Genomic DNA, 144179 nt, shown 5'->3' on the forward strand with positions numbered 1-144179 from the left:
AGATTTATTATCGACAAAAAGTTGTTAGGTGAATTGCTTAAATCCAGAATGCTTGTTGTTGTTAATAATCTGGAAGTAGTTGAAAAAACAATACAACAAGAAAATTCTATACATATCAAAAACATAGAAATAGAAATAAAAAAGAGTACCATTCATAAATCAAAATAAAGAATATTAACATTACAAATCGAAATTAAGCAATGAAGTTCAATAACTGTCTCTAACTCAAAAATATTAACATTTGATTATGTCTCTAACTTGAACAGCCTTATAAAAATCGAATTTCAAAAAAGAATAAGAAATTTAAAGAGCAATAGAACATATAGAGATTTGCAGTCATATTATCATAAATCAATTTCACCTCTAACAATCGATTCTGAAAATTGAACCTTCAAATTTCTAGCAATTGAGAAAGAAATCCAATTGAGGCGGTGACTGGAACTCTCAATTCAAATCTCTAGGCCAGATTCATAAAATAAATCAAATAATCTAATTAACTTCCCATTGGTGCTATATCAGAAAAAGGAAATCGACAACAAGAAGGGAAACAATAGAGTTTCCCGTTTTCTGAAATCGTGAAAAGAACGAGACACAATCAATCTCTCAATTCTAAAATAACATTTGATTCACTGATGGTTGTTGTGGACGAATTCAGAAAATCAGAAAAGAATGAAAGAAATCGATTAACTTAAAATCTTGAATAAGAAATAGAAGAATGGTAGTTAACTCTTGCTTTTGGAGAAGACGTCATTTGGATTTTCCATGACAATGTTTGGATTTTCTATAAAAATTTGACTGTTGAAGAGTTACGACGCCTTGGAATTCGGACGTACGTCAAGTAAGTCTCGTTCTCTCCCACGCTCCGTCTTTTGGATTAGTTCCTAATCAGGGTATTGGGGTTTGAAGTAGTCAAATAGGTTAAAAAGTAATGGGCTGTTAATATATAACCAAAATAACAAGTTAAAAATTAGGGTCCTGTAGCATTTGGGGACCCGGGGCGGTCGCCCAGCTTGCCCATGCCCACGGGCCGGCCCTGCTTTTCAGTGAATTAAAAACTATCCAAAAAAGCAGAAGTGTTGTAAAAATAAACCAAAAAAAGTAACAAAAGTACAAAAATGACATGTGTGACTTATCTTTGGGATGGTTCGTCTCGTCCACATAATTTGCAGCATATTATGCCGAAGTTTTTCCTAGGTCAACAAAGATGACTAATGTGACAATATGGCAAAATGACTCATGTGGCTTATCCTCACTTCGGGAAAAATAATGTGCATAAGTCAATAGACCAAGGTAGGTGTTATGACGGCCGATATAGTTTGTAACGTGTTTATATAATTAGGATATGTTGATCCAATAGTTTTCAAACCAACTTATTATCCGTAATAAAAATCATTGGTATTGAGGTGGTTCAAAAAAGAGGGGAAAAAATAGTTGTAAGGCCCACTGAATACTTTATTGAATGTCAAAATCAAATACATAAGCTGACAAACTAAAAGGAAAGCAATGAAAATAATGAATGGTCTGTTAGGTGGCTATGCATGTATTAGATAGTACCTCTCAATCCTCTAATAAATATAGTCTTTTTCGTCATTTATTGGCTTGTATCCGCAGTAGCATTCAAGGAACGTTTTTTGATTTTCATCGGTTTCAACTTGTGATTATTTAAAAATAGCTTGGTCATAAAATAACGAACGGTCTCTCCAACACATAAATGGTGGGGAGTTTACATTCTGATCATCTTTAGTAAAATCAAGACCACTACGAAGATGTTAAAAAACAGTTCTACCGTAAATTTTACAAGTCTTGAATAAAAATCTACAACGCACTAAAAAGCCCTTGTTAACGATCTTTTACTCCGACAATATCTAGGGTTCCTCAAACAATGTGAAATCTCACACTGGGTAAATCCTTAACCCTCCCCTTCTTACTAAGACTACAAAATGTTCTTGTGAATTATGGCCAAGACCGATTGTATAAGCAGTGATTTCAAACACAAAGTTTAATCGTACTCTGACAACTTTACAACTTTACATAAGACAGAGTTGTTTTTTTTTTTAGTGATAGTGCAAAAGTTGACGGATAATATTTTTCTTATTGAAAAACAACTAGATTATGACCCACGTTTGATGCGGAGACATAAATTAAATACATATTATATTAATAGGTGGTTTTGTTTTAGGTTGAATTTTAGTAAAAAAAAAAAGTTAGTTAGATTTATTTTTAAAGTTTTTGAACCAAACTTATTAGATAAAAATATTTAATATTTATATTAGAGCAATTTGGTTTTTAATACAATAATTTTTAACATAAATGATCTATGTGATCTTTGTTTTATCACAACATAATGTGACTTCTTGATTAAAACATGTTGTGTAGTGACTTTATGAATTGATTTTGTTCGGTATACCAACCCCCATGAAGACTTATATGGCTCTTTTCATATTGGTTCTGTAAAACCAAAAACAACAATAAGTTGTTACATGTACCGACAACATTAAATTATGCAAAGAAATTTGATAAACATTACAAATAAAGTGAATTGTTATAACTATAAACATCAAATTCATACATTCTAATTTGGTCGATTTCAAAGAATTTTTTCCTTATAAAAATTAAAATATGATTTTTCAGGCTACACCTAATCACATATACATATCTTCAAATCAAATAAATTACTACAAAAAAAATGTTATGAACAAAAATATAATATTAGTTTCATAATTTGCTAAAGGTTAATACTAATAAATAATAATGAACTTTCACAAATCTTGCATTTTAATCACTACATCCAACTAACAAATGAAATTTGGTTTAGAGGAATGATTCAAGAAGTGCATCAATGACTTCTTGTAGTTGATTTTTAGGAAATGTTAAGACCTACTGAGATATGAGGGATTGGTCTGTGAGGCTACGGTTGGTATCTATAGGGCAATACAAATTCAAAATCGTTAGCACATATCTTTCCTACCTGCTTCAATTATTAAAATTAGATCAAACTTGTCAAAATCAAATTATTAAAAAAAAAATAGATATGTAACCTAACAATCAAACAACATATTTTTCATTGAAATAAATATCATAGATCTACAGTTTACACTTTATATATTATTCTTAAATTATATATTACCTTTTCATCTTTAACGATCACTAACACCTCTTTATGCCTTATTGTTGTGACATGTATCTATATCGAAAATAAGAGAAAGAACTGTAAAGAAGAATGTTGACGGAGTGATACTTCATTGAAAACGCAGCAAAAATCTTCATAAAGTCGTTAGGATTCTTCTTTAAACTGCTAGAAGGTCTATATAGTGACAACCGGTGTGACATCCACTAGAATGAACCACTTAAAATAATAGTTTTGATTAATGTAAGTGAAAAAATCTTTTAGAATGCTTACCAGTTGTGAGTGTTTCAACTTGGATATGAATATTAACATTCTTGTAGAAAAATAGAACTTCAAATGAACCCTACATAACTAAATCAACAAACATGACAACACAAAAAGAAGCCTAACTTGGCATATAACCAACTTTCCAACAAATTTCAAAAATTTAAAGTTTTGCTGAACAACTTCTTCAATTTATCATAATTTTATTTTATTACAACCTTATATGAGTAATCAACGATCAAAATCAAGTGAAAGAAGAATTTGTTCATTTAAATTCCGTAAAAAATTACAATATTATGAAATTGCATATAATTTACATGTTTGCTTATTCTCCTGGAGGTACCTGACCACTTGGATATGTACTATTATTTGATTAATTAGTGCATAAATTATATTATAGAATATGAAATTTAATGATTGTTCAAATTCATTTACACTTGATTTAACAATAGAAAATTTACAAATTTATAATCATAAAATTATGCTTAATTCAAATTTGTTATAAAAATAATAGAAAATTGGGTTTCTTGAAGAAACAAATCAAATACACAAAAATGAATAAAAAACAAAGAACATTTGAAGATCATGTTAGAAAGGAATGACCAATAAGATCTTTTTGGCACTTTTCAATATAGACATGGTTAATCTTTTCTCATCTTTAGGATGATAAGTATAAGTGAGTAGAGAAAACAAATTTATAATCATAAAAATATGCTTAATTCTAAAATTTTGTTATCAAAGTTAATGGAAAGTACTTTTGTCGAAATAATCAATTATTAAGTATGTAGCATATTACCACTAAGGGATTTTAAGTTTTGCATCATCCTCAAGCTTCAATAAAAACATCAACTAATGCTCATCACTTTCAAGTAAAAATATTTGCAATTTAACCTTAATTATAGTAAATCAAATCAATAGCGTTATAGAAAAATGTAAGGTTAAGAATAATTACATAAAGTTATTGAGTTAGATAGTTAGAAATTGAGCAATTGTAATTTAACATGTATGAGACCAATTATTATCTTCAAAATTGGAAGTATTTACTATATTAATAAGAATTAAATACAATGTTACTGTTTTGCCCTAGATGAATTTTGGTACCAGCGATGTACACTGAGAAAAAAATAGAATAATTAAGAAGATATATCATGTTGATTTGCAAACATATAGGATGGTCAGTGCATAAGTTATGACTTTAAATTTGGGGAGGATTTGAATTTTATTTTAGGGATAATAGAAATTGGTGAAGGTTTGCGCGAAAACATTGATGGACAACGTGTTTGACTAGGGGTGAGCATTTGGACCGGTGGATCGGACCGGATCGGACCGTTTTTTTGGACCCCCGGGTCGGTTCTCGGTTCTCAGATTTCTCTCCGGTCCGGTCCGGTTTTTTTCCCGGTTCGGTCCGGTTTTTACCGGGTTTAGAACCGGTTGGACACGATTAAGATTTTTGTTACGTTTTTTAAACACGCATAACTCATTCGTTTTATGTCGGATTGATATGCGGTTTTTTCCAACATTTAGTTTACAGTTTGTAGATGAATTTAGATTATAATTTTGTTTATTTTGGTATTATATTCATCGCGTTACAATCCTTCAAAGTAGACCTATCAAAGCTGAAAAAATTCAGCTTTTCAGCAAGATTTTGTAATCTGTGACGTTTTTTAAACACCCATAACTCATTCCTTTTGAGTCGGATTGACCAGAGATATTTTCCAACATTTAGTTTACAGTTTGTAGATGAGTTTAAACTATAATTTTGTTTATTTTTGTATCATATTCACTGAGTTACAATCCTTCAAAGTAGAGCTATCAAAGCTGAAAAAATTCAGCTTTTCAGCAAGATTTTGTAATCTGTAACGTTTTTTAAACACCCATAACTCATTCGTTTTAAGTCGAATTGACCTCCGGTTTTTTCCAACATTTAGTTTACAGTTTGTAGATGAATTTAAACTATAATTTTGTTTATTTTGGTATTTTATTCACTGAGTTACAATCCTTCAAAGTAGAGCTATCAAAGCTGAAATATTTCAGCTTTTTAGTATTATTTTATATTATAATTCCAAATCCGCGTTTAGCACATGTGGTAGAGTTGTAAGTGAGTATCAGACTAGTTTATCGACATTGATAGTTGAAGCTTTGTTATGCACCCAAGATTGGGTGATAAAGTCTACAAATTCGATAGTTGACAACGTTGATGACATCTTGAACGATGATGATATAGCTTTGGGTAAAAAAATTACAATCTTTATTCTTTTTTTATACAATTATTACTTTTTATTAAATACTAACAACATTTTCATTTGTGTTTATATAGAGAAAAGAATATGGATGATAATGATATGGGGAAGAGGCTAGTGGAAGATTAGATTATTAGCTTGTGAAGTTTGTTAGTTTGATTGATTTTAAAGTTTTTAACTATGATTTTTGTTGTTACGGTAATACTTTTATATGTTTGTCTTAAAATTGTTTAACTTTTGTTGGTGAACTTGATTTATATGTTAGTTGTTTTTATTTGGAAATTTAATTTTTACAAATTGCAAGTTATAATATTATACATCAATGTAGATTAGTTAGGCATGAAACGGAAACATATTAATTTTGCAAGTTATAATATTATACATCAATTTAGATTACATATACTCTATGCAATTAAAGTTGTACCGGTCGAAACGGTTCCAAAAACCGGAAAACCCGGATCCGGACACGACTCATCCGGTCCGGTCCATGATCCACAAAATTCTCCATAACCGGTCCGGTCCAAGAGCCGGTCCGGTCCAAATGCTCACCCCTATGTTTGACCAAAGATTAGTCAAGATGATGTAAGCAATTTGATCTAAGGGTGGAAAAGGTATAAGTGAAACACAATAAAAAATATTTACTGCTTTAGATGATGAAATAAAGTTTCTCTTTTAGACATATAATTCAATCTTCTATTTTGTAAATGTAAATGTCTTACACTTGGGTTGTGGTGACTTAGTAAGACATGTGAAAGATATGGTGGATAACATTTTGATCCATGTTCATATCCTCACACGACTCAGCCTCGGTGGCCATGGATTTTCGCCTGCAGTGACTCTAATGCATGAAACATAACCTCAAGTTCGTAGTGGGGATAAGCTTGTGCGCGAAAGTTGGTTCGGAAACCCTCGTTAGGTAAGTTCCCTTTCCAAAAAAAATATAAACGTCTTAGTCTTCTCCTCTCTCAAGCATCATTGTAATGAGATTTATTATTTAAATTTATAAAATTTTGGATATCATCAATATCTAAAAAATAATAATATTTCAATTGTAGATGTTTACTAATAAATTTATCAATAAATTCACAAGGAACTATAAATAATTGTTTTAGAATGGTTAGAAGATTTATAAAAGTTTATAATTTCATAAAAAGTTGTAGTTTGTAAATATTTATATTGAAGTTGTCACAACTAGGAATTCTAATGCTTTTGTAAACATTAACAATGACGAAATTTGTGACTAAAACTTGAAAACATGCATGATGTTTATTCAATGACAACAAAATTCCATCAACACTCTATGCAAACACTTCAAATGGTCAACAAAAGATTGGAACCATAAAAATCCCGATTTAAGTCCATTATGGACTGGGATTTCCTTATTGGGCCTAATAGACCAATAAACTTCCAATTTGACTATTTTGGGCTTAGGACCCTTAAATGGGCCCTAATTGGACCCACTTTCATAAAAATTAACATTTTGGTCCATAACGAATCCAAAATGAATTGGTTTACCTTAATGGGCCTTATTGGACCATAACAAACCCAGTAAGCCCTAATAGGCCATAAAAATCATTCTTTTATGCAAATTGGGCCATAAACCCTCTTAAGGGCCTAATGGGCTGAAAACCATCAAATTGGGCTTCACATTATGGAACTCAAGCACTTAAGGCCCAAATCCTTTCTCTTCCCTCCCCCTCTTGGCTCAAATAAAAAAAAGAATAAGAAGGGTTGAGTTTTATGTGCCACCTTATTATTATACACCAAATAAACATGCATGGTCCAACATACATCCACAGTTGTCACTTCAGTCCTCTCTCTCCTCTCCCCTCTCTTCTTATCTACGGTTGAAGGAAGGAACACAAACAAATTATACAAACTATTTCCATTACTCTCAAAGACTATCTCCCTTCCTCTTTCAAAGGAATCTCGAAAATTTAGCTTGGATTCAAGGATCTTTATCAAGTGTTGTCAATCTTTGGTAAGTGCTATCAAACACAAACATCTTCTTCCATTACAACATCTAGAACTCTTTATTACAAAGCTTTATTCCATGAACACCTTAGAAGCTTCTTAAGTTCGAAATCAACTCAAGGAGGCTTGCTAGGACCAAAAATCTTCTTCACATCTTCTTCAAAACTGAGACAACTAAGCAAAGTGAGTTCATACCCCCTTGTTTTTAGTTTTTACTTGTTTTTGGGGGGAGAATACAAGTATTATGTGATGATCTATGTGTGTTTGCATGTTATATGTGATTTCTTTAGTTTTTGGTTGTGATAATATGTAATATTTGTTATATTTTGTGATCTATAGCAAAAGGGTGAAAGAATCATAGACAAAAACATAATAAACAACATACATCATATATCTAAGAGTCCTTAAGTTTAAAAAGTGAAAAACAAAACCAAATGAACCTTACAAGTGTCATTTTTACAAAAATAACAAAGATTGGGTATAAATTGTAAATTGTCGGTTTTATGAGGGTTATAAGTTTTTTATTTGTATAAAATCTGATTTTCATGAAAATAACACTTTTCAAAGGGTCAAAAACATAAATTTTAGCTTAATGGGCTTAAATGTGGGCCTAATGTGTTTTGGGCCCAAGGTTGCGAAAAAAAAAATAAGATTTTGAGGAGCTGAATTGGAAAATTTAACAAACTATGGGTCTAAAATGTAAATAAACTTTCAGGGGTTAAATATGAGTTTATTACCAAATTTGGACTAAAAATGCAAAGTTTTTGATTTTGGGGTCAAAATTGTAAAACTTACGGAAATTAGGCTAAAAATGTAAACTTTTTACAAATAAAGGCTGGAAATGACAAATACAATAGTTTTGGGTTGAAATTATCATTTAAATAAAGTTTGGGTCAAAAATGTCAAGAAAAATGGTTTAAGGACCAAAGATGTCAATTTTAATAAAAATGGACTAAAAGCACCATTTTTATAGAAAAAGGGGCTGAAATGGTCAAACTAAATGTTTTTGGACCAAATAAACAATTATAAATTTTTGGGTTAAAAATATCAAGTTATAACGTATGGTTTATATATATATATATATATATATATATATATATATATATATATATATATATATATATATATATATATATATATATATATATATATATATATATAACTACAGCTTCGTTATAAATCAAACGTTATGATATTTTTTGTTTTAACATTGCAAATAAACATTTAACATGGTCAATGGCAATGACTTTTACATGCTATTGGGCCTTAGTGGCTCATTTGCATTGCTAGTAAGATCCAAATCAATCATATGCGTGATGGACTAACGTGTCCGTCGTATACTCGACGGCCTATAATAACACACATGATTAGTGGGTCTATGTTTCCCCTTCTCTTCGTCTGTTAGGCTTACATTTTATTCAAGTAAACATAAATCAGGTTGTTAAACAAGGTTATTCAATTTCAGTTGGATTTAGTGGCAAATAATGGGTGACACCAATAAGTGGCGGTCGTAGTCTGTAGTTATAACCAGAGTCTCCTGGAGGGAGAGCGGGAGTTTGTGTATAGATCTATGCGGGGGTGACTCCCCCATACCTGACCTGTTCGCTACAGTTAGACTCGGCCAATCTAGGGTGATAAAATCTTAATCAAAACCGACGTTTGGAAACAATGCCAAGACAGGCGAATTAGTCATTATTATGCATGGTTATAACGACTCACATAGAGATCCAATACCATCTATATAATCATGAGAAATCATATTCACTCGTGGTGATGATACAATAATACACAAACTATCATACTATTTGTATTGGAAAACATTGGGTTTTCCGGGGGAACAACATTACTCAATCCTACATTCAACAACTATAATACAAGAATCAATTTTGTATAACAATCATTTTTACTTGTTTTTGAAATCACATACACATGCACTTATGGAATCATCGTATCTTTTTGCAAACAGTTTTTATACAGAAAATATCAGATTTTTTGGGTTTTTACAAACAATACAAACAAATTTTATATCAAGCATGCTTATGAACTCACCAACATTATATATGTTGACGTTTTCAAAACAACTTGTATTTCCAGGTAACAAGTAAGCTGAAGAAAGTTATCAAGTGTGTTAGGATGTTTTGTTTTGTGACTCTCAAACAATTTATGCTATGGATATGTAATATTTAAACAATGTACTTGATGTTAACAATGATAGTTGTACTATGTAATGTTGGTGATGTATGTGTTTGTTCATGCATATTCATTGTGATGGTATTCAATTGATAGTCACTCGAGTCCTTGGACGTTTTCGTCGTCTTGTTCGGAGGTGTGACAGAAGTTATAATGAATAACATTGTAACAATGCAGAAAAATTCACATTCAAACGGAATAACAGAGTAAAAAATGATTAAAATTTTAAATTCATGAGTTTAAACCCAAAAGGAAAATAGATGAATAATTTAACATTTCATAAAACTCAAAATGTATTTAAATGATCAAAATTCTAACCCAAAAATCGAATACTATGAAACAAAGTAATCAAAAACCAAACCCACAAACCAAATAGTATGTAGACATAATATGAAATCAACCGTACTCGAATCACCCAACTACTAATATAAAATCATGAAAATCATATATTATTGTTCTTTCTTTGGAATTAAGAGTTTTGGCTTGCCTTCTCCAGAAGTACGATTTGTCATTGATGTTAATGATCGTTTGGTTGAGGACATTGTTTCTGGATTATCAACATCATAAACATCTTCCAAGTTGTGTTTTAATTCTTCATTTCTAGACACATTTTTAAAGGATGTCCATTTAGTTGGTGGACTTGTTGCAATACTTTTATCAGGATTCGAAGCGAGTATGATGTTATCACCAGTAAACGAAGCTACATTCTAAATATAGACAATAAATTCATATGCCAATCTAAAAATTAATAATATTTTAAAGTATATAAAGCATTAAATTTAGTTATATTATATTTAAAACCTTTAAATTTAATGTGTCTTGACATCCGAATTTCACCGATAAAATGTTAAACAATTCGGATTACAACACCTATATTTGTAGTACATAGAATATATTAGTTGATCAACTAAAATATAAAAAACTAATATAATAGGTGTAGTGTTTGTAGTATGTTTCGTAAAAGAATGTTATATGTTTGATGTTAATTTTCTTTTTCCAATTCAACTGTGATTTTATTATCAACATTGAACTTTGAGATTGCATAACCATCAACATTGTTCTTCAAATTATAATGAGGAATTTGAACTTTGAACGCCAACTTTTTATCAAAAAGTAATTTCAAAGCAAACGGATAAATCTTCATATTACCCTCCTAAAAAAATAACTGTTATAAAAATAAACAGACAAAAAGTAAAAATTAGTTTTATGTAAATGAAGCTAACATCGATAACCTCATTCAACTTTAGAAGCAACTCTTGTGTGTTTTTTTTCTAGAAGTTTCTTTGCATCAAAGATCAAATAACATAAGTAACATCACGCCGGTAGAGTCTTGTACTATAATGGTGATTTTGAACTAAAACCGTTGATATAAACAAATTGAATAATATAAAATTAGAAATTTTAATCGAAGATTATAATAATATGTATAAAAGAGTTATTGAAAACCTCGGAACAACAGATACGTGTTTGTTCATGTAAGTTGAAGTGTAACAATAAAAAACTTCTTTATCCTGCTTTTGGTCTATTCGACTAGCTTTGTCATCATGCATTAAAATGACTTTTATGGCTTTCTCTTGACAAAAAGAGGGGAACACATGAAAAAATCGATATAAAGGGTATAATTTTGTTTCTGTAACTAAATGAATGAAACTAATATGCTTAAAGTAGATTGATAAATTTTTTTCATGACCTCTCAACAAAAACACAATAATAACAAATAATAAGAACATAATAAATGCAAGAAATTGAAGAAGAATAAGGAGAACAAAGTAAAGTAAGAGCTTGGAAAAAAGAACTGGAGAAGAAGATTGCTCAAGAAGAACACTATAAATCATAGGACTGAATCTAAAATCGTAAGAATAACCACTTCAGTGTAATCGTGTATATATATATATATATATATATATATATATATATATATATATATATATATATATATATATATATATATATAGTGTTTTTGAATAAGGAAATCATTATCTTCTAAAAAATTAGGATCCTAAGATACCATCTTGGAGATTTTCAGCTATTCATATGGAAATAAAAATATCAACTATATTAATTCAAAACTTCAAATTAATTGACTTTCTTATTTAATTAGTTTTAAACTTCAAACAATTGTCTCAAATTGATTCATTTTATGTGGGATATACTGGGAGATAAATTATGAATTTTAATTTTGACTCTTAAATATTTTGTTGATTTAATGGGATTAGATTAGATTTTATAGGTTAATAACTTAGTTATTGATATGCTTGTTTAATGAGTTTTTAAAAAAATAAATAAATAAAATATAAACGGATTTGAATTTTGAAATCAAAACCTATAAATAAGAGAGTTAAATTATGAACAATATTAATTAGAGACACTTTTATCATGTATATAAATAAAATGATATGTTTCAATTGATAAAATAATTACTGAATTTAAAGATTCTATAATTATTATAGATTCTATAATTAAATGTAATTATATTTGAATTTTATTTGGTGAAAATAATGTCAGTAATTTGATCTAAATGTAAAAAACAAAGTATTAAAACACAATTAAATGCCCTATTGCTTCATTGATGAAATAAGAATTATCTTTTAATAATATTTAAAGATAGATTTGATAGATAGCCTTAGATACCATAACAAGGGTGTAAAGATTTTAATATGGAAGAAGAATTCTAGATGGGATGCATCGGTTTGATTTACTTGGTCATATTATTTTTATACACTCGTGATAGATGATGGTTGTATTAGATGTGACATAACCGTTAATTTATTTGTTTTTTTTTTTACTTAAATCAATTTTTATAAATTTTAATAGTAATAGAATACAGACGTAAAATTGTTTTTTACAAAGTTGTACTATCATTTTATTCATGAATAATTGTCTTTGGTTATTTTAAGCTCGATTTAATCATAGTCTTCGATTAAAAACTCTATATCAACTACGTTATTTTAAAGCCAACTCTAGAGCTTAAATCACAAACTCGAACGTTATGTATGACAGTTTTTAACAATTCAGTGACTTTATTTTTACAAAAAAAAAAAAAAGAAAAAAAAAAAAGAAAGACGTAAGGGGGTATTTGGATAGGAAAAAAAAGGATGTTTATTGCTTATTGTTTATTCTCACCATAATAAGCTAAGTTTAATTGTTTGAATAAAATCCTTAAAAATCAGCTTATTGTGTTAGGAATAAACTAAATAAACTAATTTTAATAAGCATCTCCCTCGTTACTTATTGATTATTACTTATTTCAATATCAAATAATTTAATAAACAATAAGCTAATAAGCTAATTCAAACAACCTAAGTGAAATAAATTAAAAACTATGTCTGTTTAATTAAATATCATGATATCCTAACATTTGACTTGGTCTTGGTCTTAGTCTTGGTCAATCAACTACCTAGCGATCTAAATGAGACCAATTAAAAAAGAACCAATATGCATTGCAGCTGTGAAAACAACCCTTCACCAACTCCTAGTAAATATTGTAAAGGAAATGGAAACTGGTACACGTTTTATATCGTCGGATCGGTTATTTGTTAGTGGTTCTTCTGTTCTTGGTTTTATGCTACACTGATTTGGTTTGATGGTACGTATTTAGTTATTTTGGACCAGAATTTTAAGAGGCTTAATCTTTTTCAAAACTTTTATCCTAATATATGTGATACTAATATATGTGATATTGTTTTTATTGGTTCTCCCCTCCAACTTTATTTCTAAGAGGGGATATAAAAATGAAAAGTTTTTAGTTTTTCAGCATATTGTATAATATGTAAAATTATTTTAAATGTTATAACTCATTCATTTGATGTCGAATTAACATGATATTTTTCCCAACATTAGTTTAATGTTTATACTTCATTTAAGATAGTAATTTCATATTTTTTGGTTACATATTAATTGAGTTACAGTCCTCCGAAAAAGGGTAATAATTAACTAACTTAAATCATTAGACAACATCTGCTTCATCAACTTGTACCATACACATTGCGTGTTGTACATGTCTAAAAACCGGAGAACTGACATCGGCACCGCTATACACCTAATCGGTACAGCCCACTGTCCATGAGTTCTTTCAAAGCGGTTCCAGTCAAAATGTTCACCCCTGGTATAAAAAACGCATTGATTTGATATCTTACATTTTACTATCAATTAAAGGGATAAATAAAATTATGAAATAACAAAAGTTATATTGAAGTCATAATTTGTAAAAAGTACTTGAATATTTTGTATTATTTTCAAATAAAACAAATATTCCACCAACCACTAATGATTTAGACAGGAAGAACGATGACATTCTTCAAGTCAATATGCATGATTTGGGCCGTAGCTAATATTTTCTAAATACAAAATTAGTAGTTATTTTACAAGTGTGAACATGACAAGTAAAATCTTAGAAAAATACGTTCAAATATGAAATAAGAAATATTTCCTAGAATACATGTTTGAGGGAACAAGCACTTTTATGTAAAGCAACCATTGAACTTAAAAGTTTTTTATTTAAAGCTAAACTTTCGTTGGGGTTTTATAGTTTCATAAAGAATGTGAACTATTATTTTTATTCTAATTGAAAAATGTTTTTAATTTTTGCAGATTAGTAGAAATACATCAAAGTAGAATTACAAAATAAACAAATGAACAAGAGTACATTGGTCTGTCTAGCTTGTATCCTTAAATAACATTTGAGAAATTTATAACACACCTAGAGAAATGGAATTAAAAAAATTAATAACGGAAAATTTGTGAAGACATATGACTAAATGAGGAGTTCCTTTTCGTGACCTTGTTAATTAAGTCATTCTTCTGCATCAAGTAAAAGGACCAATAATCATATATAGTTTACTATGCATCTAAAATATTTGTATAACTTTGGTACATCACATTCATATATTTACAATTCATGTGTGGTATTGATGATTTATTGCTATTGAAATATGTTAATAATGGAAATTCCCGAATCACCATTTCTATCAAGGAGTTCACGCCATTCTTAAAAGTAATACCAACTTACCTCTTATGGGCCATGATTACTGCTCTCAAAAACTTTCATATATATATATATATATATATATATATATATATATATATATATATATATATATATATATATATATATATATATATATATAATCCTTTACATTTACAAATTACGTAGAACTTCAACAGCTTGTTAACAAGTTGAATCAAGCAATTGAAACCTTACAATCAACTTGTTATATGTTTTGAGTTTTTTGTTGTACTCGAACTTCATAAATTTTGAGCTCAAACAACTCGATAAAAAGCCAAACTTCTATAAAAGGCAACCTTTGCATTTGTTTGCGACCCTGTTTTTTTGTTTTTATAGTACGGCTCAAGAAAAGTTGGATTTACCCTAGTACTTTTTTTGTTTAAGGATTTACATTCATTGTCCAAGTGTTTTCTTCAAAGTTACGGAAATTGTCTCAAAAGGTTTTTTTCACTCGGATTTGCATCTAGTCTTTGGTGTTAATATTGTTTCTATTTTGGCCGTTAAGGTCATGTAATATTAATATTTTATGTTTATATACATATAGTTACTAGGTTATAACCCGTGGGAACCACGGTTAGAAAATAAAATGAATTTTGATGGTCAAAATCCGTATAATACCGTAAAAATACATTTCTAATATTCATAATTGAACATAATTCATAATATTCGTAATTGAAAATAGATATAATACCGATGGCTAAGTAGTTGAGTGTAACAATTAAACAAATCATACATGTTAAAATGTTAATGTGAAATGACCAAAATACCCTTCAGGTGTAGTATGAGATATAATCCAAGTACTTTATGCTGGCACCTCATACTGCTAACTAACTTCCACTATGATCAAATTTTGTATAGACTAAACCATGGTATGGAGAAAATGTTGATTTAATAACTTTAACATCTAAGTCGTTAAGTTAAATCATTTTGATCATACTAAATTACTTCGACATCACACATTCATCTTAACTATGATAATTCATGCTTTCTATAACACGGCCACCATCAGCTCAAGTACAGACTTTACTTTATCATCATTTACTTGCAAAGATACAACTACAAAACTTAGCTAGCAATACAACAAAATTTTAAGTAAATCTACATAATGTTGGACCATAACATATGGCAAAACTTACACAAATCTACTTTCATATGCAACATCTTTTTGATAGACTTCCTTTTGCCAATCTCCACCATTTGCAATAGCCATCTGAGCTGTTGAATAATATAAAGACAATAACCAAACAAATAATCAGAAAACAAAAAAACATCATAAAATATTCCAACACAAACAATAAACAAGCTTCCTAATGAGATAACTGAAAATTATTGAAGATGTCCTTCAAGATGATGAAAAAATCTTAGATTTATCCTAGATTAAGGGTTAATTTGCTGCAAAAGTAGGCTACTGATGTATAAGAGAACCTACCTTGTTCAATATGCTTTCCAAGAGATACAACTTCATTCTCTTCTAACCAACGTCAGGATTTAGATAACATTTAATGGAGAAAAAAAGAGAACTGTTTGTTAAATTGATAACAGTTCTTTTCAACATTTATTCTCCAATTAGCTAATATAATTTATGGAATAAGATTGATGTCAAAATTTCCGTCCCTGTTTGTTCAAATATGTTAATGCAAATCGATTTATGCGTGAAGGCCTCAAAATGTAACTTAATCTTAGTTATATGAATTCATAGCATCACGCAAATTATTACCCTGTTTGTATCTAGCTGATGACCTCTTATACTCTGTATATATACTTTCTAACATAGCTTAGGGTCTGAATACATACACCCTCCATCCTTCCACTTTTAAAGTTTGAGCCTTTTTCTATTAATTCAAAAAGAAACACCCAAAAGTTACTATTCACCCATTCTAAATTGTTAGTAATTAATGACACATGAGTGTGAGTCTTAGCAAAATGGAGTTAGAGAAACGGGTTTCTAAACAATGTCACCATTTTTATCATCCATAGTTAGCATCCGTATGTTAAAGAGGCTATACTATGACAGCACCAAGGCCATGGGCCTCCTCATCTCGTGTGTTGAGGTAAAAAACCAACTAAAAATAGCTCAATGTCAACTCAAAATAAACCTAATTTAAGATGAGAGATTGACTGACATTATCGAAAACAATTTTATACAAAATGAACAAAACAGTTCATGTTTGAAAGTTTTTGGTGTAAGCTGAAATTGAAACCAAGCAGAATAGGTATGCCTTCATATTTGAAAAAACTGAAAGATGGGGTGTTTAGCAATCAAATGAGTCATTTTGCAAGGCAGGATATAAGTCCATTATCCATGGAATTCTAAACCAAAAAAAAAAAAAAACGTCCTTTGGGTTTTAACCGAGAATTTATACCTAAAATAAAGAGATTTCCTCACAATATTTCTCTGCTTGATCTTCTGGAAGATCAACAAGATTCTGTTCCAATGCACAACTGAAAGGAATAATTGTCTCACCCTATACACTTGAACCGTAGTAAAAAAAGAACTAAAAGTTAAATCACCAACAAACATGTTACCTATTGGCCAAAGAACAGAATCACATAAAATTTGAATTAGTAAACCAAAGAGAATCCAATGCATCTTTAAGCAAAGAATTCTATAAAAAAAAACAAATTAACATACACAAGGGCTCAAAATTGTTTTTTTTTTCAAAAAGAATATGAAAGGATGATATAGATTACCTTGTTCATCGGTGTGTTGAGAAGGGGAGGTATCAGGTGTTAGATAAATGAGTTCATCAACAATTAGTGGAGGGTAAAGGAGAATACAACCGATTTTGTTATGCTTCCATACAAAAATTCTCATTTATTTTAAGAATATCATGAAAATGTCTCTTGGAAAGAAATTAGGTTAAATCAAAGTTTGTCCTTAACTTTTTCCCAAGAACTCAAACAACAAAGGAGCAAATTTTAATGTAAAAAGACCTTGTAAATTAGAAACATAGAACAGAAAAAATAAAATTGAATACCATGAATTAAGAACCTTAATAAGAAGAAATCGTGAACCATAAATTCTCAAAGTGAATCCACCATCGTTAACATCCGTACATGTTAAACCAATTGATGAGACCAGAATCATAAGACGACAATATAACCGAACCATCGCCATCGCCTGCCTCCTGCAATAAGGGAACGTGGAGAAGAAATCGGAATTTGAAAAAATTGGAGATAGAGTTGCGATAAGGTAGCGGTAATGAAGGAAAAATTGTAACCTTGCGATCTGTTTGTTTCAACGACGATTTGATGTAATCTCCTATCGGGACCAAACTTCTTCAAATTACTTAGATACCTGCACCAATAAATCAATTCAAATTAGGAGCAACAGAAGAGAGAAGAAAAATTATCAGGTGTTCGTGAGAGAGAAAGTAAGAAGATATGTATGTGATTTCTTGTGATTCCGTCCCTGATTTTTCACGATCATGTATACTGGGATCAAGTTTCATCGCATAGATAATTTGAGCGTAAATAATGGAGTGAATAGGTTAAACCGATGAGCGAATATGATTGTTTGATTTGATTTTGGAAATGCAAACGCAAAATTAGGTATCTTTACGCATATATTATAGTTAGTCGATCAATTTGTTGCAAATTTAACGGGATTGATTAATGCAGATTATAAGGGCCGGCCAATTTGAATCTATAAAAGGATAGTTTAGTAATTACACTAGAAGGAAAATGAGCGGGAAAATAAGCTTAGGAATGGCTGAGCAAACGACACGTGGCATAAATGGTAGTCTTTTATTAGAGTAGGATTACGTTGATTTAATTGCCCAACTAATCATTAACTTCAGGTAAAAAAAACAAATTCCATGAAATTACGAAGAATGTTAACATTTATGTGATAGGAACAAATCTTGTTTTTGTTAGGATTTAAGCATTTCATTAAATGATAGACAATTTCATACAAGGTAATAATAATGTACAACGAAAATAAACTCAATCAACTTATGTGGTTCATACGAACATGTTGATCATCTATGCCCAAGTGTGAACACAAGGAGAGAGAGAGAGAGAGAGAGAGAGAGAGAGAGAGAGAGAGAGAGAGAGAGAGAGAGAGAGAGAGATTTTATTGCTTTGTGCCCAATGACTTTCTAATAAATTAGGCTAAAAGAATTCAAATGATATAAATACTAGTAAGTTGACCTACCAATAAGGCAAGCCCAAAAATTGACGTGTTAAAATTGAATCAATTTATACAACTTAAGAGTCTTGAATGATTTAAGATGACATGTTTACAAGTATTTGGTATTTCCATTCTGGTGTCTATAATCATCTTCCAATTGATGAAATTCATTCACATAATGAATGATAGGGGTGTAAGTGAACCGAGCTACTCGCAAGCTACTCGGGATCGACTCGTTAAAAGCTCGACTCGAGATCGAATTAAACGAGCCCGAGCCGAGCTCGAGCCCAAATATGAGGCTCATTTATTAAACGAGCTCGAATCGAGCTTTAGCTAGTGGGCTCGCGAGCCTAAATGAACCTAAACGAGCATATATATATATATATATATATATATATATATATATATATATATATATATATATATATATATATATATATATATATATATATATATATATATATAGAGAGAGAGAGAGAGAGAGAGAGAGGCTCGTATAAGCTCGCGAGCTCACTAAATTGTTCACGAGCCGAGCTCAAGCTTCATTTTAAGGCTCGAATCGAGCTCGAGCTCGAACTTCTTCAAAATTTAACGAGCCGAGCTCGAGCTTGGTTAGGCTCGGGCTCGGCTCGTTTACACCCCTAATGGATGATATCCTAAAGAGGATTTTTTTTAAAAGAGAAAAATAATACTTATTTACCTCTCTCTCTCTCTCTCTCTCTCTCTCTCTCTCTCTCTCTATATATATATATATATATATATATATATATATATATATATATATATATATATATATATATATATATATATATATATATATATACTTTGTCATAATTGCAAAATATGTCGTTATTCTTAATCATAACAATTTGATAGATATGACTTAAGTATGAAAACTTGATGAAGGAAAGTCATGTGTTCTAATTTCACGTGAGGCATGATTATATATATATATATATATATATATATATATATATATATATATATATATATATATATATATATATATATATATATATAGAGAGAGAGAGAGAGAGAGAGAGAGAGAGAAAGAGAAAGAGAAAGAGAAAGAGGTAATTACGTATTATTTTTCTCTTTTAAAAAAAATCCTCTTTAGGACATCATCCATTATGTGAATGAATTCCATCAATCTGAAGATCATAGACACCAAAATGAAAATACCAAATACTTGTAATCGTGTCATCTTAAATCATTCAAGATTTTTTAAAAAATAGTATTTTTTTAGTTTTTAAACAAAAAGTGCAGATTTTTTTAGTTTTTTTTTATAGAAAACATGAATTTTTGAAAAAAAAAATTGAAAAAAATATTTTTTTATAGAAAAAACTGCATTTTTTAAAAAACATTTAAAACCCAATAAAAAAACTGGAATATTTAAAAAATACTATGATTTTTTTAACCAAAAAAATCAATATTTTTGATACATTTATGCATATTTTTACAAATGCGTATATGCATATTTCATATACTATAATATTTGTAAGAAAATCATAAGAAAATTCATTTTGTTTACTAATTTATAAACACAATACAATAAGTATTTTATTCGATACAATATAAAATATAAAAAACAAAAAAATGGTACAAAATTTCAAAACATTTTCATGTCTTCGTATCAATATTTCCATATTTTCTTCAATTTATAATTTTCCACCTCTTCAATATTCACCACAATTTCTTCCAAAATCTACAAGAAAATTAAAAAAAAATCTGATTGATGCAAAAACACTCACAAAAATACATATGTGATTTACATGTGAATCAAATATAATTCATATGTGAATTACATGTGAATCACATGTAATTCATGTGTGAATTACATGTGAATCGCATGTAATTCAAATGTGAATCACATTTAATTCATATGTGATTTACATGTGTATCACATGTAATTCATATGTGAATTTCGTGTAAATCACATATAATTCATATGTGATTTACATATGAATCACATGTAATTCATATTTGAATCACAAGTGAATCACCGAGTTAGTATGTGAAAAAAATATGTACATGTATAGATACCACGTTAGTACCTATATACCTGCACATTCCAGGTTGTTTATTGATTCTGGAGATAGTATTGCATTTGGAGCTGGGGTGATTTCTATTTCTAGAGCCTACCATAAACAATGTTATTTTGAAAAAAAATATTTTTCAAATAAATAATCAAAAACAAATTAAATAATACTATATATTTGCATATTGCCTCTGTTGATAAAAGTTCAGATGCAGAAATGTCATTTGTAACAGATTTCTAGGATTAGTATCAAATCAAATAATCAAATAAGTTGAAATTTGACAAAACCACGTTCCACCATGTCAAAATCAATGAAGTTTGCCTCAATCTATGATTGTGTGTTGTTTAACTAAGTTTGGGACATTTTCCTGTTAATATAAATTCATTTCCTGCTAATGTAAATCCTTTTTTGTCTATAATGATTTGGAATACAAGCACTTACAAAAGATACCAGATAGAGTAATCGATCAAAATATAGCTGAAAATATACTAATCAGACTTGCATTAATTGCTAAGATCCCTTCAACAAACATACTTCTTTTTTATGTTAATTCCTTTCTCCAGTTATTACCTCAGATTGATCATCAATTGCTTCAATGTCGACTGCTAGCTGAACCAATTTTAAGTTATGTAAGAAAGTGTTTCTTTTCAGGTTCCTGATAGTGTATATTTGGTAAGGGTAAAATCGAAATTTGACATACTCAAATAAAAATTTCACAGAGTTGATGACATAGCTTGTGAGAGGATGAAATGTTCCATCTGAGACAACTGTTTTTGTTGCATCTTTTTCAACAGCTTCTTCGAAATCCCCAAATGTTTCTTGAGCTGTTTGTGCGAGTCTCTTTGTTAACCCTACAACTGATTCTCTAATATCTTTGCAAGCTTTACCTCTGAAAAGCGACTCAATGTGAAAATATTTAAAAATATTAAGTAATTGTTATAATAATAAGAAGTAAGAACATAATCATATTCATATTCATATACCTCATTGTGAAGTTCATGCATTATCTCATACATGTCCAAAAGCACAAATAATTTTTCTAGTGATCTTTTGCTTTTAGCAATTGCTAAGATCCATGGAGCATTGTGGCACAATGTGCACGGATGATTCAAAGAGATATGAAAGTAGGTAATTACCTCAGATTGATCCCATAGTTGATTAAAGGCGACAGAGTCTTCGGAAGCGGTGAAGATGTTGACATCTCCGAGTACATTAGCGATTTTAGGGGAGAATCCGATGACGGAAGAAGCTTTTAGGACAAGTGCAGTTGGAGTTTTTCTGCTTGGATGTCAGGGAACGTATGGTGCTGGTTGTGTTAGCAGACAAGAGAGATGGATGTGACACCATAATCGAATACAAAAATGATGTCTACTCCAATGGAAACGCGACGTCGTTCTCCGCCTGAGACTCCCTGATGTCCTTCGTCATCGATGATTGTTTTTGGCATAATTTCGGAGTCCTAACTGATCAATTAGGGCTTGAACTCTCTGCTTCTTCTTTGTTTTTTATAATGGCCGAGGGAGATGGTCGATGTAGGTGGTGGTCTCTGATAATGACCTAGATGCAGTGTTGAAAAGTCAACTCGTCGGCGTCGGTTGTGGGGGAGGCGGAATTGCGAATCTAGAATCGGAGAAGGTGGGAATCATTTGGGGAAGATCGTTGTGACTGGCCAATTCTTCGGTAGATGATCGTCGACGGAGATAAAGGCAGTCGATTAATGGAGGACGAAGACGATCGATGGAAGGGCAAAGATACAGTCGAGATGTGTGAGAGGCGAATGAGAGAGATCTGATGAGGAATTGTGACTAGAAGTCGTGTATACTGAGTAATTTCTTTAACCCTAAAATGCCCTTCATACCATTTATTTTTAATGCCCCCGTCCCTTTATTTTTCTATTTATTTACAAAAATGCCACAATGCATCATGACCATCTATTTTTTTGATCAAACACTCCACTTTTAGTTCTCGGATTCTCGGGAAACTATGAGTTCTTAAATGATCATTCCTCTCTCTCTCTCTCTCTCTCTCTGTGTGTGTGTATATATATATATATATATATATATATATATATATATATATATATATATATATATATAAAAGTTAAATAGAGAACCATAATTATTGGTTTTCCAATGAACCAAATATATTTTTTTCAAGTTCTAGAGTTTATTTTTTATCGAAAAAAACTAAAAATATCTAAATTCTTAACTTAACATTGTGAATGTTAAATATATTTTTCGGATTCACCGTGTGAATTTAGATTCACATTGTGAATTTTCAAAGATTTACATTGTGAACTTGACGAATTTTTTTTATTGAATTTGATATCATTGGAAAAATGATAAAAAGTTATGAATTTTTGTATTTTTACTTTTTTTTATAAAAAAAATAAGTTCTAAAAGTTGAAAAATAGATTGGTTCCTTGGTTCATTGGTTAATTATGTTCTATATTGAACATCACCATATATATATAATAACCGAATATCCGCGTCTTTTGTAGAAAAAAATATATATAATTAAAAGTTGGCAAATACATGTTGAAATTAATTATATTATTAATTCTAACTATAAAATAATAGTTTCTTACACCAATTTGTTATTCAAAATGATAATTATTTTGTATCATGGTATAACTTCTATTAAAATTATATCATTTAATGACCATTCTCAGAACTGACTTATGAATAAAACTGAGTATAATTCTCGATTTAATGTTACTTTTTAACGTTACAATTAAATAATTTAGAAATTGCTTATTTGATATTTTTTGAAGGCACCGTAATGTAATTGACAATGTTATGTTATTTTTAACTATTAGTATTGTTAATGGTTATGGTTTACAAACCATTTGTTTGGAAAATTTTCCATTATTAAAAAAATTAGTTTTGGAAAACATAATATATCCATCTTAAGCTCTTTGCAAAACAAAAGGAAATATTCTTTAGTTGTGGTGCTCGAATTTGTTCACCCTCGGTTAGTTGTCATACCGTAACATTTCGTTTATTAAATAAATAAATAGATAAAATTAATAAATGAATAGTAGCCATAAATGCGGAATAATTTAGCAAGACGTTGGTTTTAGGGGCTAAAAGGTCATAATTAAGAGTTTGGGGGCTAAAATGGAATTTCCGGATTAATTTGTAAAGAATTTTGAAGGTTGAGGGATGAGGGATGTTTAGTAAATTATAGGTTTTATTTGAAAGGATTTTTAAAGACAGGGGCAGCTTGGTAATTATTAGGACTTATTATGAAAGGAATTATGGAGGCAGGGGCTAAATGGTAAATTTTGGATTTAAATTGAAAAAGATATTATGAGGAGGGACTAATCTTGGAAAAAAGGACCAATGTTTGAAAAAAAAACATGGGATATACCTGATGTCCCTTCTCATCGTCTAAACCCTAACACAACATATTCACCAGCCGCTAACCTCGTCCCTCAGCCGCCACCGTAGTCGGGAACAACCGGTCGAGTGCTACTATTGTCGTTCCGCTGCCGACGAAGGCGAGGAGTTGACGACTGTTGCCGCCACACCTTCACTTTTCTTATTCTCCTTCTTTTCTGTCACCATTCGTAGCCGTTCATGGTGGTCGCCGACGTTGTCCCAGCTGCACTCGCTCCTGACGTTATTCCGCAGCAGTCAGTCGCCGTCGTTGCCGCCGTTCGAGTAACATTCCATTCAGTTTTCCGGTCGAAGTTTTACCACCATTAGGAGGTATCGGTTGAGTTCATGTTTAGGGGTGTGCTCGCGAGTAGGTGTGTTTTTGTATCGTGTTTATTCGCATGCCAACCATGGTGGCTGCCGCCATGAGTATCCACTGTTCTGCCACCACCAGCGACCATGTGGTGGTGGTGGTTTTGTGCATGTCTTGGTGTTTGAGAGTGTATTTTATGAGTAGAATATTGTATGTATTTCTTTGGATCAATTAATCAAGGAAAAACCCACCACCGTGAGGTGGTGCCTTTCGCCTTCTGCCACCACCAGCTGCCGTGTTGGGTGGCGGTTTGCATTGCGTGTGATTGGATTGCTTTTGGGATTCTTGGACATTGTTGGACTAGAATCATAACCACCACCGTGAGGTTGTGGCTGCCGTCGTGTGCCACCATCGACCACCACTGCTCGAGGTGGCAATGGGTGGTGTCCGGCCTAATGGAACCCTAGTTGACCTAATGAAACCCTAATTTATCTAAAGACTTAGCTTTTAGTCCTAATTAGCGTGTTTTGGTTTGGAACCCTAAGTAGCGTTCAGAAAACCCTAATCTTGGAGATTTTAATTTGGACTTGTCGGGACCCACATTTTGGACGACTGAATTAGAATTATGAATTAAGCCCGACCACACTGTATGATTGAGCTAGTAGATTGATGGACTTAATGGATTAAGTCCTTAATGAGTTAAGTGTTTTCTAATTAACCATAATCGTCATTTCATGTGAAAATCCTAATTGTGTTTGGTTTTGAGTTGGGCCTAGATGTTTGGACTCTTGATGGGCCAATTTTTAACAACTATATGGATTAGGGAAGTTAGATGTGCTTTAGAGTAAGGCCCATGCGAAGGGTTTGGTCCTAATTTGGAAAATTGGGCCATAATTGGGCCTTGGTTTTTTATTTGGCTTTTGGGCCTTCATGGTGTGAATTTGGGCCTTGGGCTTGAAACAAGCTAAGTAGGGGGTAAAATAGTCTTCTACCCTAAGCATGGAACTATGGTTATGTGTTGGAACCCAATTATTACATGGGTGTTATTTTGATGTTGACAGTTCGGGAATCTGTCAACCAGCAACTAGAGTGGTTTTCTAGATAACCATTTCGAAACATGGTTTCGGTGCACGTTGGTGAACGAGGAATGTAGTGATGCTGGCTACTTGGAGAAGTCAGATCAAGCATCACGTTAGGGTGGGGGTATATGTTTGGAAGTGCCATTGTATCACCCTCGAACAACAACACATAGTGTTTGTACATGCAATTTCGGAGTAGTGAACATGGAGAACCAGGGATAGTGTTACAGGTGGAGTTACACCCTATTTGGTGTATTGGGTTGCCAAGTCATGTTAGTAGCGAACGAGGTCTTTCTTTGGGAATTTTAGCGATGTTTTGGATCCATGTAGCGAGGGACATTAAAAGTAATTACAACAATGAACACGTAAAATAATTACAATGATGAAAGAATGTCCAAAATAATATATGCAATATATAATAATAATAATAATAATAATAATAATAATAATAAGTGATGATTGCTGAATGATATGATTTGATTGTATGACTAAACAGCTTGTTATTGTGACTTGCATTACTACATGTAACTTGATATTGATGGCATGGTGAGGTTGAGACTTTTGGATAGTTATTATTATGTTATTTAGAGATGATACCAATTTGAGACATGTCGTGATGTTTCATTTATACTTGGTTTTAGTACTTGTTTTTGTACCGGTTTGCAACTTTAAATTTTGATGGTTTGTTTTTGAAAGTAATACTAGTGACGTTTTCATTACATTAAATAAGTATTTCGTTGCTTAAATATGTTAAATAATGTTTTTATAAATAAAAAAATGAGGTGCAATTTACATAAACTCAACTAACATTGTTTTATACGTTCCATGTCCCTAATGTCTTGAAGAATTCTTACTGATAACTCATTCTTAAGTTCAAAAATGAAATAATTATATCTTCTTATCTTTGTTAGTTTGTGGAAACTAATTAAACTTTTGTTTAAAATACTATGATTTTGATATGTTTATTTCTATAAAGTTTATCGTCGTTTTAAAAATACTTTAGTTTATATAATTTAATTCGTTACACGTTAGGACATAAGGGTCTTTTTTTTCGGATCGTCCGAAACATTTAAATCCTCATGAGCGACCCTAGTCGAGATTAATACAAATGTTACAATCTAATTTTTAGAATTTGCTGATGACAAACTTTGTAATAAGCCGGCCTTTTAAAATCTAACAAATCTATAAGTTCAAACAACAACCTATCTCAACCTAAGTAGATGATTTAGAGTGTGCCTTAACTTTATATTAAGTAATTTATGATATATATTTGTTTGATAGAAAGCTACAACTTAACTTGTTTCATTATATAATATTTAAGTAGGAAAAGCAAGGTTTGAGTTCGATTGACCCTAGCTTCCTAATGAATGGCATAAGACTACAAGAGATTAAATCTAGGGGTGAGCATTTGGACCAGAACGGATCAACTCTTGGCTTGGACCGGTTTTGGAGAATATCATGGACCATGGACCGAAACATATAAGACTTACCGGGACCAGGTCCATGTCCGGGTTTCCGATTCTTAGACCCGTTTGGACTGGTACAACTTTATATGCATAAGGTACAACTTGTTAAAACGCGTTGTGGGTTTGATACAACTTGTTAAAATGAATAGATTGTTAGGTTTGATATATTACAACTAATTAAAATGAATACTTTTTTGGGTTTAGTAGGGTACAACTCGTAAAAATGAATATGTTTTCGTTTATTATGCCCTTTGGACCAATCAAACTTTGATTATTTATTCTGTATACAATTTGTTTGAAGGATTGTAACTCATTGAATATAACACCAAAACATCAAAATTATAGTCTAAAATCAACTACAAACTCTAAATTACACACTAAAACATTAAAATTATAGTTTAAAATCAACTACAAACTCTAAATTACACGTTGTAAAAAACCACGTGTAAAAAAGCACATGTCATTAAATAAAAAAATTTAAATTTATTGTTGAAAAGCTGAAATATTTCAGCTTTGATATTTCATTTTTGAAAGATTGTAACTCATTGAATATAACAACAAAATCAACAAAATTTTAGTCTGAAATCATCTACAAATTCTAAATTACATGCTGGAAAAGACCGCATGTCAAACCGATTTAAAACGAATGAGATATGTTTGTTTATATAATTTCACAGAATACAAAAGTTTAAATTTCTTGCTGAAAAGTTGAAATATTTCAGCTTTGACATCTCATCTTTGAAGCATTGTAATTCATCGAATATAATACAAAAAAACAACAAAATTATAGTCTAAAGTTATCTACAAACTATAAATTAGACGTTAGAAAGAACCGTATGTTAATCCGATTTAAAACCAATGAGATATGTTTTTTTAAAGAATTTCACATAATTACTGAAAAGCTGAAATATTTTAGCTTCGTTATTTCAACTTTGAAATATTGCAATTCATCAAATATAACATCAAAAACAATAAAATTATAGTTTAAAATCATCTACAAACTCTAAATTACACGTTGGAAAAAGCCGCATATCAATCCGACTTAAAACGAACGAGATACGTTTGTTTAAATAATTTACAAAACACAATTTTTTTAAAAATAAGTCGGTCCAGAATCGGTTTTTACCTGGAACCGACCGGATCAGACCGATAAAAAAACCGGACCGGTTTTGCTGAAATCCTAGAACCGAGAACCAGTATGGGGGTCCAAAAAAACGGTCCGGTCCGATCCGATACACAGATCCAAAATGCTCGCCCCTAATGAAATCCACCAAAATGATGATATCGAAATCGTGAATAATGACATGAAAAATGAAATCATATTGTATAAGTCAAAGATACAAGTTGAAGTTTTACTGTTTTAATCATTAGACTTGAATTGGAAAAATAAATAAGCCAAACATATTATAATGAAATCCGGTTATATATCCTTCCAACACCTTGAACTTTCTCAAACAAACACCCTTATTTTTTTTCGGCAAGTCATTGTAGGAAGGTGTAGTAGAAATATATGAAAGAACATTAGATGAATAGAAAGAAGTTGAGACATGAGGTGCTGCACATAGGGTCTTTAAAACAAAATTGTCCCATTATCAAACGATTGTTTCTTAGATACAACAACTATAATAATCCTTATAGAATGCTTGAACCAAACCATGCACGAACTTTACCTTGGCAACAAGGAAACACATTAGCAGAAGGAGAAGAGAATAAAATCGTCTTTTGATGAGTAAAAATAGTTGCAGGAAAGTTGTATTTATATATTAAAATTTGTAACTAGTCTTGTTGAATCAAATGTAACTGATCGAAAATTGAACACAATACTGAAACAAAATTTTCTATTTAGTTCCATTTTTAAAACTAAAAATGCTTTCAATTTTCATAAAAAGTACTTGAACTTTTTTTATTAAGCAAGTACAAAAGAGAGTTTGGTGTTGTTTGCTCTTGTAATCCTTAGAAATCTTTATTCATATAAATACATTTTATTTTCACTCCAACAAATACGAGACAAATTTAAAACCCATTTAATCACTTAAACATCTTTTTCAATCACCACTCATATCATTTGAACGTTGTTTATACCAAAAGGAAGATGATACAAATTAGAACACAAATATACAACTATTTATCTATCTTTAGATTATACAAGGTCCATAGTTTATGTTCAAAACGGACAAAACTTTTTTTTTTTCCCCAAGGGTAAACCTATTTTTACCAACTATTGTTTGTATTTATTTTATTATGAATCAATGTACGTTTTTAATATTTTTAGTCCACAATCCATGCAAATGCCTCTCTAGATGTGAAGTTAGCAAACTTTTCTTCCTCTCGGGAGTAATGTTACAATTTGAATAGAGTTTAGAGTTAGCAAAAACGGACCGTGATTTATTAGCATGTTAAAACTTAAAACATATGAGGCTAGATTAGGTGGATATGTGAATGTTATTTTGTTATTGTTTTGTGTTTTATTTTACATCTAATCTACACATGTATTTATTTTTTTAACTAAAAATGGTAGTTACATCCACTTGACTCTTTTAAATAGGAAAGATTCCACCATTCCAATTAACTTTCAAACACGCGGTTGTGTTACTGATTCTCACTTCTAGTCAAATCTATATGTTGAAATGCGTTGAATAAATTCTACATATGTATTTATGTCTATGTATATATAGAGCGATCGATACACTCCTCAGTATTCGTGCTTGCTTCTTTTATTGCATGAGCTTACAGGAGACAAAAATGGCAGTGATGAATCTCGCTTTCTTCTTCTTCTTCACTATCTATACTCTTCTTGGAGCTTACCATGCTCGTCATTTACATGGTATTCAAATAATTGACCCGCTTTTCGAATTCATAGCTTCATTACTTAATTACCCTCTATAGCTAATTAGCTAGCTAGTTTCTGTCTTAATTGTCGGTGGTTTTGTTAATTTGTTTTCAGATGGATGTGTATACCATAGCTTTAATGGACGACCACCTGCTAAGACGTCGGAGATAATTCAAATGGTAACCGGTGAAGAAGAACCCCAGTCACCACCACCTCCTCCACTTTCATCGTCAGAGGAACAGACCACTTACAGCCGAGATAACCCAAATGCACCACCGTCGCAAGGCCAGACTGTTTATGGACGAGACAGTATGGAAGGACGCCCTTCACCTAAAATAGCACCGTCTGATGGGGAAACGATTTACGGCGGAGATAACCCAGAAGCAAGATTACCGTCGGAAGGCCAGACTGTATACGGCGGAGACAAACTGGAAGGATCACCTTCACCAACAGGACCATCTCCTGAAGGTCAGACAAATCATGGTAGAGATAACCCAAAAGCACCACCGCCACCAAAAGTAGCACCATCTCGGGGTCAATCAACTTACGGCGGAGAGAATCCAAACTCAAACAGTCCGACCATATATGGTGGAGCCGGAGTAGCCAAGAAGAAGCTAGCAGGTATATACGTATACGATCTTTTACGTTTATATCAAATTATTAGCTTAAAATTTTCGACCAACACTAAAAATCCTAATGAATTTGTAAACTTTATCATTTCCACAGATTTTCTAGCTCAAATAATTCCGTCATACGATGAGATTGTATACGGCCGGGATTATCTAAAAGCTCGGCCATCACCTACAGAAGGACCGAGTGAGGGTGACGCGGTTTACGGTATGGATAACCCGAAAGCACCATCACCACCGGTAGCGCCTTTTCGGGGAGCTCCGCCGTCATTAAACCCAGATGGTGTAGAGGACTGGTCAACATACGGTCGTGATGACCCAACAACACCACCGATTCCGGACCCAAATGATCCAGAAAACCAAGGAATATATGGTAGAGTTGCCCCGAGTGCACCAACCCCTCCACAACCAGCTGACCCAACACGGCCGATGTTAGTCGATGGCGGCGTTTAGTAGTGACATTGAAATAAAACAAGATGATCAGTCGCTCTCTATCGCCTCTTACACCACTAGAATATTTAATAAATGGTGCTGACGTGGAATTTAATTATTTGGCAGATGTAAACTTTTATTTTTTATGTATTAGACTAAAATAGTTTTGTTAAACAAAATAGAATATAATAGAATATATGTTCTTATTCGTTTCTTTATAAATTTACAGAGACACGAATTAAAGGGCGACTATGTAACGTCACTTCAGAATTTTAATAGGCACGATTACCAGGGGAGATTATGTAACGTGTAATATGTATGGATATGAATAAAGGGACTGCTATGTAAAGTCTAATATGTATGGAAATGACAACCGAGAAAAGATCTACAAATACTCGTTAAATAGTTTTGGAAATCTGACTTCTTACTGTAATTATTTTTTCGTTTTGTCACAGCATCAGAGTAAATTTTTTTTTTCTTTTAAATATCTAGGTAACGAACTTATCAGAAGTATTCACATATGACTAATTGTAACTTGTTACAGCCAGTTATAATGGTTATGCGTGAACAATTCTAACAAGCGCGTTACTTAAATGTGCACGAAAAAACAAAGTTACCAAGATGTGAACAAAACGAAAAGATAATTATCCTGATAATTCAATTTGTCTTTTCTTTTACCTTCTAAATTTAACATAAATGCTAAATATTTTTAAAACCACACCACTTTAGTAAAAATCTTTTTAAAATACATTACTTTGGTAAAAAAAGAAAAAAAAAACCCTTCAGATTTAACAGGAAAAAAACACATCGTTATTTTATAGAATTTTATTGTTTAAGATATTAAATATAAAAATTAAAATATAGTAGAGACTAAAAGTACTAGAGATGGAGACCAATAACATGAAATAAAACTCCATCTTCAATGAAGTTTTCTCCACGCATTACATGAATTTAAAATACAAAAAATAGAAGTATCTTTTATCTTTAATGACTAGTATGGATTCATCTTCAAGTTATCTAAACTACAAATATAACTCCTTGGCTTGCAATTTTCGTTCATGACATTCCTAAGAGGTATATAAACGAAATTTATTCTTCCCTCCTTTCTATCCTCTTCATTCTAAGGTTTTCTAAGGTTTTGAATGTGAGCCATTAGAGGCATCATACTTTTGGTTCTTGCTTTCTGAAGTTCAAGGAAGAAATCAAAAGAGTATTGTGTGTTATAACAATACAAAGGTATGTAAATATAATCTTATGATTTTCGATTATAGCAAGGTTTCTTGTAGTTCATAGTATGTTGCTATGAATTATAAAGACATAGATCCTTAGGTTGCATGTACCCTTACGTGTTAAGAAAATTTATGCAGGTACATTAAATTTGTAACCTTAAAATTCCATCAAAAACTACTAACAAACTCTAGTAAGCTCTCTTTTACCTAGTTAATTAACCAAAACAAGCTCTTCAGTTAATCATAAATTTTTACTAACTTAATTAAACAGTATCTTAATCAAGTTAGAAAAGCAGCATTATAATAAATGTAAAATTCCTAGCAATATTCAATACTTCTCACAAGCTCGGAAGCATAAAAATATAAAATTTTAGTTTATAACAAAGTCAAATCCCAACACATAACCATTATGTCACTTTTTAATTATTAGCAGTTTTATCAAAACAATTACAGATTTTAACAACTGATTAACTAGATTGATTTAATCCTAAATTAGGTGATTGGACTAAAAATAATTAAAATCAACATTCATTAGGATAAAAACTAAACTGAAACATCTAGATAAAATCACACAATAAAAACCAAGTCTAATGATTGATAAAGTACTATTCTTGCAGAACTAAAATCTAGGGTTTACCTAGACATGGTTAAAATATGATCTAGAATAATGAAAAGAGAAATTAAATGACTAATATTACTAAATTAATTGAATGAGATGATCTATAGCCTTCAGATCTTCAGGAATTGATTTAAAAGAGCAGAAATTGCATCCAAAAGTTGTCTATGGTCGTTTGGGAATGTCTAGGGTTTAAACTGATCAAATAGGGAGTTTTTATATACGACCCAACAACAAAAACACATTTTTTTTTTAAAAACATGATCGTGTTTTAGGAAAAAACACAATCGTGTTTTTGCACAAAAGTACCGAAAATCCCCGTTTTTTTGCGTTTAATGGAGTACGATGCTATTTTGGACACTTTTCTCAAAACACAATCGTGTTTTATGGAAAAACATGATCATGTATGTCCTTTGAACTCTTGAAACTTGATTTTTGGCTTGAAAAAGTTTCGTAAGAGAAGCACGATCAAAAACAAGATCACATATCCGAAAACTCGATTGTGTAAACTCAAAAACACGCGTTTCCTATGTGAACTCTTCAGTTTCAGCAAATCTAACTCAAATTCCAGCTTCCTAATGTGTTTTAGGTCCTTTAACCTCCAAATATGCATCCAAGTTGCTTCTAAAGTACCGCTCCACTCGAAACATCTAAATATGACATAAAAACATGAGTAATATGTGAATTTTGACAAAATACATGAGTTGAACATCATTTAAACTAATTCACACAAAAATGCATAAAATGTGATACAAAATGATAATAAAAACTATAATAAAAGATGCATAAAATGACATCTATTAGGTCGTGACTATCCTGTCGTGGAGCTACCACGACGTGGCCAATAGGTGGTTACGATGTGATAGCTAGCTGTTGACTTTCATCGTTGACTTTTTGACCAAGTTGACTTTTGGTCAACTTGATGGTTTTTAGGGTGTAGACTTAGAGGGTATTTTTATATTGTTGGTTAGGTGATTCTTAGTACCAGTCTTCATTGTCATAGAGTTGTTTGTGTTAGTTTGTTCTTTGTGATGTGAGTCTTCTCACTATGTTACCAATGTCATAGTGGTGCACATGCTCGACTAACTGATTCTTATTTGCTGGTTTTTTATATGCATTTATTGAGTTGTTGATACTCTAGGACTGCTGATAATCCACAGGGTTGCTAATAAACCATAGGGATGTTATGAGACTACATGACTACTAATAGTCCCACGGTTGCTGATAATCCATAGTTGTTTATTATGTTGTGTTGTATGTGATACTTTAGGAACTCACTAAGCTTTGTGCTTATAGTTGTATATTTAAATGTGTTTTAGGAGCTTCAGATGATCGTGGAAAGGTGAATGCAATTGTACACACTCATCGACAGTTTTCGTGATTCTCATTTTATAATGCTCTGATTTTTAGGATACTTTTGATTTTCTTGACTTTGTTTTATGGAAACAATGTTTTTTACTTAATCTAAAAATGAAATATATGGTTGTGAAAAATGAGATGTTATATATCCACTTGTTTTCAAGATAAAAAAAAAGAATTCTAAAATGCAAAATAAATGATAATTTTTAAAATTTTAAAATATTAATTTCCTCCTTTAAAACAAAATAGAAAAAAAATTACAGTTCTCTTTTAACAGAGTTTTATATTTATATTTCTAATAGAGGCCCAATACATTCATACCACCCGGCCCAATACATTCCATTTTAATGCCGCGTCAACGATTTCATTATAACAAATTTTCGAACTATAAAAATACATTTGTAACTATCTATGCTCCCCCTACCCCACCCCCAAACCACCACCGGCGCCCATCGGAACACTGTCTACGGATGATCCGAATTTCTGCAAACCGTAAGTCTATCTCTAAATCTCTCTCAATACCTTTCATTCATCGTTCGAAGAAACGGTTCTCAATCTAATATCATGATTTGATTTTCGGTTCGCATGATATAATCATGCTCGTTATCCATCCCTCAATGTTTTAATTTTATTTTTCAATCATTGATCCATCAGTTATCGGTAGGGTTTTTTCTACAAGATTTATTTATTTGTGATTGGGACTAAGTATAGTTCGGTTATTGTTTCGTCAACCATGCAGCGCATTTATGATTTGTTTGTTGAATGAGTGATGTTGAGTGACGTGTGATGTGGTTAACTGTCTTCATTACACCATTTGTTGATTCAATTAAAAGAATTCGAGTGTATTAAATGAAATCTGGTTGTTTCAGTCTACAGTTTCGATTAGGCGTAAAATTCTAATGGACAGGTGTTTGAATCTGTGATTTCGTTTACCAATTCGAGTGTATTAATTGATGTTGTACGTTTGGTTTAAATCGTTATTTTTGTCCCTGTAGTATATGTGTTTTATCTGTACTTTTGGATTGTGTTAGTTTCTGATTCTTAATTGAGACAAGATACGATCAAATTTTATGCTCTCAGCATTCTGTTTCATATCTGATTTTCATTTTTATTCGTATTTTTGGTGATATTGCAACCTTCAACAGGAAGATAGATAGATATGGGAATATACCTAAGCACGCCTAAAACTGACAAGCTTTCTCAGGATGGTGAGAATGATACCCTAAAATATGGGGTGTCATCCATGCAGGGATGGCGTACATCAATGGAAGATGCTGTAAGTAGCTAATATGCACTATGATGTTCTAGTTATGTAAAACTATTGTTCATGTTGGACTATTGGAGATCATAAAGTCTCTAAGATGATGGAATGTTTTGGATACTCAAATGTCATTCTGTAATTTTTGGGCAATGTAAAATCTGTTTATTCACATGGATCACTCAGAATTTTGTCTGCCTTCTTGGTATGAGGTGTTCGGTAGCATGCTGCTTATCTTGATTTGGACTGTTCAACATCTTTCTTTGGTGTTTATGATGGCCATGGAGGTATGACTACAAGCTTTAACACACATGTATACTTATTTTATAATTCTTGATTTGATAACATCTTTACTACATTAACAGAGTTAGTATTTCAACGAATCTAATCAATGTGTTGTTTTCTTTTTGGGAAATTTCTCTACTAAGCCTTGTAGTTTGCAGGTCAGTCTGTCTCTAAGTTCTGTGCAAAGTATCTTCACCAACAACTGATGAAACATGAAGCTTATTCTACTGGTGATATTGGAACTGCTGCCCAAAAAGCTTTCCTCAGGTTACCTATTTTTTGTAATGTCAATAGCTGTTACACTTACACTGTTACACATCATGTCTATTTATGAAAACAAGTTTTCATTTTTATGTAGAATGGATGAGATGATGTGTGGGCAACGTGGGTGGAGAGAGTTATCTGTTTTGGGAGACAAAAAAGATCAATTAAGTGGGAGGGTGGAAGGGTTAATTGGTTCACCTAAAAGTGGTGAAGCAAAAGGTCAACATGATGATTGGTCTATTGAGGAGGTACTTTAAATGTTCAAATACTGAATCCATTAAAACCAACATGTTATAATCTTAAAATCTTTAACCATGGAAGATAAATTTTACTGTTGTTATAGTATGTTGCTATTATAGGTCATATATTGTTTTTCTAATGATTCAGGGGCCACACTCTAACTATGAAGGACCACAATGTGGTAGCACTGCTTGTGTGGCAATCATCCGTAACAACCAACTTGTTGTAGCTAATTCGGGTGATTCTCGTTGTGTGATATCTCGTAAGGGTCAGGTAATTAATTTATATATTTGTATTTTTTTTAAATATATGAATCATGGAACTTGCGGATAAGAATGGGTTTAATCTTATACACAGGCATATAATTTGTCAAAAGACCATAAGCCTGATCTTGATGCTGAAAAAGAAAGGATATCAAAAGCTGGTGGTTTTATTCACTGTGGTCGAGTTAATGGGACTCTAAACTTAACTAGGGCTATTGGTACTTTTCATACATTGATTTTTATTTTATATAATTATTTTCTAAAAGAGTTATTGTATGATTGTATCCTGTATTGGTCTTTGTTGTTCTTACTTCATCGTATGTTCAGGGGACATGGAACTGAAGAAGGATAAATCACTGCCTGCTGAAAAGCAAATTCTTACTGCTAATCCTGATATAAACACAGTGCGTAAAAGCATTTTAAATGCTTTTTTTTTTTATCTAATATTTTCCTTATTTACATTTTTTCTGGAATTTTATAAGTTGCTTGTTGATGCCCTTTGATTAGGTTGAGCTTTGTGAGGATGATGATTTTCTTGTTATTGCTTGTGATGGAATATGGTAAGTTTTTCAATCTTGCTTTTGGTCATTATATATTTACTCTAGAATGACATTACAGTTTTAACTAAATATGACTGGCTTACATTATATGTCATGTGACTATGTGTTTTTTAATTTTCACCGTGTTTAGTTCAAAAATTGAAACCTTTTTCTGTTTTGGTCCTGGAACATTGAAATAAGGACAAAATTTGAAAACCCATTTTAACTTTGGACTAAACACAGTAAAAATCAGAAAGCACGAGGACCATTTTTGTAATTTACTCTAGAATGCTGAAATTTTGTTTTTTTTTTCTCTGTTTACAGGGATTGCATGTCAAGCCAACAACTAGTGGATTTTGTACGTGAGCAAATAAAAACTGTACGTCCATTTCTACTTCGCACTTGACAGTTTATTATTGATCCTACAATCTTGTGGGGCCCCTCCGTTACACAGGACAAAACAGAACAGGACATGACAGTCTTGTATTGTGTTTGGCATGTATTAGACTGATGTCACCCAAACAGGATTTGATTCGCTCTTGATATGTTTGTGCAAAAGACGTAAATGCCCTCGTCATCCTCTTGATCAAAATTTTCCTTAAAAAGCTTGACGAGTCCCGTCCCTTGCAAAAGATGTAAATAGTTAAATACCATTTTCATTATGATTATCGAAGATAGCATTAGACTCTCGTGAAAAAGATGGAAACGCCCTCATGAATCTTGATAATGGTAAACCTAACAAGACTAAATTGATACACAGGAAAGTAAGCTGTCGGTGGTGTGTGAGAAGGTATTCGACAGGTGTCTGGCACCTACCTCTGGTGGTGAAGGATGTGACAACATGACAATGGTTTTGGTGCAGTTTAAAACTTGCCCAAAGCCTGGCCCGGGTCCATCTACTTCTCAAAAGAAGTCCCCTGATCAAGACTCTGTCTCATCTGACTGCAAAGACAAACCTGGTTCAAACTAGCGGTGATACTTTTTTTTTTTTTTCTTTTTTAATTCATCACCACCGTTTTATAGAAATACATAATATTCTTTTATATCCATAGGAAACATCGCTCAATTCATGTACAAATTGTTTTCTTCTTATTGAATTGGCCCATGGTATTTGAGACACCATTTGTTGATTTGAATTTTGCTCATGATAATCACAGATAATGTGACAGCCTCGAATTCAAATTCTACGCTTGTATTTCACAAAATGGTTGTTGCTAGATGTGTTTGCTAGCATATATATTTCATTATTTTGCATCTAGTTGAGTACTAATTGACCCAAGAGAACCATGTTTGCTACCAGCCATGTTGACAATAATAATAAAAAAACAAATAAAAACCCCAAGCCAGAGTAGATAGCAAATACGAGATGGATGCAAAATGCAATCAACAATCAAATACAAGACTAGAGAACAGTTGGCAAATGGGTACAAGTGAAACTGTTGGCTCAACATGAAACCTTCTTCAATCAACAAATCGAAAAACTGTGAATTGATGTGTGCACTGGTACCATGAAGATTGGGTGCCAAAACATGACCAGGGCTTTACTATCATAGAAAGGCTTACTTACAACTTACAACGAAAGAAAAAAAGAAACTAATACATAAGAAACAACTAGGGTAAAACATATCTAAGAAAATGACTCATAAACTTGAGATCAATGACGGCTACCCATTTTTATTTTTCAAAGAAATTTTCACTACATCCATGGTGACCCCTACCAGTTATATGAGTTTTCAAATACCTACTTATATACCTACTTGACATCATACAAAAACCGACCCTGCAAATCCCATCAGAATGGAGTAGGGGTGATGGAGAAATCAACAGTCAGGTATCGCTAGACTGAAGATCGACCGAGTCACTAAGATGACCTTTGACATGTGCAAAACGTAAACATACAAAAGGGCAACGGGGGAGTAAGTGGTATACAGCAGGGCAACAATTCCTGAATAATCAGTCAGATAACATAAGTGCATGAAATCGTCATCAACAGATAAAGATCAAACCGCCCTATAGAGTTCATGTCCTTAATAACAGCAAGTTCCTCTATATCAAGCCTCATGCTATCCCCTAATTTCCTCTTCAGAGGTCCGCTTTTCCTCTTCCCATCAATCCTAATTGACTCTACCCTTTTTATTGTCACTGATGGTAACCTCCTTATGACATGTCCAAACCATCTTGAACGTCCTTTCCTCAATTAACGAGTTCCTTATAACTACATTCGATATCCTATCCAACAAACTTCTACCACAAGTCCACCTTACTATCTTCTTACTTGACATCATGTGTACTTGTAAAATAATATCTAACTTTCTGAAAATGATTCTTATCTACCTATATGGTATGTGTACAACCACTTAAACTAGCAAATGAGAATTCAATTTAGGAAGTGATGTTCTTTCATTAAGTACATATGATGTCATATAGATAAACAATAAGCCATACTAGTTTTAACATCTGCTAAACCGGAAATAGGTGGGCATAGTGGTCGTAGATGAAATTTTATTTTGATTGTGTGGCTTTCATCAACCGAAATAAAATATAGTGGCTAAGTCGCAAAATGGTCATGGTATAGTGGCTTTTATGTACATTGCCCTAAACTTAAATAGGCTAAATAAATGCTAAACTTAAAACTATGCAAAATATATATAGTTTTAACGGATGGAAGAAGTTAAAAGTTTCTCTTTGTTTGTGGCTTCGTGGTGTTATATGTTATGTGGGGTTGTGCATGATTCGGTCCAAACTCAATAAATTGGTTTAAAAAAGGCCATGCTTAACAAAATTTGAGCCTTTCATATGTTTGTTGATATGTTGTTTTGCAATAAATTAAATAAATAAAAGAACCAATGTTGGGTTTGAAGGATGTGTTGGTTATTGTGTGTAAGTTGTGTCTGTTAATGCTGATGCATAAGAAATGGTAGATTTTGGTGTGAATGCTTTTGTTGATTTGATTAAAAAATGATCCTGCAATGTAATGTGGCCATGACTTCCTATCACGTGGGGAAGCCGCATCGCCCCCGTATGTTGACCTTTGTTGACCAGCTCTTTATGTTTGCTAAACATATTCCTCTTTTTATTTTCGTCGAACCAACACTGAAAATATAGAAGTTGATACAGTTTTCTTCGGTTATTGCTTCTTTCCAAAGAGATAAGTCATATATTAAGATACAATTTCATCATTTACCTTTATTTGATCCTAATTTGTGTTTAGGGCTTGATGAATTTGAGAATTTGTTATAAATGTAAAGCACGTATAATACCATTATTTGGTAATGTGTTTAACAACTAATATGTAAAATTTCATAAAATCTTAACCTAGTTGTTATTAACTTATTATATATTTATAATTTTAAGTTACGGTTTGAAGTTAAAGTCTATATCTTCAAATATGTATTGTATTTGTGTATGGAGTTGTTTATAGAAATTATGAAAATTTATGCCTAAATTGGAATTATAAATTGGGTGATATAACTCACAGTTAGTGACTATCGTATTATACTCTAGTAAAGTGATGTTAACATGAACATGAAATAAAATCACATATCGGAAGTATGTTGCTATATGTGAAAGTATAGTATTATAACTAGTAAAATGGTATCATATTTTATTTAAGTATTTGATAATCAAAATGGTTGATTCATGTTTTGAACTATATGGCAACACTTAAACATGTAAAATCGTAACCAAAGGGACCATTATGACGTATGGTTTCCACCTGAAACAAAAGAGGAACGTTTTTAATAAAATTATCATTTTTTTCGTAATATATGAGAGTCTTTTTAAATAAATAAAAATAAATAATCAGAACCATAAGAAATCTCATTTCGTATCATAAATTTGTCTCGCATTGTGCCCTTTACAAGATATATTATGATTATACTATGCAAAGAATAAACAAGATAACTTTTAAACCTCCAACCATCCAATGCTTTTATGATGTTTTCTGATAATAATGTTCATGGATCAATAAATTGAGAGATCTCATAAATTAATGGGTTTATTACCGTTTCACAAAGGAAATCAAGGGGTATTTTGGTCGTTTACATGGCTTTGATTATCTTATGATCTATTTGACAACAAAATTCGATAAAATTGTTTATCCAAAATGAAAAGAATATGATGTTCAAACTTTAGCATGTCCAATGTTTGGTTAATATATGAACAATAGTTTATCATCCTAGTGATGTACCTTAAATGGGTTTGACATGGTCATCCAGTAGAAGTGCACATAAAAACTATCTGGTATGGATCCAATCCGATCAAAAGTTCAAAAATGGATTTCGACCAAATCGGATTAGATAATCTTATCCACGAGATCCTCACTGGATCATGAATCCTGACCCAAAAATTGGATTGACACCCGAATCGTAAACCGGTTTATCGAGAATCCGTATCCAAAATCATACCCAAAACTGAATTCAAACCGGATCGGATTCTATGTGACATCATTTCAACCGGATGGATTCAAATCTAGATTGGATTTGTCAAAAACGCACCTCTAGCATCTTGACATACGACTTACCATTTTTACCCGAAAGAAACAATAGCAAGCTACATGAAAAAGCATATACGATTACTTGTTAATTATTACACCTTATCTTTTAACAAAATATATGGCAATACAAATATACATCAGTACGCTACTTCAAACCACCAATCACGAATAGACACGTCATCCTTAAGCATCTCTGATCTGACCACGACGGATAATGACCTCCCAAGTCCCAAGCAGCCTATCTCTCTCTATTATATTATACTTGAATATATAAATGCCTCTATTATGTCTCTGTATACATTGAAACGATGCTTTGTCTTCTCCATTGATGACCATTTCTTCACTCAACAATCGACTTCCTTCACACAAGATTACAAAATTCATATGGCGACTTTCAACACGTGTCAAGTTTGATCGCTATTTCATAGTTTCCCATACACATTTAACATACGCGCGTACCGACTATTAATTATATATATAGATCGATCTATTTCACAAAGGACTAATTTGATTTCCTTTGAAGTTAGCTTAGCTTTACAACAGATATAATACAGTGCTAATGGCGTCTGTGGCTGGAGTTATCAACGGTTGCGTTTCATCTTCCACTTCATCTTCATCGTCGTGGGGGAAACTGAAGAAATCTCACGAGAAGATGACGACGACGACGAGTGCTGGTAAGAGGTTTCGAGTTAGCTGTGCTTTTACGAGTTCTCTAGCTTCAGATCCATATAAAATATTGAGGATTCATCCTGGTGCTTCTGAATCTGAGATAAAAAAAGCTTTCAGACAGCTTGCTTTGAAGGTATTAATTAATTTCTTCAACTAGTGATTGCAGAACCTTCCGATTGATAGATCTTCCTCTTCCTAATTTTTTGAAGGCAGTAGTTTATTGACCGAATAGATGCTAATTTTAGTTTATCAATTGCACTGATCGCACAAAAATACTATCACAACTCAAGGATTTAAAATTGGAGTTGCCATTTTTGTCGGTGCAGATTTTAGTATGATTTTCGCTCAATTAAATTATGAATCTGATCAAATTTCTATTCTCTTTGATCGAAACTCTTATTGTTCTAGTATCATCCGGACGTTTGCAAAGGAAGCGATTGTGGAATCCAATTTCAAGAAATTAACGAAGCATATGATGTAAGTTTACTCTTGATTCCACACTTTATTAAACATTAAAAATATGAACTGTTGTTTTAAAACTCTGCAATTTAATTTAATAACCAATATAATTCGAAACTATAAATATAAAAAATTAAATCAGAAATTGCAAAATGTTATGCACCCAATTTCGCAATCTAGTTTTATTTTATTTAAGTTTCTGTTAAATAAAAATGGTAATAAATTATCGCAGAAATACCAGTAATCGAATATGGATATCAGAAGGCATATTCTTATCATTATCTCATATGCTAAAATTATTGCACATTTCAGTTATCAACTTATCATTTTGAAGTTTGTCTTGAATAAATTTATATTTAATTAGTCTGTTATTAATGTGTGCAATATACTATTAATTTATATTTTATAAATAATAATATAGTTATAATTTATTATTATATAAATGATTGTATTGCCTTAGAAATTTTAATTATGTATATTTTTCAGGAACGTATTTTCAAATAAAAATTTAAGAGATCGTTCTTTTATTTGGTATCTACATTTCAAGATACATTACAAGCTTATATATTTATAATCAAATCACATAAGCAACATATAAAGTATATATTATTTATTTTATAATGATCATGTCTTTTAGTCCATTTAAACATATATTTTAATTTTAAGTTTATAATAAAAAAAGGACTTATTATTCGAATTTTTATTTATTGATTATCAGGTCCTTTATTTAATGTCAGTAGTTTGAAATGTGTTATGAATTCGTAATCAAATAATTAAGTTGTTATTTAATTTTTTATTTCGTTACCAGTTTTTTGTTTGACATGATCAATAATTTACTTTGTTCAAGTATTTGATTAAAAATGTTAAAACAACACTAATGTTTTTTTTTTTTTTGTCTATTTCACCTTTTATAAATAATAAAAATGGCAGATGTGACATTAACAAATTATTTTGTCCAGGATTTTTTTTAACAATCAATACAATAGACAATAGTACTTTCTTTTTTCACCTTTTAGTGATTGTTAATTGATATGATTGATTAAAACATGATAAATAAGTTTTTGTTCAAGTTTTTAATTCTATATATTTTTATGTTTTTTTGAGATATTTAACCAAACAGTTCATACAAATTTTCTTTTTAAAAAAAATAGTCATATAATAGAAAATCATAAAAATGGTTATATAGAAAACAAATTACAAAAACATCCTCTAATATACCAAAAAGTCCCTATGAAAATTGTATTTTACAGATGGTCTTTTTGTTTTACAAATTTACAGAAATGGTCCTTCTCTATTAGTAAATTTATAGAAATGGTTCCTATGTTTCATAAAACTACAGAAATGGTTCCTACCTATTATCAAATTTACAGTATTGGTCCCTATGTTTCACAAAATTATAAAAACATGCCCTGCTTTTTGCAAAAATACAGAAATAATCCTTAACCTTAAGCAAATATACAGAAATTGTCCCGACATTTCATAAAGTTATAGAAATCGTTACTTTCTAATAGTCTATATGTAAGATAACATTTGAAAATATGCTGAAAATATAAGATTGAATAAATTACTGAAATCATCCTTATGGTTTGGTCAAAAGTGCACGTTTGGTCCCTTTTTTTTTTTTTTTTTTTTTTTTGCATTCGGATCGTCCATCTGGTTTGATTTTGTTGTGTTTTTCGTCCCCACGGTTTGGTCAAAATTGCATGTTTGATCCCTAATTTTATATATGTAACAGACGAAAAACACAATAAAATCAAACCATAGGGATGATCTGAGTGCAAAAAAAAATATATATTATGGACCAAACTTGCAATTTTAACCAAACCATAAGGATGATTCTAATAACTCACTCTATAAGATTAATACCCTCATGGTAACATGTATGTCATCCCATTGGTTTAAACTATGAGGGACAACAATATAATTTTTGTATTTTAATAATATTTACATATGAACAGATAGTAATGAATAATTTAAGGGGTGAAATGACTGTAGAAGAAACACAGGATGAACCGTTGGATGAGACGATGAGAGGAATGGAGGACCCTGATTGGGACATGTGGGAGGAATGGATGGGTTGGGAAGGAGCGGGTATACGTGATTACTCCTCACACATTAATCCTTACATCTAATTTTTTTTAATTCATCTCCCTAAACTTATTTCTTTTCACATTCTTTCTTCTTGTGTAAGGGAAACTAAATATGCATGTATATATTTAGAAAAGAATTGTAAATTTTAATATATTCGTTATGATAATATATACATGTATAATTATAATTCCTAGATCCATTGTTGGTTTTGTGTACAAAAAATGGTGTATGGGTCGTACCATTGGAGCCTCGTTTGTATCATGTGATACATGTATAATTATAATTCCTAGATACATTAATATATTAAAATCTAATGTGATACATGAATTCTCATGTGTGTTTTTGGCATTGTATCATGTGATGACCAAAATACATGTTTTGATATTGAATTAAAATACTTTGATAGGTTATATTTATTATTATATTTATTGTAACAATTTTAACTTATTTATGAAGTTTAGAGGTTGAGGTTTTTTATATAAGAATTAAAATACTTTGATAGGTTACATTTATTGTAACAATTTTAACTTATTTATGAAGTTTAAAGACAGATTGAGGTTTGTATTTTATATTGTCCTAGGACATAAGTTGTTTGTTTAAGGGTAATAGGGTATATCTTGAAGATGTAACAATCAATTCAAGAAACAATATTAAATCTAATGAGATCCACCATGCTCTCATTGTGAAGAAAACAATATAAGAAATGTGTATTATGTCTTATAGGCTTTCAAATATGTTCTTTTTGACATATTTATATGTAGTCAAAAGACACTTAATAACTACCAACCGGTTTCAATTATCCGATAAACTATCAAAAGTTGTTAAGCATCAATTAATATATTAATTGATTAATTAACAAAAATTAGTTTTGGATTTAATTTAAAATATATATTAACTAGTCAAAAAAAAAAAAAAAAAAAAAAAAAAAAAAAATCCCTAAGGCCCAATACATATATCTTTGACCATTAATATATTAAATCAAAACCTAATTTAGCTAGTCCAAATGTAATTCGACTTGCCCAACACTACGATCCAAGTTTAGTTTAACTCATTACTTTATCCATTTGATAATTAAATGGGTAAAGTCATATAAGGCTAGGAAAGGTTCATTTTCTTCCTATTTACACAAATTTATGCACCACTAATGTTATTGATTTTTGGGTGTGTTGGACTTACGTTAATGGACATTGACAATATACAAAATTCTTTGGTTGACATGTTATTTTTCTTACACAGTATTGTAGTTTTAGGCTCTCTCACTTCATGTCCACAAAGTTTGTAACATCCCGTTGATGAGACAATTTCAATTTTAACTCTATTTATGAAGGAATATTGCATTTGAGCCCCTGTGCATGATAAAGATTGCAAAATGGCCCATAGTGACATTTTGGTAATTTTGGTCGAAGCTTAGTACGATGGGCGTACGCTTCATACGCAAGGCGTACATGTGAGAGCGTAGTACATTGGGCGTACATCGCATACGTAGGACATACGTGCGAGGGTTTCAAACCCTAAAATTTAGGGTTTGGACCCTATTGAAACATCTTTATGGTTCTAAGACCTTCACCCTCATCAGCCTCCACCTAAAAATCGTCCCTCTAACTAACCCTAAGTGTGAAGAGTGCACCTTGAGCTCATTTGTGTGTTTTTGTGATGTTCTTGAAGAAGAAGAAAGTGGTAAAAGGATATTGGAGCTTGGAAGAAGTTTGGATTTAGGATTCTCACCTTGCTAGCAACCTTTAGGAGGTAAAAAGCTCCTAGCTTGATTATCCTTTCTTATAGATCTAGATATTCCTTCATTTAGGGCATTTTTGATCTCAACCTTTGTGATTCTTGAGCATGGCATGCTCTTGATCTACTAAGTCATCCTTTCAGACCCAATGAGGGGTCTTGAGTCATAAAAATGAGATCTCGATGCTTAGTTCTTCCCCATGCATGCTCTAGAAGGTCTCTAGGTGTTAAGATGTTAGGATTGTTTGTATTAAGCACTTAATGGGCATGCAAAGTCATAAAGTTTGAAACTTTATAACTCCCAGTGATATTTTGTCCTTGGATTTGCATTTGGACGTAAAAAGTCGAAATATTAAGTTGTTCAGTGGTTAAGATGGAAAAGTGTTACGTACGATAGGCATACCAAATGGTACGCTGCACTTACACAGGTTGAGCCTCGATGCCTCGGACCACAAGTACGCCCCGCGTACAAGGCCTTAGTTGACTCGGTAGAGTTGTTGATTTTGTCCAGTTTTGACCAAAGGTATTTTGGGAAAATTGTTATCAATTTAGAATAGGAAAATCTTTTTATATTTAGGAGTCAGATAGAGCCAGTTGTCGGAGTAGGGACTTATTTAGACTACATTCAGACTGAGAAGTGAGTTTTCCTCATTGTACCCATAGGTTGAAGGCACCAATGTCGGCCCACTAGATTTATTTATCTTGGTTAGGATAGTGTTATGCTAGTTTGTAGTTGTTTATAAACCCGTATGATTATCTGTATTTGTTGGCTATGTGTTTATGTTTATTTGTTTCATATGTAGACATATTGTGTTGGGTTGAGGCAGTTATGTTTTGTGCTAGTAATAATCGCATCTTATGCAAATAATGGATTATACTTCAACATAAAGATGAAACAAGCAAGTATTTATATGATAAATAAATTTTGACTTGTATTCCCCCCCCCCCCCCCCCCCCCACCTAAAACATGAAAAACTCGAAAATATGGGGGTATGAACTCACCTTAAGTGGATTTGTGGGTTGTTTGAGAAGATGGTGTGAAGATTTCCAAGCCTAAACACTTGAATAGGTTAACGAACTCTTTGAAGATGATATTACCCTAAGAGTTTTAACACATAATTATATTTGTGTAAATATAATGAAACTAACATAAAAGTGTATAAATACACTAGATTTTGAAGGAATACTTACCAAAATCTAAGAACACACTTGAAGAATTTTGAACTTGGAAGATTTTGGCTTTCTTTTTTAGAGAGTTTGGAGTTAACTGGAAGTTGTAAAGGGAAATGGTGGATGATTTAGGGGTGATATCGTTCATTATAATAAGGATAAGTGATATAACTTTTGCATAGTTACCTGTTGGATAATATATATTTATTTATTGGAGGTTTGCTTGGGATACTGCCAAATTTTGCATGGGAAATGGGTGAATACATCAAGTCCTAAAGTCAAACTCCTATTTTCTCTTTATTACCACCGATATCACTTTAGGAATGAATCAATGTGGTGATTTCGGCCAAGGTATGATCGAAATTACCTTGCACCCTTTGTGATTTCGGTCCTAACTCCCCCACAAATGTGTTTTCGGTCTTAGTGGTTTGGATCTTAGGGGTTTTTCAGCCTAGGGGTGTTGTAGGTTGGTGATTTCGGCCTCCTCACAACCGATATCTCAAGGTGGGTGGGTACTAGGCCAAAAACTATAAAGCAATGTTTTTAAATTCATGATTTACGTTCCAGCTATCTAGCTTTGCTTGACCTCTTAGTGTTTACTACAAACATGATTTTCAAAGTATGCATATATATATATATATATATATATATATATATATATATATATATATATATATATATATATATACTTATACAAATAATGCCCCTTTGGCCTTCAAAATTTTATTGCTATAGAATGCGTTGTGAATTCACTTATACAATGTTATAATTTAACTCTTGCTTGTTACAAAATTTTCCATTTGTCACATCATCCCCCCGTTAGTGGGAATTTCGTCCCAAAATTAGCATCTTGGATGGCTCCTTGCAACTATAGGAAAAGTTGTAGGTACTTTTGTTTCATCTAGTCTTCTTGCAACTATAGGAAAAGTTGTAGGTACTTTTGCTTGGGATACTACCAAATTTTGCATGGGAAATGGGTGAATACATCAAGTCCTAAAGTCAAACTCCTCTTTTCTCTTTATTACCACCGATATCACTTTAGGAATGAATCAATGTGGTGATTTCGGCCAAGGTATGATCGAAATTACCTTGCACCCTTTGTGATTTCGGTCCTAACTCCCCCACAAAGGTGTTTTCGGTCTTAGTGGTTTGGATCTTAGGGGTTTTCAGCCTAGGGGTGTTGTAGGTTGGTGATTTCGGCCTCCTCACAACCGATATCTCAAGGTAGGTGGGTACTAGGCCAAAAACTATAAAGCAATGTTTTTAAATTCATGATTTACGTTCCAGCTATCTAGCTTTGCTTGACCTCTTAGTGTTTACTACAAACATGATTTTCAAAGTATGCATATATATATATATATATATATATATATATATATATATATATATATATATATATATATATATATATATATACTTATACAAATAATGCCCCTTTGGCCTTCAAAATTTTATTGCTATAGAATGCGTTGTGAATTCACTTATACAATGTTATAATTTAACTCTTGCTTGTTCCAAAATTTTCCATTTGTCACATCATCCCCCCGTTAGTGGGAATTTCGTCCCAAAATTAGCATCTTAGATGGCTCCTTGCAACTATAGGAAAAGTTGTAGGTACTTTTGTTTCATCTAGTCTTCTCGCACCCAAGTGAATTTAGGCCCTAGCTTGGCGTTCCAGCGGACCTTCACTATTGGTATACGAATTTGTTTCATTCTCTTGATCTCCATGTCATTTATTTCCATAGGTTCCTCTACGAAGTGTACGTTCTCATTTTTCTCGATCTCGTCAAGTGGGAGTACAAGTGTTTCATCGGACAGACACTTCTTTAGGTTGGACACGTGGAAGACGGAATGTACATTGTTGAGTTCTTGTGGTATACGTAACTTGTAAGCCATCAGGCCGATTCTAGCAAGGATTTTGAATGGCCCGATGTACCTTGGATTTAGATTCCCACGTCTTCCAAAACATATCATTCCCTTTCAGGGAGATACCTTCATTAGTACGTGGTCACCAACCTGGAACTCTAAGGGTTTTCGTCACTTATCTGCATAACTTTTTTGGGGATCTCGGGATGGCTTTAATCGTTTGCGGATCTGAATGAACTTCTCCATAGTTTCCCTTATGATCTCCGGGCCAATGAGAGTGCTATTAGATACTTTCCCCCTTGCTAGTTGTGTGTCGCTCACCTCAGCCCAGCATATAGGCGATCTGCACTTACGTCCGTAGAGGGCTTCGAATAGCACAACCTTGATGCTAGTGTGATAGCTGTTATTGTATGAGAATTCGGCGAAGGGTAGGTGGGTATCCCAGTCCTTACTAAAGTCTATCACACATGATCTCAGCATGTCTTCCATCATCTGAATAGTCCTTTCACTTTGACCGTTTGTTTGAGGGTGGTAAGTTGCACTCATGTCGAGTTTGGTTCCCAAGGAATTTTCTAGTGACTGCCAGAACCGTAAGATGAACCAACTATCTTTGTTGAAGATGATAGATATTGGCACCCCATGTAGTCACACGATTTCTCTAACATACGTACTAGTTAACTTCTCCATCTTGTTGGTCTCCTTTATTGGTAGGAAGTATGCTGATTTGGTTAATTTGTCAACGATCACCCAGATTGTTTCAAGTCCACCCGTTATCTTGAGTAGCTTGGTTATGAAGTACATGGTTATCCGCTCCTAATTCCACTCGGGTATGTCCGGTTGCTAGAGCAAACTCGAGGGCTTTTGATATTCTACCTTGACTTTGACGCAAGTTAGGCACTTGCCCACATAGGTAGCGATCTTTGCTTTCATGTTCAACCACCAATAAAGTTTCTTGAGGTCCAATACATCTTGTCTAAACCAGGACGAACAGAGTATTTTGTCTTGTGAGCCTCATTCATGACAACGTCTTTGTACCCGCCAAACTTCGGTATCCAGATGCGATTCATGAGATAGTAAGCTCTGTCATCCTTAACTTAAAATTTTTATCCATTCCCCGCAAGGCCTCCCCTACGATGTTCTCGTGTTTTAATACCTCTTGTTGCGCCTCCTTGATTCGTGTGGAAAGGTGGGAATGGATGATCATAGTTAACGATTTTACTTGGCGGACCAAGTATTCCTTCCGACTTAGGGTGTCTGCTATTATGTTGGCTTTGCCCGGGTGATAACGGATTTCACACTCATAGCCATTTAGTAGCTCAACCCGTCATTATTGTCTCATGTTTAACTCATTTTGATTGAGGATGTGTTGTAGGCTCTTATGATCTGTGAAGATGGTGCACTTAGTGTCGTATAGGTAGTGTTTCCAGATCTTTAGGGTAAACACTACTGCTCCTAGTTCGAGGTTGTGCGTGGTGTAATTGACCTCATGATCTTTGAGTTGTCTTGAGGCATAGACGATGACCTTACCTCATTACATGAGCACACATCCTAGGACCTGCTTAGATGCATTATAGTATACTACAAAGTATTCGGTCCCTTCTGGGAGGGACAAGATTGGAGCATCGCACAGGGCTTGTTTAAGCATTTGGAAGGTGGCTTCTTGTTTATTTATGCAGCTGAAAGTTATTCCCTTCTGTGTTAAGGTTGTGAGCAGGTTTGAGATATGAGAGAAGCTTTGTATGAATCTTCGGTAGTAGCCAGCAAGGCCCAAGAATTGGGGTATCTCCGTCGGTGTTCTTAGTGTTGCCCATTTTGCAATCGCCTTGACCTTAGAAGGGTCCATGTGTATCCCTTCTTCGCTGACTACGTACCCCAAGAAGTCTACCTTTCGGATCCAAAATTCGCATTTCAAGAATTTAGAATATAGCTTTTCGACCCTTAATGTCTCCAAGACTTGCCGTAGATGCTGACGGTGTTCCTCCTCGCTGCGTGAATAAACTAGTATGTCATCGATGAATACTATCACGAATTTATCTAGGTATGGCCGACACACACGATTCATTAAATCCATGTATACCATTGGCTCGTTGGTGAGACCGAAGGGCATCACTACAAACTCGTTGTGACCGTAGCGAGTTCTGAATGTTGTCTTAGGGACATCTTCCTCCTAAATCCGCAGCTGGTGATACCCCGACCTTAGATCAATCTTCAAAAAGTAGCTCGATCCTAGAAGTTATTTAAATAAGTCATCGATTAGAGTTAGGGGATAACGGTTCTTGATAATGAGCTTGTTCAGTTCTCGATGTGACATCCCCATTTTTCTCGACCAGAAAAGACCGATTTAGTTTATGCTTTTAAAATAAATCAGAGTAATTTTCCAAAAGATGTTGCGGAATTTGTTCCAAAAAAAAACATAATAAAAATTTATCAAAACATTTCTTAAAGAAATATATTTTCATTATATAACAAAAACCTCGGGATGTCATGTTCCGATACAGACCAAAAGCATAAACAGTAAATTATAAGGCTTACAATATATATTTACAACTACTGGCTTATAATTCAAAAATCACTCTTCAACCTCCAAACTACGCTCGGGGTCCACTACCTATAATACAGAAAACTGAATGGGTCAGGCTTGGGAGCCTGGTGAACATATAGGGTTTTCGACCCACAAATAAATAAATTTATTAATTTCATCACCCAACAATAAATTTATCAATCCAAAATAAATTTACTAATTTTATCAACCAACAATAACCCTGATTACCCATTCTCATTATCCTCAGTTTACGTCCTAAACACCTATCACAAGGGACCTAGTCTAAGGATTATCATCGGGGTGATAACACTGCTTTAGGGGATTCCTCACCGATTTATGTCAAATAAGGAAACCATGTGGGGGATGGAGCATACCACTGAACACGAAGTTCACAAATACCTACAGGTTGCGAGCCTACTAGCGTTCCACAGACCTGTCTAGAAAAGTATGTGGTCGTCATTTATACTCCTTTAGATGACTGAAACAATAACAATATCGATGCCTCTTATCATTTTAACACACATTAACTATTTCATCTACCCATGTTATACCCAACATATTTGTAGATAAAAATACATATACAGTTTAAATCATTTTAAAATCTATATAAAACATTCATTCAACACCCATCTCAAATAGACAAACAATAAATATACACATAGCATGTATTTCATTGAAAATACTTCATATCTTTGTGTAAGATGAAAGTGACTACAAACTCACATGATAAGACGATAATTGGACAACACCTCGTCTCTTAAAATAATATTTTCTGATGAAACCAGGATGTTTTCTCAAAAATCGGGCTTCACATGGGTAGAGTTTCGGCTCAAAAACTATTTTTCTCGGGATCTTCGGGCTCTCTGGGGCTTGCTTACGATGCTAGGATGATATAATAGGCTTGGGGGTAATTGTTGCAATATAGGAGAAAGTATAAGGGACAAAGGAGAAAATAGTAACACCAATTCGGCTGGCATCGTCCGCTATTTATAGGGGCTGAATACTCAAGTTACGTTGGGCGTAACTTTAGAGTACGCTGGGCGTACTCCCTCTTTAACCAGTATGTTGGGCATACATCAAGTACGCGGGGCGTACTAAGGGATTGTACCAGATGTGTCAAACCTACGAACACATGTCTCTCATGCAGTAGAGTAGGCCACGTGGTCAATTATGGACCGTGAGCATGAGTATGTTGGGCGTACTCCTTTGGTACACTGGACGTACTCCCAATTTCCAAGCATCAAAAATTCGTAACTTTTTCATATGAACTCTGTTTCTTGACGTTCTTTATAGTCACGCGTAGGTGAGACTATGCTCTACAATTTTCATTTAGACTCCATTGGCTAATTTTGAATTTATTTTTAAAATTATATTTTTAATAGGCCGGGACAGAAAAACTTCATTGAAAATTCATAATTTCTTCATCCGACGTCTGTTTTCGTCTATCTTTTTACCGTTAAACTAAAATCAACAAAATCTTAGATTCTCATTTAGATTGTTTCGGCTAAAAATCACTCGATCTAAAATTCGAGTTTCGGACTGCATATTGCTATACAAAATCTTAGAAAATTCTTAACTTCTTCATACGAAGTCAGATTTGAACATTCTTTTTATACACGCTCTCGGTTTAACGAATACTACGACTTTCATTTAGATTGCTAAGGCTAAAAAGCACTTTATCATAAATTCAATTTTTACGTCACATATCGTTGTGCCGGTTCCGTCGTGAAACTTCAACGTGTCATAACTTCTTCGTTATAACTCGGATTTCGGTATTCTTTATATCTCCGGAATCCTTGTTTCAACCACTACAACTTTCTTCATAGATACCGGGTTTATCTAACATTTATTTTTTTGACACTTATTTTTCTTCTTATTTCATTAAATCATAATAATTAAGTAAATAAGCACAAAATTCACATAATATTCACATAATTCCTCTTTACTTTAAAACGAGTTACAAATGTTGACCTAGACTATTACATCATTATTTATGCTTTGGCCCAGAAACACGGGGGTTACACACGATAATCTATGCACATACGGAAAGATTCGTCCTTCTTTTTCACGAATAAGATCGGTGCTCCCCAAGCTGAGAAGCTCGGTCGGATGTATCCTTTGCTCAGCAGTTTGATTAGTTGGTTGGACAGTTCTTGCATTTTAACAGGTGCTAGACGGCATGGGGACTTGGTTATGGGAGTGGCTCCCGTAATTAGGTCGATTCTTAACTCGAACCAGTGGGATTCCCGGAAGGTCTTCTGAGAATACATCGGGAAAGTTGCAGACCTCGGGAATATCATTCATGTATTTCACTTCTTGTTTCTTATCCTTGATCTATGAAAGTAAAAGGTTAATCGAAGAACCAAAGGCAATCGTTGACCGTAAGACTAAGAAGTTGTGACGCAATATGTCGAATTAGTTCTTGTGCGATGGAAACATGCGAATGGGCCAAATCTCACCTGGGAAACGGAGAGTGACATGATGAGTCGCTACCCGCATTTGTTTGTTGATGTATGATTCCGAGGACGGAATCATCTTAAGGGGGAGAGAATTGTAATCTGTGTTTCTAGGTTAGACACTAATAATGATTGAATAGTCTAGGTCAACCTTTGTAACTTATTTTGAAATAATAAAGATGTATTTTTTGATTATTATGTGTTTATTGCTTAATTATTATGATTTAATAATAAATAAAAATAAGTGTCGAAAACAAACGTTTGGTAAACCTGATATCTATGAAGAAAGTTGTAGTGTTTGAAGAAAGGATTCCAAAGATATAATGAATACTGAAATCCGAGTTATAACAAAGAAGTTATGACATGTCGTTGTTTCACGACAGAACCGACACAACGTCGTGTGATGTAAAAAGTGAATTTACGATAAAGTGTTTTTTAGCCTTAGCGATCTAAATGAAAGTCGTAATATTCGTTAAACCGAGAGTGTGCATAAAAAGATTGTCCAAATCTGACTTCGTATGAGGAAGTTATGAATTTTCTAAAATTTGGCATAGCAGTATACATTCTGAAACTCGAATTTTAGATCGAGTGATATTTAGCCGAAACAACATAAACGAGAATCGAAGATCTTGTTGATTGTAGTTCAACGGTAAAAAGACAAACAAAAACGAACATCGGATGATGAAGTTATGATTTTTTAATGGCCCATCGTAGTGGCTATTAAGGATGTACGCCCAACGTACTCATTGAAGAGGCAGTACGCCCCGCATACTCTAGAGTTACGCCCAGTGTAACTCGAGTATTCAACCCCTATAAATAGAAATGGAGGGCTTACGGATTTTGTTTAGAAAATTTACTATTTTCACCCCTACTCTCTCTAAAATTTCCCTAACACCCCCCGAAGCCTGGGAAACATCCCCGACACCTGAAGCAAGTTCCGAAGTCCCTAAGAAAAAGAGTTTTCAAGTCAAAACTCTGCCCACGTGAAGCCCCGTTTTCTAGAAAACATCCCGATTTCAAAAGAAAAGATTATTTTAAGAGACGAGGTGCTGCCAAATTATGGTCTTATCAAGTGAGTGTGTAGTCACTTTCATCTTACACATAGATATGAAGTATTTTCTATAAAATACGTGATATGTGTATATTTATTATTTGTCTATTTGAGATGGGTGTTGAATGGATGTTTTATACATGTTTTAAAATGGTTTAAAATGTATATGTATTTTTATCTACAAATATGTTGGGTATAATATGGGTAGATGAAATAGTTGATGTGTGTTAAAATGATGAGAGGTCTCGATATTGTTGTTGTTTCAGTCATCTAACGGGGTATAGATGACGAACACAAACTTTTCTAGACAGTCTAGTGGAACGCTAGCAGACTCGCAACCTGTAGGTGTTTGTGAACTTAGTGTTCAATGATATACTCCATCCCTCACATGGTTACCTTATTTGATATAAATTGCCGAGGAATCCCCTAAAGCAGTCTTGTCGCCCCGATGAAAATCCTTATACTAGGTCCCTTGTGATAAGTGTTTAGGGACGTAAAATGGGGATAATGGGAATGGGTAATCAGGGTTATTGTTGGTTGATAAAATTAATAAATTTATTTTGGATTGATAAATTTATTTTTGGGTGATGAAATTAATAAATTTATTGTTGGTTAATAAAAATTAAAATATTTATTTATTTGTGGGTTGAAAACACTATATGCTCACCATGCTCCTAAGTCTGATCCACTCAACTTTCTGTATTACAGGTAGTAGATCCAAAGCATAATTGGATGATGATGAGGGATTTTTGGATTATAGGTCAGTAGTTGTAAATAACTGTTGTGAGGATTATAATGTACTGTTTATGTTTTTGGTCTGTATCACAACACGACATCCCAAGGTTTTTGTTATACAATGAAAATATATTTCTTTAAGAAATGTTTTGATAAATTTATATTATATTTTATTTTGGGAACAAATTCCGCAACATCTTTTGGAAGATTACTCTGATTTCATTTTAAAAACATAAACTAAATCGGTCTTTTCTGTCCGAGAAATTTGGAGATGTCACACTTCTTCATATAAACTCCGTTTTTAACATTATTTATATTTGTAACACCCCGAAAATCATAGGGTAAAATTCTCATTTTTAATATATATTCAAACATTCATTTATCGTTATTCAAACATTTAAAAGTATTCCAGAGTAAAACAATTATCAAAGTGAAATCCAAAATCACGAATTGTGGAAATATACGATTGTATGCACTGCAATCATCCAGAACCGTTCCATTTGAAAAATGGAGTAGCTGAAGCATAAACTGAAAACCATAAGAACAAAGCTTAGTGAGTTCCCCAAAATATCACAATACATACAACCACGGAATATCATGTGCCATACATATAGTTGCCAAATATATCACAGTGGGCCCCGTCTTGGGGTATATTTCAACCCAAGCATAACATACTTAGAATGCCATAGGCTTCCCTTTGTTGGAATAGTGTCTAAAGCTATAACTATATTCGGTTGTGCATGGTCCTTTTGGGTTGCCTTCACCATAGCAACTTGAAGGATGATTTATTAAGAGAGAGTAAATATTATAAGGAATAATATTTGGCTATTTGATTAATATAAGTCATAAATTAATTGGTATTAATTTGGTGACTTAAAGAGATTAATTAAATAAGAGGGTATAAACTGTCAATTGTTTGATAGTTAGACTTTAGACTGTAAATCCATTAGGATATACTTTGGACGGATTCTAAGAGCTTTAGGATAGCTCAAATCGTCCATAGGGTTATCTATGGAATGGATTTGGATAGCCTTAAGAGAAGATTATCCAATTAGGGTTTAGGGTGAAACCCTTAAGGAGTCTACAAGTATAAATAGACCCTATGGGTGAGGGAATTCGACACACAACCTTAAGCAAGGAACCTCTGGCCGAATTCCTCCCCTTTCCTCTCTCCTAAATCATCTTGCTTGCTATTGGTGTTTGTAAGCCATTAGAGGAGTGACAATTGTGACTCTAGAAGCTCCAAGACAAACAAGATCAACAAGGAATTCAAAGGTATGATTCTAGATCTATTTCAATATTGTTGTTTAACCTAATTAGCCATTAGAAGTCTTGGATTCAAAAGCATGTTTATTAGAAAGCCTAGATCCAAGCATTAGGGTTTTGCATGCGCACATAGGAAAGTTCTTATGGCTAAAACCCATCAGTGGTATCAGAGCCTAGCTTGGTTTTCTTTAAATTGTTGCTTGATTAACTGAAACAAACCTGCAAAATTCGATTTTTTGGGTTTTGAGTCACTGACTCGTCGAGTAGGCCTGACTCGGCGAGTCCCCTTGTGACTCGGCGAGTCCAGGCGTCAGGAATGGCCAGATTCGGGATTTTTTCATAATTATCTTATGGAAACTTACCTTAATCATATTAGATCAATATAAATCCGATTTTTTGATAAATATGACTATTATCTTGATCTAATTAAAGATATTTATCATCTAATAAAATATTTAATTCCCTTATATGATAATGATTAATTATTTTGGTAATTATCTTCAAAGAAATCAAGATAAATCAAATAAAGATAATTAGAATATTAATTGTTAATTGGAATTATTTGTTATTTGATCCTCTATGTTTTTAAGTGTTTAAAACCTACCCTAAAGTTTTGAAATTTATATTTGTGATTAAAAGTTTTAATTTAGACAACTTAAATTTCAAATCCTAGATTTTGAAAAGTTTAAAATGCAACCCTATACTTATATGATATTACTAGAATAATATATATATGTATAACTAAATGCTAGTCTTACCGCTAGTAGGCCTCATTCACGAAGCCGATCTATAAGGTGGGTATAAGGCTGCGGCCTATAAAATGGCGCTTAATGGGTGTACACTCACACCCACTGCTTACTTGATTAGTGGAGGGTCGTTAGCCGAACGGGTAGGATAGGGCAACCTCATCCTCTCATTAAAAGTATAATAAGAAATACGAAGTAACTAAAATTTTTTAAATTTCCCAATCTTAGTTACTTTAGGAAAAGTGAATTGATGCAATCCCATGAAATTACACTTTGCACCTTGCTAAGATGTTAGTGGAGCGTGTGTGGTTTACCGGCACACTAATTGGTTCTAAGCGAAGGTGGCAAAGGGTGATTCATTGTTCATCATAGTTCGATGGAGCGTGTGTGGTTTACCGGCACATCGAATAGGTGATCGTTACAATGAAGGCACCATGTGAATTTGCATGGTAATTCACACCCGCTTTGTGATCCTCGACATCCCAGTCACAAACAAGAGGGGCATATCGAGATTTAAACATGCCATTGAATAGTTCAATGAATCTCATCCGAATCTAGGAATTCTCAAAAACACTTAGGACTAATAGTTTAAGTTTTGTAATGGAGAATTAGTGAATCGTCATTCACTTACCTTCAATTTATTTGCATATTGGATTACGACATCCCTTTTCTAGTATGTAAATGTTATTGTTGGATCCTAGCCCTAATTTTTCTTATTGGGTGATAATTAGGGATTCTTGTTCTAATCTATCTTTGTCCTTTCTATAGATGTCAAACGCAAACAACGCTGCTGCTAGTTCTTTCACGTTGATGAGCCTTTGCCAAAAGGTCACCTTCGATGGAACGAACTTTAGCGAATGGATAAGATACATTCGCACCATTGCTCGCTATGAGGATAAAGAGTATGTCCTCGATGAGAAGCTCGAGAAAATCAACCCCGAAGTTGCTACTCCCGCCGAAATCACCGCCTTTGAAACTCATGAGCGAGATGCAACGAAGGTACATTGCATCATGATCGCCACCATGAACTCCGAATTCCAAAAGTCCTACGAGGACATGTATCCATACGAGATGCATCAAGACTTGTTGGAGAGGTACCACCAAAACGCGAGACTTTCACTAACATGATTTCCGCTAAGATGGGTCATGGAGAATCTCTTACCGTGCACTTGCAAAAGATGCAAAGGTATGTCGACCGCCTTCGCAAGTTAAATGTTGACTTCGGCGAAGACTTGGCGATCGACATGGTGCTTCACTCTTTGCCTCCGATGTACAATCAATTTAGGATGACCTACCACATGAACAAAGAGGAGGTCACCCTAAGTAAACTCCAAGGTCTCTTGAGGGTTGCTGAGAGCAATTTCAAGGACAAGTCCGTTGCACCAACTCCCAATCCATCCGCTGCTCCTGTCTTTGCTATTGGTCAAGGGAAGGGAAAGAAGAGGAAAGCTTCTTCGAACAACTATCGCAAGGTGAAAGCCCGAGATGGTTCCTCTTCTAGTGGGACCAAAGTTGATCCCTCTAAGCCCTGCTCTAACCCGAAGGAGGCAGAGTGCCACCACTGTCACAAGATAGGACATTGGAAGAGAAGCTGCCCGGATTACCTGCAAGCCATCAAGGAAGGAAAGATCAAGCCATCTTTCGCAGGTATATACACAATCAAATCTAACGATTCTAATCATGCTATTTCTTGGGTTCTTGATACCGGTTGCGGTTATCACATTTGTTCTAATGTGCAGGGACTAAAAAGAAGTAGGGATGTGGAGCAAGGAAGGATCAACCTAATCATGGGGAACATAAGATCGTCGCCCGTGACCAAGATTGGAGTGTATTCTTTAGTGCTTAAGAATAGTTTAGTTTTGGATTTGAACAATTGTTGCTATTCGCCAGAAATGGCTAGAAACATCATTTCATTTCATGGTTTATATAGACAAGGATTTAGATTTTCTTTTAATAATGAGAATGGTTCTATTTTGGCTTATCTAAATGGTGTCTTTTACTTTGAAGCTATACCATGTAATGGAATATATGAAACTGTTATGATTGTTGATAACTTAGGAAATGATGTTTTGAATATTGATTCTTCCACTAGTATGGATAAAGCATCCTTGTGGCATTGTCGTCTTGGACATGTCAATAAGAAACGCATAGCCCAACTCCAAAAGGATGGAGTGTTGGAGTCATTCAACCTTAGGGAAGATGACACATGCGAGTCTTGTTTACTTGGAAAGATGACTAAGTCACCCTTCACGAGTACTTATGAAAGGGGTGAGGGGCTATTGGACCTAATACATACCGATGTATGTGGACCCTTTAGATCAACCATGAAGGATGGGAACCGCTTCTATGTGACTTTTATCGATGATTATAGTAGATATGGGTATATCTATTTAATCAAGCAAAAGTCAGAAACCTTTGAAAAGTTCAAAGAGTTCAAGAATGAAGTGGAGAATCAATTGGGCAGGAAAATCAAGATGCTTCGATCCGATCGAGGAGGAGAGTACCTAAGTCTTGAATTCCACGATTATCTCAAGGAGTGTGGAATAGTTTCGCAATTGACGCCTCCTAGGACACCGCAGTTGAATGGTGTGGCAGAAAGGCGTAATCGAACCTTATTGGATATGGTTCGCTCTATGATGAGTCGTGCTTCACTACCTATCTTCTTTTGGGGGTATGCCTTAGAGACTGCCGCCCACATCCTTAACCGAGTCCCTACTAAGAAGGTTGCCAAAACACCTCACGAGATGTGGACGGGGAAAGCTCCCTCGTTGGCACATATCAAGGTTTGGGGTTGCGAGGCTTTCGTAAGACGAGATACTCACGACAAGCTTGAACCTCGAAGTGAGCGATGTATTTTCATCGGCTACCCGCAAACTTCCTTTGGATATCTCTTCTACAGACTGAAAGATAATGTTATCTTTGTTGCGAGGAGAGGAGTTTTCCGAGAGCGAGAACTCATAAGCCAAGGAGACAGTGGGAGGCAAATCGAACTTGAAGAGATTCAAGAATCGATAGATGAAGGAACCTCTACCGCTGGCATTCAACCCGATGAGGAAACTCCGGTTGAACCGATTGACGAATCCTTACCTCTTAGACGTTCCGATAGAGTTAGAGTTCAACCCCAGTTTTATGGTTTTCATATTACCACCGAAGGGGACACGTATATTAGTGATGGTACACTAGTAAATCTTGATGAACCTAATAGCTATAAGGAAGCCATGGCAGGCCCGGAGTCTGCGAAATGGAAAGAGGCGATGGATAGCGAGATCCAATCCATGTACGATAACCAAGTTTGGAATTTGGTTGATTACGTGCCCGAACGTAAGACCGTAGGGTGCAAGTGGATCTTCAAGAAGAAGACCGACGTGGATGGGAACGTACACACATATAAAGCGCGATTGGTTGCGAAGGGCTTTACTCAAACTCATGGAGTTGACTATGATGAGACCTTCTCACCAGTTGTGAAGATTAAATCTATTAGAGTGATGCTAGCAATTGCCGCATTTCATGATTATGAGATTTGGCAAATGGATGTCAAGACCGCTTTCCTTAACGGAAAGTTGGCTGAGGATGTTTACATGGCTCAGCCAGAGGGGTTTGTGGATCCGAAGCATCCGAATAGAGTGTGTAAGCTTGAGAAGTCCATTTATGGACTTAAGCAAGCGTCTCGCAGATGGAATCTTTGCTTCGATGAGAAAGTCAAAGAGTTTGGATTTGTACGAAGCGAAGACGAATCTTGTGTATATGTCAAAGCCAGTGGGAGTATAGTAAGCTTCCTCGTTCTATATGTCGATGACATATTACTCATAGGAAACGACATCCCGACTCTGCAGGAGGTTAAGTCCTGGCTCGGGAAGTGCTTCGCTATGAAGGACCTCGGAGAGGCTTCTTACATTTTGGGAATAAGGATAGTAAGAGAAAGAAGTAAGAGACTAATTGGACTTAGTCAGAATACTTACTTGGAGAAGGTACTAAAACGTTTTAGTATGGAAAACTCAAAGAAGGGAGAACTACCGATACAAGGAAATGCCAAGTTGAGTAAGACTCAAAGTCCGAGTACCGAAGCTGAGATAGCAGAAATGAGCCGAGTACCATACGCTTCCGCAGTTGGCTCAATCATGTACGCTATGACTTGTACTCGCCCTGATGTAGCCTTCGCTTTGAACATGGTTAGCAGATATCAAGGGAACCCTGGCAAAGCACATTGGATTGCGGTGAAGAACATCCTTAAGTACCTTCGGAGGACGAAAGAATGGTTCTTAGTCCTTGGAGGGAGTGATGACTTGAAGGTGCGAGGGTATAGTGACGCCAGCTTTCAGACCGACAGGGACAACTACCGTTCGCAGTCGGGCTGGGTCTTTACCCTAAATGGAGGAGCAGTGACATGGAAAAGTTCCAAGCAGGAAACCGTAGCTGATTCAACGTGCGAATCAGAGTACATCGCAGCGAGCGAAGCGTCGAAGGAGGCAATATGGCTGAAGAACTTCATCGGTGATCTTGGAGTTGTGCCGGCCATAAAGGAGCCCATGGAGATTTTCTGTGATAACGAAGGTGCGGTTGCCTTGACCAAGGAACCGAGGGATCATGGTAGATCTTGACATATCGACAGAAAATATCACTTCATTAGACATCGTGTAGATGAAGGACAACTCGTAGTGAAGAGGATATCATCAGAAGATAACCCAACAAATCCGCTTACGAAGGGACTGAGTAGGGTTAAGCACTTGCAGCATGCTAGGAGTATTGGGCTGAAGAATGATATTAGCATAGATTAGATAGTATTAGAAACGCATAATAGATAAATGTAATTAACATTTGATGATTAAATAAAGGAGTGTTATTTATGAGTAAAGTTACTGTCACATGTTAGTTGTTTAACTATTGTTTCACTTTGCATGTTTTGACTTCCAGAATAATTGAGTTTATTAGGAATAATCGAATTATTCAAATGGTCCACAATCGTTCATATGTTGGGAGTAGATATGAATGAAGATTGTCATGAATTGGTGTGTAGAGTGTCTAAATGGTGTTAGACATAGCAAGGGTTGCTGCAACATTCATGAGTGCTTATGAACTGGTTTTGAGCATTGGAATAACCCCGCGCTTGCTGGAATCACCTTATGGAATACGATATAAAAGGTGATCGCAAGACGATAATATCATATGGTCTTAAAACCTAGATATATGGTTTATTATTTGTTAATTGATTGTGCATTGATAATGCGAAAACGCATCAGTAACTTGATGTTATAAAACGCATTGTTGTGTATAGTTGGTTAATGAATAAGTAAATGCATATAAGTCGAAGTTTATCTGTAAATTTTATCCTAAGAGGATAGAAGAGATATATTGGCCACTCAATGATTTGATTTGACTTATGTGCCGGGCCCGGTAAGAACTGAATTGATGTGTTCGATTAAGTTCTATGTCAAATAAATCGGAGATCGAGAAATCTAAATGCTAGACTAACCATTCCATAGGATTGTCAGCATGATATCTAACAGAGGACTGTACGATCCCTTATCTAAAGGACAAGATTGATTAGATCAGAGTTGACAGCGTCTTTGAGAGCTACGATTGCAAACCGTATTGTACTTGTATAGTTACTAGACTTATCCAAGTGGGAGACTGTTGGAATAGTGTCTAAGGCTATAACTATATTCGGTTGTGCATGGTCCTTTTGGGTTGCCTTCACCATAGCAACTTGAAGGATGATTTATTAAGAGAGAGTAAATATTATAAGGAATAATATTTGGCTATTTGATTAATATAAGTCATAAATTAATTGGTATTAATTTGGTGACTTAAAGAGATTAATTAAATAAGAGGGTATAAACTGTCAATTGTTTGATAGTTAGACTTTAGACTGTAAATCCATTAGGATATACTTTGGACGGATTCTAAGAGCTTTAGGATAGCTCAAATCGTCCATAGGGTTATCTATGGAATGGATTTGGATAGCCTTAAGAGAAGATTATCCAATTAGGGTTTAGGGTGAAACCCTTAAGGAGTCTACAAGTATAAATAGACCCTATGGGTGAGGGAATTCGACACACAACCTTAAGCAAGGAACCTCTGGCCGAATTCCTCCCCTCTCCTCTCTCCTAAATCATCTTGCTTGCTATTGGTGTTTGTAAGCCATTAGAGGAGTGACAATTGTGACTCTAGAAGCTCCAAGACAAACAAGATCAACAAGGAATTCAAAGGTATGATTCTAGATCTGTTTCAATATTGTTGTTTAACCTAATTAGCCATTAGAAGTCTTGGATTCAAAAGCATGTTTATTAGAAAGCCTAGATCCAAGCATTAGGGTTTTGCATGCGCACATAGGAAAGTTCTTATGGCTAAAACCCATCACCCTTATGGTCTAAAATTTGAGTGCCATGAGCTCCCCATGGTCTTTACCTGGAATGCCATAGGCTCCCCCATTGTCTGATATCCAAGTGTTATGGGCTCCCCTATGGTCTTTCATGAAAGTATCACAGGGACAACTAGCATTCCACAAAACAAATAATGGGCCCGCATTGGTGCCTTCGACTCATGGATATAAGAGAAGACTCACCTTGACAGTTGACCCCATGAATAACTCTTTGACTACTGATCTGCTAAGATCCATGCGTTATCAAATAATTAACACCCAATTAACAATTGGGTTCCAAACTGAAACCAATAATCCATATATGGGGTAAAAAGACCATTTTACCCCTCACCTAGTTTAGTCCAAGACTAAGGCCCAAACTCCTCATCATAAAGGCCCACCAAGCAATAATCATCTGAAGCCTATTTATGTCCCAATTTTCTAAATTGGGACCAAACCCTTACATGATCTTTACCCTAAGGCCCACTAACATTTTCCTAATCCAAACACTTGATTACAGATGGCCCAACAAAGCCCCAAGCAATCCAATCCAAAAAGCTAGCCCAAACACACAAATCCCATCAGACCGAGTACGTGGGGCGTACATGCATGTACGCGCAACATACTCGCTTGGAGGCTTGTACGATGTGCGTACCTGCTTGTATGTTGTGCGTACCTGCTTGTATGCCTCGCATACTCACCTTATTCAACCCAAATATGATTTTCACTAAATCCATTAAGACAAAGCTTTCCGGACCATGTATATGACCTCTTTGTGCTGGAATACCACGTAAAGTTGCCAACTTCACATTCATACATGGCTAGAAGAAGCACTTAAGCTTAAAAATGAACTTAATAGTTGACTTAATGCATGCATGACTCCATAATACACATAAAGCTTGCACCTTTATGCTCAAGGATACCAAAACAAACTCAGATCTGAAAGGATGAACCCTTAAACAAGCTAACTCATCCATAATCTCAAAAAGAAGATCAAAATCATAAAACTAGCCATGAAGAGATCTAATCATACACAAATCAAGCTACAAACTTGATACCTCAAAAGGCTTCCCCACAAGGTGATGATCCTGGATCCAAATCTTTTCCACCAAGCAAAACATCTTCAAGCTTCTCTTTTTTCCTTCCCAAGGGTAAAAATAAGCATCAAAGTCTCCCAATAACTCAAGAACACCTACAAGAGGCTACAAAGTCGATTTAGGGTTTTGGAGTGTGGATTCGGACTTAGAAATGAAGCAAAGGGGATATCATAAAGCTTTTATAGGGTACAAGTGCTAAAATTAGGGTTTCACCTTTAACCCTCGTACGCCCAGCGTATGAGGTTTCGCACCCTGATCCTAACTCCGAAGTACGCTACGCGTACACTCCATTACGCACGACGTAACCCTCCCACATCAGTATTCCCCACGTACCACCTTGGTACGCCCCACGTACTAAGGTTTTCCCTTAAACCCTAATTCCTTCCGAAGGCCATAACTTTCTCGATACAACTTCGATTCCGAACATCCTTATATCCATGAAAAGATATCGAGAAGATCTACACTATTATCCACTAATACTTACCATAAGATATCCCGAACGAACATCCACTTTCCATAAAATCCCATGCTAACAAATTACCAAAATGCCCTTGACTCCAAAACACAAACCGAATACCCCGAAACATCCAAATTACATTATCCAACCCCAACCGAGTCTGAAACTCAATTCCTCAAGGGTCTAAAGCCTGCTAATACCCAATCTGTGATCACCATCCCCAAAATGGGAAACAATTCGAAACAAAGCGTTACAATATCCACACGTCGCTATCGATGAGATCTACAACTTTCGTTTAGACTCCGTATGTTAATATTCCACTTATTTTTAAAGTTATATTTTTAATGGGCTTAAATTGTCAAAGTTCGTGTAAAAATCATAACTCTTTCATACGACATCTGTTCTCGACTATCTTTATATCGACGGACTAGTATTGAAGAGATCTTGAACTCTCGTTTAGATTATTTTTTCTCACAATCGACCGATTTGAATTTTGGTTTCTGTGCTAAAACAACTATCCTGAAACTTTCAAAAAATCATAATTTCCCCTTTTAAAGTCAGATTTGGATTTTCCTATTTTATCAAGTTCGTTTTTACGAATACTGTGACTTTTATTTAGATTATTTTCTCTAAATAATCGTCTATTGAAAACACCTATTTTTTTGCCATGAAGAATAATTATTTTGTTATTTTTTAATCATCTAGCCCTATCTTAATGACGTTACAGCAAACCCTAACACAAACTATAAAACCCTAATCTAAATATATGAAGGAGACTAGAGAGAAAATATATCTGATAATGTATGTAAATCTATATCAAATAAGAGTTGCAACTAGAATAAATGGCTGGGTCAAAGAATGGCCCGCGTGTCAACTTGAACACGTAAAAGAGAATTAACAAAACTATACCGCAACAATACCAATATATCACTTCTTACCTTTTTTTATAAGTTTTTATACAAAAGATTGTTATTGGTTATATTAATGTTACGATTGTTATATAAAACTTTAAACCTTTTCTCACTTATAAAGGAGACATCAAGGAAGAAACATACTCTAAGACAATATGTCGTTCTAATTCTTTATGTGAATATTGTTACCTGAGAGAAAACGATCAAGGATGTTTTGCATAGTGTTTGCAAAGTGGTGCCACATAAAGAAACAAAACAAAGACGTTAAATTAATGGGAAATAATTTAAATTCCATTTTTCAAAACAAAAAAGATCTAATAGTCATACATCAACAAAATAAAAATAATAATAATAATAATAATAATAATAATAATAATAATAATAATAGACGCCGATAAAACAACCATTGCACTAAACAACATACAAAATCCTTCCTAACCGAGTGCAAGTATAGGTGCTAGAAATGAGTCTAGAACATATGATCGATGTTGAGTAGGTCTTCACAATGGGTCGAGAAATCCAACCATTGATTAAACACATCGGTCTAAACATCTCCTCAAGACTCTTTTATCAAGCTCTCGATTTCTTCAATGTGTCTATTGTAAGATTTGGAATTGCCTTTGAGCTCAAAGGTTGCCTCGTATATTTGAGGTTGTCATTATCTAACAAAAAATAATCAACCAATGAAAACATTTGAGAACATAAAATAAGTATACAATCTCAAACATAAATTTTTTTGGAAATGAATCTTCTTTAACGAGGGTTCATAGCCATCTTATTAAACCTAATGTCCATAATTACAATCTTAAATACTAGATGAATCAATACCAAAAGACCCAACATGAAATTTTTTGGAAATGAAACTTCTTTAACGAGGGTTCATAGCCATCTTATTAAACCTAATGTCAATAATTACAATCTTAAATACTAGATGAATCAATACCAAAAGACCCAAAATGAAACTTCTTTAACGAGGGTTCATAGTCATCTTTTACGTATTGACTAATCACCGTTGTAAACATAAGGTTGTCTTATGCTTTGGAGTCACTGTAAACGAACTTTTATGGTAACATGGTTGAATAGTGCTATAATTTGAACATGGATTATTTGGTTATCCATCATACATTCCATATGTCTTTACCAAATTATCCAACCCAATTGATGAAAAAAAGTAACTACGACTTAACTTAAGTATTGACATGCCCAAACATGTCATTTATCAAAAAAAAATGATATATATATATATATATATATATATATATATATATATATATATATATATATATATATATATATATATATATATATATATATATATAGTTAACTTGAAAAAATCCAATGTATGATATATCTTTAATTTTATATTCTACTTTGATTCAGTTTATATTAATGATAAATACATCATCAATTATTCTTTTCACATATGTTCTCCTTTAATTAAATCACTAATAAAATATATCACTTATTATTCTTTTCACATAAGTTCTCTTCTACAAACCATAATTACTAATTTACTCTGTTAAAGTTAATATTACTAATTGAAATATACAATTTTTATCATTGCTCAGTTAAAAAGCCCAAACATATAATTAAAACAATAATGATAAATCATATTATATATAAATAAATGGTTTTTTAGTGGAGACCATAAATATTTTTATAAGATTTTACCGGGTTTAGTAATATTATGATCTTTATATATATATATATATATATATATATATATATATATATATATATATATATATATATATATATATATATATATATATATATATATATATATATATATATATATATATATATGGACATTTAATTTTACAATCTAGAGTAAATTACACGAATGGTCCTTATGGTTTAGGGTAATTTGCACGTTTGGTCCCTAACTTATTTTTTTAACTCGGAAGGTCCCTATTGTTTGTTTTTGTTACACGCTTGGTCCCTATCTTACCTAAAAAGACTATTTTGCCCCTGATTTTTTAATTTATTTAAATAAACACACTCTCAACACCACTCCCCTCACCTTACCCTACTTATCCCATCATTTTTCCATATTCAAATAATAGTCTTTTTAGGTAAAACAGGGACCAAGCGCATAACAGAAACAAATAGAAGGGACCAAACGCGTAACAAAAACAAACAGTAGGGACCTTCCGAGTTAAAAAAGTAAATTAGGAACCAAACGTGCAAATTATCCCAAACCATAGGGACCATTCGTGTAATTTACTCTACAATCTAAAAAACGTTAAATGTTATTTGGTATTTTAAAGTTGCAATTAGATAGTTTAGTGTGATTAAATAGTTTGTATATCGTTTGACAAACTTATTTATCATTCTACATAAATTTTAGGGATAATAATTTAAAAGGGTAATATATTTTTTTGATTTGTATATATTTGGTTAATGAGATTTTTCGTCAACATTTGCTCATTTAACTTGTTTAATTGTACACATTCGGTCCTTATGATTGTTACTTCATGTAAACCAGGAACAAATGACTTAATATGGTAATATATTTCTCACTTTGTATACATTTTCATTAATATTTTTTTGCACATTTAATCTTTAATATTTTTTTGTTGCAAAATAAATCATTGTTTTTATACACATTCAGTACTTATGAACAATTTGTTAGTTTTTTCTCACGACATTTTATGTGAATCAATCATTAATAAGGTATTCGGGACTACTTATGTGTATAACCACCGCGACCTCAACTGTTTGGTTGCTTAAGTTTTGTGTTTTGAACGTCGTAACTTCATACGATCTCGGATTTTTACGATATTTATATCTACACATTCGTATTTTTTCTGTTCTGAACGTCGTAACTTCTTCATATGATCTCAAATTTTACCGATATTTTTATTCACACGTTCATATTTGGATCTATTACAATTTTCGTTTAGATTACTATCGTTAAAAAGTAATATATTCTATTTACATATATTCATAAAGAACTCATGTTATATAAAGATTATAAGTAAAAATATATATTACATTTTAACGGGAGTAATCTAAACGAAAGTTGTAGTAGACTCAAATACGAACGCATGAATATAAAAATCGTTAAATCCGAGATCATATGAAGAAGTTACGACGTTCAGTTCATAATAAATACGGATGTCTGGATATTAAAATCATAAAAATCCGAGATACCAATGACCATAAAATGAACAACCCCGAATAAATCGTTAATGAATGTTCCACGTAGGATGTCATGAGGAAAACCTAAAAAAAATGTTCATAACTATTGAATGTATATAAAAACAACAATAACTTATTTTGCAACAAAAAAATATTAACGACTAAATGTAAAAAAATATATATATATTAAGAACTAAATGTATAAAAGTGATAAATATATTACCTTATTAAATAATTTTTTTTATTTATCTGGAGTGGCTGATCATAAGAAATTAAACAAATTGAAGGTAGAAATTAAACAAATTGAAGGTAAAATCCTTATCCCCTAAATTTTATATCACATGATACACATTAAATGAGTACAACATATGTTAAGCACTGAAAATATTTTGTACTATGTTTTTCGATTTTACAGAGGTAATATTAATAATTATTTTGGCAGCGATTTTAAAAGGTTGGTGGAACCGTTAGTACGACGGCGTTTAACAAACCCCATCACACGCAATCAGGCATGCTATCATTTAGAAAAATCCGGGGGGCAATCTGTTTGGTTATGGTTCGAAGCATATCACGCTCCAAATTAATGGGCTTGGAGCTTCCAACCATAGCTTTCTTCCGCGCATAGATACACACACTAAAGTATGTATATGTAGGTGTTTTTATAGTCGGCAACAGACTTTCTGTACTTCTCAGTATACCATTGATTATTGCTTTGACGCGAAGACTATTTGCATTCAATACAATACAATGATACATGCATCTGTAAGTCCATTAATACTGATGCTTTTTTTGTTTGTGTATGTATATATATGTCAGGATGTATTGTTCTTTGAATTGAACTTCTGATTTGAATACTTTGTATGTTCCCTTTTTCAGATTTGATTGATTACCGTGAACTGCGTGAAGTGTTGTAATTGAGTTTTCTGATTATTGAAACCCTAATTATTCGTTGGGGGAAGTGGGGGAAGTAAGTGATCTCCTCTTCTCCTTTCAGTTTTTCTTATTAGATGTTCTCTGTTCTCGATTCGAGTTGATTTATCGTTCGTTTCATTGAGTGGCTTGAAATAGATATATCTGCTTAATCAAAATCGAATATATCGAGAACTGCTAATGCAATCTTAGTCCTCTTACAGTTTCTGTTTGTGAATATTACTTCAAGTTTCATCACCTATTCTTTGCATTTGAACTACAATCGTAATGGGAAAACTTGAGTGAATGTACGAGCATATACAAATAGTCAAAATTAGGTAAAATTAATGGCAAATCAATTGAAAAAAAACGTTTGATTAATGATTACTTCTTGTAGTAAGTCGATGTGACGCATCAATTTCAAAGTGGACCAATATTGCCAAATTTTGCTGCTGTAACTTCACAATTTCTCAAGTCTTCTAAGAATGATTCCACCATTCTAATCCTATTTTTCCTTTTTCTTGGCTTCTTATCGAAGAGACAAAATTAAGTTTTTTGTAATCAATGCTTATTGGTTACATTTTGTGCACCTATCAAAGAAAACAAATTCCCCGATATTCTACCAATTCTATGGGCATCAGGTTTTTCTTGGATAAATTTTGTCTCTTACGCTACAAACACATGTTTCTGCAGTTAGACTTCTCTAATGGCAGACCTAAAAGAGCGTCTCCTCCCACCAAAACCTGCATCAGCCATAAACCTCAGAGATGCATCATACAGGCCATCTGCATCAGGTCGCCAGCCTTTTCAAGGGGTAGATGTTTTAGGCCTAAAAAAACGTGGTCAAGGTCTTCGTTCATGGATCCGTGTTGATGCTGCAACTGGTGATTCCCAAGTCATTGAAGTTGACAAGTTCACAATAATGAGACGTTGTGATCTTCCTGCACGTGATCTTCGCTTACTCGATCCATTATTTGTCTACCCTTCAACGATTCTTGGAAGAGAGAAGGCTATAGTTGTAAATTTGGAACAGATTCGTTGCATTATAACAGCAGATGAAGTTCTACTTTTGAATTCTCTTGATAGCTACGTGTTACAATATGTGGTGGAATTACAAAGACGATTAAAAGCTGCAGGGGGTGGTGAGGTTTGGCAATCAGAAGGGGCAGAGTTGAACAGACGTATGGGAAATTCAAATAGATCTTTAGGGGACATGTTTGGTAACACTTCACCTGACTATTTGCCCTTTGAGTTTAGGGCTCTAGAAGTTGCTCTTGAGGCTGCTTGTACTTTTTTGGATACACAGGTTTGTCTTATAACCAATAATTGTTACGATTTATAAGTATTAAAGCGTTTCAGAACTAAAAGATACAATCTTTCTTTGAATTTGTCTCTCATCAGGCAGCAGAATTAGAAATTGAAGCTTATCCATTGCTAGATGAACTTACATCAAAGATTAGCACTTTAAACTTGGAACGTGTTCGTAGACTGAAAAGCAGACTTGTTGCATTGACTCGAAGGGTCCAGAAGGTGCTATTGCTATATACTAGTCTTTGAATTCATCACAATTATTTTGACACTCATTTGAATGGAATACAATTATAGGTAAGAGATGAAATAGAGCAGCTAATGGATGATGATGGGGATATGGCTGAGATGTACCTAACTGAGAAGAAAAGGCGAATGGATTCATTATTCAGTGTTGGAGATCAGTCTGTGATTGGATACAGGTCAAATGATGGGACCCAATCCATCTCTGCTCCAGTTTCTCCTGTTTCTTCACCTCCAGAAAGTCGAAGACTTGAAAAAACTGTTAGCCTTGCAAGAAGCCTTGCAAGGAGTAGTATGAGGAGTTCAGAAAGTGGCACTGAGAACATTGAGGAATTGGAGATGCTTCTAGAAGCTTATTTTGTCGTCATTGATAGCAGTCTCAATAAGTTGACATCGGTAATATTCAATAACTTTTTTTTTTTTTTTTTTTAAAACTTCATTCAGTGCTCTCTAGATGATTGAAAAATATTTGATATTATTCTGTCTTCTACCAGCTGAAGGAATACATTGATGACACCGAAGACTTCATCAACATCCAACTGGTATATTTCCTCTTTTAAGGGGAAAACTTTATTTCCCTGATTTTCTCTATTAAGTCGTTCTTTTTGGCTTAAGTGAAAAAGAAACACCCATATATGAGTAAATGACCATTTTGCCCTTGGATTTGTAGGATAATGTGCGGAACCAGCTGATACAGTTTGAGCTGTTGTTGACGACTGCAACGTTTGTTGTGGCAATCTTTGGGGTGGTGGCGGGGATATTTGGGATGAATTTTATGATTCCATTGTTTGATAACCCATCCGCGTTTACATGGGTATTGGTGATTACAGGGGTAACTGGAATCATCATATTTTGCTCTTTTTTATGGTTTTTCAGGTATAAAAGATTGATGCCATTGTAGAAGATTTTGATGAATGGGATTATGAACACGAATATATATATATATATATATATATATATATATATATATATATATATATATATATATATATATATATATATATATATATATATATATATATATATATATTCACATAAGTGTAATTGGTGTGAACATCTTTTCAAGTTAAACTGAAGCTCTCTTGTAAAGAAAATTCTGCTTGGTGAGCTTGCAATGCATAATATCTCTTTTTGACTGTTGTGACCTTGCTTGGGGGTTTTTAAGCAGTTTAATAATGTTGTATTTTGTCGATTTTTAACTAAAATAATTCTAAAATGTTTGGAAAGTCAAATACTTTAAGTAAATGAGTTCAATGGAACATATTTTTTGAAGTAAATCAACCATTTATGGATGAAAAGGAAAGTAATCCAAGTGGGACACTGTTATTTTTTAAATTAACCATTTTTTGAAGTGAGGGTGAGCAATTATGCAAAAGAAAGAGCTTTCCTGATGCATTAAACAGTGTTCTAATTTCTTTTTATGAAAAACACATGTTACATGTTTTATTTATTCCAACCCTTTTGGACTTTATTAAAGACTAAGCACCTATTTTTCTCTTTTAAATTAATTTATATTTATATTTATATAGTATCATACTTTAGTTCAATTTTTTTATGTAATAATAAAATATAAAAAAAAAAAAAAAAAAAACTTCTGTTATAACTAGATGCTGTAAACAAATACAAATTGCATAAACTAATTGTAAATTTCTATGTCACATATCGAACAATTGGTAATTTAACTACACTTTTATATTTTTTTTAAGCACCAAAGTACCCAAAAATTAAACCTAAAACGTTTTTTTTTTTCGTGGTGATTAATTATCAAGGAATCACCAATATTTCGTTTTAATGGTTGCATTTATGCGTTTAGCACCTATCAGAAACAATTCAGTAAATATAAATAATAAAATATATGAGGTATATTTTAAGGTTTTTAACAAGAATCTGAAGATGATATTTGTTTAATAAGTTTGTTTGTTTTTTTTTTTTTTTTTGGTAGGTTAGATAACAACTCTTTAGTTTTTTATGTTGAAGTTTTAAACAAAAAACGGAAAGCAATTTTTTTTTTAGTTCTAAATTTTAAGGTTTTAAACAAAAACGGATAACGAAAAGTTTAAAACTAGAAAGTTAAAACGAAAAGTTAAAATTTAAAGAATAGGATAAAGAAAAATAAGTAGATAGATTTATGAATGGACCCCTCAGCTTTGCTATATTTGAAGAAACAGAAAACACACTTAATGGATAGCTGGCAGTGGTACCACTGAGTGCGTGCAGTACTCAATGATGTCCATCTCACGCCTTATCATTTATATCCTCCTTATCGCCGCCGCTGCAACCACCGTCTCCGCCACCGATCATATTGTAGGCGCCAACCGTGGTTGGAATCCTGGCATCAACTACACTCTCTGGGCCAACAATCATACTTTCTATGTTGGAGACTTCATCTGTATGTATTACTTTTCTAATGATGCTTGTAATTTTTGAAATTCGCTCCTGTTTAATGGATGATACTTTCTACTGTAGCATTTAGGTACCAGAAGACGCAGTACAATGTGATTGAGGTGAACAAAACCGGTTACGACAACTGCACTCTCGACGGCGCCGTAGGGAACTGGAGCAGTGGAAAGGATTTCATTCTTCTCAACGAATCGCAGCGCTACTACTTCATCTGCGGCACCGGCGGTTGTTTTAACGGTATGAAAGTCACGATTCGTGTACTTCCGCTTCCTTCTCCTCCCTCTTCCACGGTGGCTGCTTCCAATCACTCCTCCGCTTCCACCGCTGCCTGTAGATCCATCTTCGGCGTATTATTTATGGTTCTCGCCTCATTGTTTTAGTGTGGATTTGGCGCGATGCATTATACTTCTAAATTGTTTGAAAGATGTGTTGAAAATTCTACAATCAGGTGTGTAATGTTTACTCCGATTCTTCGTGTTTTGGCGTTTTAGTTTGAGATAACATCGATTCATTTTTATATATATATATATTTTTATGCATGATTTCGTATGAAGATTGGTGTTGAACTATTTGGATTTTGAGATTCCAAATCATATATAATTTATTTTAAATGTTCAAAAATATTAAAAATATTTATTTACCTAAATATATTGAGTTGTCATTTGATATTGAATAAGTAATGTTTCCGCAAATTACACACACAAAAAAAACAACATTAATTTTTTATAAAGATTCGATGTCATTTGATATCGGATAAGTAATTTGATATTGGATAAGTAATGTTACCATGAGAGTTGTTAGTTGGGTTGAACCGTTAAAAGATCAACAACGAAACAATTTAGAAAATGTAGTTTTGTGAATTTTAGTGTCTTAATTGTAAGAAAAAAAATTAAGTGGTGTCAAAATCGAATTTTGTTGAAAACTTAGTATTTTTTTGTAGTTTTTCTTTAATCTAATTTTTTTTTTCAAACTCCTGGATATATATATATATATATATATATATATATATATATATATATATATATATATATATATATATATATATATATATATATATATATGAGACGATCTAATTTTGTGAGACCGTGATACACATTTTTTTATATTTTTAGTTAATTCAAGTTTCGAAAATAATATTTAAAAAAAAAATTGGATTTTTTTTATTTTGCATTTTAAAATTATTTTTAGATTTGGTCTAACCAGTCTCACAAAATTAGAATGGTTTCAAATGAACCTGGATATATATATATATATATATATATATATATATATATATATATATATATATATATATATATATATATATATATATATATATATATATATATATATATATATATATATATATATATATATATAAAAGTTGTTTTGAATAAATAATATCCGAATTATATACGTTTTCACTTAAGGCATTTTTGAAAAAATAGTTTTACAACTTTTAATACCATTTTCGTTTCCGTAACTATGTATTTCTTTTTTAAAACGATATTACATTTACAAACCAATTATATTAAATAAAAATAGGATTAAATAGGTCTGGCAATGGAGTGGATTTTAACCCTGATCCGACACAAACCCTTAACAATAATACGAGCTTAAAACATAGTTTTTGATCCGTTTACCCGTTAACGATCCGTACCTGCTAACTCTTTTATTAAAAGGGTCGGGTATGGATCATCACCGCTCTGCTCCATTTATAACCCATCCTATATAAATTTTAGAATTATTCATTTATATTTTATACAGCCTAAATTTTTACTTTAAATTCCGATCGAAAGTTCAAAGTGAAAAGGCCAAACGTTAAGCGGTTTTTACATAGGGCTTAATGACTCAAATTCTAGACTTCCAGTCTTCTTCCAAGAATCACGATGTCATTTCATTTAGATTTCATCATGTAATCACCCATTTATAAATCAATAAATTCATTTATCAACCGAAAGAAAGTTTGTAATTGCTATTCTCTATCAATGCACTCGATGGTCAAAAACCAATTGGAAGTAACCATAATAATGATTTTAATTTCAATCGAAACTCTTCGAGTACATAATGTGTTTTCTAAATCAACATTTGTTTTATTTATCAAATGTGATTTTATGATTTAAGTAAAATGTGTTTGATTATTTAAAAAACCTACGGATTACGGGGTGGGTTTGAATATATGCTGATTCGGTGGATAATTGTATGGGTTTGATTATTCAAAACTCTATGGGTTACGGAACAAATTTGGATTGGGTTTTGAAATTTGTTAAAATGGTTTGGATCAATATAGATTCGTTCCAAACTTGCCCATTGTCAGGTCTAGGGTTAAATCCTTCGTGCGTTGGTGCAAAAATTTTAGATGTAAATTTTCAGAGGGATAAATGCGTGCTAGTTCGTAAAAAAATATATAAGAAATCATCAAAAAATTATTTTTTGCAATAAATGTTGTATTATTTCGCCAAAAAATATACAAAACCATGAAAAAAAATGTAAAATTCCAAAAAAAGAAAAAAAACTAAAGGAATTCATATTTAAAATAAAATTAAAATACGCCTAAATGATGATATTTTAGGTGTCAAACGTTGTATCTTTTTAAAACCAAAATAATAAAAGAAATAAATGGTGGGTGGTTTGTGAATAAAGAAGAATAATGTAGGAATTACTTTTGTAAAGTGGATGATTACGAGATGGAAAGTGCTAACATACGAAAATCTAGGGATGAAATTTTCAAACATAAGTAATTTTTATGGCCAAAGTTTGGAATTGACAAAATTGCAAAAGTGGTCCCTGTGGTTGGCAAATTTATGTGCTTTTAGTCCAAAACGAAATGTTGGTGCACCACTGGTCCAATTTTAGATATATTGTGTGGTTTTGGTCCCTATGGTTGTATTTTCTTGTGTTTTTGGTCCACATCCCACCTAAAATGACTAATATGCCCTTTAAATAATTATATTTTAATTTCTTTTCTTATTCTTATAATAAAATGAAAAACAAAAATAAAATAAACCCACCACACACACACACACACACACTCTCTCTCTCTCTCTCTCTCTCTCTCTCTCTCTCATCCTCCAGATCAAAACGAAAACCAACTCGTTCTTGAAGGCGTTCTCTACCGAATCAATATTGCAGGCTTCATCGTCCCATGCTTCTCCTTCGCACCACCAATAACCACCCTTCACATCTGTTTCTTCGACAACCATCGTGCCACCGTTACATCTGAACACCTGTAACAAAAACCCCAAATCTCCACAGTTTTTTATTCTAAATAAGAAGGAGACGAACATGAAGGGTCGGGGTTTGGAAATTATCTCAAAATCTGAAGACAAAGAAGGTGATCGGAGAGGTTGGGTTTTTTCTTGCCTTATATCGCCTTGGTTCACCCCACGTCTCTTGTTTTTCACAATTGATCGACACCTACCTCCCGTTTCTTTTTCTTTGTTCTAAATAGAGATGTCATGTCAATTTATGGTGGTGATTGGTGGCTAATTTGGGAGGTGATTGGTGGTTATTGTCGTGTGATCAAGAAAACGGTGGAGTGTTTATGGTGGTGATTGTTGGCTAATTTGGGAGGCTGATGGATGCGCTACCACCATCGACCTCATATTTTCCTTTCAATCCACCTTCTGCCACATTGACTATTTGACAACAAAATCAACATCAAGCCACATTCAACACTCACCTTCTTCTTTAAAACCATCGATTTTCCGATTTTTCGGGTCTTTGTGGATGGTGAGAAGTTAGAGGAGCTCGACCAAGCTTTTGGTTTGATTTTTCCAGCAAGATCTGGGATGGAAAGGCATATAGTAGGGTTTTCTAGAAAAAATCTAATGACCGATGGTTTTGTGGTTGGTGGTGAAAGCTTATCAGGTTAAGGAAGGAGATGTGGGGGTGGGGGAGATGGAGGTGGTTGGCGGCGAATGGTGTTGGGGAATGGAGATAGTGGCAGGAGGAAAGATAAAGAAAGATTTTGGGCGTGTTCTTAAGCGGATGGTGGAGAGCAACGACGGTGGCAGGCGGATGGTGGTGGTAAATGGAGATGATGGCAGACAGATGGTGGTGGTGAACGTCGTTGGTAGCAGATGGATCTTGGTGGTGAACGATGGTGGGATATGTTGGGAGTTCTTGAGAGGGTGGCATTTGGTGGGTACTCTTGAGAGAGAGAGAGAGAGAGAGAGAGAGAGAGAGAGAGAGACCTTTTGTATCTTTAATTATTTAAAAACATTAAAAAAATAGAAAATAGAAATCTAAAGGGTATAATAGTCCTTTTAAGTGTATAGGGACCAAAAACACTAAAAAGATCTAAAATTGGACCATTGATGCACCACCAAACTTTTTTGGACCAAAACTGCAGAATTTTGCCAACCACAGGGACCATTTTTGCAATTTTGTCTTTGGAATTCAATACTTTTGTGGCAAATCGGATGATTGTGAAAAGTGCCGATATATGAAAGTTTAGAAAGTTTGGTGACTAAATTTTCAAATTAAAGAAAATTTTGTGACCAAAGTTTCAAATAAAGCGAAAACTATAAAAATGGTTTTTATGGTTTACTAGAGGTTTCAAATTTAGTTATTATTATTTTTTTTTTATGCACATAACATGCTTGAATAACATTTTTACTGACACCGTTATTATTCATCTATTAATATGAGAGTATTTTGATCTTTTCTAGTAGCAGTAACTAAGTTTGTAAGTACAAGCAAACCATAGGGATCATTTATGTATTTTTTTTAATGTTTATGAGTTTGTGGCTTTTCTATCAATTTACTTTTTTAAATATTACTTTGTACTTTGAAAAATGTCATTTTTATCTTTTTATTTTCTAAATTTTCATGTTTGACTCCGTATTATATATAATTTGATTTTTATTAATAACTTCCGTTTGTCAACCTAAAAACACTATTTTTTTCGTGTTTATTTTATATATTTGTTGGTATAATTCAAGATGATCAACGTTTCGACTTTAATTTAGAACTTTTTTTTTTATATATAATTTGTAACATCCTAAAATTTAAGGTCAAAAAATTCATTTTTAATACAAGGAAACCGATAATAACTTTGTTCCAGACATCGAAAACATTTTAATTAAAACAAATGTCAGAGCTTAATCCCAAAGATCAAATAATACGGAATAACATGGGTGAATGCCTTGCGATCGTCCAAGCTCCTTTTTCTTGAAAACTAAAGGTACCTGAAACCAAAATTGTAAACCGTAAGCACGAAGCTTAGTGAGTTTCCAAATTACCACATACCATACATATCAATTGGGCCGTACATGCCATACATACTGTGAGCCATACATATCAAACACATTCATAATCAAGTAAGGTATTATGTGCCAAACATAGTCTTGCCATTATGCCACGGACCGCACATGGTCTTTCTTGCCAAGCCTGGGGCTATCCCCTCGGTCTTACAAACAAGTGCCAAGAGCCACCTTCTGGTCTTCCATGCAAGCATCACAAAGACAACTAGCATGCATAATACTCTACTTAGCTAATCATCATACAATGTGCCAAGAGCCACCTCCTAGTCTTTCATACATATTGCCTAGAGCTAACCCCCGGGTCTTACTACCTTACATAATAACATGCTTTGTGCCAAGAGTCGCCTCTTGGTCTTTCATACATATTGCCTAGCGCTAACCCCCGGGTCTTCTATGAAACATCCATAAATTTCATGCCAAATTCAAACTTTTTCAACCATTTAAAATCATTTAACATTACAAAGTTTGTTTTCAAAATAATAATTATTAGAGTATCCCAGAATCAAATCATAATAGCAGGAGGAGCGGTTCGATCATGCCTTCGCCTTCCCGCTGTCACCAGAAATACTTGAAACAATAAACTGAAACTGTAAGCCCGAGAGCTTAGTGAGTTCCCCCAAAATACCAACGTCGTTTTAATATAACCATATCAAATACAAATACAACATGCATAAGGAGCCAACAGTCTGACTGGACTGAATCCCGGTCCTCAGTCTGTCTGGACCGCTCTCCGAGCCATCGGCATGTCTAGACCACCCTCTTTGAGGCCTTTAGCCTATCCAAACCGCTCATCGGGCCTTCGGCATTACTAGATTCTTGCCCGGCCCGGGCCTGCAGTCTACCCAGTCCGCCGAGGGTGTCTTGGCCAACTGCACACTGCAGGACCTGCCTCAACCCTTCCCTCAAACCAATAAATATGTGCACATACATATAAACAATTAAGCATACAGATCTAACAGATCACTAATCATGGCAACAATCCTAACTACCAGGATGTAATCAACAACATATCATGCAAGAAACCCGAATGCAAATCCGATAAGGGTTGACATTGGTGCCTCAGACCCTATTGATATAGTGAGGATAACTTACCTCGCTAGAAATGCTGAAATGTTGTAACCCTCTGACTGATGTCTCACCGGGAATTCCGAACTATCACATAAAAAATACTAGGTTAATACCCAACATAATTCCCTTGACTAAGTATCCACATTCCTCATTAAGTCCATTCTCTTTATTGGGCCAAGGCCCAATACCAAGTCCTTGTCCTGAAAGTCCATATATAAAGCCCATTATTAGCCCAACTCACTATATTAGGCCCAACCTCCTAATTGGGCCTAACCTCATGATCCACTATCACTAACTGGCCCAAAACATCTTATTTACAAAGTCCAGCAAAGGCCCAATCTTATTTAGTACATAAACAGCCCAAACCCGAAGCCCATTTGCCAAAAACCCAACAGAGGACGTACGCGGGGCGTACTCATCTACACGTTGACCACCATCGGGGGGCGTACTCATCTACACGTTGACCACCATCGGGGTGGTTGACCCAGTACGCTAGGCGTAGCGGATTTACACACGGCGTATTGGACAGTTTTCCAAAACCTTATTAAGTGCTTAATGGCTTAATCACTTAAGCCATTAAGACCTTATGGGACCAAGCATACTAGACAATATGCTTGGTCTGAATCCATTAAGACCTTATCTTTCCATGCATGGGACACATTCAGCTAATGGGACCTCATTTTTATCATTCAAGGTCCCTTCAAGAGTCCAGAAGAATAGTCCTTTTTGTTGAAAACACAACATGCACGACCTTGTGGTTTTTAGGACAAGAAATGGGTATTTTAAAGCAAAATGGAGAGATCTAATCACATAAGCATAAAGTGTGGAACTTGATACCTTTTGGAGCTTCTAGTGTACGAGCTAACTTCAGATCTACAAGCTTGGTCTCTTCCTTCAACTCTTTGATGCAATGATTTCCTCTTAAAGCACTCAATAACACACATATGAGCTTAAACACACAAAAGGGAAGGCTAGGGTTTGGAAAGACGAGTTTAATATGTGGAGGCTGAGGTAAGAGGGATATTGGTGCTCATTATGTATCTTATATAGGCCCCAAACCCTAAATATTAGGGTTTCATTCCTGACTTACTACGCCCAGCGTACACCAGTGTACGCCCAACGTACTAAGGCGGACTTTAGTACGCTTAACGTACTCTTTTGTACGCGCATCGTACTCCCTTTTTGGCCTAAATTTGCAAACTTGGCCCTCAAACTATCTTGGCTCTTCATTCTCAAACCCAAGGGTTGTAACTGACAAAATAATGCTAAAAGAAGGTTCAAAATTACCTTTAAAATATCGGGATGTTACATTCTACCATACATAATAAGATGATGTGTGCCAAGAGCCGCCTCCTGGTCTTTCATGCATATTGCCTAGGGCTAACCCCCGGGTCTTCCTACCGTACATAAACTAAATGGGTCGGCATTGGTGCCTTAGACCCACACATACAGTGAGGAGACTCACATCGCACTGCTGAAAGCTAGGTGAACACTTCTGACTGCTAACCAACAACTCCTGAACTGTTGATCCTTCGGCTCCCCGAACTATCAATACCCAAAATAACACTTAGACTACAATACCCTCAAAAGTCAAACCAAGTCAAACTTGGTCAAGGTTAACGGTCAAAGTCAACGCTCAGAGTTGACTCTACTCGCGTAGTTGGCCCACCAACTCGTCGAGTCCCACCATCCACACGTCACTCTGGATTTCGATTCTACTCGTCGAGTCTTCCTTGAGCTCGTCGAGTTCACCTTCAAACACGTCGGGACCCGTATTCAACTGACTCGCCAAGTTCACCTTTGAACTCGTGGAGTCCATCTTCATAAGTTAGGGATTTTGCCTTGGACTCACCGAGTCCGTCCTTGAACTCGTCGAGCACGATGATCTTCAAGTCCAAAATGAACCCAACTGGCTGAGTCATCTTTTAAATCGACTCACACCCACTAACAGAAGGGTTTTGGGCAAGAAAACGACATGACTCGCCGAGTCCAAAGAGCAACTCGTCGAGTCCTCCTGAGTCCAAATCTATTCAGACAATTTGAGTCAGACACAAAGCATCCAGGACCTAAATCTAACCTTCTAGGGTCGAAATAACACGCAAAGCCTCTACCTTTACATCCACGCATGGCCCTTTTTGCTCAAAAGGCCATAACAACCTCTTAAAACTTGCATGGGGAGTTCTTATGGCATAAAGCTTGCACCTTTATGCCTTAACCACCCTAAATACTTCCAGATATGAAAGGATCTTGCTTGGGGACATCCAAATCCCAAAAGCAACCATTCTTGGACCAAAATCTTCATAAAAGGGGAAAAGAATAGATCTAAAGAACTAATGATCAAGTTAGAGACTTGATTACCAGAAAATGATGAGATTGAGAAGCTACTTCTGGTTCCAAAAGCCTTTCCTTGAGCCTTCAAGTTTACTCTTCTTCTTCTAGCCTCCAAGAACACCAAAACACTCAAGAATGGCTCACACACTCACCAAATGATCTAGGGTTTCATAGGTTAAGAATGGCTCACACACTCACTAAATGGGGGCTGGGAATGGAACCAAGAGGAGGAGAATAAGATGCTTAAATAGGGTGTCAAGTCCCGAATTTAGGGTTTCCCAAACCATGATCAACTCGCCGAGTCGGTCCCCCGACTCGTCGAGTAGGTCACTTAACCCGCGATCCGGAATGCGCTCCTACTCGTCGAGTCACCCCACCTACTCGACGAGTCACCTTCTGATTTCGAGGTTTTCCTTTCCTTTCTAGGTCTTCTGAATTCGGGGTGTTACGAAATTACATGGATTTTTTTTATAAACTTGTTGATTTAAAATTCAAGCTTGTCTATGTTTCATCGTAGTTTTTTTTTTTTTTTTTTTTTTTAGTGTTTAACTTTATATACGTTTCATACATATGACAGGTCATATATAATAACTTATGTTTGTTATTTTTAAAAAACATATTATATTTAAATTTGTCTGTGTTTCGATGTTTTTTCCCCCAACATTTTTGTGTTTAATTTTATGTGCATTCCTACGTATTATTTGGGTTAACATATAATAATTTCCGTTCGTTAACTTAAAAAAAGTGTATAATATTCGAGTTTGTCTACGCTATAACGTAACTTTTTTTACGTATCGGTATGGATTCAAGTTCGTCTATATTTCGACATAATTTTTTTTATGTTTCGTGCTTATTTTTATGTACGTGTTTTTTTTACGTCTAAACGTAACTTTTATTAATACGATCGTTACAATTCAGCTTACAAAATTCAATGCTTATAAGCATCAAAACGTACTAAAAAAATTACCTCGAAACATTCAAAAAAAACCCCAAATTTATATCCATACATGCATAAAAATAAGTAAGTAATAAATTTATTTTCAAGTTTTTGAAATAAAACTTAAATAATTAAAAATAAATTTATTTTTAAGTTTATGAACGAAAGCTTAAATAATTAAAAATGTATTGTATGTGACCTGAGTCATACGTATGAAACATACATTAAATTAAGGACGAAAACGTTAAAACAATACTTTTCGTGAAATGTACACAAGCTCGGTAACAACAGACTTTTTTAAGTTAATGAATGAAAATTATTACATGTGACGCGAATGATACGTAGGATTGTACATAAAATTTAAAAAAAAAATCGAAACGTAGACAAACTTGAATATAATACGTTTAAATTAACAAATGAAAGTTATTATATGTGATCCATGTCGTACGTAAGAAACATACATAAAAATAAAAATAATAATAATAATAAAACTACTTCGAAACATACATAAGCTCGAATTTAAACTGAAAATGTTATAAAAAAAACTATGTAATTTTTTTAAATCTAAGCATAAAAGATACGGTGACAAACTTGTAAATATCGTAATAACCTTCAATCTCAAATACGTAACTATAGAGAATTCGATAACTGTTCGTTCATTATCAAAATTTTTCCTCCAACCTTCAATAATCATCCAGATTTCTTCAACTAAACCGGAATTTGTTCGTTGTTCATGAAATTGGAATCGGAGTTCTGGACTCGCAATCACAGTCGACATTAAGGGACTTAGAATCGGTACTCACAGGTTCCCAATCGGATTTTCGGAAATCAAAATCAAATTGAGAAATCGATCAGAGATAGCATGTCGCATCTGAAGTCGAAATCGGAAGTATATGATGATTTGTAATTGATAACTTGATGTTTTTAACATTTTTAAAATAGTTAACTTGTTTGCACTCCAACTGTTTGATGAAATGCATAAACTAAATTACCACGTTATATTCACATATGAATATGTTTTCTCACCTGAATCAGTATATGATTATTAAAAACAGAAAACAAATATGCAAGTTTGTATGTTATTCATATGTGAATAACATATAAAAATTATATATATTTGTCAAAATACCTTCAATATTCATAAGTGAATATACCTTGTAATATTCATAAGTGAATATATCATCTAATATTCACAAGTGAATATACTCTGTAATATTCACATGTGATATACCATGTAATACTATGTAATATTCACATATGAAATATCATTTAATACTCATAACTGAATATATCATCTAATATTCACAAGTGAATATACCATGTTAATATTCACAAGTGAATTCATCGTCTAATATTAAAATATGAATACACTATGTTTATTATATGCTATATTCATATATGAATGATACTTAAATTGTAAAAAAAAGATTATACTTTTTATTCATAAGTGAATAACGAATGTACTGTAATAAAACCTAATGCATTGTTATGAATAACGATAGCTGAAAATGTAAAAAAAAATTATTTTATCTTAAAACTATATCAATATGGATGTTTATTTGTAGAGAATAAAAAATCATTAATTTTGGTATATTTAAAATCATTTTTTGATAAAAATAGCTTATAAAAATTAAACAAAAATGAAAAAACTATGTTTTTGTATATATTATGGTAATGATTAGCATAGTTTAAAGAAACATGTTATGTTGGAAAACACATATGCATTCGTTTCCCATTTCCGCCGGTACGTTGAAGCCTTTTGCGGCAAAAATAAATGATTGATTGAGAATGATTCCCCCATTCTCAACCTTTTTTTTTCTCAATTGAACCCTCCCTTATATATATATATATATATATATATATATATATATATATATATATATATATATATATATATTATTCAACTTGTTAAAGTGTACACATTAACCCATTTAATTTATTAAATTGTACATATTTAGTCGTTATGACCGGCTATTTCATGTTAATTGAGAAAAATAATTTAATAGGGTAATATATTTCTCACTTTGTACACATTTAGTCTTCAATATATTTTTTTTTTTGTTTTTGTACATTTAGTTCTTAATATTTTTTTTTTTGAAAAATAAATCTTTGTTATTTTTTAACACATTCAGTAGTTATAACGGATTTCTTTAGTTTTTTTCTCACATCTTATGTGTAACAATCATTAATGAGATGTTTAGGGATGTTGATTCTTATGTCAATCGCGGCCTCAACTGCTTGGTTGCTTAGGTCTTGTGGTTTGGTTTCCGTCTTATGTTCTAAACGTCGTAACTTCTTCATACGACTTCAGATTTTAACAATCTTTATATCCACGTGTTTGTTTTTTAGTCTATTACAACTTCTATTAAAATTACTACCATTAAAATATAATATATTTTTAGTTACAATTAAAAAAACATTCATACACACATTCATAAAAAAACGTATTGATATAAATATCGTAAATAAAAATATATTATATTCATACATACATTCATAAAAAACGTATTGATATAATATATTTTTAGTTACAATTAAAAAAACATTATCATATTAAATCATTTTTTCCAGCTAACCTAGAGCAGCCGATCATATGGATTAAATATGTACAGTTTAACAAGTTAAAAGGATAAATATAAACGATAAAAAATCATTGACTAAATATGTACAAATAAAAAAATATATTAGCTTTTTAAGTCGTTATCCTGCAGAAAAAGTTAAAGAATATTTCATGTTAATATTTGAACTCGTGAATGTTTTATTTCAAACTCATCGAGTTGACTTGGATCAACAACAAGATAATATCAATTTTATATAAGAATAAAAAATCTACAAAATTCTTCCAACTTTTATGTCTTTGTGCATGTGTTAAATATTATATATATATATATATATATATATATATATATATATATATATATATATATATATATATTATGTCTATATGATAGTATATATCAGTATCAACGTAGATAGTTATAATAACCGGGATATGGTTATTTCGTATTTGAAAGTATACAACTATCGTAAAGTTGTTAGCATGTTATTGTCATAGTAGTATAATAATGTAGATCTTGAGTGATACTTAGGATTCTATATATATTTTGTGTGCGATATAGTTCTGAAGTTATATTCGGAAGTTCTATATGTTAAGTTATAAAGTATATTGCTATTATTGGTTTTATGTCAAGATAAAACTTGGTATGTTATATGTTGTTATTGTTAGTTTTATGTCAAGATAAAACTTAGTATGTTATATATTGTTATTGATAGTCTTATGTCAAGATAAAACTAGGAACGTTATATGTTGTTATTATTGGTTTTATGTCAAGATAAAACCTGGTTTTAATTCTAATTATAGTTGTTGTACTACCTAAGTATTATAAATATTATGAGTAATGTTAAAAGCATAGTCTAATAACTTAAGGTTTTAGACACGAATATGATTTTACTACTAGAACTAACGGAACTCGAAAAGTCTACATGAGCTATTGTATTCATCAACTAAGATTGGAAATCTTAGAGAAAATCCTCTGACTTGTAACCGTTAATCCCGTGTGAGCAAGGAAGTCGTGTATGAATAAGATACGGGTTGACAACCCTACTCGTGGTTGCTAGCTACAACAAAACCGTGTGCGAGTGACGAACTGTCCTTTTGTTTGTTTATTGTTTCGACGTTGATGAATCGTGTGGAACCTATCTCAAGATGCGAAACTTGTAGCATCAAGCAGAGGTTTGAAACTAGTCATATAGTCGCGGTTACGGACTCATGTTAGCAAATTGTTAGAAGCATTATACTTTGTCGTTATACAAGTATTAATGTTAAGTATAAGTTTCCCAAACACTTATACTCTAGGTACAAGAAACTGGTAGGTATACTACTCGTATATTAAGTAGATAATTATACCTAACACACATACTCGTATAGAATTGAAATAGATTTATACGTAGTGTTTTTACTCGTATAGAATTGGAATAAGATTTATATGTAGCAAACTTTCGTTTGTATGGAATTACAAACACTTATATTCATAGTATATGAGACTTATAGGTAAACTACTTATTTGGTAAGTAAACCATTATACATAATATATATACTAAATGTTGGAGAGTCAAAATGATACTTTCAAAACTATATTTTTAAACTTGGAAAATGTATTATTTTTATATGAAGTCAAAACCTGTGAACTCACCAACTTTAAGTTGACGTATTTTAAATTGCATATGTTTTCAGGAAGTTGATAACTATGATATGAGAAATGACGTTACACTGTCCGGTGTTTCCGCCGACGGCCGCGGTGTGACAATAGGTGTGTACATTGCGATCAATCCGAGCTCTTCATTTCCAAATCAATGATACCTAAATCCAAAACTGTAAACGTAAGCACAAAGCTTAGTGAGTCCCCCAGAGCATACCCCATACACAATCCACATAACACATACCATATTAGCTATAAAAGCTATATATATCACATAAGCCATGCATACATAAACCTGTAAGGATGCCATGGACTACCCCACATGGTCTTTACCTAGGAATGTCATGGGCTACCCCACATGGTCTTTACCTAGGAATGTCATGGGCTACCCCACATTGTATTTACCTAGGAATGTTGTGGGCTACCCCACATGGTCTTACATCCAATGACACGGGCTCCCCCTAGGGTCTTCCATGCAAGTATCACAAAGACAACTAGCATAACACATATCATATAATCACTAGCACACCACTTAGCATAAAGCTAACTATCATACCACATATCTCTACTACAGCTAGTGTACCACATAACATAAAATGGGTCGGCCTTGGTGTCTTAGACCTATTTCTATGGTGAGAGGACTCACCTCACACTACAGAAGCTTCCCTTATGGATTCCTTAGCGGTTGCCCCGCCAGCTTCCCGAGCTGCCACTACTAATCAATATACCCAAATTAGCAATTGGTTCCCATACCATAATCCTTAATCCATGCATGGGGTAAAATGACCATTTTACGCCTGACCCAATATGATCCAAAACTAAGGCCCAAACCTAAAACAAAATCCCAACATTATAATGTCTATAAAACCATCAATGGCCCAATTTTCCAAATTGGGCCCAGACCTTTCTAATGGACCTTATACTAAAGCCTAATATTCTCCTTAGTCAATAATCCTGACCTAATTGGCCCACAACAACCTAATCCAAGTATTAGTCCAAAACGAGGCCCATAATGCGGAGTTCATTTCTATATTGGGCCACAAGGTCCCATAGGCCCAACTATCAACAAATCCAGGCCCAAAACCATTAGGGCCTAAAGGTATGAAGTCCACAAAGGCCCAAGACCTCTTGAGAGCATACACCCAACGTACCTCTTCTATACGCTTAGCGTACTGAGCAAAAGGGTTGTACATGCAGTGTACTACACTGTACGCCCAACGTACAAACGGCTGATGCACAAAATCCATTAAGTGATTAATGCTTTAAACCAAGGGACCAACTTACAGATCCGAGCTCTACCTAACATCTTAATCCATAAAGTCACTGACTTGGTGACTTATATGACCCACATGAACCCAAAATTAAAGTATAACAATCTACTTCCATGAAAATGAGCATAACGCTTGCATGAATCCATTAAGACCTCCAAGATGGCAACTTTATGCCTTTGGGACTTAGTTAGCACCAAGGGTGGTAACCATAAGCCCAAAAACGGATTTGGAACCATAAAGCTCCATTCTTGGGACCAAAAAGATCCAAAAACTCAATATAATAAATCTAAGCATTCAATGGTCAAGTTCAGAGCTTTATACCTTCATCAAACTGAAAATAATTCACAAAAGCCAGACCCATAAGCTTCTTGTTGATCTCCATCTTTGCCTCTAACTCCACCTTCCTGAAAATGGGACAAACACTCCAAAAATGGACTCCATAAGCTCAAAATTCCACCATTAATGGTATAAGATGATTTCTAGGGTTTAAAGGGGTGGAGGCTAAAGATATTAGGGTTAGTTTATGAGATAAGGAGTTTAAATAGGGTCCAAGACCCTAAAATAGGGTTCCGATCTGACTGGAGTACGCCCAACATACATATGGTACGCCCAGCATACTCCGGGGAACATTCGCGACCCACCTGGTCAGTACGCCCAACATACTACCTTATTTGCTAGTACGCCCCGTGTACACTTTGTGTACGCCCCATGTACTCTGCTAAGCCTGAAAATCACCAAACTTCCGAAGGCCATAACTTCTTCCTTATAAGCTCGATTCCGGCGATCCTTATATCCACGGAAAGGTGATAAGAAGCCCTACACTTCTAAAAACTCAAACCTTTCTTAATTCCTTCCGAAAAAATACATTTTCCACAAAAGCCCAAACTGTCACTTTACCGAAATACCCCTAGGCTCCAAAACACGAACCGAACACCCGTATCACTTCTAATACATCACCTGCACCCAAAAGGGCTAGATCTTACCTTACCAAGAGCCATAATCCTTATAATGACCGACCTTCGAGCCACCGCATCAGACCAGGAGTCAATTCGGAACAGAGCGTTACATACATGTTTATTGGGCCTGGAATATACCTTACATGTTTATTCATGTAAATTCAGTTAAGAATCTTGTGGGATACTTCGATTGGCACCAATCAAGTGTATAATCGTAGCATGTAGTTATAACCAGAGTCTCCTGGAGGGAGAGCGGGAGTTTGTGTATAAATCCATACGGGGGTGACACCCCACACCTGAGTTGCTCGCTACAGTTAGACTAGGCCAGTCTAGGGTGAAAAACCTTACCTTAAACAAGTCGGCGTCTGAAAAACGTCATGACAGGCGAAATTGTCATTATCAAGTATGGTTATAACGACTCACTTAGAGGAATTAACACCATTATAAAATTTACGGAATACAATTTTTGTTGATAACATGGTAACATACACACACTGGTACTCAGCCTAGGGTGTTGAGATCACAACGTTTTCATAAACAGACAACATCGGGTTATCTGGGATCATTTACTTTATACTCTTACAAATATTAACACAAATGCATTAATACAAGGTCGGACACAAACATTTCAAATTGTTTTTTGGAAAATATCGGATTTTCTGGTTTTTACAAAGTAATACAAAACATTTTACTCAAACATGCTTATGAACTCACCAACATTATATATGTTGACATTTTTAAATTAACTTGTATTCTCATGAAATCGTTGAGCAGGTTGGTCAGCAAGAATACCTGGATATTTTGTTGCGTTTTGTTATCACTGTACTTTGGATATTTTGGCATGTAATATTAAAGTACAATACTTGATGTAAACAATGACAGTTGTAATATTACATGTGTGATGATGATGATGTTTTGTTTCAATTATATACAATGTGACGATACTACAAGAATGAATTCACTCAAGCCCCCGGACGTTTCCACCGTCTGGTTTAAGTGTGTGACAGATTGGTATCAGAACATTGTTTATAGTGAACTGACATATCTAATCATACAAGATATGCAACTATAAATACTCTGAACAAAATAATTAAAATACATACCTAGGTGTGCATAAAGTCTAGGGAACTGAAAAATAATAGGTCTGTCACCTAACCAAATGCAATCCCAAAACATAGTCAATCCACCATCACCAAGTTTCTTTTTACAGAAAGGTAAAAGACCACCCCTCTTGGAATTCAATCTTTCCAACCATTTCAAAATATCCAACCAAACTGAATGCCAATTCTTAGGAGTATGGCACCCAATAAGACCCTTCGAACCCTAAATATATTTAATGACTCTAACCTAAAAAAAACATTAGGGCAAGAAAGAAACCACCATACCCACTTGAAAAGAAGAGATCTACTTATAGAAAAAAGACTTATAACTCCTAAACCACAATCCTTTTTACTAGCCAACACTTTATTCCAACTAATCCATGTCAACTTATTTTCATCCAGCTCACCCCTAATAAAGAAGTTATTACACAGGCTTCCATTTTTTTTAAGATACCTAATGGAGATTTAAACGAAAACAAAGTAAGTTGGTAAAGCACCAAACACTGAATTTAATAAATTCAATCTGCCTCCAACTAAAAGAGTTTTCACCTTCTAGTTGGAAAGTTTAGACACAATTTTGTCCACTAAATCACGCCAAGCATCCAATATGAACATATAACCTCCCACAACCAGATCGGGATAATGAAAAGAAATATTCATTTTGGAACATCCTATCAAATCCACCATTTCCTCAACCTCCCTTACTAGAACGCCAATACCTAAAATCTTGCTTTAATGCACATTTATCTTGAGACCAGAAGCCAACTGAAAACAATGTAATACTCGAAAAATAATCGTAATATTCAACTCATTCCAATCCCTAATAAAAATAACATCATCTGCATAAAAAAGATGACAGATATGAAAAGTCTAGTCTTCACTAATAGAGATACCAGAGAAAAGATTCCTATCAAGAACACCTTGGAAGGCGACATGCAAACTTTCCATCACCATAAGAAACAAGAATGTAGAGAGAGAGAGAGAGAGAGGATTCCTATGGTGAAGCCATCTATGAAATTAGAACTCATCCGTAGGTGAACCATTAACCATAATCGATCCCTAATAAGAAGTGAGGCACCCTTGGATCCATCTTCTCCACAAAGTGCCAAAACCCATCTTTCCCAATACATCATCCATGAATGTAGCATCCTATTTCGAGAAGTTTCTTATTTTGTGATTTTGGACAATAGATGGATCAAGTAAAGTCCTCGGGCAACAAAGGAATAGATTTTAGACCCTATTGGATGTTGATAATTTTGGTTATGCAATATGATCCCTTGGTTTGTGTTTTGGAGTCAAAGGGTAAAACGGGAAAAGTGATGTTTCAGAATTCTTTCTTGGAATATGGATTTTAGATCGGTATATTTTAAGTTAAAAGTGATTAGATAGGATTGTGTGTATCATCAATACCTTTCCGTACATATAAAGATCATCAAAAACAAAGTTGAAACAAAGAAGTTATGGTTGTTTAAAGTTAAGCTGAAAATAGGGAGTCTGGCAGTACGCTAGGCGTACACTAGCTAGTACACTTGATGTACTAGGCTGAAGAACACATTTTAGGGAATTACGCATGGCGTAAATTTTGGTATGTTGGGTGTACCTCCACAGAGTAAAAACCCTATTTTTATGGTTTTAAGCCCTATTTAATGTCTCTAACCCCTTGGGGGTCCTTCCTATCATGAGCCTCCACCCTTTTGAGCCTCTAACTCGAAACCCTAGCCTCCTCTCACTTTTTTTGAGCCTTGGCATCATTTATGAGCTTATATCTCCATTAAAGGATGGAATCTTAAAGAACAAGGTAGTAGCAAAGTGTATGGAAGAAGGATTCAAGCATAGATCCAACAAGATTACATTATGTATGGACTATTGTGAGTAAAAAGTTTCAAACTTTCTCATTAGTTTCATAAATCTTGTTAACTTCCATATTTGTTACTTTTTGGTCACTTTATCCATCTAAAACATCATATTAATTTAGGACAAAATTGCAAAAATGGTCCATGTGGTTGTCAAAATTATGCAGTTTTGGTCCAAAAAAGTTTGGTGGTGCACCAGTGGTCCAATTTTGAATCTTTTTAGTGATTTTGGTCCCTATACACTTGAAATTACTTTTATACCCTTATAATTTATTTTTTCTATTTTTTGTAATACTTTAATTAGTTTAATTTATATATCTTTTTCATCTTAAAACAAAATAGATAAATAAATATATAACCCACTACTCTTCCATCTTTATCATAAAACTCATTCATCACAAACTCCACCTCCATAACCGGTGCAACCCTCTTTTGTCCAGAACCACCATCGGTGGCTGCCGTTTCGCCTGAAACCACCTCTGATGCCCACCATTTTCACCGAAAACGTAGGAGACTTCTTTACGGGGGAATGTTATTTTTTCACCGGAAATCATAACAGGAAGTGTGAGTTTCATCCAAAACCAAGACATCCGACGAACACCAAAACTCCGGCGAGCACCTGAACTCCAACACAACCCCTATAATCGTCATCTTCCTTTTCTTCTTCTTCTTCTTCTTCTTCTTCTTCTTCTTTCTGTTCCCCTTTTCCATTTTTTGAAGACGAACACCAAACTCCTTCGTCATTGTCAACTACCAGCATCTTCGTCACTTCTCCCTCCTCCACTGTTCTCCTCTGGTTCTCATTCTCCTATATCTTATGACCACTCATCGAAACATGGCTTCTAATGGACGAAAATGGTGGAGTTTCTCTAAAATCACGCTCTTTAAAGCCACCATCAACATCATCCTCCATTGGAGCTTCTTCCAAGACCTCCTGAACTAGTTTTTGAAAATTAGGGCTTGTGTATGACCGTTCTTCTCTTCTTCTATATGGGGCTCCGTCTCGTTCACCTTCTCAAGTTAATTTCTGGTGCTCTACTGTGTTTGATTGAACTTCTGCACAATAGATCTGACCACCACCATTGTTGTCGCATACCATCACCATTTGTCACCACAAGGAAACCATAGCCCTAAAAAATATAGATTGGGACCACCGATGAATGAAGAAGGTTTCTGTTGGTGGTGTTTTCTGGAGATGAAGAAAGAAGGATGGTCCCGATTATGGTGTTTTCTGGTTACCGTGATGAGAATAGTGGTGTGCAAGGAGGAAATCGGGTGGTCCATCGGTGGTTCTTTGTTAAATTTTTGGAAGCAATCTTCAAAATCCCTAAATCAAAACTGAGTGGTGGTGTTTGGAGAATGGTTACCGAGAGAGAGAGAGAGAGAGAGAGAGAGAGAGAGGGTATGGTTATTTTATTTTAATTTTTTAATTAATTTTTTATTTAAAATAGTAATAAACAATTAAAAATAAATAAAAAAGAATTATCAAAGGGCATATTCGTCATTTCATGTTGGGTCTGGACCAAAAACACATAACAATTCCAACTATAGGGACCAAAACCGCATAAGGTATTCGAAATTGGACCACTGATGCACCGCCAAACTTTTTTGGACTAAAACTACAAAATTTTGACAACCACAGGGACCATTTTTGCAATTTTATCTTAATTTAGATATGAAGGTTGGAGACTTGGACTTAATGGATTAAGTTGAGAAAAATGCATTTTTGGTCCCTTTGAGACTTTAATACTAGATCTTGGTTGTTTGGACTATCCTAATGGATAAAGTTGGAAACCTTATCCAATAAGGAGCTATTAAGAACCATAAAAATGAGATATTAGTCCTTATATCCCTTCCATGCAAGATTCATGATGTCTTAATGGATTATTAAGTTATGGTTTAGCTTTTGGGCCTTTTCTAGCCATGGAAAATCATAAAGGTGGAAACTTTATGACTTAGAATGATATTATGGGTCTAGATTTGAGTTTGGACGAGAGGTCTATTAGGAATAAGTTCTTAATATGAAGTTTCGGATTTAGACAGAGTAAGTTAGATGTACCAATGGGCACAATGCATGTACTAGGTTAGAGTCTCGTGGTTTTGGATGAAATACAATTACACCGATAATAGTAGCTGAGTACGCAGGGATTACTCAGCCAGCTTGATTTTATATTGACTTTTTGACTTTCTGCTTTGACCGTTGACCAATATTTTAACCAAATGCGATCTAGGGGTATTTTGTGGTAGTTTAAGTTTAAGACCCTGGTTTTTTTGTGGTAGATCAGCAGAGGTAGTCATCGGAGCAGCGTTTGGTCCAACTAACTTTTTTAGATTGTGAGGTGAGTCTTCCTCACTATACCTGTGGTTTGAAGGCATCAATGTCGACCCACTTGATTATGTATTTGGATATATTGAATGGATGTTATGCTGAGTATGCATTAGACTGGTAGATCTTTATGATTACCGGTGTCCACTGAGTATGCGTTAGATTGGTAGATCTATATCATTACATGTACCTGCTGGTTATTGATTGTTATTGTATATGTCGACATGTTATATTTGTTGGGTTGAGGCGGTACTGCTTTGTGCTATAGGACAAGATACCCAGGGAGGTCCGAATAAATTGTAGGCCCCATGAGGAGGTCCAGTCAGACTGAAGGCTCAAAGAGCGGTTTGGATAGGCTGTAGGCCCATCGAGGCAATCCAGTCAGACCGACGGTTCAGAGAGCAGTCTAGATAGGATGTAGTGCGAGGCGGTCTAGTCAGATTGAAGGCTCGTATAAGCATGTTGTTATATGTATTGGTTGTGTGTGGTATTTTGGCGCAACTCACTAAGCTTTTGCTTACAGTTTTAGTTTTATATTTCAGGTACTTCAGACGATCGGGACAAGGCGAATGCTTGATTGTGCACATGTAGCGCCCAATTCCTGGTACGTAAATTAAATATAAATTTTTTCACATTTGTTCAGGGACTTGGCGAGTTAGAGGCCCCAACTCGTCGAGCAGGGGTTAGAATTTAGACGCGGGAAAAAGAACCTACTCGATGAGTCAGATGCCTTGACTCGACGAGTAGGCTTATCTGGATGAAACCCTAATTTAAGGGTTTGCACCCTATTTAAACACCTTAACGCTCTATTTGTGGCCTCCCTCATCGCCTCCTTGTGTCAAGAAATCCCTAAATTGAAACCCTAACCTTGTTTAAGTGTACTTGAGCCATTTTTTGTGTGTTTGTGGTGGTTGTGATGCTTGAGAAGGAAGAAGGAGCTTGGGAGTTCAATTGTAAGCAAGTAGATCCAGAGGTTGTGTCCAATTTACTACTCACTGGAGGTAAAAAGCTTCAACCTTGACCATTTATCTCTTAGATCTCTAGTTAGGGCTTATTTCTACATTTTCTAAACTTTTATAGAGCCACATTCGAGATTGTGTGGTTCTAAGAGGGTATGACTTCAAATCTGGAACCATTGAGGGTTCTTATGGCATAAAGGTGCCAACTTTGTTGCCATAACGAAACACCCCAAAGACACATTCCAAAAATTTCATTTTAAATCATTAATAAAACAATAATTATCTTTCAAGATATAAAAATCATAAATCGTGTATCTCAAGAATATCATAACATCTATCAAATATATCATAGTATAAACATACCAGGCTGAACAAATGGTGTGTGCACTGCAATCTTCCCGAGCTCCTCTTTTGAAAACCGAAGCACCTGAAACCAAAATTCAAAACTGTAAGCACGAAGCTTAGTGAGTCTCCCCAACTACCACATACCATACACATAATCACATAAATTGGGCCTAGCCCACTGCATCGGGCCCTGTCCGACATCAGACCGTAATCCGGTACACATATAAACATATTAACAATGCATATAACATAAACACATAACATAATATAACTTTGGGACTCCGCCCAGCTGCATCGGGACAAACACGACATCGGCTTACCCGGCATCAGACTCCTACCCGCCATTGGGCTCACCCCGATAACCGACCGCATCGGGCATCAGGCTCACCTTGGTATCGGGCTTGCCCTGACATATACACAACATAACATATATCATAAACACATAACATAATCACAATCTGCATCAGACTTTCCCCGACATCGGACCGAAGTCTGGAACATATAACATATAACATATGAACTAGCATACATCGGGCTTGCCCCGACATTGGACCAAAGCCCGGAACACATAACACATAACATATAACATGCTTGAATCACAAAGACATCAAGCATACATAACTACTTCTCGGGTCCGCCCCGACATCAGACCGAAGTCCGGAAACATGTAATCTGCATCAGACAAGAGTCCGACATACTATAACTACATAAATGGACCGGAATTGGTGCCTTAGACCCGTTCCTAGTGGATGAAAACTCACCTCACACTGCTGAAATGCTGCTGATAAAACCCTAGCTATTGGATGACAGATTATCGAATCTGTCACCATCAAAATAACACCCAATTAATAATTGGATTCCATCACATATACCCATAACTCCATGCTTGGGGTAAAAGACTGCTTTACCCCTATCTTATCTTGATTCAAGCCCAAGGCCCAATCCAAAGGCCCAAAAGTCTAATAATGAACCAAGGCCAAACCATGGCCTATCTATGGCCCAATTTTCCTAATTGGGCCCAAGTCTCTACATAGTCTTCCTTAAGGCCCAACCATTTATTCTTGGTCTAATACTTGACATTCTGATGATCCAATATCTCATAATCATCAAATGCCCAAACTATAGCCCATATATGGCCCAATTTTCCAAATTTGACCCAAACCCCTTGCATGGGCCTTACCCTTAAGCCCAATACATTATTCTAGTCCATATGATTGTTCTTGAATGGCCCATTATTGGCCCAATCACCAAAGCTCAATATAAAGGCCCAACTTAAGGACCAAGTGAAATTAGGGTTTCACATAAAATGATAATTAGGGTTAGGTGTTTCTCACTTAACCCATTAAGGACTTAATCCATTAAGTCCACTACTCTACTAGATTAATCATATGGTTTAATCGGGCTTAATACTTAGTCCAATTCTAATGGCCCAAAATGTGGGTCCGGATAAGTTCAAGCCCATAATTCCAAAATTAGGGTTTTCTAAACCCTAATTAGGGTTTCCCACTCAATAGTAGCCCAATAGGACAAAAACACACGACCACACGAACATGCTCGGAGAACGCTGGAACAACAACGTTACATTGGAGCTTATGCGATTGAGTCTTCACTGTGTCAACCTTTTTTTTATGGCAAGAGATATATGGATGCAACCCGATCGTGACGAACACTTGGTGATGGCATCGTAAATCACGAACTACCGTGTAGCAGTGGGAGAAACGAAGGAAGGAACAACTTCCGCCACACCGATCGCAGCCCAACGCTCTGAACATCACGTCAAGGAAACAACTCGACCTCCTCGTTGGCAGTAAGAAGACGAAGACTCTTCTGGTGGCCTTTGGCCTTAACGGTGGCAGTGACAACCTCAACAGAGATGGTGGTTAGGTGCCGGAAATCGCGAGAGTTGTAACGCCCGTAGATTCAGGCTAATCAATTTAGAGACATTAAGCGTCAAAAATGACTTTTTTATGGAAGATTAATTTGAAGGAATAATCTTAACTAAGTTTTCGTATATGTTACAAGGATTCCGTACATACAAAGAACACCAAAATCCGAGTAATAACGAAGAAGTTATGACCTGTCGAAGTTTCGCGACAGAACCGGCACGACGCTGAATGACGTAAAAAGTGAATTTATGTTAGAGTGATATTTATCCTTATCGATCTAAATGAAAGTCGTAGAGTTCGTTAAACCATGAGCGTGCATAAAAAGAACGCCCGAATCTGACTTCGTATGAGAAAGTTATGATTTTTCCAAGTTTCGACATAGCTGTATGCAGCCCGAATACTCGATTTGAGATCGAGAGGTTTTTAGCCAAAACAATCTAAAAAAGAATCGAAGATCTTGTTAAGAGTAGTGCAACGGTAAAAAAACATACAAAAACGGACGTCAGATGAAGAAGTTATGAATTTATAACAGAGTTTTCCTCTCCCGGCCTACTAAATAATATAATAAAAATAAATTCAAAATTAGCCGACAAATTCTAAACGAAAGTTGTAGAGCGTAGTCTCACCTACGCGTGGATATAATGAACGTCGAAAATGGAGTTCGTATGAAGAAGATATGAATTTTTTAAGTTTATTAAATAATTAAAATATTAAATTTAATTAAGAAATTCGGATATTATCCGAAGAGAGGAGTCACCGGTCTGATACGAAGGGTACGCCCCGCGTAAACTTTAAGTACCCCCAACGTACCTTGGTCTTATGCGGTCCGAGAGAGAGCCACGATTCACCACCCGAAACTCGACACATGGAAGGCTGATCTGAACTACGCCCCGCGTAGTGCCTTGTATGCCCAACGTACGTGCAAGGTTCAGCCACTATAAAAGGGCAGCGAGGCCTCTAGCTTTTGTTGCTAATTTTTACACTTCTTCACCCTAAACTTTTTTCTTCTTGGAATTTTATACCCCCGAATGCCCGGTATTAATCCGAGATCCGAAGCAAGTCCCGAAGCCCCGAAGATCCCGAGAAAAATAGTTTGCGAGCCGAAGCTCTGTCCGTAAGAAACCCGGTTTTTGAGTAGATCCCCCGGTTTCACCGAAGAATACTACTTCTACAAGTTGTAGTGTTGTCTGATCATCTTCTAATCAAGTGAGTGTATAGTCTCTTTCATAAACACGATATTAATACAAGTATTGTTTAAATGTATTAAGTATATTGTTGTTTATATGTGTGAGTGTGTTGTCACTTTCTTCTAACACATAAATATGAAGTATTTGCTTTGAAATGCATGTTATATGTTTATATGCTAATGTTTATTTGAGATAAGTGTGGAATGGATGCTTTATATGGTTTTTAAATGAGTTAAACCATATATGTATTTGATATCTACTAATATGTTGGGTAGAACATGGGTAGATGAGACAGTTGGTATGTGATAAAATAATGAGGTAAATGACGAGGTATGTAAGATGCTTAAAGAATAATATTGGTAGATGCACCAAGTAGAAAATGTCATAATACTAGTAGATGCGCTTGAGAATAATATTGGTAGATGCACCAAATGGAGATTCTCATAATACTAGCAGATACGCTTATAGGATAATCCTGGCAGATGCGCTTATAAGATAATGTCGGCAGATGCGCCTAAAAGAGAATGTCATAAACCAGGCAGTCGCACTTCATAGTGTATGACGTAATCCTGGCAGAGGCGCTTAAAGGATGATGTTGGTAGATGCGCCTTATGTAACAATAGATTTTGTGCTAATTCCTTAGGTTAATCCTTAGGAATGAATGAATGGCGGGTAGTTGAATTCTTAGGGTAAAATCCTAAGAAATAAAGAAGATAATAGGGATGGGTAATTGGGTTGATTGTTTGATGGTTGAATATAATAATTATATTATTGTGAGTTGAAAACCGTATATGCTCACCAGGCTCCCAAGCCTGACCCACTCAGTTTTCTTTGTATCACACGTATCGATACGAAGATATATTTGACGAAGAGATTAAAGGAGATGTAAAATCTTTAGTGTAAATAATGTAAGTTCTGTTTATGCTTATGTGTTTGTATCGGAACATGACATCCCGAGATTTTTTTATATAATGAAAATACATTTCTGTAAAGAAAAGGTTTGATAAATCTTTATCATATTTTGGGAACAAATTCCGCAACTATTTTCTTTAAAAGTTTACTCTGATTTTAAAAACAAAGCATAAACAAATCGGTCTTTTCTGGCCGTGAAATTGGGGATGACACAGTTGGTATCAGAGCATTAGTTTAAGCGAACTAGGAATTTTGTAGGAAATTTCTAGACTTAAACTTAGAATGCTAAGTAATGATCGTGAGGAGTGTGTCTAAAATATGTTAGGTAGTACACCTAAATTGACACAAGCACTAGTATATTTTAGGAATGATGCCTAAAATGCTTTTTATATGCTAAATGTTATATGTTTTCCATATATGATATTATTTGTTAAGATCTATGGTCTGTTGCTGACCGGATCTGGAAACCTTATGTGTGTAGGATTCTAAGCGTATGATTACGATATTAGAACTAGCATGTAAACGTTTCGGAGTGATAAGTATGACTTAATTATCTATCGTGATTGAGGATCTGAATTCACCATATTTGGTGTATAGATAAAAAATGGTAAGAACCAGAAGTGGAGTTGGAAATGCAAATGAAAACAGGAATCAACCACTAGTGATTGAACAAATATCTATTGTAGTTGTTGTACCCGAGCCAATAACGATGGCTAGTGTACAAATGATGATTCAAACAATGTTGGATCGTCAGATGGAGGAGACCATGCGGTTGCTTCAACAGAATCGTGAAGAACTGTCAATTCAGGTGGAAGAGCCTGAATTAAATGAAGGGCACTCGGAAGAAGGAAACTTCAGTGGATCTGTTGGTCAAGCCAACCTACCGATAGTTAGGCAAAACAACCAAAATGGAAGGAATGATGGAATGGGATGCAAGTATAAGGATTTTATGACTTGCAAACTATCTGTTGGATTAGTGTTTGTATGAGCACATAGGATGTCTTATGACCAAAACCCATCACTATCGACCTTCACTGGAAAGGAGGATCCGATCGGAGTTATGGATTGGATATCGGAAATGGAGCTAGCCTTCATGACGTGTGGTCGCAGAGGCAAGTTGCAGACCACTTTCGCAGTACATCAGTTCAGGGGTGGGGCTGTTCGTAGGTGGAACACTCTGGGGAAGATCCTAAGCCATAATGAGCCACTACAACTGACCTAGGTAAAGTTCTTAGTGTAATTCAAGCACAAGTTCTGCTCGGCCCAAAACCTGCTAGAGTTGGAGAACAAATTTTTGATATTGAAAAAAGGCAGCATGTTAGTGGATGAATACACTAATGCCTTCACAGACAAGATGGAGTTTGCTTTGCGCATCATCCTAGACGAGCTGACCAAAGTCGACCGGTACGCAAAGGGACTCCTATGGGAGTATGCGGTGCCAGTGCGCCAGGCACCTACTCTAGAGGTAGCTATTTGGGCTGCCATGTCTGTTGAGAATATGATCAAGGGGAGGACCGCCAACAAGGTTGAAGTTGGCGAGAAGAGAAAGTAAGAAGGAACTTCAGGTTCTAATGAGAAAAGAAAATTCTCGAAGTCTGGAGGAGGAGGAAGAGATGAAGCAAGGTGGTGCGATATGTGCAAGAACAAGCACTCAGGAAAATGTGGCGCGGAGGTGACATGTTTCAAGTGTGGAAAGCATGGGCACTACACGCTGATGAATGTATATTCAACAAAAAGGTGTGTTATGAATGTAAAGAAGAGGGGAACTTTAAGCAAGATTGCCCAAGGAAAAATCAAGCAGCAAGGCTGGAGGCACCGCCAAAGCCAAAGGCAAGAGCACTTAGTTTCGGAATCTGGTTAGGGAGTTTCACTCTGGGATGGGCCAAATGCTGCTAAGGTATCGCCGTTAAATGATCCTTGCTGAAGCAGATGGCAATGCAAGGAATCAGGAATAAGTATTTTATATCTAAAGATCAATTTATAAAGTAGGAATGTGAATAGTAACATGTGGTGTAGCCTATTAGAGGCATAGTATAGGGTGAACTTGAACTTTTGTGCAATAGTTTCAAGGAAATAATATAAACCCTAGTTTTGTTATCCGGTGTGTTGAATGATTGTATGATTTTTCTTGTATGATGACTTGGTCGACTGCGGGGCAATACTTGAGACGGGTATGAGTAGGTGTGAAAGGTAGTAGATGCATATACTACCGGAAGCACATGACTCACGCTTGGATCAGGGAAAGTCACAAGGTTACCAAGAAGCCAATAATTGATTCAGTTTTATTCGAGCATGTCATTACCATCGTCTCGGTAATGACGAAGAATATTGTTGTTATTCCGACCCTAGTGGTCATATCAAATTGAGTCTGATTACGATGAAAGGTCGTTAGGACACGACGGTCTGTTAAAATAGATAAATGAAAGAATTTATCCTAAGAAGAAGGAGTCCACAATAAGGACTTATTTGATAACTCAAAGGTTATGATTGAAAGTCCAACATAGTACGAAAAGCAGATACATGATTGAGCATCGTCTGCGGTCGAGAAGCCCTAGAGTTAGATACTCTTTCAAGGAAACATAGAAGTTACGGTTATTACCTAGGATGAAGAGATAACATATGGAATCATTATACAAGCCCTATTTCGTTGATGATTCCGGGACGTAATAATCCTAAGGGGGAGATAATTGTAACGCCCGTAGATCCGGGCTAGTCAATTTAGAGACGTTAAGCGTTAAAAATGACTTTTTGATGGAAGATTAATTTGAAGGAATAATCTTAACTAAGTTGTAGTATATGTTACAAGGATTCCGTACATATAAAGAACGCCAAAATCTGAGTAATAACGAAGAAGTTATGATATGTCGAAGTTTCGCGACAGAACCGACACGAAGCTAAATGACGTAGAAAGTGAATTTACGTTAGAGTGATATTTAGCCTTAGTTATCTAAACGAAAGTCATAGAGTTCATTAAACCATGAGCGTGCATAAAAAGAACGTCCGAATCTGACTTCGTATGAAGAAGTTATGATTTTTCTAAGTTTCGACTTAGCGGTATGCAACTTGAATACTCGATTTGAGTTCGAGCACTTTTTAGCCGAAACAATCTAAACGATATGTTTTATGATTTCCGCATTATGAGATTCTTGGGATTGTACTCTGACATTATTAATATTCCACGACATGTTTTATGACATTGACTTATGGGATTATGGATTTATATGATATTGATGATGTTTTTCAGTAAACTGTTTTACAAGTAACATAATTAAAACAAAATTTTTGGCATTGAAAATTGAGATGTTACAACACACCTTTCAGATTTTATGAGATTTGATTTTGGGATACTCTGTGATTTTGATTTTTGGAAACTAAGTTTGTAAATATTTATGGTTTATGGTTTGGTTTTGAAAAATGAAAAATTTTACCTTGATATTCAGAATTTTACAAAAAAATCTTATCTCACAGAATTATAAGCTTTTTAAAAAGCATAACTTTTTTCTTCTTCATCCTACACCAAGAAACCACCTCATTCAATTATTGGCCCATCTAAATTTTGTCTACCAGGAATGAAAGAGTTAAAAAAATAAATAAATAAATAAATAAATAAATAAATAAAACCTTGTCTAACATACTCATTTTTGCAGCAAGCTTGTCCGTCCAGATATAAAAATAACCCCCAAGAGGTAAAACATAAACCCACATATAAAAATTAAAAATAAAAGAGTTAAACAAATCAGCCCTTTTTTTGGTTATCAACTGTGCTAACATTGAAAGATCATCATCTTAATTTTTTGAACTCATGACCAAGTAAATAGTCCATACTCTTTCGTTTTCGAGTGTATTTAGCAATAAATAATATTTTAAGAACACACTTGTGAGTATCTTATTTTGTATTGACATTAGTTTTATGATTTTATGTTTTTTTTAGAGGTGTTGATCGGGTAAAATTTTCGGATAATTCAAAATTTTCATGTTAAAAAAATACTCGTTATCCGACCCGAATTAAATTCGGGTAATTCGTGTTTGGGTAATTCGGGTAATACTTGAAAAATAAATGTAATGAAGTAAAATATATCGTGCTTTATTAGTCTTAATTATATAAACAAACGAGACATAAACGAAGTTATTTAAACTTTAACATTGAGATTTTTTAGTCAATAATACTTGAGATATCAAGTAATATTTTACAAAAATAATACCATTTACAATAAACAAAAATGCAAGAAGCCAATACCCAATTTTCGAAATTGTTTACAAGAAAATCACTTACTATGAAGTTTGAAGTCTAAATCTGTGAGTGTTGGTGACGGCTTGATGACTGGTGACGACGAGTTGAATTAAGTTTAAAGTCTATTGGAGATGTCTCTTTTTCTTAGTAGGTTTCGATACTTTAATGGGAGGCTCAAGAAACAGACAAGGGTTTTTTGAAATCAATAATCGGAAATGAGGGTAAAATAAAAAACAACATATGGATAAGTGTGAATATTACTCAACGGATCTTTTATTTTTTAAATAAATCGGATATTTCAGGTATACCTGAAACCCTATACATATACCCTATATCCAATGTAAAAAAAATTAGATAACCCGAATAACCGAAATTATATACCCGATTCCCGATTTACCCAAATTCAGAACGTATCAGATCGGATAATCAGGTATCGGACATTTTCAACGGGCCTAATGTTTTTTTGTCGTAGTTAGAGACTTAGATCTCCGAAACACACATGCAAACGTGTTAGTTATAAAATAAATATTTAAAAGAACAAACTAAAATAAATATATTGTTTTCCTTGAAAATTAGAAGGGAGTAGAATGCAAATTTAGAAGATGGGATCGAGGCATCGAGCAAGTCTTTTGAAGGCGACTTTTGTGGTGTAGACCCCGTCAACCAAGAACCTCCAATCTCTACCTCCGTTCCGACCACGGCTAACTTTTTGTATTTTTAAATTGTACTATTTGTATTTATTGATAAATTTATTTTGACTATTTTCATTGGATAAAATTAGTGTCGTGTCAAATTCAAAATTCAGTTTGGTGGATACAGTCCAGAATCGTCTCTTGGTCCTGTTCAATTAATGTTTCTGTTCGAATTGTACGGGTCGATGTAGGATGTTCATCCTACTAAGCGGACACAATAAATTCGAGTAAAAATAATATAATTTTTTTAAATATTAGGAAAAGAAATAATTATATACTTATTTTGAGGTAAACAACTTTATATAAAATATAAATTATAGTAATGTCGTTCATTAGATGCTTTTTCTGTTCAATAATAATAATAATAATAATAATAATAATAATAATAATCTTGTAAATAGTTTATTGAGTTTGGTTGTTTAATTATAAGATTTATAACAAAAATAACCTTATAGGTTGTCTTTCTTTTTGGATTAAAGTCAAGTATATATATATATATATATATATATATATATATATATATATATATATATATATATATATATATATATATATATATATATATATATATATATATATATATATATATATATATATATATATGAAAAAGTGAATATACCCTTAAAGGTATATAAGCTTAGGTACCCAAACTCACCATACTATGTTATTTAGTATCATATATATAAATTGTAATAGTCCAATATTCTTATAATTCAACTTCTAACTTGATTTACTTCCAAAAAGTTTATAAATTTCACATTTATCTTCATCTAAATAATTTTCATTTTCAACTATAATATATATAGCCTACTAGGTGTTCGGCAAAAAGATTTGATTTAAGAGAAATATAATAGTGAAAATTTGAAAATCTTGGAATCAAATCAAGTTAGGACTTAAAGTTTAAGAACTTTATAATGAATATATCAAACAAAACGATGTATTATGGTGAGTTGGGGTATTTAAGCTTATATACCTTTAAGGGTATATTCACTTTTCCCATATATATATATATATATATATATATATATATATATATATATATATATATATATATATATATATATATATATATATATATATTCAATTTTGACTCCTTTAACAAGTTTATGGATGATCTTTTTGTTTTATACTAACTTTTTTTTTCCGAAAAAAACCTCATTATTATTATTATTTTTGAATGAGCTCAGTTTTTTTTTTTTTTTTTTTAAATTGAAATTTCACAAAAAAAAAAATTATTTGGACTAACATTTTTGTTTGGCTCATACATTCTATGTTTTTTATTTTGATAATTTTAACATTAAAAAATTTGACAAAGACATTTGTTTTTTCTTCAAAATAAAAAAATAATACTATGTCCGATTCTTATTGGTAATATGAATATCAAAGTCTATTTACAATATACTCTGAGATTGTAACAGGCGAAAAACATTGGTCTAAGAGTCGAACATGAGAATTATTATAGATTAAATCACATAAGTAGCTTTAACTTGTAACTTTTATGAACTTTTATCTTTTAGTTTTTATGTAATTTCACATTTAAAAACGAAAACTATTTTTTCCAAACACTTTTGCATAACTTTTTTTTTTTGTTCTCTTTTCAATTTCCAGCTACCAACAACCTATTAGTTTGGTCAAACACATCCATAAATTCTTTTATGTAATTAATATTTCATTATATCATCAACAAAGTTAATGATTTTTAAAAATTAAATCAATGTTTTATGCTAACTTTGGATAACTCTCGTCTCTATTGTTATCACTTTCTGTTATTTTAACTAAAGATAGCAAAAATGATGCATCATACTAGTTGTCGAGTTTTGTAGCATCAAGGTTGTAAAAATCGTTTAGCGGTACTTTGACAGTTGACTGACAATAAACGATTAATCAGACCCGGCTGCGATTAATCGAGGACCCTAAATTATTATAAAAATTAATATTTCCTAAAAATTAAGTATTTAGAAATTTTAAATTTTAAATTCAAACATTAAAAAAATTTTAGTATAATATTTTAAAATTTTAAAGCTTAAAAGTTTTAAATTTTACAATTTTGTTGTAATATTTGAAATTTTTTTTTTTTTGAAAATTTTAAAATTTCCCACCTATGACCGCCGAGGACCGCCAAAGACCACCAAGCCCAAATTTGACCGATTTTGATCAATTTCCGCCAAACATCCTAATCGTAATCGGTTCGAAGTCGCAAAACGATTAATCGACGGTCAAGACCGATTTCTACAACACTGTGTAGTATAAAAAACATTTGTGTTTGTAAGAATATGAGCATGTTTAGCTGTCAGCCGAAGGGTATAGTTAAAAATTGTAAATTGTAATTTTTATTTGTATAAAAATATTAACAAAAGTAATTGTCATCTTTAAAATATATAACTATATAAAGGGAATCAACAGTAAAAAGTTTTCAAAAATTACATGAAGTTGCTTGTTGATTAAAAGTTTTTATTTTAAAATAAAATTTCGAAAGTCCTCCCATTTTTTTAAAAAGTTAAAACTTTCAAAAAGAAGAAAAAAGCTACACCAATACTTTAAGAACTTGTCAAAGTCAAGTATTATCGACCTAGCAAAGGGTCCGCTGGGACGTTCTAATCTACATATGAGTAAAAAGGTGAGGTATTAATAATTGTGTTGAAAGAAAACGATTATGGGGTTTTAAGTAGTATAAATAAATAAGTGTATTCGTTAAAACTCCTGAATTAAAGCATGAATAAGTGGCAGGAATTCTTTTCTATGATGGAGATGCAACGAGAAAAAACCAACCAAAAACAAACAAAAGTTGGTGACTACGACAATTCTTTCCTAATGAAACGTGGTAATTTGATTTATTTATTTGTATGAACGGTCGAATTATTTTTTGTAGATAAAATGATTAAGATTACTATTTCTCGTAATTATTTTCCCAAAAAAAAAAAAAAAAAAAAAAAAAAAAACAAATTGTGATTTCTCTAAAGTTAGCTATATATATATATTTATAGGGGGCACTACAATGTTTTATTTTCATATTATTTCACCGGAGTTGGCTAAAAAGACACCATATTTTACCATTTAGACAACCATAATAACGTTTGGAATATTTTTATTGGTTGAAATTGCATTATTTTCCGAAAAAGCTAATTACAAGTAGTTGATTATAGATTGATTTTTTATAAAAATGATTATAAGGTGTCTTATTAGCAGCACCCTATTTCATCTCTTATATCCTCCCACCGGTAGAGAGTCCTACTTTACAAGTGTAGCCTTGCATGGAAACACCATATATGAGGTGTTTGGATTAGATTTTTAGCTTATTGTTTATAGCTTATTAGTGGTGGGAATAAACAATAAGCAATAAGCATGGGGAGAGATGCTTATTAAAATTAGCTTATTTAACCTAATAAGTTGGATTTTATTCAAACACTCAAATTAACTTATTGTGGGAATAAGCAATAAGCATTTTTTTTTTTCCTATCCAAACACCCCCATAGTCTAATGAGTCTCATCCAATTTGCGCCCCCGGCATGACTCCAGCAATATACTGGAACACCTCTCTTGCCTCTTCCTTTTCTTTTTCTGATTGTCTAAAAACGTTTTTCGATATATATATTTTTTTTGTTTTCAACTACTATAAATGCCTAATATATCTTTAGAATTTTTACATCCAACATAATGTTACTCTATATTTAAAAAAAAAATGTTTATATAAGTTTGAGAATTGAAAGATGAAATCATCTTCATTGTCATCTTAATCAGACCATTGGTAAAGAGTGCACAACACACAAAAATAGTAGAAACAACAACCATTGTTTTGATTGATGATAAAGCCGGAGGTTCAAGTTCAAGAACAAGAAAAGTTGCTTTGAACAAAGATTGTGAAGCCAAACACAATCGTTTCGTATAAGGTTACTTTGTCGATAATGTTATATATTATGATAGCATGTTTAGACGACGGTTCCGCATGAGCAGATAACCATTCTTACATTTAGTTAATAATTTGGAGAAAGAATTCCATTTTTTTTTTAGTTTAGCGAGAGATGTAGAAGAGGTTTATATTTCTTTAATTAAGATTTAAGAATGATGTAATTTACACAGTTTGTTGTTCGTTTACCTATTACATCTATGTAAATCTTTATACTCAATGAATCCTTAAAATATTTATTTATATTTCTTTTATTATGTAATTTCTAAACTTTTTAATTTAAATTAATGAATTTTTCATATTATTAATGTTGTTTTTGCTTTATTTTTATTTAGTAAGTTAGCTATTCTTAAATTCGTAACCATTATTTGTATTAAATAAAATAAATAATAGGTGAAAGATTAAAGATGTGTATATGAAGCACCGCTCACATGATCTAAAATTTATTAGTATTTTTCTTTGAAAATATTTAAACTTTTTAAAACTTTGTTGTAGAGTTAGGTTCCAAAAAACTAAAATAAACCCACGTCTAGCTTGCAAAAAGGGAACATGTTCTCATTGTCAAATTAGCTCATGTCTAGATTATAAAAAGGAAAAATATTTCCATTGTCAATATGGGACAGCATACGAGTCTCAACCTTTTCCTAATACGAATATACATGTTGATGCTAGAAATTAATTTCAAACAACAATTATATTTCTCCATACTTAAAACACTTTAAAACAAAAGTCTCATGTACCCACAAAGTTTATACATAGTATTACAAATAATAACACACATAATTTATCATGTAATGAAACGCTTTTTAAAATCACAAAAATATGGTTAACGACATGTATTCATCGTATTTACTCACCTCCATTAAATGTAGACAGATCGGATCGGAAGACTACATTATGTTTTTTAGAGTGGCTAAACATATACACACTATCCTACTTCTAAAACTACATCTATTTGTAACCTCTGTATATCGCCTTTTGATGACTATACTTTAAGTGATGTTTAGATGTGGTCACCTAATTATGAACATTAATTAAGCAATTATTCAATAATTACCTCAATAATACTTAGATTAGGATTATTAAACTATAATACGAGTCATTTTAACAAATAGAATGAATATTACAAAAATTATCATCAGTGCATCATTTTCCTGATTTGTGAATTTACTTTGTAAGGTTGATTAAAATTTTGTAAAGACTAAAGAATATTTTTTAGGTCGTGCAAACTCAAACGGATAATTCTTTCAATAGTGAACAATATGAATGGTCTAAATTTATTTGTAAGGTCATGCAAAATGTGAGGTGACTCCATTTCGAACATAAACTTAAAAAATGTCTAACGATTCCAACTTGACTTAGTATTCAATATCATTCCAAAAACTTGTTAAATAGGCCATTTAACATCAAAAACAATCATTCAAGTTATGATTTACAAATTAGACATAAATATCATAAGAGTAAGTTTACCCTTCAACATGAGTTCATTTGATCGAAATTAATCTCCAAACAAGTTTTATATGAATGTAGATTCTTTAGAATTTATTTTCATGCAACGATACCAAACTAGTTTGCATCACGGATTGAGATTCCAATTGCTCAATTTTAACCAAACACTAAAGCTAAGTTCAAAACCATCTCTAGAACTCATGATCTCTATATAAACTTCAAATCACAACTAATGACCCATTTATTTAAGTTTATAAAACAATTTTATATAGTAGATTAATCATTAAATCATTGTATATAACTTCAAAATATTACTCCATCAAGCTAGGGTTCATGAATTCCTGAATTCACCATTGAAGGTGGAATAATGATTCCCTCATGATCTAATGTTTGAATCTAGACTTAAAACTTATCTAAATCTTTCTAATTAATAACAATCTCTAATGTGGAAAAATCCACAAACCCTAACTTGAATTCTAGATGAAAAAACAAGAGAAGTTATTATTGGAATATAGTGATTTTCAAAATCACAAAAAAAAATGCAACGGAAGCAAATTAAATTTCATAATCCAAGAGGATCACAAGTTCATCGATTCAATGCAACGAAAAATAAACCTAGAAAGTTAAGTTTCAAAATAGGTAGGGCCAATATGAAAATACCCATTACAAAATGGGTGGGCATATTGCCAAAATATCCTCCAACATCTCCTTAATTTTCTTTATCTAAGGTTAAGCTTTCAACACAAAAGCAAATTTCAAAGAAATTTTAACCACCCAAAAATAAACTCATATAATGATCTTTTTTCGTAGTTCTTTGTGATGGAGGGTTATGGCAGAGATCAATGACGAAACCAAATATATCAAGCTAAAGGTTTGGAATCATGGTTTATTTAAAAAATTTCCTTATATGGTCAAGAATCCTCTTCACCATTTTAGGGTTTTCATTGAACAACCTCTTGATCTTCGTCAGCCAGATATTTGTTGTAGTTACTTCAATTGAAGAACCATACGTTTACAACTTCACATAAAGAAGGTGATCCTCTTCAATAAAAATAATCGGTTGATCAGCTTTTAACTTTTAGACTAAATTATCCAGGAGTCAACCAATTTAACTAATATACAAATGCAACAAGAACACCACACCTTCAATCGGCATTGTTGTTCTTCCTCCTTGATTTGGATTTCCCGACCAATTTGGAAGGCGGTGATGGTGAAAACTCAAACGGAACCACCGGGAGATCCATTTCCCCTTTCAAAATCTTCACAATATCCCCAATATCCGGCCTCAACTCCGGCATCTTCTGTAAACAAGCGAGAGCCAAATTCACACACAAAATCGCCTGCACCTTATTATAACATTCACCCTCTTTCAATCTCTCATCCATTAATTCCAACAAATCACCACCTTGAGCCAATTGTCGACACCAACTTATCAAATTCGCCTTCTCAAGCTTCATCGGTGATGATAGAACATGTAATGGTCTTCGACCAGAAACAATCACCAGAATCAGTACTCCAAAACTGTAAATATCGGTTTTCTCCATTAAATAACCGCAACCACCGTATTCTGGTGCTACGTAACAAAGCGTCCCTCGCATGCTTGTTGTGCTGCTGAGTTCGCGGCTGAAGAGATCTTCGCTGTTCTTCTTTGAGTTCTTCCTGAAACTGAACTCTGTGTTTGGATCGATCTCGTTTTCGTGATTATGACGGTTTGTTTTTCGTTTTTTTCGGAAGATCGAGAGCTTCAATTTTCGTTTCATCTTCTTCTTCTTCTTCTCGACTTTCTTATTGCTGAGTTCGTCGAGGTGTTCTTCTTTCCACCATTCTTGCATTTTCCGGTGTGGTTTCCAGCCACTCTGTTCTTCGTTTTCTGGTTTGTTTTCGTTGTCGTTGGAATCCTTTAATTCAAAGTTCTTATCATCATCCCAATCTGGATTGGCCGATGAACAGGTTTGACTTCCGATCCATTCTCGGACGTAATCCTTGCTGCAAAGCTCACCGCTGCCCTCTTGTTTCCACCACCAATCTTTCCCCCATTGTTTCTTGCCAGTTTTGCGATCGTCGGAGGGATTCATATTGGATTCTCCAATGTGATTATTATCGAAATTAAGACCTAAATCGTCATCATAATTCGTGAATTTATTGTTAATCCAATCATCACCACCACCATTTTCAATGTCCTTTCCTTTTTCGTTTGTGAACCCAAATTTTGGATTATTACACACAACCTTATTATTGGTCGGCGTCGAAGAGGAGGAAGCCTGTAGAGCAAGAGCGAAATCTACCTCATTAGCGGTACTACTATCGACTGGAGTTCCAATCGCCGGAGACTCTCCGACGCCGCCGCCAGCTAAAGTTCCTGATAGATCCTGACTGAACAAATCCACACCGAATTCCGGCTCGATCTTCAATTTCGACAATCCGAAATCGGCGAGTTTTGCACGGAACTCAGTGTCGAGTAAGACGTTGCTAGGCTTCACGTCTCCGTGAATCACCGGCGGATCACATTCCCGGTGTAAGAACTCAAGTGCTCTAGCAACATCTAGGATGATATCGAATCTTCTCTCCCAATTCAAGCTACGATCGGAGAAAAGAGATTCCTGTAAGCTCCGATTCGGCATGTACTCATAAACCACCAATCGCTTCCTCTTATCAAAGCAATACCCTAACAATGAAACGATAAACTGCGACTCTAATCCACCGAGGATTCGAAGCTCAGTTTGGAACTCACGCTCGGCGTCTAACGACTCCGAATCAAGCATCTTCACAGCAACGAGTTTTCCATTTCTGAGTATACCACGGTACACGGTACCCGAACCGCCTTTTCCGATATAATTATCATCGGAGAAGCCATTGGTGGCGGAGTTGAGCTCTTTGTAGCTGTAACGACATAGTTTCAAAAATTCTGGACACGAATCAAGAGGACTAGTACGAGTCCGATGAATCAACGTATACCACAGGTAGTAAAGCAAGTAAAGAACTCCAATAAGTATAAGAATTGATGAAAAAACAGTGATTACGAGGAAGATGAAGGTAGCTCTGTGTTTTGTGGACTGTTGATGTGGGAAAGAAGAAGGTTGTCTTGAAGGCATTGTGTTTGTTGATCTCCCCAATTATCCACTCCAGAACGAAGTTAAAAACTGGTATACAAGGACAAATAGAGGATCTAGGGTTCTATAGTGTTATGAATTCGCCATGGGAATTTGGAGCTGCGCTTGACTCATTATCCGAGGGAGGTTAAGCTTTACAGTTGGAATAATCATAATCATGAATCATGGAAAATTACCAATTTTCGCATTGATTGGTCTTTGAAAGAATTTTCAAATCTGTTGTTAATGATGGAGATTTTGGATTGAGAATTTGTTTGTTTGGTGGGGAGATTAAGAGGGGACCCATGAGGCAGTGTAGCTTTTGACTAAAGAGAAAGAATTTGCAGGTAAGGAGAATGACTTTTTGGGGAGAGATGAAGGAAAATGGAGGGAAGTCGGGAACACACTTACAGGTGGACTGTAGGCTTGTAGTTAATTTATGCTCAAATAAAAATTTATACAATATGTATTTAAATATAAATATTCTTGGAAAAAATAGCAAAACAATATAATATAATATAATGCTTTAAAATTTTATACAATATGTATATAAATATAAATATTCATGGAAAAAATAGCAAAAACAATATAATATAACATAATGCTCTCATTTTATTTTATAGATAGACTAGATGGTTTGAAACATCACTGCATCTCGTTTGAAACGCAATCAAAAACCAAAAAATTAAAATAATAGATTATTAGGGTGGTATTTAGACCGACTTCAATGGATACATAAAAAAAATAAAGTTTTGGTGCGAAAATATGTTTCAATGACCACCAAACTCAACAAACTCAACATAGAAATTATAGAATTAAATATTGTTTTTATATTTTGTGTAATACTAATTGAATAGTACATTTATATTTGATTTAATATTATTTATCATACAAAAACAACTTTCTGAATTGTTTAATATTATTTTGGTTAGTTTTATAACTTTTACAACTTTAATAATTATTCTATTCTATATTATAATATGAAACAATGTTTTTTGTGTAAACTTTTAGTGTGGTTGGAGTAAAAAAAAAATTATGTTAAAAATACACAAATTTAATGATATTTTTAGTGGAATGCTTGGAGTTGTTCAGAGTGTGTATATTTGTTGTAATTTTTTAAATTATTACAATATAATATTCTGTGAGACTATTAAAATAGTTTTTTTTTTATGATAGACTAAAATAAAATGATTTTATTTTAATCATCTTCTATCCAGATCTGATCCTGACATATCAGATGTCTTGTGCAAAAACAAAATAAGGCCTTATCATTTTATTTTTTAAATTATTATTAAGTAAATTTGCTATCACAAAGTTACTATCAAGCATTTCCTAAATTCATGATCATAACATCATGTATCCACTCATTATATGTTCTAGTTTCTAAAATAATATATGTTCATTGAAGTATCTTTTTTATCATCATCAATACAATTCAAGGCGGCTACTCTTCATCTACATAAGGCATATTTATGGCACTTGTAGTTCAAATTCTTCTTCTATAGGTTCTTCCACAACATCTTAAATTTTTTTTCTAGGTTTTTTCACAACTTTACGAACTTCATCCATGTTTTCTAGCACATGTAATCCAACTTCTTATTCTTGATGTTCTTACAAACCGATTCCTCATTACGACGGTGTTTCGACATTTGTTTAACGATAAATCGATTGATAGATCCTCTTTAACTATGAATAAATTGTTTTTTTTTGTTTTCTTTTTACGTTTAAAACAACTCAACTCAAATTTTCTAGTTAGAGACATTTTTTTTAACAAAAAAAAAAATCAATGTTAATAACTTAACAATATATATTTTTAATATTTATCAAAAGTTAATGTTTAAAATAGTCAGAACAGCAAAAAAAATTCTTGTTTCTAACATTTTCTAAGTATTAGACTATATTAACAAAATTCTTGTTTCTAACATTTTCTAGGTATTAGATTATATTATATTAATATTAAAAGCAAAAACTATGAAGCCCATTGACGCCCTCTCCCACCCACTCTTAAATTTGTTAATGATCTATTCTAACCCCTTTGTACCAAACATTGAAAAACTAAAGTTATAAAGCTAAGATCCTGTTTGGTAGCCTCTTAATTGAAAAATTAAGAGGCAGACTTTTAATTTTTCAGATTTAGACTGTTTGGTTACATATGAATTTACGCATCTTAATTTTTAAGATACCTCTTAAACTTTTAGATGTAAATTTTTAAGATACCTATAGTAGCCTGCTAGGCCTAAGAACTGACGAATTTCGGTGGGCGTAGTCGGAGTTTCCCATCCTTCCACAGCTTTGACCTTAGAGGGATCCACATGAATTCCATCTTGGCTAACTACGTGACCGAGAAAATTCACGCTCCGTAGCCAAAACTCACACTTAGAGAGTTTGGCGTAAAGCCTTTCCGATCGCAGCGTCTCTAGGACTTGTCGGAGATGTTGGCCATGCTCCTCTTTGCTTCGAGAATAGACGAGGATGTCATCGATAAACACAATGACGAAGTTGTCCAAGAACGGTTGACAGATTCGGTTCATTAGGTCCATAAATGCGGCGGGTGCATTTGTTAGACCGAAGGGCATTACGACGAATTCATAATGTCCATAGCGGGTTCGGAAGGCGGTTTTAGGAATATCTTCTTCTCGGACCTTGAGTTGATGGTATCCGGACAGTAGGTCTATTTTAGAAAAATAGCTAGCTCCTTGGAGCTGGTCGAATAGATCATCGATTCGTGGAAGTGGGTAGCGGTTTTTAACAGTGAGTTTATTCAACTCTCTGTAATCGATGCACATTCTGAAAGATCCGTCCTTCTTTTTGACAAAGAGCACCGGAGCTCCCCACGGCGAGTAGCTAGGTCGGATAAATCCCTTGTCCAGAAGCTCACTGAGTTGGCTGGACAATTCCTGCATTTCAGCAGGTGCCAATCGATATGGTGATTTAGCGAGGGGAGTTGCTCCTGGGACGAGGTCGATTCGGAACTCAACCTGTCTCTCTAGGGGTACTCCTGGAAGATCTTCAGGAAACACGTCCGGGAATTCACACGCTACCGGAATGTCTTGGATGTTAATTTCTTCTTTAGTCTTGTCCACTATGTGGGCCAAGAACGCTAAGTTGTTCTTTCGCAGATGTTTTTGTGCTTTGATGCACGAGATAAGACGAAGATTCGTGCTAGGTTTGTCTCCGTAAATTACTAGGGTTTCGTGATTCGGGAGACGAAGGCGAACGGCCTTCTCGTGGCACATAATCTCAGCATGGTGGGGCTCAACCAATCCATGCCGATAATCACATCGAAACTCCTAATTGACACTGGCATCAGATCTATTCGTAAGACGTGTTGGTTAAGGGTTAGGGTACATCCAGTGTAGATTTCTCTAGTGGATTCGGTCTTCCCATTGGCCATTTCCACCGTATAGGTTTCATTTAGCTTCTGGGGTTGTTGTTTTAATAAATGTTTAAACTTCTCGCTTACGAAACTTCGCTCCGCTCCGGTATCAAATAAGATGCATGCATAAGCGTGGTTTAGGAGGAACGTACCGGTCACAACTGCGGGGTCCTGAACTGCATCACTCTGACCCATAGTCAGCATTCTTCCTGCTCCTCTGTTTCCTGAGTTGTTGTTGTTGTTAGGGCAGTCTCGACGGAAATGTCCCGTCCTTCCACACTCGAAACAGGTGTGGCTAAGCCCTGCATTGTTGCTACCGGCATTGGTGTTGTTGTTATTGCGGGGGTTGTTGTTGTTCTGATTGTTTCCCTGATTCTGGTTCTGAGAAGGATAAGTCCTGCAGAACTTTGCAGTGTGTCCCCTTCGGTTGCAACTGGTGCAATGGAACTCCCTACATTCTCCTTGGTGATGGAAACCGCACTTGTTGCATTTGGGATGAGTACCAGAATAGGGTTTTGAGGTATTTGAAGCAGCTGAGGTTGGAGCATGTGATGTGACTGGTACCGGCGCAGTGACAGCGTGAACTGCCACCGTTTGCTGCTTTTTAGAGGTCTCGGGACCCTGACGCCCCTTCCTCTTGTTGTTCCATCCTTTCTTACCATCACTCTCCTTCTTCTTCTCAGTCTCTACCGGTTTCTCGCCCTTTTTGTGGTTATGATCGTATAGCCTCTTTGCCAATCTCTTCGCACTGTCAAAAGTTTCAGGGTTCGCAGCTATCACGTTCCCTTGAATGGGGGATGTCAGTCCCCAAATGAATCGTTCAATCTTCTTTCCCTCTGATGTGATCATACCCGGGCACAACAGAGATAGTTCGCTGAATCTTGATATGTAAGCATCGATGTTCCCATTCTGCACCGTGAGATTCCATAGTTCCTAATAACCTACTATGATAAATCTATTCCTAACCGTGTTGAGCTGCGTCAGGAGGTGGTGCTGAGGATGTGGATGCTCCCTGAAGACGAGCAACCAAGCGTTCCGCGTCCCGGAGTCGAGACTCCCACCGAACCTGTCTCATGTGAAACTCTCGAAGGACGTCACGCGTCTCCTGCTCCGCACGCTCGACCCTAGTCCTCAATTGGTGTACCTGATCCGCAGTGTCCTGGGCAAGATCGCCCGTATTCCGTAACCGTTTCACCATGACTGGAAGGGCTCGATCAGCCGGCCCTCCGTCTCTCAGGTCAAAGAACTCGCGTGACATGCCGTACGGGGGTCGCTGTCCCTGCTGTCTGCTCCATCTCCAAAGGTCAATACCCCAGGGAGGTGTAGGGCCAGTGGGGCCCACTCGATATGCAGGCACCCGGATCGGGTAAGGGGGGTTGATGACTTCGGACTCCGCATCCGAATCACCCCCGTCGCTATCATCGAGCTCCTCTTCGAAATGCTCTTCGTCTCCTTCGGGTTCGACAGGCTCGCCTTCGGCTTCTGCCTCCGGTTCCCCGTCAGGTTCCTCCTCGGACTCCTCTAGCCACCCGTTGTTTCCCTGATTAGGGAAGTAGGGGTCTCCCGGGTGATGAAAACCAGCCATGCTGTCTGCGCGAGTACGTACATATGCTAACATTATCCTAGGATGCTATGACTATTGTACAGACTAAGCAAACATTCTCTTTTTGGGTGATAAGGGTATAGTTTTTGGTTCTCTGGCTATCCCGATCTCTTCAAGACGTGTGTTAGTTTTACCTTGGAGAGAATGTAGTTGATCAGGCTACATTCACTCCTTGGTATCCCTAAGAACAGTCCCGAATTAACCGAGATACCAGTATTATTGTGTTTGATTCGACGTTAGGTTCTTATCCCTAATGCAAGCAAGTGTGTTTTATTTACTTGTGTTGTTCAGAGTTATGTTAGTCCCTCTTTTTGGTTTATAGTTGCATATCAATGTATGGCTCGACATGCTAGTTCACTATAAACAAAGCTCTGATACCAACCTGTCACACCCCCGAACCAGACGGCGGAAACGTCCGGGGGCTTGCCGTGACTCAATTGTATACCATAACATTGAATATATATGAAACATAACAACATTCGTTACCATTCATCAACATAGTACAACCAGTAGTGTTTACATATCAAACATTGTCTAACATTACATTCCCAAAAATTAAATTGTTTGATTCATACATAAATAAACCGCAACCGTCACTGAATGTGATTTCCCTTGATTCACTGGTTCCCTGAGAATACAAGTATTTTGAAAAACGTCAACATATGAAATGTTGGTGAGTTCATAAGTAGTGTTTGAAATCGAATGTTTGTATTGTTTGTAGAACCACCAGAAAATCCGATATTTTCTGAAAAGATAAGTTTCCAAAAATGTTTGTGAAGATCCATAGGTATGCTTGTTTGTTTCTATACTTGTAAAAAAAAAATGTTCGTTTAGAATGTATGCATTTCAAATTTGTAAGTATTGAAAACCCTAGGAAAACCCGATGTTCTCCTAGTTCCTTGAATTACGTGATGTTACATTGAAACCATTGCATAGCGTATAGTGTCAGTCCCAGGCGACGTTGGAAGGTTTTCGAGCAGGATTATTTACTACAAACCCGCGTTACACAAACGCCCAGTTTATAGTTATACTAACGACTCCGAAGGCGTCGTCAGTACTAATCGCGTTATCCAATCGCCCTGACTAGGTGAAGTCCCACATCCGAAGAGCAAGAGGTCACGAAGACCCCGGTAACTCCATTAGCCGGTTGGGGATAAAATGTACGAGGGGTCCCAGACCCGCCTCGCATGAAATGTAGACCTTACTAGCAAGACCAAAGGACCCTTGGGGACCGGTGGTATACAAGCCATTGAAAGTCCATTTACGTTGTGTCGGATCGGTAAAACCCAACACTCCGTAAAAAAAATGTCTTCGGGCCTTAAGATCAGGTCATTGGGCTAGCTAGGCTCAACGAACAAGATTTTACACTTGTGGGGCCCAAAGATGGTGCATAGACGTCTGTGCACACTCGCATGTGTATGTATAACCAAACGTTACTTGTATGAATCGTAGTGTTAGTAGTTGTAGATTTTTATTGGCTCGAGACCGAGCCAATTCGTTTAACAACGACTTTTGGTATTGTAATGTATTGTATTTCGTTGATAGTCGTGGTGCCATCATTCGATCAAATTGTGTATATTGAACTAGCCTTGAAATATTCCTGTTTTCAGCCCCTCATCATTTGTAAAATTTACATTTTTAACCCTTTATATTAAATACTTCCCGGTTTAGTCCTTAAACTATTTTTCTTGACATTTTAACACCAAAAATTATTGAAATTAATATTTTTCAACATGTTTTTCATAAAAACAGTTTAAGTTCTTAAAAATGCAGTTTTCACGGTTTTAACCCCTTCTTTTCGCAACTTTTACAATTTTGGCCCAATTTGGAAAATTTTTGCAACTTTGGTCCTTTTTAAATTTAAAAAGCATTTTTAACCTTTGAAAAGGGGTTGGAACACTTATAGTCCACTGTTTTACAGAAAGTTACAGTTTTGGCCCTCCAAAACAGAAAAATTCGCATAATGGGCCTTATTGGGCCGAAAGTTACATTTTTAGCCCATTAAGCTTAAAATTTATGATTTTAGTCCCCTAAATGAGTATATTTCCAGAAATTTACTTATGAAAACTGTTTTGGCACACTTCATCCATCAGAATCTGTGAAATGACGATTTGGGCCCTTATTTTTGCATTTTTCACATTTTAGGCCCAAAATTTGTGTTTTTAACCCAAAGAAATTATTACTAAACTACTTAGCCATTTTTCTTGAAGCACTTTGTGTTTAGAAATATATTTGAAGTAAAAATCATGTAGCACAAGTTATATCTCGGTTTTGATGAGTTTTGAGGCTAGATCCAACATAAAAACACATAAAAGCATACATATAAGCATGGAAATCATACAAGGCATACAAACACATATAGATCTACACTTTCACTTGTATCCCCCCCCCCACAAAACTCATAAAAACAGAAAATGGGGGTATGAAGCTCACCTTGGGGTGTTGGTTCGGTTTTTGCAAGGAAAATGGAAGGAAAAATGAAGTGTTTTTGGTCTTGGCTCCCTTTGATGAAGATCTCGAGTTTTGAGATGGTTCTAGGGTGCAAGATCACGATTTTAGCATAGATTAGGAAAGGATTTTGATAACAAAAGAATTTAAACCATAGATCTATGCATAATCTTACCTTAGATGATGATTTACTTGCAAAATCCTCTTGGAAAGTCCCTAATTTTCGAGATTTTTGGAGAGGGGAGGAAGGAGAGTTCTTGAGTGAATCTAGAGAGAAATGAAGATATTTTTGGTGTGTGTGGTGTTGCTCTCGGCCGAACAAGAAGATAAGAGAGAAAAGAAGTGATCTTTGACATGATGTTTGCTTGGAAACATGAGTTATATGCATGGAAGTCCAACATGTAAAGGTGAGGTGGCAACCCAAGGTCAACTCTCCCTTTTCCTTGGGCTTGGGCCGAGAATTTGAAGGGAAGAAGGAAAAATTGGGCTTTTTGCCCCTAAGCCCAACATTAGAGGTAGTTTAGGGTATTTATTGGCCTTATAAAATAAAATTGTGGTTTTTATGCTTTGTTAAGCTAGGTTAGGTTAAATTATGGATCAAAACTTGTGTTTTATTTCATTCTAGGTTCTACCTAGCCCAAAATATTGAAATAAACGAATGTGGGTCTAATTAGAGCCCAATTAGGGTCCTAAACCCATGATAGTCCAATTGGAAGCTTATTGGTCCATTTGGATCCAATAAGGAAGTCCTAGTCCAAAGTGGACTTAACAAGAACTTCTAGGGTCTCCAATTGTTTGATGACTACTTATAGTACTTGTATCTTGCATTTGATTGAAGTTTTTGATTCACATTAGGTTGAATGCATAGATTACATGGCTCAAAATTTACAGTTGTGACATCATCCCCCCGTTAGAGGGAATTTCGTCCCGAAATCCTGTTTGAAAGCTAGATTTGAGAATGCTAGAATAGGTGAGGGTACTTTTGCTTCATTTGATCTTCGCGTTCCCACGTGAATTCTGGCCCACGCTTTGCGTTCCACCGTACCTTCACGATCGGGATGCGACTCTGCTTAGTACGCTTCACCTCCCTGTCCATAATTTCGATTGGTTCTTCGACGAACAGGAGATTCTCATTGATTTCGATTTCGTCAAGAGGAATGACAAGGGTTTCATCTGATAGGCACTTTTTCAGATTAGAAACATGAAACACGGGGTGTACACCGTTTAGCTCTGCGGGTAGTTGTAGTCTGTATGCTACTGGACCTATTCGGGCGACGATTTCGAAAGGTCCAATGTATCGCGGGTTTAGCTTTCCCCGTTTTCCGAAACGTATAACCCCTTCCCAGGGTGAGACCTTCAACAATACTCGATCACCGACCTGGAATTCTAAGGGCTTTCGCCGTTTATCAGCGTAGCTCTTTTGCCGGTCACGCGATGCCTGTAATCGAGCTTTGATCTGGACAATCTTTTCTGTGGTCTCGCGAATGATTTCCGGTCCTGATATTGCCCTATCCGACGTATGTGTTCTTGCTAGTTGGGTGTCGCCTACTTCAGCCCAACATAACGGTGATCTACATTTACGCCCGTACAGTGCTTCGAAAGGGGCCACCTTGATGCTCGAATGATAACTATTGTTATATGAGAATTCGATCAACGGTAGGTGGGTATCCCAAGACTTTCCGAAGTCTATCACACATGCACGAAGCATGTCTTCAAGCGTCTGAATGGTTCGTTCGCTTTGACCGTCCGTTTGTGGGTGATACGCAGTGCTCATATCAAGATGAGTTCCCATTGCCTTGTGGAGCGACTGCCAAAAGCGTGACGTGAATCTACTGTCCCTATCCGAGATGATAGATTTTGGTACTCCATGAAGTCTTACAATCTCTCGTAGGTACAACCGCATCAGCCTCTCCATCTTGTAGGACTCTTTGATCGGCAGGAAATTGGCAGATTTCGTCAGTCGGTCGATGATTACCCATATGGTATCCAAACCGTCCGACGTCTTAGGCAGCTTGGTCACGAAGTCCATAGAAATCCCCTCCCATTTCCACTCAGGGATTGCCGGTTGCTGTAACAATCCAGAAGGTTTCTGGTATTCCACTTTTACTTTGGCACACGTAAGGCACTTACTAACATAAGTTGCGATTTCCGCCTTCATGTTAGGCCACCAATAGTGCTGCTTAATGTCCAAATACATCTTGTCCGAACCAGGATGAATGGAGTATCGTGTCTTGTGGGCTTCCTTCATAACGATCTCCCTGAATCCTCCGATCTTTGGAACCCAAATACGGTTCATGAAGTAGTATATCCCATTCTCTTTGACTTCCAGGTTCTTCTCCATTCCGCGTAATGCCTCGCTAGTTCTATTTTCCGTTTTCATAGCCTCTGCCTGGACTGATGCAATTTGAGTGGTCAGATGAGACTGAATGGTTATCGAGTGCGTTTTCGTACGGCGATTTGTGTACTCCTTCCGACTTAATGCGTCAGCTACCACGTTGGCCTTGCCTGGATGGTACTTGATCTCGCATTCGTAGTCGTTTAACAACTCCACCCATCTTCGTTGTCTCATGTTCAGCTCCTTCTGATTCAAGATGTGCTGGAGGCTCTTGTGGTCTGTGAAGATGGTGCACTTTGTACCGTACAGGTAGTGCCTCCAAATTTTTAGGGCGAAGACCACGACTCCCAGTTCTAGGTCATGGGTTGTGTAATTTACTTCGTGCGTCTTTAGTTGACGGGACGCATATGCTATCACTCTTCCACGTTGCATGAGAACGCAACCTAAACCTTGATTTGACGCGTCACAGTAAACTACAAAATCTTCCGTTCCTTCGGGTAGAGATAGTACAGGAGCGCTACAAAGAGCTTGCTTCAAGGCTCGAAACGCAATCTCTTGTCGGTCTGTCCACTTGAGTGGCACACTCTTTTGCGTAAGCAAGGTAAGTGGCTTGGCGATTTTTGAGAAGTTTTGGATGAATCTCCTATAGTAGCCTGCTAGGCCTAAGAACTGACGAATTTCGGTGGGCGTAGTCGGAGTTTCCCATCCTTCCACAGCTTTGACCTTAGAGGGATCCACATGAATTCCATCTTGGCTAACTACGTGACCGAGAAAATTCACGCTCCGTAGCCAAAACTCACACTTAGAGAGTTTGGCGTAAAGCCTTTCCGATCGCAGCGTCTCTAGGACTTGTCGGAGATGTTGGCCATGCTCCTCTTTGCTTCGAGAATAGACGAGGATGTCATCGATAAACACAATGACGAAGTTGTCCAAGAACGGTTGACAGATTCGGTTCATTAGGTCCATAAATGCGGCGGGTGCATTTGTTAGACCGAAGGGCATTACGACGAATTCATAATGTCCATAGCGGGTTCGGAAGGCGGTTTTAGGAATATCTTCTTCTCGGACCTTGAGTTGATGGTATCCGGACAGTAGGTCTATTTTAGAAAAATAGCTAGCTCCTTGGAGCTGGTCGAATAGATCATCGATTCGTGGAAGTGGGTAGCGGTTTTTAACAGTGAGTTTATTCAACTCTCTGTAATCGATGCACATTCTGAAAGATCCGTCCTTCTTTTTGACAAAGAGCACCGGAGCTCCCCACGGCGAGTAGCTAGGTCGGATAAATCCCTTGTCCAGAAGCTCACTGAGTTGGCTGGACAATTCCTGCATTTCAGCAGGTGCCAATCGATATGGTGATTTAGCGAGGGGAGTTGCTCCTGGGACGAGGTCGATTCGGAACTCAACCTGTCTCTCTAGGGGTACTCCTGGAAGATCTTCAGGAAACACGTCCGGGAATTCACACGCTACCGGAATGTCTTGGATGTTAATTTCTTCTTTAGTCTTGTCCACTATGTGGGCCAAGAACGCTAAGTTGTTCTTTCGCAGATGTTTTTGTGCTTTGATGCACGAGATAAGACGAAGATTCGTGCTAGGTTTGTCTCCGTAAATTACTAGGGTTTCGTGATTCGGGAGACGAAGGCGAACGGCCTTCTCGTGGCACATAATCTCAGCATGGTGGGGCTCAACCAATCCATGCCGATAATCACATCGAAACTCCTAATTGACACTGGCATCAGATCTATTCGTAAGACGTGTTGGTTAAGGGTTAGGGTACATCCAGTGTAGATTTCTCTAGTGGATTCGGTCTTCCCATTGGCCATTTCCACCGTATAGGTTTCATTTAGCTTCTGGGGTTGTTGTTTTAATAAATGTTTAAACTTCTCGCTTACGAAACTTCGCTCCGCTCCGGTATCAAATAAGATGCATGCATAAGCGTGGTTTAGGAGGAACGTACCGGTCACAACTGCGGGGTCCTGAACTGCATCACTCTGACCCATAGTCAGCATTCTTCCTGCTCCTCTGTTTCCTGAGTTGTTGTTGTTGTTAGGGCAGTCTCGACGGAAATGTCCCGTCCTTCCACACTCGAAACAGGTGTGGCTAAGCCCTGCATTGTTGCTACCGGCATTGGTGTTGTTGTTATTGCGGGGGTTGTTGTTGTTCTGATTGTTTCCCTGATTCTGGTTCTGAGAAGGATAAGTCCTGCAGAACTTTGCAGTGTGTCCCCTTCGGTTGCAACTGGTGCAATGGAACTCCCTACATTCTCCTTGGTGATGGAAACCGCACTTGTTGCATTTGGGATGAGTACCAGAATAGGGTTTTGAGGTATTTGAAGCAGCTGAGGTTGGAGCATGTGATGTGACTGGTACCGGCGCAGTGACAGCGTGAACTGCCACCGTTTGCTGCTTTTTAGAGGTCTCGGGACCCTGACGCCCCTTCCTCTTGTTGTTCCATCCTTTCTTACCATCACTCTCCTTCTTCTTCTCAGTCTCTACCGGTTTCTCGCCCTTTTTGTGGTTATGATCGTATAGCCTCTTTGCCAATCTCTTCGCACTGTCAAAAGTTTCAGGGTTCGCAGCTATCACGTTCCCTTGAATGGGGGATGTCAGTCCCCAAATGAATCGTTCAATCTTCTTTCCCTCTGATGTGATCATACCCGGGCACAACAGAGATAGTTCGCTGAATCTTGATATGTAAGCATCGATGTTCCCATTCTGCACCGTGAGATTCCATAGTTCCTAATAACCTACTATGATAAATCTATTCCTAACCGTGTTGAGCTGCGTCAGGAGGTGGTGCTGAGGATGTGGATGCTCCCTGAAGACGAGCAACCAAGCGTTCCGCGTCCCGGAGTCGAGACTCCCACCGAACCTGTCTCATGTGAAACTCTCGAAGGACGTCACGCGTCTCCTGCTCCGCACGCTCGACCCTAGTCCTCAATTGGTGTACCTGATCCGCAGTGTCCTGGGCAAGATCGCCCGTATTCCGTAACCGTTTCACCATGACTGGAAGGGCTCGATCAGCCGGCCCTCCGTCTCTCAGGTCAAAGAACTCGCGTGACATGCCGTACGGGGGTCGCTGTCCCTGCTGTCTGCTCCATCTCCAAAGGTCAATACCCCAGGGAGGTGTAGGGCCAGTGGGGCCCACTCGATATGCAGGCACCCGGATCGGGTAAGGGGGGTTGATGACTTCGGACTCCGCATCCGAATCACCCCCGTCGCTATCATCGAGCTCCTCTTCGAAATGCTCTTCGTCTCCTTCGGGTTCGACAGGCTCGCCTTCGGCTTCTGCCTCCGGTTCCCCGTCAGGTTCCTCCTCGGACTCCTCTAGCCACCCGTTGTTTCCCTGATTAGGGAAGTAGGGGTCTCCCGGGTGATGAAAACCAGCCATGCTGTCTGCGCGAGTACGTACATATGCTAACATTATCCTAGGATGCTATGACTATTGTACAGACTAAGCAAACATTCTCTTTTTGGGTGATAAGGGTATAGTTTTTGGTTCTCTGGCTATCCCGATCTCTTCAAGACGTGTGTTAGTTTTACCTTGGAGAGAATGTAGTTGATCAGGCTACATTCACTCCTTGGTATCCCTAAGAACAGTCCCGAATTAACCGAGATACCAGTATTATTGTGTTTGATTCGACGTTAGGTTCTTATCCCTAATGCAAGCAAGTGTGTTTTATTTACTTGTGTTGTTCAGAGTTATGTTAGTCCCTCTTTTTGGTTTATAGTTGCATATCAATGTATGGCTCGACATGCTAGTTCACTATAAACAAAGCTCTGATACCAACCTGTCACACCCCCGAACCAGACGGCGGAAACGTCCGGGGGCTTGCCGTGACTCAATTGTATACCATAACATTGAATATATATGAAACATAACAACATTCGTTACCATTCATCAACATAGTACAACCAGTAGTGTTTACATATCAAACATTGTCTAACATTACATTCCCAAAAATTAAATTGTTTGATTCATACATAAATAAACCGCAACCGTCACTGAATGTGATTTCCCTTGATTCACTGGTTCCCTGAGAATACAAGTATTTTGAAAAACGTCAACATATGAAATGTTGGTGAGTTCATAAGTAGTGTTTGAAATCGAATGTTTGTATTGTTTGTAGAACCACCAGAAAATCCGATATTTTCTGAAAAGATAAGTTTCCAAAAATGTTTGTGAAGATCCATAGGTATGCTTGTTTGTTTCTATACTTGTAAAAAAAAAATGTTCGTTTAGAATGTATGCATTTCAAATTTGTAAGTATTGAAAACCCTAGGAAAACCCGATGTTCTCCTAGTTCCTTGAATTACGTGATGTTACATTGAAACCATTGCATAGCGTATAGTGTCAGTCCCAGGCGACGTTGGAAGGTTTTCGAGCAGGATTATTTACTACAAACCCGCGTTACACAAACGCCCAGTTTATAGTTATACTAACGACTCCGAAGGCGTCGTCAGTACTAATCGCGTTATCCAATCGCCCTGACTAGGTGAAGTCCCACATCCGAAGAGCAAGAGGTCACGAAGACCCCGGTAACTCCATTAGCCGGTTGGGGATAAAATGTACGAGGGGTCCCAGACCCGCCTCGCATGAAATGTAGACCTTACTAGCAAGACCAAAGGACCCTTGGGGACCGGTGGTATACAAGCCATTGAAAGTCCATTTACGTTGTGTCGGATCGGTAAAACCCAACACTCCGTAAAAAAAATGTCTTCGGGCCTTAAGATCAGGTCATTGGGCTAGCTAGGCTCAACGAACAAGATTTTACACTTGTGGGGCCCAAAGATGGTGCATAGACGTCTGTGCACACTCGCATGTGTATGTATAACCAAACGTTACTTGTATGAATCGTAGTGTTAGTAGTTGTAGATTTTTATTGGCTCGAGACCGAGCCAATTCGTTTAACAACGACTTTTGGTATTGTAATGTATTGTATTTCGTTGATAGTCGTGGTGCCATCATTCGATCAAATTGTGTATATTGAACTAGCCTTGAAATATTCCTGTTTTCAGCCCCTCATCATTTGTAAAATTTACATTTTTAACCCTTTATATTAAATACTTCCCGGTTTAGTCCTTAAACTATTTTTCTTGACATTTTAACACCAAAAATTATTGAAATTAATATTTTTCAACATGTTTTTCATAAAAACAGTTTAAGTTCTTAAAAATGCAGTTTTCACGGTTTTAACCCCTTCTTTTCGCAACTTTTACAATTTTGGCCCAATTTGGAAAATTTTTGCAACTTTGGTCCTTTTTAAATTTAAAAAGCATTTTTAACCTTTGAAAAGGGGTTGGAACACTTATAGTCCACTGTTTTACAGAAAGTTACAGTTTTGGCCCTCCAAAACAGAAAAATTCGCATAATGGGCCTTATTGGGCCGAAAGTTACATTTTTAGCCCATTAAGCTTAAAATTTATGATTTTAGTCCCCTAAATGAGTATATTTCCAGAAATTTACTTATGAAAACTGTTTTGGCACACTTCATCCATCAGAATCTGTGAAATGACGATTTGGGCCCTTATTTTTGCATTTTTCACATTTTAGGCCCAAAATTTGTGTTTTTAACCCAAAGAAATTATTACTAAACTACTTAGCCATTTTTCTTGAAGCACTTTGTGTTTAGAAATATATTTGAAGTAAAAATCATGTAGCACAAGTTATATCTCGGTTTTGATGAGTTTTGAGGCTAGATCCAACATAAAAACACATAAAAGCATACATATAAGCATGGAAATCATACAAGGCATACAAACACATATAGATCTACACTTTCACTTGTATCCCCCCCCCCCCCACAAAACTCATAAAAACAGAAAATGGGGGTATGAAGCTCACCTTGGGGTGTTGGTTCGGTTTTTGCAAGGAAAATGGAAGGAAAAATGAAGTGTTTTTGGTCTTGGCTCCCTTTGATGAAGATCTCGAGTTTTGAGATGGTTCTAGGGTGCAAGATCACGATTTTAGCATAGATTAGGAAAGGATTTTGATAACAAAAGAATTTAAACCATAGATCTATGCATAATCTTACCTTAGATGATGATTTACTTGCAAAATCCTCTTGGAAAGTCCCTAATTTTCGAGATTTTTGGAGAGGGGAGGAAGGAGAGTTCTTGAGTGAATCTAGAGAGAAATGAAGATATTTTTGGTGTGTGTGGTGTTGCTCTCGGCCGAACAAGAAGATAAGAGAGAAAAGAAGTGATCTTTGACATGATGTTTGCTTGGAAACATGAGTTATATGCATGGAAGTCCAACATGTAAAGGTGAGGTGGCAACCCAAGGTCAACTCTCCCTTTTCCTTGGGCTTGGGCCGAGAATTTGAAGGGAAGAAGGAAAAATTGGGCTTTTTGCCCCTAAGCCCAACATTAGAGGTAGTTTAGGGTATTTATTGGCCTTATAAAATAAAATTGTGGTTTTTATGCTTTGTTAAGCTAGGTTAGGTTAAATTATGGATCAAAACTTGTGTTTTATTTCATTCTAGGTTCTACCTAGCCCAAAATATTGAAATAAACGAATGTGGGTCTAATTAGAGCCCAATTAGGGTCCTAAACCCATGATAGTCCAATTGGAAGCTTATTGGTCCATTTGGATCCAATAAGGAAGTCCTAGTCCAAAGTGGACTTAACAAGAACTTCTAGGGTCTCCAATTGTTTGATGACTACTTATAGTACTTGTATCTTGCATTTGATTGAAGTTTTTGATTCACATTAGGTTGAATGCATAGATTACATGGCTCAAAATTTACAGTTGTGACAGAATGGAGGAAGATAACAAATGGGTTTTGGCTGAAGAATTTGTTTCAGATTGGAGCTTCAATTATCATACATTATTTGTTAAATTTGTTAAAAAGTTGGCCGATCAACAATTGGTAATAACAATTAATAATTCATCTTAAGATTCTTTTTCTTCATTATTGTTTAATGGTTTGAAGAAACGCATGGGATTTCTAGATGGTAAATGATAGAAAATAATTAATAGTTCTTTGCAATTTCAAGAATTTGTTGATGATAACCAAGTTAACTGAGTTATAGTTTTTACATTATGAATTCATAAGTTCAAAGAAATTATGATTGTGCATACAACTATACAAGTATGATTTCATTCAGTTTTTCATTTCACTATATGTTCAATTATAGATTCACAAAATGAAAAGAGGTGCCATTATACTTTCATCCAAAGAAATCAACTGAGGTGCAATATTGAATTGGATATGTGTTTAATTTTGTTTGGATTTTATATGGTGTTTATGTTTTTTTTTAAAAAAATAAAAATATTGAATTTAACAATAGATAATACAAAAGGGTAAAATGGTCTTTTTATTATTTAGCACAACAATTCAGATGATCCAAACAAACAACATGTTAAGAATTCAGATCTTAAAAATTCAGACCCTCTTAGAAATTCAGACATTTTAAAAATTCAGATCTTAAAAATTCAGATCTTACCAAACAGCCCATAAGTGATAGAGTGATAAACACAATTCTGAAGACCATATCCTATGTAAGGAAAAACAAGAACGTTGTTTTTTTTTACTTTTTCTATTTTATTATTCTTTAACTTCATTAATAAATCATTTAAAAAATGAGCATTTACCGAGGTAGATAAAGAAGTTAAACACCAGTGAGATTTGAAAATTTTAAAGAGAGACGAGCAACAACAATTTACTTGTACCATTATAAGATTTGTTAGGGTTTAATCTTTTGGTGAGTTTTATAAAACTTATAACATTTGTTTGAACTTATATTAGAAACATATATTTATTTTTTATATAGATATTTTAAACTTTTTATAAATATAGAATTTATGATAAGATTTTGATTTTTTGATTTTCGCTGATTTATCTTCACAATTAAAATTACTTTAAGATTGCAACCAAATGTTACATTGTGTATATAGTTATTTGTTAAGTTTCTTTAATACAAACACATAAAAATGTATTTTATGAAAATATCAACACCATTACTATATATTTTTCCTGACTTGATAGGCCCCTTAAAATCGGAATTCTCGTGCGACCGCACCACTCACACACCCTCAAGGCTGCCACTACATCTATCATACAAATAAGGGAAAATGTCACTGTAGCCACACTAACTTACAAGTTTTGGTTTAAAAGGTCCCTTATTTTATTTTTTGGCTTTAGAAGGGCATAAACTAACATTTAACCGTCTAATTTGGGATTTTGACCCAATTCAACCGGTTTGCTTGCCATGTCATCATCCAAGTAAGCTACTGAGTCAACTCAGACGAGTCGGTTTACACATCATCCACTCACCACCGAGTTCACTTACTTGGGCACTAAGGGTTAGGTGGTCCCGTACTATATAAATGGATGGTCTTTTGGACAAAACCCTAAGACTTTGTTACCACTTTCGGCCAAACACAACCCGACAAACGAAAATAGAATACTCGTGTTCCCTTTCACTGTCTTCCATGGAGCCTACCCCACCACCAACACCAGATACTATAAACTCCAACAACTCGATTAGCTCAAGAGACGGGCTATACTTGAACGATTTGCACACGATTTTCTGCGACCGTGGTGATAAAATAGCCGAGCAAAAAGGTTAGGTGGAGCGCATGAAGGAGGAGATGGGTCGCGATTACCTTCATTCCACGGTTGATGTCCTGAACATGCAACAAAGGTTCAATAAGGTTGAGAATCAGATTAAAGCTATTGCGTTGTTGGTTGTAGGTCTTGTCGTGGTGATGCTCCTACTAATGATTTTCATCATTCACTTGATAGTCAGCAAGTGATTCTCAAGGAGGTGAATAGTAGTGGTATGATAATCTAGTGTTCGTCGTAATCATCTATTATGTTTAAGGATTTTATTGTAATATATGTTATTAGGATTGTGTATGTTCGTTTGTGTTTGTGGTAATCGTGTATGATGTTTGTGGTAATCTAGTGGTGGTTGTTTACGGATGTTTTTTGAAGTCCTGGGAACATGTAACAGGCATTTTGATATTATCTTGATGAAATGTAAAGACCTTGAATGCGTTTTGATTTGTTGGGATCAATGTTCTTGATTAAGACTAACGATTTGGACACTTGGTTGGCTTAATTAATGAAATTTAATTGTTGTTGGTACACCAACTATGACAGATGTTAATGAGGTCAAACATTGGGGTAATTTCGTCAAGGGGTATTTTCGGAATTTACAATTTTTAAGAACTTACTTCCTTACTCGGTTGGGGTATTTTCATCATTTGCTCTTTATAAGTACTTTACCTCCTTTACTTTGCAGTACATCCCATTTCTTTGTACATGTTCTTGTTTGCATTTTGAAGTATCTCGGAAATAACGAAGCAAAAACGGTGAAATGCTCATGTGGATGTTTGGCCATAATCAGAATGTCTTCCACTCCATCAAACCTTGGAAGAACATTCTATGCTTGCCCCACTAAGGTTTGTTTGACTTTCTTTATCAGGTCACTGTATCCCTAATTTATTTGTTTTTATCTTTGCATTCTACACTTCTAACTTCTAAATTGATTTTGTTAGGGACCTCGTAATGGTTTTATTTGTTGGGTAGAAGAAGCAAACACTAAGAATATGAGTGCTGAAGCAGTTATGATTGCAGGATTGGCTAGGTCAAAAAAGAAGCTTGAATCAAAGATTTGGAAACTGAAGATGTCTTTAGTTCTAAGTTGGATTGTTTTCTTTAGCATAATTGTGTACAATTTGTAATTCGTATGTAGCAGTTTTTTATGTCCTTGTCAGGGAAATTGTTATGGTTATTTACATTATCCTTGTAATGACTTTCAATCACTAATGTCAATAATAGACACCAATGTCGTGTTCACCTAGAGTAAATGGGACCATATATCCAGCACTAATGTAAATAATGGACCCCAATACCATGCACGTCCATAAACACAACACACCATCATAAGGATATTGAAACCTTTTGCATACATAACCCTATAGTGTGTTCATAACATAATAATTTATATTAGATTAAATTTAAACAAAAATAGTACATAACATAACATCTGAACACTTAATCCAACATTTTTTAGTATAACCAAAGTGACTACATAACACCACAGTGAGTACATAACATAAAATTGAAACACTTAATCCAACATTGTTTAACATGACCAAAGTGAGTACAAAACATCAAATTAAAACACTTAACCCGAAATCAGTTATCATAAACGCATTGACTACATAATGACATTGACCATACTTAACCTATTCTAGTTCCATTGGCTTGTCAATAGTGTGGCCTTCCCCATTTTTACCCTCAACTCGTGTACCAAGTTTTTTCTTCAAAATTCTTTCCGACTTCTTTCTTTTCTTAGCAATTACCTTTTTACCCCTCCCTCCTATATCATCTTTACCATCCTTTGTCTTCCTACCATTGCTTCTTTCCCCAACATTACCATTACTTCCCTTTTTACACCTCCCCCCTTTATCATCTATAACATCATTTGCCTTCTTACCACTGCTTCCTTCCCCAAATTTTCCATTATTTCCCTTATTACCCCTCCCCCCTTTATCATCTATAACATCATTTGCCTTCTTACCACTGCTTCCTTCCCCCAACTTTTCCATTAATACCCTTATTACCCCTCCCTCCTTCCTCATCTGTCATACCTTTTGCCTTCTTAGCACTGCTTCCCTCCCCATCAATAACATCTGATCTCTTCTTTTTCCTTACCTTTAGTTTTATTGGCTTTTCAGATTTAGAACATGTAACCTTGTTATGTCCTGCTTGTTTGCATACACTACACATAATCTTTTTCCCAACCTTTGACATAATATGTATAGCACCCCTTTCACTTGAATCCTTTCTTCTATTAAATTTAGGTCTACCAGACATTTTTCTTTTCAGTGGTGGCAAAGGTGGAATGAATTCAGTAGGTGGCCACATGTTGCTACCATTCATCCCACGCATAGGATACTTGTAGGTGTTCTTATAAATTGGTCCATAGTACATTGGATCCACATAATTACCAACATCATTGTTAAGGTATGAGATTGTTGCAACTGAATGCATACATCCATACCCATTTAGTTGCCACACTCTACATGAACAAGTCTTCTTATCTACATCCACAATGTAAGACTCTGCCAAATTCCTTGTTTCAAACTGGTTTAAACCAGTAGGTAAAACCTGCCAATACCTGATGCAATGGTATAAAAGTTAGGGTGTATAGTGGAAAAACTAAATAAAGTATTAATAGAAAAGAAAAAACCTTTGAGCTCTTTTCAACTGATTCAATAGGATTGTAATGGTTGGGCATGGTTTATAATCAGGCCATGAACAACCTTTGATGTTGAGATTGAATTGCCTCTCCATAACATACAACCTAATTTCTTCTAACATTGTGATTATTGGGTTTTTCCTTGCATCTCTAATGACATTGTTGAAGCTTTCAGATAATCCATTTTCAATTGCATCACACATCCTCCCCTCTCTAAAGACAACTCTACACCATGATTTTGGGTTCTTTTCCATAAGGTAGTCAAATGCTGCAGGATTTAGTACTTGTATTTCCTTCATTTCTGCATTGAATAAAGGTTCAGTTGATGCTTTGCAAGCATTCCAAAACATCCTCTCATAATGCACACCACTGAACCTTTTCCTAAAGTTGGCAACAATATGCCTTGCACACTGTCTGTGTTCAACATTTGGCATTACTTCCTTCACATCCTCCAATAGCCCCTATACAATTTAAATTCATATGTTAAGAAAATGATAATTTATTAACAAGAAATATGAAGTATAATAAGTGATTTACCTTATGTTGATCTAACCTCAGGGTGATACCACTACCATCATCAACTTCTAGATCATCTTGAAGATTCTCCAAAAACCATTTCCAATTTTCTTTATTTTCCACACACACAACTGCCCATGCTATTAGGAAAATATGATTGTTAGCATCTCTTCCTACGACACATATCAATTCTCCACTACATAATCCCTTTAAGAAACAACCATCCAAGTTTATTACTCTTCTACAACTTCCTTTCCAACCTTGTTTCATCCCCTCAAAGCATATGTAAAACTTACTAAAATATGTCTTCCCATTAGGCATACTGTTGACATCCAATTTGATAGTTGATCCTAGATTGGATCTTCTTATCTCTTCACCATATGACCAAAGCTTGGCATAATGCTCAACTAGTGTACCTTCAATAAGTTCAATTGCATATTTCTTTGCTCTTCTACACTGTCCCATACTCACATAAATTCCAAATTTTTGTTTTACTTCTTCCTTTAGTAGCCTAACACTCATTTTTTGTTTTTCTAAAAATTTGGATGTGAAATGGCTACCAATCCATGCATAGCTTACAATTGACCCCATTTTAAAAATTCTAGCACAATTATGGTCATCTATAAGAGACTTAATATGAAAAGATTTTTCCTCACTCATCCATGAAGCCCACAATCTAAACTTGCATTGCCCTGAACAACATTTAACTAAAAGCCTACTACTATCATTTTTTTGTAGCACAATTGATATCCTTTAGCAACAACATAATTACACAACATATGTTTTAATTTTTTAGGATTTTCAAATCTCATTCCTAACACAGGTTTTTGTTTTTTCCAATGAACATTTTCATTAAAAGCTGTTACCTCCTCATGAATTGGGTCGTGTTCATCCATCTGATCAAATGGATCTTCATGAGATGGATCCTCTTGAGGTGGAGTGTCTGGAGTTGGCTGCTCCTTGGTGCAGAGCTTGTTCAAAAATACATCATTCAAGGTCTTGTTCATGAGGATGGAATCTCCATCTTCAATGTTATCGTCCAAATCACCTTGCACTTGTACTTCATATAGGTCAATGCCTCCTTTTGTCTCAACATGAAACTCTTCTACTACTTCACCTACACCAGAAAACTTGTCCTCGGGGGTGAATACTTCAGCCATCTCATCAACAATCCATTGATGAACATGAACACCAACATGATCCATGTACACAAAAATTATACAACCAGAATCATACCCTACTTCGATAAACTCCTGGTAGTCTTTCTCAGTTGCTATTATCCTCAGTCCTTCAGGGAACTCAATATTGGGCATGCAAAAGTACACATCAACACATGTCTCGTTTGTGAATCTCTGAATGAACTTCGTTTTTGTCCATTCCCGCAAAATCCACATCCTCAAACCTTTGCTCCACTCCATCTGAGTAACTGATCACTGGATACCTCGTAAACAAACCAACAAAATGAAGTTATATCTTCATGTAGACGGCCATAGAAAAAATCCAGGTTTGATTTTCGGATGAACAGTAGAAGAAAAAGGAGATATTGGTAAATGAAACCGATTAAAGATGAAAATTACTTGGAGAGGATGGGTTGGTGTCATTTATCGATACACTAACACGTGGCATATGATTTAGTTTAATGACCTGGCTTTCTTTTAATGACATGTCCAACAAAATAATGCTGATTGGGATTGGGGTCACCGGGTGACCCCTTCACTTTATAAAAAAAGGCCTAATTAGCCGGTTAAATGTTAGTTTATGCCATTCTAAAGCCAAAAAATAAAATAAGGGACCTTTTAAACCAAAACTTGTAAGTTAGTGGGGCTACAGTGACATTTTCCATACAAATAAAAGCTAAATTTAGTTCAAAGCTAGATTTTTAAGTAGTTAGCAATATATATATATATATATATATATATATATATATATATATATATATATATATATTCAACCAAAATTGATTTCCAAGATCTAAACTAAGTAGTAAAAATTTCGTTTTCATTGTAGTCAAAACAAAAATATCATTTAAACCAAACAATCCAAAAACATTGCTAATAATTTTTTTTTTAATCAGAGTTCATCCCAAAATCACATATTGCGGAAAAACACGGGTATGCGTTGCGATCAAGCCAGGCTCTTCCTTTCAAAATCAATGACACCTTAAACCATAAACAAAACTGTAAGCACGAAGATTAGTGAGTTCCCCAAAGCATACCCAGCATAATCCACATAACCTCATAAACCATATCAATCACATAGGTCATATCAATCACATAAGCAATATAAGCCATGCATAAAATATCGTGGAAACCCTCCAGGTTTTACACATATAATCACATAAATTGTATAAACTACGCAAGTCATGCATATAACATATAGGGATGCCTTGGAAACCTTCCAGGGTCTTACTCTGGGTGCCCTGGAAACCCTCCAGGGTCTTAGCCCACTACAATGGGAACCCCCACATGGTCTTCACTAACTACCAATCAAACCATGCATACAAACATATGAGCTAAACATGTAAACATATAAGGATGCCCTGGAAACCCTCCAGGGTCTTACACTGGGTGCCATGGGAACCCTTACATGGTCTTAGCCCAATCTCATGGGAACCCCCACATAGTCTTAACTAAGGATGCCATGGCAACCCTCCAAGGTCTTAAACCGTAGTACATCGGGACCCCCCCGGGAGGTCTTTGCTTAGTATGACTTGGAAACCCTCTAAGGTCTTTCACCTAAGTGCCTTGGGAACCCCCCCCCCCCCCCCCCCCGAGGTCTATACCTAGGTTTTCATGGAAACCCTCCAAGGTTTTACACCGAAGTGCCCCGGGAACCCCCTGAGGTCTTCCATGCAAGTATCACAAAGAAAACTAGCATATCACATACTATATAATCAATTAGCATACCGCATAGCACAAAATCAACCTGCATATCAAATAATACATAATGGGTTGCCCTTGGTGCCTTCGACCCATTGGTATGGTGAGGAGACTCACCTCACACTGCTGAGGTCCCGCGGATAAAACTCTAGCTGCTGGTTGACAGATTCTCGAACTATCAACATCAAAACAAAACCCAATTAATAAAGGGGTTCCTGTAACATCCCAAAATTTTAAGCCAAAAATTTCGTTTTTAATATAATAAAACCTTTATTAACTTTGTTCTATACATTGAAAACATTTCATTTAAATAAATATCAGAGTCTCATCCCAAAGATCAAATAATGCGGAATAACATGGGTGAATGCGCTGCGACCATCCCGAGCTCCTTTTTTCTTGAAAACTGAAGATACCTGAAACCAAAACTATAAATCGTAAGCATGAAGCTTAGTGAGTTCCCTAGATACCACATACCATACATATCAACTGAGCTATACATATTAGACATGTCCAATATCAAGTAAAGTGCTATATGCCAAACATAGTCTTGCTATTATGCCACGGGCCGCACGTGGTTTTTCTTGCCAAGCCTCGGGCCATCCCATTGGTCTTACAGACAAGAGCCAAGAGCCACCTTCTGGTCCTTCATGCAAGCATCACAAAGACAACAAGCATACATACTACTCTACTTAGTTAATCAGCATATAGTGTGCCAAGAGCCACATCCTGGTCTTTAATACATAATAGCATATAGTGTTCCAGGAGCCACCTCCTGGTCTTTCATACATATTGCCTAGGGCTAACCCCCGGGTCTTCCTACCATACATAATAATATATTGTGTGCCAGGAACCGCCTCCTGGTCTTTCATGCATAATTCCTAGGGCTAATCCCCCGGGTCTTCCTATCATACATAAACTAAATGGGCCGACGTTGGTTCCTTAGACCCACACAAACAATGAGGAGACTACCTCACAAGCTGACTGCAGAACCCCTGCGAATAAGCCTCTTGCTGCTAGCTGGGAGATCCCCGAACTACTGGTCTCTCAACTCCCCAAGCTACCATTTCCCAAAATGAAAATTAGTCCAAATAACTAATCCTACTTAGGGTAAAATGTCCATTTTACCCATAGTATAATTTGGTTCATAATTAGGGCCTAAAGGCCAAAATACAAAAAGACCCAAACCATAAAATCCATAAAAGCCTATTAGTGGCCTAATTTCCAATGAGACCCAATCCCTTCTCATGGGCCATAGCCAAAGGCCCAATAATGCTTATTTGGTCCAAATGATTAATTCCAGATAGCCCACTAAGGCCCAACGTAGTCAAGTCCAAAGAATGGCCCAAACCGATGCCCATTATTGCGAAACCCACTCTAATTGACTACGCGGGGCGTACTCAGATGTACGCAGGGCGTACTAGGCTTTTGACTTATACACTGTGCATACCAACTTGTACACCCAACGTACTTCCTTGATAGCCTCTTTCTTCTATTAAGCACTTAATGCTTCAAGTCAATGGTCCAAATCCCTAGATCTGATTCCCATGGATGATTCAAAACGTAAAGTTGACAAATTTACTTACTTAATAACTTAATGGGACTTTAGAGTTCAAAAGAGCTTAATGAAAGGTCTTAACAATTGCATGAGTCCATTTGAACCATAAAGGTTGCATTTTTATGGCTTTAAGTGCTTCTAAGAGCTCAAAAGGACGACTCTTTTGCTCTGAAACTAACAAGATACAAGAAACCCCAACAATGGAGTCAAAATAATCCATAAAACACCCCAACATTGTAGCTAAGCATGAAATGGTCAAGTTTGAAGCTTGATACCTCAAATGAGTCAGAAATGGTGCTAATCTCCTGGATCTACAAGCTCCCTTCGAATCCTTGCTCCTTCTTCAAACTTCTTCCTCTTCCAAAACACCAAAACAACACCAAAATGCTCTCAAAAGGGTTACCAACTCACAAGAACACACCAATATGGGCTAGGGTTCCGAAAAAGGGCTTAAGGTACAGTGGAGGCTGAAAGGATGAAGAGCCTTGGGTCTTAAGTTGCTTAAATACACGATTAGGGATTGAAGGTCCTGGGCACTATGCTGGGCGTACTGCTCCGAGCCTCCCGTGTCCACTTTCCATCTCTATGCTGGGCGTACTCACGCTTTTACCACCTTGCATGCAGGGGCTGGAATGCAAGTTTTTCCATCTAGGGACCAATTCTGTCAACAACTTTAAAGTACTATAACTTCTTTGTTCTAAGTTTGTTTCCGACGAACTTTATATCCACGAAAAGGTGGCGAGATGCCTTACACACCTAGCTACATGCCCAAGCCTTAACATCTTCCGAATTAAACCTGAGACCCATATAAGACGGTATCGCCCTTACCCTTGGCTTCCGAGACCACGACCGAGCACTTTCTAAACCGAGTGTTACAGTTCCAATACATAACCATAAGTCCATGATTAGGGTAAAAAGTCTACTTTACTCCCTAACCTAGCTTGGTCCAAGCCCAAGGCCCAAACTCACACTCTGAAGGCCCAAAAACCAATCAATAAATCAAGGCCCAACATAAACGCATATTACATTTTTGCCTTGTTGATTTAGAATTGTATCTGTTGCTACTGCTGTTTTACCGGTCTGCCTGTCCCCAATAATTAATTCTCGCTGACCACGTCCTATCGGAATCATTGAATCAATAGCAATAAGCCCTGTTTGAAGAGGCTCATATACAGAACGTCGAGAAATAATCCCTGGAGCGGGCGATTCAATTAACCTATATTCAAAAGATGAAATTTCACCTCTACCATCAATAGGTTTAGCCAGCGCGTTTATAACACGACCCAAATAGGCCTCTGCCAATAGCAACATAATAACATCACCCCAATTTTTTATAAAAAAACAAAAACAAAGAAAGAAGGGGTCAAGGGAAAATTGGGCCCAAACCTCTATATGGTCTTATCTTAAGGCCTAATCGTTTATTCTAGTCCAAACATTTGGCATTCTGATGGTCCAATAACTCATAATCATCAAGGCCTAATTATGGCCCATCTGTGGCCCAATTTTCAAAATTAGGCTTGAGCTTTTCTAATGGTCCTTATCCTAAAGCCCAATCCAAATATTCTAGTCCATATACTTGTTCTTGGATAACCCATCAATAGCCCAATCACCAAAGCCCAACAGGAAGGCCCAACTCAAGGCCCAACCAAAGTTAGGGTTTCTCACATGAAACGATGATTAGGGTTAAGTGTTCTTACTTAACCCATTATGGACTTAATACATTAATTCCAATACTGCCTTAAGTTAATTGCAAATGATTATTATTTACTATTTTAAATTTAATAAACAATTCCAGTGTGGGTCCTGATCCATTCCAAAACTCACATTTCTACAATTAGGGTTTTCTAAACCCTAATTAGGCTTTCCAATCTAATCGCATGCCAATTAGTAAAATGGTTAGGATTTTTGGTCAATTAGGGCTTCATTGGGTCAATTAGAATTAAACAAGTCGGGCACCACCCACTATCACCTCTGGTAGTGGTGGATATTGGTGGCTCACGGCAACGGCCACCACCTCGTGGTGGTGGTTATGATTTTCGGCTACATATTGTTGGATTAGATGTATAAGCCCATAACTATTATTGGTATGTACTTGACCTGATAGTAGCATGGTCCATTTGGGTTGCATATCATCAGGACAATTTGTTAGGATGGACTCTTGAGAGAAGGTTATGTATGATTTATTAATATATTATAAGTTATAATATATTAATATGAAATCATAGGTTTTAATTAGTATTGATCAAGAATTAATTTGGAATTAATTTAGTGATCAAAATAGACTAACTAAATCTGTAAGGACTAATTATGGTAATTAGTTATATTTATATGTGTTGGGCTTATGATCCATGTTGGACCAGATTTATGTATGGATACATAAAGAGTTGTGCCACATGAACCATGGATCATAACACCCATGAGTATGGTTTTGGGTTAAACCACGACCTTTGGAATTCCACATATAAATAAATATATTACTTCGTAGTAAAAATCAATACAAATGTATTCTTGTAGGATATGGACGGTTTTGATGTGTATGAATTCTCTCTCAAGTTTCATCCTTGTGATTCATATGTGAATTACATGTAATTCATATGTGAATTACATGTGATTCACATATGAATCACATGTAATTCATATGTGATTTACATATGAATCACATATAATTCATATGTGAATTACATGTGAATCACATGTAATTACAACGTTGAACTTTTTATAAATTTAGCTAAGTAAAAAATAAACAAACATAGTTGTCCAGATTTAAGTGTTGAACTCATTAAGCCGATTAAGTAAAAAAGAAAATTGCCCATGAGTTGTATTAAGAAAGAAAATAGAGATCAAAGATTCAAATCTACTTTCAAAGTTATGAACTATTTTTAAATAAGATATTAAAAGCCAATAGTATACAACATGATTCACCATAAGTTGACTTTTAGTAGAAAGTCGTCCATTGCTACTCTCATCTAATAAAAATATCTTGTATAGTGCTTTAGGATCCTGCATAATTTTCAACCAAACCAACAATTGACTAGCAAATTGGATTAAATATATAA

The 144179-nt window shown here is 34.8% G+C and overlaps 6 protein-coding genes across 8 annotated transcripts; 5 read left to right on the forward strand and 1 right to left on the reverse strand.

Annotated features, from left to right (window-relative positions):
- The first annotated feature begins 29878 nt into the window (after nt 1-29878).
- LOC145029540 (uncharacterized) lies at nt 29879-31515 on the forward strand. The gene is made up of 3 exons (XM_078978051.1): nt 29879-30033; nt 30154-30660; nt 30766-31515. The coding sequence occupies exons 1-3, from the start codon at nt 29931-29933 to the stop codon at nt 31119-31121; spliced, it is 966 nt and encodes a 321-aa protein (XP_078834177.1). The 5' UTR covers nt 29879-29930; the 3' UTR covers nt 31122-31515.
- A 3167-nt stretch (nt 31516-34682) lies between these two features.
- LOC145029529 (putative protein phosphatase 2C 60) lies at nt 34683-38289 on the forward strand. 2 transcript variants are annotated; one of them, XM_078978041.1, is made up of 11 exons: nt 34683-34796; nt 35450-35580; nt 35786-35849; nt 36006-36114; nt 36206-36359; nt 36499-36624; nt 36709-36832; nt 36942-37018; nt 37122-37174; nt 37478-37532; nt 37914-38289. In XM_078978041.1, exons 2-11 carry the CDS (start codon nt 35464-35466, stop codon nt 38121-38123), a joined length of 1089 nt encoding a protein of 362 aa, XP_078834167.1. In that variant the 5' UTR covers nt 34683-34796; nt 35450-35463; the 3' UTR covers nt 38124-38289. The 2 variants fall into 2 exon arrangements, with proteins under 2 accessions (XP_078834167.1, XP_078834172.1); XM_078978046.1 differs by lacking the exon at nt 34683-34796 and adding an exon at nt 34823-34964.
- A 3628-nt stretch (nt 38290-41917) lies between these two features.
- Nucleotides 41918-45188, forward strand: LOC145029547 (chaperone protein dnaJ 8, chloroplastic-like). Of its 2 annotated transcripts, none has more exons than XM_078978060.1 (3): nt 41918-42450; nt 42726-42794; nt 44783-45188. In XM_078978060.1, exons 1-3 carry the CDS (start codon nt 42208-42210, stop codon nt 44906-44908), a joined length of 438 nt encoding a protein of 145 aa, XP_078834186.1. In that variant the 5' UTR covers nt 41918-42207; the 3' UTR covers nt 44909-45188. The 2 variants fall into 2 exon arrangements, with proteins under 2 accessions (XP_078834186.1, XP_078834182.1); XM_078978056.1 differs by having other exon boundaries at nt 41919-42450; nt 44735-45188.
- A 25719-nt stretch (nt 45189-70907) lies between these two features.
- Nucleotides 70908-73810, forward strand: LOC145029522 (magnesium transporter MRS2-1-like). Its single transcript, XM_078978036.1, has 7 exons — nt 70908-71159; nt 71274-71364; nt 72000-72612; nt 72708-72836; nt 72912-73253; nt 73352-73399; nt 73528-73810. Exons 3-7 carry the CDS (start codon nt 72013-72015, stop codon nt 73756-73758), a joined length of 1350 nt encoding a protein of 449 aa, XP_078834162.1. The 5' UTR covers nt 70908-71159; nt 71274-71364; nt 72000-72012; the 3' UTR covers nt 73759-73810.
- A 1212-nt stretch (nt 73811-75022) lies between these two features.
- On the forward strand, nt 75023-75796 carry LOC145029563 (early nodulin-like protein 17). Its single transcript, XM_078978069.1, has 2 exons — nt 75023-75246; nt 75324-75796. Exons 1-2 carry the CDS (start codon nt 75081-75083, stop codon nt 75635-75637), a joined length of 480 nt encoding a protein of 159 aa, XP_078834195.1. The 5' UTR covers nt 75023-75080; the 3' UTR covers nt 75638-75796.
- A 36955-nt stretch (nt 75797-112751) lies between these two features.
- On the reverse strand, nt 112752-115622 carry LOC145029517 (Protein kinase superfamily protein). Its single transcript, XM_078978032.1, has one exon. The coding sequence runs from the start codon at nt 115199-115201 to the stop codon at nt 113255-113257; it is 1947 nt and encodes a 648-aa protein (XP_078834158.1). The 5' UTR covers nt 115202-115622; the 3' UTR covers nt 112752-113254.
- Nucleotides 115623-144179: the final 28557 nt, after the last annotated feature.

This window comes from Lactuca saligna, chromosome 1, assembly GCF_052625555.1.
Source record: "Lactuca saligna cultivar CGN05327 chromosome 1, ASM5262555v1, whole genome shotgun sequence".
NCBI lineage: Eukaryota > Viridiplantae > Streptophyta > Magnoliopsida > Asterales > Asteraceae > Lactuca > Lactuca saligna.

Bases quoted from the DNA above. Each gene is read 5' to 3' on its own strand.
- LOC145029540 (XM_078978051.1), top strand. From the start codon at position 29,931: ATGAGCTTACAGGAGACAAAAATGGCAGTGATGAATCTCGCTTTCTTC. The intron at 30,034-30,153 runs GTATTCAAATAA...ATTTGTTTTCAG, and splicing joins CCATGCTCGTCATTTACATG to ATGGATGTGTATACCATAGC. The intron at 30,661-30,765 runs GTATATACGTAT...TCATTTCCACAG, and splicing joins AGCCAAGAAGAAGCTAGCAG to ATTTTCTAGCTCAAATAATT.
- LOC145029529 (XM_078978041.1), top strand. From the start codon at position 35,464: ATGGGAATATACCTAAGCACGCCTAAAACTGACAAGCTTTCTCAGGAT. The intron at 35,581-35,785 runs GTAAGTAGCTAA...GGTGTTCGGTAG, and splicing joins GTACATCAATGGAAGATGCT to CATGCTGCTTATCTTGATTT. The intron at 36,115-36,205 runs GTTACCTATTTT...ATTTTTATGTAG, and splicing joins GCCCAAAAAGCTTTCCTCAG to AATGGATGAGATGATGTGTG.
- LOC145029547 (XM_078978056.1), top strand. From the start codon at position 42,208: ATGGCGTCTGTGGCTGGAGTTATCAACGGTTGCGTTTCATCTTCCACT. The intron at 42,451-42,725 runs GTATTAATTAAT...TTATTGTTCTAG, and splicing joins TCAGACAGCTTGCTTTGAAG to TATCATCCGGACGTTTGCAA. The intron at 42,795-44,734 runs GTAAGTTTACTC...ACATATGAACAG, and splicing joins AAATTAACGAAGCATATGAT to ATAGTAATGAATAATTTAAG.
- LOC145029522 (XM_078978036.1), top strand. From the start codon at position 72,013: ATGGCAGACCTAAAAGAGCGTCTCCTCCCACCAAAACCTGCATCAGCC. The intron at 72,613-72,707 runs GTTTGTCTTATA...GTCTCTCATCAG, and splicing joins GTACTTTTTTGGATACACAG to GCAGCAGAATTAGAAATTGA. The intron at 72,837-72,911 runs GTGCTATTGCTA...ATACAATTATAG, and splicing joins TGACTCGAAGGGTCCAGAAG to GTAAGAGATGAAATAGAGCA.
- LOC145029563 (XM_078978069.1), top strand. From the start codon at position 75,081: ATGATGTCCATCTCACGCCTTATCATTTATATCCTCCTTATCGCCGCC. The intron at 75,247-75,323 runs GTATGTATTACT...TTTCTACTGTAG, and splicing joins CTATGTTGGAGACTTCATCT to CATTTAGGTACCAGAAGACG.
- LOC145029517 (XM_078978032.1), bottom strand. From the start codon at position 115,201: ATGCCTTCAAGACAACCTTCTTCTTTCCCACATCAACAGTCCACAAAA.